At 39.7% G+C, this 113,618-nt stretch overlaps 2 protein-coding genes and 1 long non-coding RNA gene across 5 annotated transcripts; 1 reads left to right on the top strand and 2 right to left on the bottom strand.

Moving 5' to 3' along the window:
- Positions 1-42,381: 42,381 nt before the first annotated feature.
- LOC128908187 (uncharacterized) lies at positions 42,382-48,478 on the bottom strand. The gene is made up of 3 exons (XR_008465879.1): positions 48,351-48,478; positions 47,056-47,228; positions 42,382-43,953 (listed from the first exon to the last, which is right to left on the bottom strand). It is a non-coding gene; the product is annotated as an uncharacterized LOC128908187 (long non-coding RNA).
- A 43-nt stretch (positions 48,479-48,521) lies between these two features.
- RASGRP1 (RAS guanyl releasing protein 1) lies at positions 48,522-91,736 on the top strand. 2 transcript variants are annotated; one of them, XM_054197846.1, is made up of 17 exons: positions 48,522-48,655; positions 51,002-51,171; positions 67,295-67,400; positions 69,564-69,626; positions 71,451-71,582; positions 72,670-72,823; positions 76,112-76,285; positions 76,908-77,024; positions 78,759-79,034; positions 81,317-81,397; positions 82,010-82,114; positions 82,953-83,062; positions 83,702-83,846; positions 84,553-84,589; positions 85,200-85,346; positions 87,129-87,502; positions 88,964-91,736. In XM_054197846.1, exons 1-17 carry the CDS (start codon positions 48,624-48,626, stop codon positions 89,096-89,098), a joined length of 2,358 nt encoding a protein of 785 aa, XP_054053821.1. In that variant the 5' UTR covers positions 48,522-48,623; the 3' UTR covers positions 89,099-91,736. The 2 variants fall into 2 exon arrangements, with proteins under 2 accessions (XP_054053821.1, XP_054053822.1); XM_054197847.1 differs by lacking the exons at positions 48,522-48,655; positions 51,002-51,171; positions 67,295-67,400; positions 69,564-69,626 and adding an exon at positions 67,458-69,064.
- A 143-nt stretch (positions 91,737-91,879) lies between these two features.
- Positions 91,880-110,666, bottom strand: FAM98B (family with sequence similarity 98 member B). 2 transcript variants are annotated; one of them, XM_054197848.1, is made up of 8 exons: positions 110,500-110,666; positions 109,494-109,642; positions 108,513-108,647; positions 107,643-107,821; positions 101,377-101,457; positions 100,866-100,982; positions 98,340-98,507; positions 91,880-96,830 (listed from the first exon to the last, which is right to left on the bottom strand). In XM_054197848.1, exons 1-8 carry the CDS (start codon positions 110,562-110,564, stop codon positions 96,474-96,476), a joined length of 1,251 nt encoding a protein of 416 aa, XP_054053823.1. In that variant the 5' UTR covers positions 110,565-110,666; the 3' UTR covers positions 91,880-96,473. The 2 variants fall into 2 exon arrangements, with proteins under 2 accessions (XP_054053823.1, XP_054053824.1); XM_054197849.1 differs by lacking the exon at positions 110,500-110,666 and adding an exon at positions 110,230-110,321.
- Positions 110,667-113,618: the final 2,952 nt, after the last annotated feature.

Below are 113,618 nucleotides of genomic sequence, written 5' to 3'. Positions count from 1 at the left end.
ATAGAATTACTTGGGGGTGCTGGTAGACGAGAAGCTCAACATGAGCCGGCAATGTGCACTTGCAGCCCAGAAAGCCAACCGTATCCTGGGCTGCATCAAAAGTGTGGCCAGCAGGTCGAGGGAGGCGATTCTACCCCTCTACTCTGCTCTGGTGAGACCCCACCTGGAGTACCGCGTCCAGCTCTGGAGTCCTCAGCACAAGAAGGACATGGACCTGTTGGAACAGATCCAGAGGAGGGCCATGAAGATGATCAGAGGGTTGGAGCACTTCTGCTGTGAGGACAGGCTGAGAGAGTTGGGGTTGTTCAGCCTGGAGAAGAGAAGGGTCTGAGGAGACATAGCAGCCTTCCAGTACCTAAACGGGGCCTACAGGAAGGATGGGGAGGGACTCTTGATCAGGGAGTGTAATGACAGGACACAGGGTAATGGCTTCAAACTGCAAGAGGGGAGATTTAGATTGGATATCAGGAAGAAATCCTTTACTGTGAGGGTGATGAGGCACTGGAACAGGTTGCCTGGGGAAATTGTGGATGCCCCATCCCTGGAAGTGTTCAAGGCCAGATTGGATGAGGCTTTGAGCAGCCTGGTCTAGCGGGAGGTGTCCCTGCCCAGGGGGGGTTGGAACTAGATGATCTTTAAGGTCCCTTCCAACTCAAACCATTCTGTGATTCTGTAATTTAGTTTAGGCAATCCCTATCCAATTTAGTTTTCTGTAGTAATAATGAACTACACAAGAGGGAGCTGTGATCTGATAAATAGACCAAAACTATTCACGTCAAGTATTTTCTGTTCAGTATTCACATAAGAAAAAAATACATGATGACAGTATGTGCTGTATTTTTTTCCCAAAAAAGTGACAGAGGTAATCTTTTTACATTTTGCAGGAGATATTTAAAGCCACAGTATTATCTAGTAATTTTGTCAAAACCTTATGTCAAATACTTTAATATCCCTTTAGGTGACTATTTTAACATATTTCTGCTTTATTTACAGGTAGAGACTGGAGCAGAAAAATTACTTTGTAAATAAGAGCTAGGCATCTAATTTTGGAACCAGTTGTATCATCAAATCTATTACACTTTCAAAATTGAGTTAGAAAATATAAACAGCTATTTGGCTACTTCCTTCCTCCGCCCCCCACCCCTCCACCTACCCCCCGGAGCTGTCTATGAATTGACATACCAAGCTTCTGGCTTTTTAAATAATTCTAATTTTCAGAGGCTATCGGTGAAATCCCATCCTGAATGAATTAAATGGCATAACTCTCTTTTGTCATCAGGAGGGCCAGGCTTATACTGCTTTTCACATCCAGCGGGTAATACTTAGATATATGTTTACATTTTGGGAGAAAAATAACAAACATGAGCACCTACATTTAGTGTGCCGTTTTGTGCATTTTTGAAGCTAATCCAGAAATGAGAGCTTTAAAAAAGAAGTCAAATGTTTACTAATAGTCTCATTTCAGTAACCACTCAGAACAGTCAGTCGTAAAACCAACCAGAAACTCAGCCAGAGGAAGCAGAAAGAAGCTACTTCAACAAACGGAGTGACATCATGAGGAGTATGGAAAACCGACCTTACTCCGAAGTACCCCTCCCTGAACAAACTCAGAACTCGGTGGGAAAGAGTGTAAGTATCCCTCATTCTGGCAAAACAAGGGCTGGTTTTGCCTTACTTCTTCAGCCAAACAAGCTGGGGACAGAAAGATCGTAAGGGCCGATCATGAAAAAGAAAGATCATGAGGGCATGAAGCCCGACCGTCCCATCCAGGAGAAACTGTGAAAAGTGGCTGCATGAGGGACGTTCACACATTGATGTCCTCAGAGCCTGACTACTAGTACAGTTTATTCTGAGCGTCCGTACTCATTCTTGTCACTTCCTGGCTTTCTCTCTTAACGAGGAATTATTTACTCCAATTCCTAGTTGTCATCTCTGCATGCTGTTTAGCCTGCCTTTATGTTATTTATGTCCCTTTTCCATTTCCCACCCCCTCTGCTGCTTTGTCTGGTCTTCAGTAAACAATTTTGCCCAGGACGGAAAGTGTTGGGGGGAAAGAGTCTCATGCAACGGTGTCCCTACTTGCAACCGCTCAGAATTGTGTGAGAGGCAAAACAATCTGGATACTCTGAATACCTTCAAGATTTAAGGTTAACTGTATCCCCTACCTCTGTGACTAGCTTGATGAAAACTAGTTCCGGATCAAGAAAATAGTAAGGACGAGGATTTAAAGTGTTTTTGAAGTAAGAAAATAAGGCTACATTCAACATGAATGTCCTCTGAACCATGGTTTGAGGATAGAATAATTCTATTTAACCCATGTTTGATTTGTGTTACAAATTTGGTCTCAATTTACCATCTTGTCATTTTAGGTTTTTGAAAAGACTATTCCAGAAAATAAGATATGACGATCTTAAAACCTTAGTGTCAATTGTATAAATTGTTAATTCTATAGCTGAGCTTGCTCCCTATACAGATTTCTTGGGGACAGATTATCAGAGCTAACTCATTCAAGTTTGAATATTCCACACTAAGAATCATCAGTTTTTTGTATGAAATATTCCCAAACTTGATTTTGTGAAAAGTAGTAATGGAATGATTTCTTTATTTTTACATTCACTAGTGCTGTAGTCAGATAAGTTTTTCCAATGAAATTTTGGGACAGCTCTTGGAGAAGAGCAGTATACAGCATACCTTTCCTCCATTTACTCTGCAAGACCACGTGTTTCAGGAACGGAAGAATCACCACATGAGGGAAAAGATAATATCTTTTCATCTCTATGTAGGTGAAACTTTGTAAAAGTTCCTGAAGATTTCATAGGCAGATTCTGACATATATGATTTCCCGTCCACCCTATGGGAAGAGTGATGGGTTGTGTATTTTTCTGCTTTTGCAGACTTTCAAGTGTCTTATGTCTGTTATATGCGTACCGTAGTTCAAGAGACGTATCTTCCCAGTTCCCACTTCAGTTGGAAAGATATGGACGCATTGCCCAGTTAGCTTGAAAAATGAACCGAAGGCAGTACGGTTTTGTGGTGGGTTGACCCTGGTTGGATGCCAGGTGCCCACCAAAGCCGCTCTACCACTCCCCTCCTCAACTGGACAGGGGAGAGAAAATATAATGAAGGGCTCATGGGTTGAGACAAGGGCAGGAAGAGATCACTCACCAATTACTGTCACGGGCAAAACAGACAGGAAAGTTAGTTTAATTTGTTACTAATCAAATCAGAGTAGAGTAATGAGAAATAAAACCAAATCTTAAAACACCTTCCTCAACTTCACTCATGATTTCTCTACCTCCTCCTCCCAAGCGGCGCAGGGGGACAGGGAACACGTGTTGCGGTCAGTTCATCACACGTTGTCTCTGCCGCTCCTTCCGCCTCAGGGTGAGGACTCCTCACACTCCTGCCCTGCTCCAGTGTGGGGTCCCTCCCACAGGAGACAGTCCTCCATGAACTTCTCCAGCATGGGTCCCTTCCACGGGGTGCAGTCCTTCAAGAACAGACTGCTCCAGCATGGGTCTCCCACGGGGTCACAGGTCCTGACGGCAAACTTGCTCCAGTGTGGGCTTTCCATGGGGTCAGAGCCTCCTTTGGGCATCCACCTGCTCCAGTGTGGGGTCCTCCATGGGCTGCAGGTGGATATCTGTTCCACCATTGACCTCCACAGGCTGCAGGGGACTCCCTCCTCCAGCAGCTGGAGCACCTTCTCCCCATGCTTCTTCACTGACCTTGGTGTCTGCAGGGCTGTTTCTGTTACATATTCTCACTCCTCTCTCTGGCTACTGTTCCGCAGCAGTTTTTTTCCCCTTCTTAAATATGTTATCCCAGATGTGCTACCACCGTCGCTGATGGGCTTGACCTTGACCAGTGGCGGGTCTGTTTTGGAGGCATCTGGCAGTAGCTCTATCAGGCACAGGGGAAGCTTCTAGCAGCTTCTCACAGAAGCCACCCTGCGAGCCCCCCTGCTAGCAAAATCTTGCCATGCAAACCCAATACAGGTTTCTTCTCTGGAGGGATATGGTTTTTATCCACTGAAGTAATCATGCTGAGAATGCATCACTGAAACAATGCATTCATTGTGAAGACCTGCGTTTCTAGAGTTTAAGGGTGAATAAAACTTCCTTGTGAGGAAATAAAAGCTTCAGACTGGTATAATTCTGTACATGGAAAGGAAATTAAGATTCCTCGTATATTACTCCACGTTTATAGAATACTTGAGATCAGAAGTGCTTGGCAAACTATGTATAGGACTCAGCTCACCTGCTGAAATCCTCAGTCAGTTGAAAGCCCAAAGGCATTGACTTAGCCAGACCCCAAGGCAACAATTAGATGGGACACCAATACCACGTCTTGTGTCACAGAACTTGTCACAAATATTCCAGAAGGACAAGTTTTTAGTTTTTCATTGTTGCCTTAGCAAATGGTTGTCACGTTGTGAAAGTAGAGACTCAGAGGTAAAATGCCTTATTTATGTATTTATGGCAACACCTTAGTTTTCATAGATTACCATAGAGTTTAAAGCCAGAATTGACTCTTAGATTGTCTAGTCTGACCTCTTGTACATCACAATCCAGCAATTTATGTACTAAAGGGTGGCTAGACAGTTTTTCTAATGGGAGAGTGATGTGTGACTCTCTTTCAAAAAGCGAAAATTGCATTCCTTGGCAAATGCTATAACTGTTATCAAATTGTATAAAAGATGGGTAGAAACCTCTCCTCCAGCTATACTGATCATAAAGCAAGAATCTGAAACTCCATTTTATAGCCTACCCTGTCCTATAGGCCTATTTTGAGGAAACCTGTCAGATCATCACTGGAGGAAGGTTTACACTAAGGAACTAATTTCTTAATTTCAGACAACCTTTGATATGAGGTAAAGTAGACGGGAAAAAAAACGCCTCTTCTTCTGGCACATCATCTGGGCAGGTTCATATTCTAGGTGCCCTGAGAATATAAAAATCAAAAAGCAAGAAGTTTGGATACTTCTAGTCCTGGGTGGAAGCTGAGTGGGGGTTTTAAAGTTGCTATTTTGGGTTTGTGCCTACAGTGGGATCGCAGGTAGAATGCAACTGCCCAAGTCTTAATGAGGCACCCAAAGCTTTAGTCAGATATGCCATAGCGTGTTTGAAGTAGGAGCTCTTCTTTAGAAGTTTAGCTCCAGACCCGAATCTTGATGTTTTCTCTCCTGACTTTTGAGCTCTCCCTTTCAATCGGTGTGGGAAGGAGAGATGGTAAAGCGAGCTGTATATGGGAAATTAAAATGAGAACAAAAGCCTGTCCAAATTATGCAACAAGGATCATTATGCTATAAAATTGCTCTTCAAATGTGGCTGTCATTGAGAGATATTAAGATTTCAACAGTTATTTTCTTGATGAAGACTTAATTTCTTGCATAAAAAGGTTTTTAAGCTTAGAGCTATGCCTACACAATTAGTGTCCTTTGGTTTTGGAATGTTTGAAGGGTGCTAAAGGATTTGAATGCTACACAAGTATTTTTCATCACTACAGATCAGTTGTCTCAAACTAGTTTCACAACAGCCTTATAATTTAAACGATTTATGGATGCAATGTGTCGCTCGATACAATGATCACTAGATCATTTTGCAATTAAATGTATGTAGTTTTAGGAACTCAGAGCAGGCTTGAGGGTCCTGCTGTTGTATCTGGGGCTACAGGTGGGGTTGGACAGAAATGAGCAGTAAATAAATTGCATCTGCCAATTCAAAGGAGAACTTTACTGGAATACAGAAGAGAATGAGTCACAGATTCCCTTTTTTAACCCCATTCTCTGTTTGTCTTATGGAATGGGGTTTTCCTGTGTGCAGTGAGGCAGAAATAAGCTACTTTAACATACTAACAGTGAGAGTGTTCAAAGAAATAAAATCTGTAGATAATATTCGCAATGGTGTTGTCCTTTAGTTTCATGGACTGCATAGTGATGTACATGTCACTGGAGGGCTCTGCTGTGCACTCTTTGGCCTAGGAACAACCACCTGATGTGTGGTTTTAAGCAAACTTATTTTGGAGAGCACACACAGGCTTTCCTTCCTCGGTTTTCCCCCTAGCCATCCTATACTCATCAGTTACATAGTTTTTCGTTGTGGGGTTGTTATGATACCCCAGTGCTTGGGATGGGAAATCTGGCCCCTGTTTCTAACTCTGTCTTCCTTTTGTGTTGTCCTGGGCTTCTCTTAAACCTCCATCTCTAAAAGACTGTGTTGACTGAATGTTTAAAGGACAGTAGATAGTTATTTTGTGGGTTTATTTAATATATTCCCCCGATCCTTTTTCTATTCTTTTAATCTTTGGAGTTGCTTTAATCTAATTTCTTTATACAAATTCACTTTTTTCCCCCCCTCCAGCAGGAAAGATAATTGTATATGAACAAGAATACTCACTGTTATTTTTGTTACTTCTTTTTTTCTCTTTCCCTTTTTTCTTACACATTTATATTACAGATGTGCCTGCTGGACTTAGCTAGCATTTTAGCCTCCCTATGCTAGATGCTACATAAATCCAGGAAGAGACGGGACCTATTAGGAAAAGCTTGGAATCCAAATAAACAAGGCAGCACATGTTATTAGGTAGAAGAGGCACAGATTGATGATAGGGCTTATCTAGGAAGGTCAATGTCTAACTATAGAATCCAGGTCTCTTGAAATTCAGTCCCACTAGCCATGCATCAGCCTATGCAACCGCTTTTTTCGTAAAGCATCAGTAATTCTAACTGGGTAGAAACGGTGCTACTGTGTGACTTAGACACACATTTCTCCTATACGGTCCGATGCTGTTACCTTTGTAATAAAACAAAGACTTCTAATGGCTATTAAGGCCAGCCCATATTGAAGAGCAAATTGGTAAAGGGAGCATACCTTCAAATAGGCTTACGCAAACAGTTTAACCAATGCACCAAGTACATGTTCACAAGTCGGGACTGGTTAGTAAATATAATGGAGAAAAAACCAAACAGACCTCAATTTAGACAATAGTGACTGTTTCAAGAGACCACAGTGTAACTTCTTTATCACCCATTTTCAGATCTGAATAGCCTGCCAGAAAACTTTTAGCGAAAACCAGACACAGACAAGCAGCATTATTGTTGGCGGCAGCAGTAAGGTCACATTTATTACTCCTGTTTTCATTACAGTTACTTTTACAAATAGCACTCACATCTCACTGCCATAAGGGTTATATGTGACTGTAGTTAGGAACAGTCTTGTTACTTACAAAGCCACAATCCTGAAACCTCTTACACATATAGATACCTTTCTATTATTTGTGGGTGGATCTCAATCCATTTCAGACTCAGCATGTTGAGAGCGCAGAGAAGCTCAGGTCAGCTTTCTGTGTGCGGCTCTGGGAACTGGATCTCTGCAGTGTAGCTATGTCTGACACGGTCATATGTGACCCAGCCTCGGGGGACGGGGTTTGTCACTTGGGAGCGGCACCACAGACCTTGGCTCTGCAGCTTCCCTGGCTGACACACAGGGACGTGGCATGCCTCCTCCTGGGAGCCTGCGGGCTTTTGAAACTGTCTGCACTTCACAGCTAAGTGTTCTTCAGTGGTTAATCTTTTCTTCATTACGTCTCATCGTATATTCTTCTAGCTTTATTACCTAAGTATTGTATTATGTATGTTTTAACTGCGTTATCTCATTCCTCATCACCTTAGATAAATGAAAACTGACCATATTTAATGTTAACGTAGTCAGCAATCCTGTTAAAGTAAGCTTGAAATGTAATGTAGTAAAGCTGTTTTATTTTACAGTACTAGAATTAAGTGTCTCCTTATCTATTATTTTTAATTATTTTAGAAGAAAATGTAAAAGATGACTGAAAGAGACTAAATACATTGAGAGTGAGAATTTAAGAGAAGGCAGCAAGTCTGAAGAAAAAAGAACAGAAAAGTTTCTTGACACAGCTAGCGAAAGAGGCAAATGAGAAGCTACTGCTGTATACTGAAATTTATTCTGTTCTTTGCGATCTCTGGAATTTTGCACCGTCTTTAACATGACGTTTCCAAATATCTCAATTTTCCAAATTGCCATATTGGACTTTTTCACAGCTTTACTCTACTAGGCAAGCTAGTTCTAACTATGTATATATAGCTGTTTTTACATACACCTTATTTATATGTTATTTTAAAATTTATTTTATTTTTAGTTACTTACTTTTGCTCCTAAAAATACACATAAGATCAGCACTCATCTAGGAAATGCAGAAGTTGTTTTGTTTTTTTTTTATCTCGTGACTGAGTGCCAGTAAGTTTAGATCCTTACTGCATCGGAAAAAAATTACCTGCCTTCCACTTGAAGGCATTCACACTGGTGTCAAGATGTGTCAAGATCTTCTGCTGTGCCACCTCCAGTGAAAGGCTGTCAAGGTGAAAACGCTACATATCATCCTACCTTCCCACGCTACATCCAATTTTAATTTACTCTTAAATTGCCACAATACCTTGCAGTACTGTATTCTAGCAAGTAAATGTTTATAATCCATGTTTCCTTCAAAAGTTAAAAAAAAAAAAAAGGAATACAGCAAAATAAAGAAATACTGCACTTTTCAGCTTGTGGTATTTGTAACTGTTTTCAGCAGAAAGGAAACGTGAAAATGAGACGTTTCCAGTAGAAAAAGACTATGAATTGTACATGCTGTCCAAGGAAATTTTGGCAGGAATGGAAGACTGGCATCCACCAGTTCCAGTGTCACAGCTGTAGGACTGCTCTTCCCCTTTTCAAATTAGATAGTTTTCCCTTTATCAGTCACATGCTTCTTTAAATAACCTACGTCATGTAATCCTCACACAAGCAAAACTTCCCTCGTTCGTGTTTTAAAGGAAACAAAGTTATTATGCATAAGCATATTGTTGCTTGCATTTGGTTTCAATCTTTCATAAATATACAAGTTCTCAAGACAGCTAAATGTAGAATAATAAAAAAAATCAGAATGTGAAGAAATTCTCATTTCAGCAATTTCTACATCCATTTATTTATAGCTTTATGAGATATTTTCAGGTAGGTACAGAGATGCTTAACTCTCTCCATTGACTCTGCACAAAACTATCCGTTTAAAAACCCGTAAAGATCAAACAATTCCTACGTTGGTTATGTTAGCTGCAGAAAAACCACCACCCCTGAAGCTGATTTCCTGCTCGAGAAACCATAAGCTAATTGCAGAACAAAAGGTACGTTCTGCGAGGTCCTCCACTTTCAGCAGTTGCTGCGTTAAAGCGTATCTGATGCAGAGCAGCTTGTAAATGTTTTGCACGTTCTGTGAAGAAGATATTCTGGTTGGTGTATGCTGTTAGTACTGCTGGATGTGATGATGTAGCATGAGGCAAAGCAAGCTGCATCCTTTAGTGTCAAAATTTTCAGATTCAGCTGCTCCCAAGAGCATGTGTTTGGGTAAAGAGTAGGCAGCTGCTTTTTTTTTCAGTCAACTGTCATCTTTACCAAGTCACTTTCCACCTGCTGCTTTTTTGAAAAAATTAAAATTCTTCCCACTCTCTTCAAGTCAGTTACGCAGATTCAAATCCGTGGTGCCAGGATAATGTCTGTTACATGACTGACAATGAAAAGAACAATGCGAAGAGAGTAACAGGTAACTTGTACTACTTAGCAGATTGGTTTTGTGTTTTTAAAAAAATTAAAATATGTTCATTGATATCCATTATTTATTTATTGCCTGGTGATGATGACTCCTAGTTTTCTACTCGTTTTTCAAAGCCGAATGTTCAGTGTATTTAATGTCCACTTTAAACTTGGGTTTTCCCATAATGAGAATGATTATGATTAATTAATGAAAAGAGCTTGGGCTTCAACACTTCAAAAAATACATTTTCAGAAACCAGCCTCGTTATCTTAGGTATTCAGCTTCTGAAAGTGTTTAGGCAATACTGCATTCAGTGCTGCTAGACTTGTGCGAAAATGAGTTTCATTTCTGAAATACGATAGGATGCCCTTAAATCCAGACCTTCTAACCGTCCTCATTAAAGGTCTCTTAATCAAATTCCCAGGAATTTTGCTTCATGCCAGGGCCTGAAGTCAGTGATGTGGCTCTGCTCCTGTCTCCTCCCCACTATGTGTCCCCACCCTGTCTGCGTGTGAAGGTCTTGAGCATCGGAAGCCATGGCTTGCTGGTCCTGGCTTCCCATCCATCTGCACTTCCCTCGCTGCACCTCTGCAATGCAGTCCCACCATGGAGGGACATGACTGCTTCACGGGGCAGGGGCGGCTCTATCAGCATCGCCTGGCCAGCCCAGGGACAGGGTACAAAGAGAAGCTGCACACAGGAGAGAAGAAAAGGGGTTAAGAGGGCTTCAGGTGCCGAAAATGATCTCACCGACGGTTAGCACAGTCAAGAGTGTTACCGTTTAGCTCCTACCACTAAGACCTGGGCCCCAAAGTTAAATGGATTTCATAAAGTTGGCTGGAATAGCACTTAATAATTAAAAGAAGGGCCATAGGGTTTCAGGAGCTGTTGGAATTTAAATGCCATTTTGACTGATTATCTCAAAATATCTGGGACCTGATGCACAGCAATAGTCAGCGCAAAGAATAACCGGTGTAGTCACTAATGGGCATCCCCAGAGACCTGGATTTGCCAATCAAGTGCAGAGAAAACTGAAATATCTAGAGTGACTGGCACTTTAGAAAACAAAGTCCAGATGCAGATTCAAGGTTTTAAATGCTCTGATTTCATCCATTTAAAGATTTTCAAAACTTGTGGGTGTGGATATGAAGATGCTTCTCATCCATTATTATCAGCACTCTCTCATTTTTTCCTGGTTCTTATTGATTATGAGCCTAATTAACTTGTAAATCAACAGCAAGTCCATTAAAATCCTTCTGGCTTTGTAGTTCTGAGTGGTCTAAGACAAAATAAAATACTGTCTAAATGTCTTTAAATTTATATAAATATATAGTTTTATACATACACATATATAAGCATTTCAATTTAAGCTAAACAGAACTCGTAAAATCTTGGTGAAATAACTGAAGACTTTAATATTGTACAACCATGATTTTATGGAAGTTATAACACAACTTTTGATACTTTTGATATAACTTTTGCTACAGAACTAATATGGTTGTTCACACGCATCAACATTAGACACCTGCTATCAGTAAAGCTGAGTAAGTTGGTTTATATTAACCAGGTAGGAGCAGAATTTCAGTATAGTCTTTATTGGCCTAGAAAAATATCTCTTGGATGAAGTTCTCTGTCAAGTGATGTAAAATCTGCACATTGTACAACAGGCAAAGATAAATTAGGATCTTCATTCAGTTCTATTGCAAATGTTTTCTCATCATGTGGATTTCGCCGTACCAAGTAATTTCCTTATATACTTTTTGTACAACAGCTTTCCTTCTAAAAGTTCAAAACATCACACAGATGACAGAGGCCACTTTTGTGAAAATCCATCCTTCTACAAATCTAAGGGTTAGCAGCAAGACTGGTGCTAATATTTTGTTGGGGTTTTTTAGAGTGATTAAAAAAGCCTGACTTCCCTTCTTATCCTTCGAATCTTGCTGCCATTAGCAATTATTTATACTTTGCTGACACGACAATCCAAAAAGCTCCTACGATAGTGAAAGGAATAAAGAGCACATGTTGCAAGGGGAGACTAAAAGAATTGGCTTGTGGGAAAAAAGGAACAAATTCAATTGTCTAGAAAAGCATTAGTTAGAGAAACCCTTCAGAGACCAAGTAAAATATTATTTAGATTAAGACACAAGTAGATATATGTGGTATGAACTCATTTTGATTGTAAATTAGAATAAAATTTCCAGCTGTCAGGAAACTAAGGTTCCAAAATAGCCATACAATAGGACTAATGAGGTAAATAACCTCACCAGCTTTAGGATGGCACCTTACTACTTTACAAAAGAGATTTCATGGTTTCCTATAAAAGGGAACTGGAGTGAATGACTCAAAAGGTTGTTTCTAATCCTATGTATCCAAATTCCACTTCTTTCTTTGGGTGGGGGTGGGGCAGAGAAAAGTTTATGTAGAAAAGTGAATCATTAATGTCATGTCAGATCTTAAAAGAAAAAATAAGGTAACGTGTTTGTATTCTCAGCCATCTAAACATAAATATGGAGGAGCGCAGTAAGAGAATGTACAAGACTGTTCAGTTGCAAGTTGAGTAGACTGCAATTGCCATTAAAGTGTAGTAAAAACGATGCAGTAGCTTTTATTATTTCATGCCTGTGAAGTGCATACCTATACTTTATTGGTCTTGTAGAAGGAAAATTTAATAGTACTGTCCAATTTATATGCAGCTACATTACGTTTCTATACGGGTGAGCAGGCTTCCTAAATTATATGTATTAATGGGGTAAGATGGGAGTCTTCTGTAAGGCGATTCAGACCACCTAAGATGGTGCACCAATTTGCTGTCTGACACAGCTGGTCTGAGTAGCCCCATGGAAGCGCCTCCCTTCTGTCATTGACTGTAGAGCACTAATTTAGTCTTCCAAATTGAGGGTCTGAAATTGAGACTGGAAATAATTCTGCTTCCTCTTCCCACATAAAATCTGTACAGATCTGAATAAGGAAAGCCCCTGCCCTGAGGATCTTCTGATGAGAAGGCAAAGCATTTCAAACATTTTGCTACTTTGTGGGAAGTTAGCCATTTACAATACAACTCCAATTACTCTTTATCAGATCAATTAAACCTGTACATTATTATAATAAACAATTGCCGTGGTTTAGCCTCAGATGGCAACAAAGAACCACGTGTCGCTCGCTCGTGCCTTCCAAACGCAGGAAGAATCGTAAGAAAAGGCAAGACTCTTGGGTTGAGACAAAGGCAGTTTAACAGAACAGCAAAGGGAACAGGCAAACAACAACAACAACAACACGGATAGGGGAATATACAAACGCGATTACGGAACCGCCGCTCCCCCCGCCGCTCGCCGCTCGCCGGCCGGACCGGGGCCGCCCCAGCCCGCTTTTAAGCAGCAACTTCCTGCCCCCTCCCCCGGCAGCTCAGGGTGGGCGTGGCTCACATGGCATGGAATACCAGGAAAAGTTAACCCTATCCCCACCGGAACCAGGACATTATCCACCCCTTATTCCATACCATCTATGCCATGCCCAGCAGGTTCCAATGAATTGCCACCACTTTCCCCTGTATATATATATATATACACACATATAATACCCTTAGTTTATGGGTCATCCCTCCAAAGTGTCCGTTGAGTTCTTTTAATCCACGGCTTTGGGCTCCATCTGTTAGAACAGTCTCTCAGGGCAGGTGAGATGCTGGGTGGTGCTGGTCTGTTGCATGCTGTATTTTTTCGGAGCTTGTGACTGGTGCACCTGGTGTGGCTCATGCACGCAGTCTGTAGGCTGAAGATGTAGATCTTGAGGAAACTGCTATAACAGCACACAATCTGATTCATTGGCTATTCTCGCCCAAAATCAGATCTCCATGAGGTACACATCGGACTTCCCCATCCTTCCGCATCACCCACCAAGTGCACCCAGGTCCTTGGGCAAAAGCAATCCCACGGATGGGTTTGCCTTTGCCTGAGGCAGGACTAACCCAGACTGTCTTCCCTAGCATATTCTTCATGTGCACTACGGGGACTTTATCCCCTTCTACAGTACGTGGAAGTTTTGATTGGGCAGGGCCAGCCCGATTGTTAGATCCCCTGGTGTTAACTAGCCAGGTAGCTTTTGCTAAATGCGTATCCCAGTGTTTGAAAGTCCCACCACCCATTGCTCTCAGTGTAGTTTTTAACAGTCCATTGTATCGTTCTATCTTCCCAGAGGCTGGGGCGTGATAGGGGATGTGATACACCCACTCGATACCATGCTCTTTGGCCCAGGTGTCTATGAGGCTGTTTCGGAAATGAGTCCCATTGTCCGACTCAATTCTCTCTGGGGTACCATGTCGCCACAGGACTTGCTTTTCAAGGCCCAGGATAGTGTTCCGGGCAGTGGCATGGGGCACAGGGTATGTTTCCAGCCATCCAGTGGTTGCTTCCACCATTGTGAGCACATAGCGCTTGCCTTGACGGGTTTGTGGCAGCGTGATATAATCAATCTGCCAGGCCTCCCCATATTTGTATTTCAGCCATCGCCCTCCATACCAAAGAGGCTTCAAACGCTTGGCTTGTTTGATCGCAGCGCATGTCTCACATTCATGGATGACCTGTGCAATAGTGTCCATGGTCAAGTCCACCCCTCGGTCACGAGCCCATCTATATGTCGCATCTCTCCCTTGATGGCCTGAGGAGTCATGGGCCCACCGAGCTATGAATAGTTCACCCTTATGTTGCCAGTCCAGATCCACCTGAGCCACTTCAATCCTAGCGGCCCGATCCACCTGCTGGTTGTTCTGATGTTCCTCCGTGGCCCGATTCTTTGGTACGTGGGCATCTACATGGCGTACTTTCACAACCAGATTCTCTATCCGGGCAGCAATATCTTGCCATAGGTCAGCAGCCCAGATGGGTTTGCCTCTGCGCTGCCAGTTGCCCTGCTTCCACTGCTGTAACCATCCCCACAGAGCATTTGCCACCATCCATGAGTCAGTGTAGAGATAAAGTACTGGCCATTTTTCTCGCTCAGCAATGTCCAAAGCCAGCTGAATAGCCTTCACCTCTGCAAACTGGCTCGATTCACCCTGTCCCTCACTGGCTTCTGCAACCCGTCGTGTAGGACTCCACACAGCAGCCTTCCACTTTCGATGCTTTCCCACAATACGGCAGGACCCATCAGTGAACAGGGCATATTTCTTCTCATTTTCTGGCAGTTTATTATATGGTGGGGCCTCTTCTGCACGCGTCACCTCCTCCTCTGGTGACATTCCGAAATCCTTGCCTTCTGGCCAGTCCATGATCACTTCCAGAATTCCCGGGCGACTGGGGTTTCCCATTCGAGTTCGCTGCGTGATCAGTGCAATCCACTTACTCCATGTAGCATCGGTTGCATGATGTGTGGTGGGGACCCTTTCTTTGAACATCCAACCCAGCACCGGCAGTCGAGGTGCTAAGAGGAGCTGTGCTTCTGTACCAACCACTTCCGAAGCAGCTCGAACCCCTTCATATGCTGCCAATATCTCTTTTTCTGTTGGAGTGTAGCGGGCTTCGGATCCTCTGTATCCACGACTCCAAAACCCTAGGGGTCGACCTCGAGTCTCCCCTGGTGCTTTCTGCCAGAGGCTCCAGGTAGGGCCGTTCTCCCCGGCTGCGGTGTAGAGCACATTTTTAACATCTTGTCCTGCCCGGACTGGCCCCAGGGCCACTGCATGGACTATTTCCTGTTTGATTTGTTCAAAAGCTTGTCGTTGCTCAGGACCCCATTTAAAATCATTCTTCTTCCGGGTTACTTGATACAGAGGGCTTACAATTTGACTGTAATCTGGGATATGCATTCTCCAAAAACCCACAATACCTAAGAAAGCCTGTGTTTCCTTTTTACTAGTTGGTGGAGACATAGCTGCTATTTTGTTGATCACATCCATTGGAATCTGACGGCGTCCATCTTGCCATTTTATTCCTAAAAACTGGATCTCCTGCGCAGGTCCCTTGACCTTACTTCGCTTTATAGCAAAACCAGCGTTCAGAAGGATTTGGACTATTTTACTCCCTTTCTCAAAAACTTCTTCTGCTGTGTTTCCCCATACAATGATGTCATCAATGTACTGCAGATGTTCTGGAGCTTCACCCTGTTCCAGTGCAGTCTGGATCAGTCCATGGCAAATGGTGGGGCTGTGTTTCCACCCCTGGGGCAGTCGATTCCAGGTGTATTGGATGCCCCTCCAAGTGAAAGCAAACTGTGGCCTGCACTCTGCTGCCAAAGGGATTGAGAAAAATGCATTCGCTATATCAATCGTGGCATACCACTTGGCTGCCTTGGACTCCAGTTCGTACTGGAGTTCTAGCATGTCCGGCACAGCAGCACTCAGCGGTGGCGTGACTTCATTCAGACCACGATAGTCTACAGTTAGCCTCCACTCTCCATTAGATTTTCGCACCGGCCATATGGGACTGTTAAAGGGTGAGCGAGTCTTGCTGATCACTCCTTGAACCTCTAGTTGACGAATCAGCTCATGGATGGGAATCAGAGAGTCTCGGTTAGTGCGATACTGCCGCCGATGCACCGTTGTGGTAGCAATCGGCACCTGTTGTTCTTTGACCCTCAACAACCCCACAACAGAAGAATCCTCTGAGAGACCAGGCAAGGCAGACAACTGTTTAACTTCCTCTGTCTCCAAAGCAGCTATGCCAAAGGCCCAGCGGTACCCTTTTGGGTCCTTAAAATACCCTCTCCTGAGGTAATCTATACCAAGGATGCATGGAGCCTCTGGGCCAGTCACAATGGGATGCTTTTGCCACTCATTCCCAGTTAGGCTCACTTCTGCCTCCAGTACAGTCAACTCTTGGGATCCCCCTGTCACCCCAGAAATACAAATGGGTTCTGCCCCTCTATAGCTTGATGGTATTAAAGTACACTGCGCACCCGTGTCCACTAGAGCCTTATACTCCTGTGGGTCTGATGTGCCAGGCCATCGAATCCACACCGTCCAATAAACCCGGTTATCCCTTTCCTCCACCTGGCCGGAGGCAGGGCCCCCCTAATACTGGTCATAGTATCCATTACTCACTTCTTGCATAAATGACTTGGAAGTTCCTTCAAGAGGATCAGAAGCAAGATCAAGCCTTCTGCTTTGTCTGGGGAACGGCCCACTGGAAACTGGGGCGGCACTTTTCCTGGAGGGATCCCCTTTTGTGGTTGTCCTTCCTTGCAACTCCTGTACCCGTGTCCGCAGGATCGAAGTAGGTTGTCCGTCCCACTTCCTCATATCCTCTCCGTGGTCCCGCAGGTAGAACCACAGGGTGCCTCGTGGTGTGTACCCTCTGTACTCTCTCTCTTGAGTGGGGAAATGCCTGCTTCTAATAGCTGAGATGCTGGCCCGTGCAGGTGGGGAGTAGGACATATTCTCTTCAAGTTGCTGGACCTTCCGCGACAGTTTCTCCACAGCTGAGACAAGGGGGGAAGAGAGACTTTCTTCATATCGCCGGAGCCGGCCAGCTACCTCATCCACCGTTGGTCCCTCTTCACCTTTCCATTCCATTACTGCCAGGGAGTTGGCATATGATGATGGTGCGCTCCGTACAAACTTCCGCCACATGGGCCTTGTGCATCGCACCTCATCAGGGTCTGTGGGTAAGTCTGCATTGTCCAAGTCATAATAAATCATCTCCCGCACGGCTAATTCTCTCAGGTACTGGATACCTCTTTCCATGGTAGTCCACTTGCTTGGCTGACATACAACATCCTCGCTGAAGGGGTACCTCTCCCTCACGCCTAACAGGAGTCGTTTCCAGAGGCTGAGGGCTTGGGTCTTTTTCCCGATCGCCTTGTCAATGCCGCCTTCCCTAGACAGGGATCCCAGCTGCCTGGCCTCCCTACCCTCTAATTCCAGGCTACTGGCCCCATTATCCCAGCACCGGAGCAGCCAGGTGACAATGTGCTCGCCTGAAAGTCGGCTAAAATCTTTTCGCATATCCCGCAGCTCACTCAAGGATAGGGATCGAGTAATTATCTCTGGTTCTGCCTCTTCCTCCTGCTCTCGTGATGGCCCTGGTTCATCATCATCTCTTACTAAGCGAACTGATTTCTTTGTGTACTTCTTCTTCTGTATGGGGGCAACTGATACTGGCATGGGTTGGTTCCCTGGTTCAGTGGCAGTGGCTACCACGGGGGTTGCAGTAGCCGCAGTGTCTGTCGCAAGGATTGCAGTAGCCGCAGTGTCTGTCGCAAGGATTGCAGTAGCCGCAGGGGCCGCCGCAGGGGCTGCAGCAGCCGCAGGGGCCGCCGCAGGGGCCGCCGCAGGGGCTGCAGCAGCCGCAGGGGCCGCCGCAGGGGCCGCCGCAGGGGCTGCAGCAGCCGCAGGGGCCGCCGCAGGGGCCGCCGCAGGTCTGGTTTCCATCTCTTCCCCTTGAGGGTGCTGCATAATTCTGAGCAGTGCCTGGTAGATACTGGCCAGGGCCCAGCACAGTGCGGTGAGTTGTGCCTCTCTAGAATAGCCACAGCATTTTCCCTTCAAATATTCTACCACTTTATCAGGGTCCTGTAATTGTTCAGGGGTGAAGTCCCAGACCATTGGAGGTGAGTAGTTCTCTAGGTACCTGCCCATGCTCTCCCACATGCCATGCCACCCCTGACTATCCAGCCTCGGAGCAGATCTCCAGGTGGTAGTCTTAAATAGTCGCTTAACCCAAAACAAGACCTGGAACGTATTCAGGAGACATAGCACTACGAACACGCTAGTTTGAGTATCCCAAGGATATTCAAAATTCTCAAAAGCTGTCATACCTGACCCGAAGGAGAAAAGGGAGGCAAAAGGGCTGGGGAAATTATTAACAAATTCTGAGAGACGGTGTCCAATGTACGGACAGGACAGCAAAACCGCATAAACACCCCAAAATAGCCGTCTGAACAGTGATGTTATCATATCATAAACAGATATCGCACAGGACAGCAGAATGATAATCCTCATCCCTGTTCCAGACATGGTAAACAGCATCGCAGGGAGTACATAAGCCATATAGGAATTTATGTAACACAGCCATGAAAACAAACCAAGCAACATGATGACCAGTGACTACTTACCTAATAAAATAAATGCATACAAAAAAAAAACCCAAAACCGTTTTTTCCACGTTCTAGTTGGATTCTGTCGTTATCTCAACCCTTCGAGCCCCACGTTGGGCGCCAAAAAGGACTGCCGTGGTTTAGCCTCAGATGGCAACAAAGAACCACGTGTCGCTCGCTCGTGCCTTCCAAACGCAGGAAGAATCGTAAGAAAAGGCAAGACTCTTGGGTTGAGACAAAGGCAGTTTAACAGAACAGCAAAGGGAACAGGCAAACAACAACAACAACAACACGGATAGGGGAATATACAAACGCGATTACGGAACCGCCGCTCCCCCCGCCGCTCGCCGCTCGCCGGCCGGACCGGGGCCGCCCCAGCCCGCTTTTAAGCAGCAACTTCCTGCCCCCTCCCCCGGCAGCTCAGGGTGGGCGTGGCTCACATGGCATGGAATACCAGGAAAAGTTAACCCTATCCCCACCGGAACCAGGACAACAATATATTTTTGTGCAAGGATCTTTGTATCAACATTATTATGTGCGTACTTGTGATGGAGTGGAGATGTAGTTTTATATATTTTTGAGGTGGAGGTGTAGTTTCATATACTCTTGCAATTACCAATTTTTTATGTAATCAAATAATGCAAATAAAGCAACTAATGCATGTTACTGCTACAGGACTAGAGCTCTAGTTTATTAATATTATTTCCTCCTTCTTTAGTTAAAAAAGATTTTTAAGTTCCATTTCCTAAGAAATAGCATCCTATTAAAAATGGCTTGCAACTTAAATAGCTGCTTGTCTTTATTTTTAGCTAACTACCACTGAAAGAGTAAGATGGAAAAGGTTTTCTTTGTTTTGCTATGTATCACTTGCTGAAAAATCAGACATATCAAGTCCTATCAGATATACTTCAGTCCAGTGGGTCCTACCAATTATGTTGTCCTTTATGCAACAACAGAGGAGAAACAAACATTAAAATTACAGGAGGTAAAACCACAGAGATAACAGTAAAGGACAGGTAAGTCATCTAATTTTATTTCAGATTTGTTTTTCAAAATATCTAGATACTAACTCAGTTTATTTCTTTGAATATATGTAAGCGTTTATGCTGAACTTGCTTATGTGCCTCTGCAGTAGCATTTCATGCCCAACTTTACTTGCTAGGTACTATAAAATACCGAATAATTGAAAGGAAAACAAATTTCGCTCTTATAATCAAGAATGTCATTCACATCTGCGTCTAGTTGTGTCGTCTCATGCACGGGTGTTGTTTCTCTGCACAGAAATTTATTTTTCTTCTTCTTTCTTGTTCCCTAAGGGGAAATGAGCCCCTGGGTCCAGAGCTCAGGAGGGAATGGAATTTCCACCCTGCAGCATTTCTCTGAAACCACTCAAGGGTTGCGAATCTCTCCTTCTCTGCTGGTAATGGAATCCCACACACAGCCAGTCTATACTAATGATTTTAGTTGCCTCCAGCACCACTTATGACTAAGTGCAAAACCCTCTCTTCTACCTCACGACCTGCTCACCCTGATGAACCACAAGTCTAACACGATAACCAAGCCTTTTTCTTCTCAGGACTTCTTCACAGTGAAGCTAATTATACACAAAGACATGAACACTTCCTTTGAGAGGTAGCAATAAAGACAACATGTCCGTCTGTGTGCTCTCCTGAGCTAAAACTGCTGCATAAATACGTGTATCCAAGCTAGCTGTGAGTTCCTCCCAGTATTCTTACAACCTGAGGGCTGGAAGGGCAGAAGATGATAAACTTCTGAAAATCTGTATACATATTCTATTACTTTATAATGTTACATATTGCACAATGCCACCCAATGTTGTCAGAGTATTAGAGCTTACTCACAGAAATGTGTTCATTTCAGGTCACGACTGAGAAATTTACAGTATGAGAGTTCTTGTTCTGCAAACTCTTAACCAAGAAGAAAGCTTACCTGTGTTTCGAGTTGAAAGTTAATCATCTGTGTCAACACAATGCAACCCCAGTTCCAGCCAAGGGATCATTTTGCTGTGGGTCTGTCACTCCTCATGTGCAAGAGCTTGGAAAGTTTTTAAGCATTTCTTCACCCCTCATGCACTGCACCAAGGATAAAGGGTGCGTTGCTTTTGTGGAGCTTCGGTTTTGTTATTATTGTACTTTCGTAACTCATGTAACTATACTTGGACTTTTTAGTTAGCTAGGCTAGTAAATATATCTCTTCCTGATTTTTTTCCCAATTGATTTTCCTTGTAATTTCCCAAGAAGTGTTCCTTAGATGTTTAGGCTGCCAGGTTTCATCTGTTACTTTGTGTGTGAGAGAACCATGCGGTGAACGATGGGCATTCTGATTGCCTTGACTATCTGATAGACTCCTGCATCACTGGAAATGCTCTACAAATCCTTTACTTGGCATGTTCTTAAGGGATGCAAAGCTGCACATACACTTCCTGAGAAATCCACAGGACTGGTGTTGGATGTAGCAGCACATTATCTTTCTGGATATTTCAGCAGGGAACCTAAGAATGTCAGTGCAAGTTTCCTGCACAAATCTTCACTTTCAAAACTGCAGTGAAAAAGGGAAGATAATCTCAGCACATCCTCCCCCTTTCTCTTCAGTTATGTCTCTTAAAGTGGGCACCAGAATCACCCTGATGATACCGCATTATTGTGTGACAGAGTGTGCACGGATATGCTGCAGAACAAGCTCTCAGTAAAAAAGCATATACTTATATTAGATCCTAGGGTGACTAGCAAGGCCTTCATACTCTTTTACGTAACACATATTGAGATAGTTAATACAAGCTATGACAGCAAACAATGTAGCCATTTTTGTTTTAAACAAAAAGACTGAAGCAAATTATTTCACATACCATGAATCAGCCAAGTTCTGAAAACACACTTGCTCCAGGTCAATGTATCATAAACTTAGCGTAAAGCAACATAAAGAGAAATTTCTCTTTCAATATAAATGAAAAATTGTCGTGATTTAGACAGGTGGTTTCCCAGAAAAAAACTGTTTTTAGAGAAAAAAAACCCGCCACCAACAAAAAACACTGTCTCTGGCTCCTGGGTGGTGTTGATCGTTTCTAACTGATAACCTTTTGATCTTCTGGACACTGGTATTGATATACCTTTCTCTCTGATTCCTAGCCTTTTCTTATAAGTCAAACAGGATTTTTCCACTTTTTCTCAATGGAGCATGGCCAACGCAGTTGCGCCTTCTGGTTCTCACATTGCTTGTTCAACTTTGTTCCTTGCTTTTATTTCAAGGTGAAGATGAGACGAAGACATGAATTTCCAAAAGGACATGATACTCAGTCTTTCCAATGACTTGGATGAGTCATGCGAAGAACAAAGCAGTCTTGCACCTCATCAGTCATATGTCACCCGGACCAAAACCATGAAAATTTTGGAAAAACGAATAAAATGATTGTTTTCTTTGTGCAGGCCAGGTACTGTGCAAAACATCAGTTCTAATCCATTCAATGAGGTGCATGTGCTTTCCAGTATAACACGCGTTCAAGTTACTATTGTAAATAACTTGCTCCTTTCAGTAAAATATGAGTTGTTAGTCCCCCGGCAAATGTACTGAGCAGCCTTAAAACAGCAATTCAGAACAAAAATCAAAACTGAGAAAAATAAATTAGGAACTTACTTCTTTACATTTGTATTACTACGCTCTTTGACACTGTGTATTGATTTTTATCTACAGACTCAATTATTCTGAAAGACTGACAATGAAAAAAAAAAGATACACAATTAAAATGTGGCAATATCATAGAATCATAGAATTGCCTAGGTTGGAAGGGACATTTCAGATCATCTAGTCCAACTATCAACCTAAATCTGACAAAAAACATCACTAAACCATATCACTAAGCTCTATGTCTACCCATCTTTTAAATACCTCCAGGGATGGTGACTCACCACTTCCCTGGGCAGCCTGTTTCAATGCTTAATAACCCTTTCAGTGTAAAAATTTTTCCTAATATTCATCCTACACCTCCTCTGGTGCAACTTGAAGCTGTTTCCTCTTGTCCTATCGCCTGTTACTTGGGAGAAGAGGCCGACCCCCAGCTACCTCACTACAACCTCCTTTCAGGTAGTTGTAGAGAGCGATAAGGTCTCCCCTTAGCTAGAAGTAATTTCAAAAAACAGCCTCAATTTATTTTTTTTTCCCTAGCAGTTAATTGATAATGTATCTACTAAAATTTGAGTTATTAATGTCCTGATTTACAACCAGACTTACTCTGGATTACATGCTTCCCTAGTCCAGTATTTTAATTTATTCCTCAACTACCAATGCAATTTATTGTAGCTATACATTAGCCTATTTTTAACACATCAAGCTCATAGTATAGGAGATTAAGATCTAGATCAAAACCCAACAAATTATGGTATGCTATATATAAAATATCATATGCCTGATTAGATATTCTTCGTAACTGAATTTTCTAAAGAGCCTACAGGAATGAAGAGCCTAATGGGCCCTTTACTTCCTTTTGAAATGGGCCCTGCTGTTTACCCTTTGCATCATGCTAAGATTATTTCAGTTAAAAGGAACTGGCATGCTGAATTCTCTCTTACTATGTTGCAATACTGGATGACTGGATAAAGTTGTGCTCTTGCATGCTTATAGAGAAAGCATTTCTAAAATTAAAGATGCGCACCTCAAAATGAGCCCAGAATTCAAATAACATTACAATTTGCAAGAGTCTGGATTTAGGTTCAGAATGACACTTTGAATTTTAGGCCATTTTAAAGTTTTCAACATTTAAAAAATTGCCATGTAGTTAGTATGTTCTCAGAGAGGCCTTTTTTAGCATAAAGTAAAGATACATGAATATATATTGAAAGATTTAACTAGGTTCAAAGGAGAAGAACACTGTTTAGCAATAGCTTTAAGAAAAAAAATTCTCAGTTAATCCCAGTGTTAAATGGTCTGAGTTATTAAACGTAAAATGACCTCATTAAAGTGATATGACTAAAAGTGGTCATTTTTTTGTCAACCAATGTTTCCATTTAATTAAAATACTCTGTTATTTACTAAGCCATGTGGAGTTTCTGGTGTTTTTATTCAAATGCATTAAAATGGTAGACCTGCTGGAGTCTTTTTGTCTATACATTTTTTCAGACTAGAAGAAACAGACATTACCTATATGCAATATATGAACAGCAAATATTATTTTCCTTTAAAAATAATAAATGAATTCAGAGAAGTAATAAATGCTTATCCTTTGGTAAACCTTTTAAAAAATAGCTTGTAACTAAAGAGAAAACACCTCACAGTCAAGTTTTATAGATTTTGAATGTTCTGTTGCTTTCAAAAGATAGTCAGTCTGTTCCATGTAATAGCAGAATATTATTCATCTCTATATAGCAGTGCCTGATCATTTTGCCATATGCTACTGTCTCCTTTTTAAAAGCTCTTTCTCTAATGGCCTTTGATGTTTCCTTACAGAACTTTGTGTTCTTTTCCTCTCTTCCCATTTTAGTTCCAACACACACTCAGGCTGTAAAGGGAACATCTATTTAAGATCTCTTCAGAGCCTAAGGATGCGTATTCTTCTTTGGGTCAATGCTGAGTGACATAGTTTCTTCTTTAATCAACCATTACAAAGCTCAAAAACACTGCTGATAACATCCGAAACTTTATGTACTTATCTTTAGTCATCTCTGAAAATTGCTTCTTCCAAATCATTACTCCTTTGCACTGCTGATGAAAGGTATATAGTGAAGACTGTCTCTTGAATATGTAACTAAATATTGAATGCAAGGCAAAGATCAAAATAGGAGGATGTATCATCTAGTCTGTTCTTGCCTTAGTTTTTGACACCCTGTAGGAAAACAATATTCAGGCCTGTGCATTATCTCATGCACTCAGCAAAAGTTGCACCTAATTGTTTATGGTGTCACCTAAGAGCAAGATGGAGGTCCAAATCCCTGGTCTTTCATCTCAATGCTTGTGTATATACTGGTGGGGAAATGAGAATACAGATGATTACTCTAGACAGTAGGCTACAGTTTAAGGCTGTTTTAATTGAATTTTTTAAATTATAAGTGTTACTTATATGCTTAGGTGGCTAAATTTAAAGTAATCAGTGAATCATGGAGATTACAAGGGAGGGACAGAATTGTTTAGGCATAGATTTAGGGTAAGAAGGCTGTAGTCTCCCATTAAGCACACATGGCATACCACCTCAGCAGAAAGGCCATGCAAGTCCTTCCTCCTCCTCTACTGTGATGTTGTTTTCATCTATTCTTTAAAGAATGCATAAATGATTTGTTTATATAACAAGGGACACATTTGTGACTTCTTAAAAGACAGCAAATAAATTACTACTCTGAGAGGAGAGGGAGAGCATGTAAGAGAAAGAAGAGAAGTGAAACCAAAGCAATATTTCTAATAGGATAAATTTTGCATTAGGTGAACCAATGCCTGGGAACTTTTTCAATAAGAAATGTGGTTTTGATTCTCTACACAGTGATGCATGCAGCACTGAATTTAGGATCATAGAATCATAGAATGTGTTGGGTTGGAAGGGACCTTTAAAGGTCATCTAGTCGAACACCCCTACAGTAAGCAGGGACATCTTTAACTAGATCAGGTTGCCTAGAGCCTCATCAAGCCTGGCCTTGAATGTCTCCAGGGATGGGGCCTCCACCACCTCTCTGGGCAACCTGTGCCAGTGTCTCACCACCCTCATTGTAAAGAACTTCTTCCTAATGTCTAATCTAAACCTCCCTGCTCTAGTTTAAAACCATTGCCCCTCGTCCTATCGCTACATGCCCTTGCAAACAGCCCCTCCCCAGCTTTCTTGTAGGCCCCCTTCAGGTACTGGAAGGTCGCTATAAGCTCTCCTCGGAGCCTTCTCTTCTCCAGGCTGAACAACCCCAGCTCCCTCAGCCTGTCTTCATAGGAGAGGTGCTCCAGCCCTTTGATCATCTTTGTGGCCCTCCTCTGGACCAACTTCAACAGGTCCATGTCCTTCTTGTGGTGAGGATTTCAGAGCTGGATACAATACTCCAGATGGGGTCTCATGAGAGCTCTCCTCCCTCACTCACTCTTCCCTCCCTCAACTAATTTGTTCAATGAGTTAAATATAATTCTCAATTGTAGAATTTCTTAAAAAAAAAGTCTAGTCTTATTTGTTAGGTGTTACATGCCATACAATCAGAAAGGTAGAGTCTATCTGTTAAAGAAATGTAAATTTTCCATGACACTTTTGTTACTGAGTAAGTGTTTACTTCACAGGGAGCCTTGTCTGCACTTTTAGTTTAGTTAGGTTTTTTTAGATAAGTTTAGTTTAGTTTAAGTTTTCATCCCATGGATTTACTATTTGAAATATAGGTGGTTCCTTTACACAAAAGCCTGGATTAAGAATGGGACTGCAGCTGTTGCTCATTTAAAATCCATATTTCAATATCTATTTGCTTTTATGTTATTTATTTATAAGTTTTCCCCATTTTCAAACCAGAAACAAGTGTTTTCCAAAGCACAAATCTAGGCTATAAATGGGCTAAAGACTTCTAGATGTCAGAAAGTTGTAGCATATAGCATATACATTCAAGTTATGTTAGTTTAGTTAACTAACTCATTTGAAATCTGTCTGTCACATGTGACTTTTTCAGACTCAATATAAGACCACAGCTGAGTTGGCAAGTAAGTTGGTGAGCAAAATTTGAATTGACAAAATAAAAAAAAATTGCAACAAGGATTCATCTTTAAGCAGTCATTCCCAGTTTCCGTAATTAAAGTAACTTGAAGGGCTACCCTTCAACTTACTATTCACTGCTCAACACTAGGTAAAACCAAAACATGGGCATTTGCTTTACATGATACCTATGAGAGGCATATGCAAAAAAGAAGATAATTGTTTTACCACAATTAATTAATCTGCTAAAATTTCCAGTTTTTACCTCTCTTTGAAAGGAATGGTATCAAAAGCAGAATGACCCCCTTGGTTAAAGCATATGGCAGGTGAGCTTGATAAAATACTGTAACATGGGGTTCATGAACATACAAATTCTGGCTTAAAACCAAGACTTCAATAAATATCTGAGAGAAAAAAGAAAACACTTCTCAAATGCACCTGTGCAACCTGCAGCACCTTATAGTCTGAGAAAAGTTCAGGTCTGACTGTTCAGGAATTCTGACTAAATAGAAACTACTTGCACATGACTGAGAAAGAAAGTTAAAGAAGACACTGGTATCTGGTGATGAGATTAATGCTCTCTTTTTTGCCAGATTTTACAAAATCACTACCTGACAGGCACGAAGATTTCCCAGAAGCACGCTTTAAAAACACCTATCGTATCACAGTTTTTAGAAACGCTCATACAGGCTGTGTCAAAATCAAAGCAGAACATGTAAGGACAGAGTAAAACCACAGCTTAAAAACAACATTCCTGTCTTTTTTTTTTTTTAAGTAGGGCAGTAAGTGCAATGCTTACGGATTTAGCATTTTGTAAGTGCTATAATGCTTATAATTTTCCATAATAAGAACTTACTTTTTCTTGTTTCAAACTAGCAAACTGCAATGATTTGGGCTGAAAGTCTTCATGCCACTGTTTGCCACTAGCTGGGTACGTCTGCAAATTTCAGCTACCACAATGGAACCATCTCTGAGAGTAAAATCAGGAGAAAATACATTGTATTGTCTGTGTTAAATTACATTCTAGATTTCTCTAGACTGAGAAGACTGAATAATAGATCAACCTAGGCACAGTACTAGTGGATATAATCAATCTTTTCATGCCTTGTTAAATTCACCAAGATGATGGTGTGGATTTGCCTGCCCTGATTAAAGCTTGTTTCATCTGTTAATTTTGTAATGACTACAGCCACTTTTACCAAACAGCAATTCACAGTTGAACTCTTTTGTCTGCCCAAGCAATGGTCACAGACCTAGTGTCCAACACAGATATATCCAGAAGTCATTGTTCTATGATATCGTGGCTTGAGGAGCTGCTGAGGTTGATTGTTCCTGGACTCGTGCGGTAGTGCATGTCCCCCTTCTAGGTTCAGCCAGAGCAACAGTTTGTGAGTCATTCTGTGAACTGGAGGGCTTAACGGATTTATGTTAGAAAGAAAGAAAACGTGCACAAATAAGGCAGATTGGTTGGCTGACTTTTAGTTCACAACGTAGTCCCACAGTCAGCTGCACAGGTAGGAGACGGGACATGAACTGCAGCACTGGAGTAATGAACGTCCAGGCACAGGAAAGACGATGATGCCTTAGACCGGCATTACCGCTGAAGCCCTCTGTAGTGGAATTAGGGCCTGGGGGGGCTACCCCCTAAACTGAAGCTCAGGGGAATAACAATGGTGACTGGTAGAGCAGCTAACAAATGATACTAATTCAGCCATGTTGCCTGATTAAGTCCTTTGCATAAGTTGCATATTGGCACCATTTAAGTTTCAACCCTTAACAGTCACTGTGACATAAAACATTGCTTGGATAAACACCTCTACCTGTTAGGGACAAATCAGGTGAAAAGAAATATCATATTTTGCTACAGCTTAAGCTAGTGTTATAGAATATAGTGGAGGATTTTATATTAAATTGCCTCTTCCATAGTGTTCCTCAATCTAAGTATCACACAAGATACAGAAAAAAAAAAAAAAGCACCTGTGGTCTGACTTGCAGCAGAGCCGAGTTTCCTCAGCAGAACTTAGTGATAAGTATGATTTGAATACAAGTTTCTAAATACTTGGAAAACCAGATTATAGATATCTTAGACTGGACACCCAACTTTACTTGATTTAACTGTTTGAGTTTTACTCTCAGTACTGTGGTATTCCATATATACCAGATAAAAAGTTTTTATTTCAAACTTTAGTAAAAGGAATTAAGTAATAACAACAGGAACTGTAAAATGGAAGGTGGCGTGCAGACTGCAATAAACTGTAAATAATTCATGGAGCAGTATACTGCACAAAATAGCAAACTGTTCATAGGACTATACAACTATCAGACCTAAATTATGCTATGGGTCACTAAAACTAATTTCCTGCAATTGCAGCCAACCACATAATCTAATCCTTTTCCTAAATGTTCCAAATTGGTTTTAAGGATTATTGAATTGCTTGCCCATAATAGGAGAAGCCATAACCCAGCCATCTCTAGATTTTACTGAACATTTTGCCAGAAACTTCTAATGCTCAATCTGAATTTATTCCTGGGAAGTTTCTATCTGTTCTTGTGCTAATGTTTTCCTTTAAAGTGAAATGCCATATATTCAGCTAAATGAATGAAGATTTTATGACAGATTGGAATATAGCAGAGAAATGGAGCACCTCCTTCCTTAACATTCGTTTCACTCTGAATTCATCTTTCTTAAACTTGGATGGCAAGAACTATTATAGATGAGATAGCTCCTGCACATCAAATAACACAACTGCTTTCCACCACTGCTGTAACCAATGTCATCTAGTACACTTACCTCTTCCACAGCCATATCACACCGGTGACTCATAAATCGTTTTGTGATCAACCACTCACTACAGTTGTCCCCACCACAGCTGTTTCCAGTCAGCGAGCTCACAAATTAACAGAAACTCTCAGTATTAGCCCCGAAGAGTACTTGTACTTCATACTATTAAATTTCACCCCTTGTATGTTACTCCTCTCCTTACGGTCCTCCGGGTCTTCCTGGATATTGCTGCCTTTGTTTGTGTTAATGATAGACGTACTTTTTTGCTATTGGCAAACTCAATTATCACACTCTTGTATCTCCATACTAAGCTTATTAATGAAATTATTAAACAGGAACTCTTTAAAGACTGACCCTTGAAGACCTCCAGTAATCATAATCTTGTAACAGCACTTTCCCTTTCAATGCCACTTGTCATCTTCCTTTTCGCTCACTTCCTCCCTCACAATATCGTGCTTTCAATAATTAGTGAGCATTGATTATCATTTGCACTGAACGCACAGTCATTAGGCAGGAGTGCTGCAGAAATAATATGTTCTTATATAGGTAAAGATTGTCTAATGATGCTTGTTTACCTAAAGACTAAAGTAAGGATTTATATAAATCTAGAGAATTTTTTTATTAATCAGAATTGTCTTTTTCTATTGTACTAACACTATTTGCAAACACTAGTTGAATCTGATACATAATACTAAGAGGTATGGAGTATTAAACTCCAGTTTTTTGCTATTTTTAAGGCAAAAGTTTCATAAATGATTAAATATTTTTGATGTTTCATTTTGATAAAATCATGCCTTGTTTTATTACTGAGCTAAATTAAAAACAATTGAAGAGACACAAATGCTACATGGAATAAATGAATAAAATTCTTAATGACTCACAATGAAGTATTTTTTGTGAATCCAAACTAAGAAAAACAGATTTTGAGTAAAAAAGTCTTTTGGATTGACATGAAATGAATGTACTTTCTGATTGTTTTGGTTTTGCAATGGAACAACAACAACAAAATTTATTAACCCACCTCTAGTCTTATAGGCAGCATGAATTCTGGTCTACTCATATGCCAACCCCAACTCTTTGCAGGTTTTGTGACCTTTTAACACAGGCTTTTCAAGACACAATTTAAAATTATATAGCAGTGTGGCAGAGATAGCTCTGGTCAACAAGGCCAAGTGCTGGGTCCTGCACTTGGGTCACAACAACCCCATGCAGCGCTACAGGCTTGGGGCAGAGAGGCTGGAGAGCTGCCCAGTGGAAAAGGACCTGGAGGTGTTGGTCAACAGCCAGCTGAATATGAGCCAGCAGTGTGCCCAGGTGGGCAAGAAGGCCAACAGCTCCCTGGCTTGTGTGAGAAATAGTGTGGCCAGCAGGACTAGGGAAGTGATCATCCCCTTGTACTGGGCACTGGTGAGACCCCACCTTGAGTACTGTGTCCAGTTTTGGGCCTCTCACTGCAAGAAAGAGATCGAGGTGCTGGAGTGGGTCCAGAGAAGGGCAACAAAGCTGAGTGGGGTGGAGAGCAAAGTGAGGGGTCTGGAGAGCAAGTCTTATGAGGAGTGGCTGAGGGAGCTGGGGTTGTTCAGCCTGGAGAAAAGGAGGCTGAGGGGAGACCTTATCGCTCTCTACTACTATGTGAAAGGAGGCTGTAGTGAGCTGGGGATTGGTCTCTTCTCCCAAGTAACAAGTGATAGGACAAGAGTAAATGGCCTCAAGTTGCACCAGGTGGGGTTTAAGATGGATATTAGGAAAAACTCTTCACCTAAAGGGTTACTAAGCATTGAAACAGGCTGCCCAGGGAAGTGGTTGAATCACTATCCCTGGAGGTGTTTAAAAGACGGGTAGACGTGGTGCTGAGGGACATGTTTTAGTGGTGGACTTGGCAGTGTTAGGGTAATGGTTGGACTCGGCGATCTTGAAGATCTTTTCCCACCTAAATGATTCTATGACTGTGTCACACTATCCGCAAGCATAAATTCTGGAGAAGGTTGGACTAATGGAGGAGTGATAGTGCCTGCAAATCTCCCCAGTCTCTGCAAGAAAGCATTTCATGCAGGGACAAATGCAGTGCCATGTCCATAAACAAGCCTGTAGTTCTAAGATGAAGACACAGGGGCATGTATCAAAAGCCATATGCACACCTGAGGTAAGGTTTTTGTACTGGTCCTCAGAAAAAGCTATGCGAAGCTTGAAACAAAGACAAAAATGTTGACAAGAGTGGGCCAGGGAGGAAGAAAATAAGTCAAGAAAAATCACCCAGGAAATTATTGTGTCACACGCATATGGCAGAAATAAAAAGTTGTTTACTGAAATGGAAAAAAAAAAAAAATTGTCATACGTATCAGTTAGGAATTGTGTACAATACAACTCAGTATTTATTTGAAGGCAGAAAACGTCATGCTGTTTTGCATGATTAACTACTGGCAGAAACATTTATTGAATAAAAAACCCTACAGATTTGTTCATTATATACTTTAAAAAAATGTGTTTCTAGCAGATACTTTATATGTCAGAGTGATTACATGTACCCTAGCAACCAGGATGTTATTGAAATTCTACATACAAGTGCATGAGTCATTTTAAGAGATGTAGTAAGTCTAATAATGAATGTTTAATGAATGGCAGAATCAGTAAGCTACAAGCTAGATTTTATAAATGTGCAAAGCTTGGTAAAATAATTTTGTTCATAAATGTGCTGATAAAAAAGGATAAATATCTGTGCTATTTTTTTTTCAGAGCAATGTTAAGTAATATTTTCTATGTTGTCAAGTTATTTCTCTTATTTATCATCTGAAGCTTTTTACACAGCAACTTCACTTATCTCAGTTGGAAGGATTTGTTCTAAGAACATACATCATACCTCTCTTATCCTGCCCAAAATCTGAAAAAGATTCTTTACTGCTGTGTGGGTACGAGTGTCATATATCGAAGTTACAGAAAACATCCATATAGCATATTTTACGTGCCTTCCCTGACACCATTTTCCTGATGCTTCAGCTCTGATCTTCAATATACAGAGGCATTACCTGTTCTTTTTTTTTTAAAACAGTGTTTTATAGTTACTGCACACAATTTGCATGGTGTGCTGCTTCAAAGATCATCATGAGGCATTTGAAAAAAAAAAAGTGGAAATAGAATTAAGCCCCAAAGTAAAATTTCTTTCCACCTATGAGATCTGAAAAGGTCTTGTCTCATGACAGTACTGTTGCATTGGTTCCAAGGTTGAACACCAACTACTCGGGGTTCTTTCCTAAGCAGCAGTTGAAGTATAAAATAGCCTATTATAAAGTCTACAACAACACAGGATGGAAATGTTTGCTTCAGTAAAAAGTAAAAATGCACTTTTAAAAAAAGTCTTGCTTGAAGTACTCAATGTATTACATGAATGCAAGGTTCAAGGTTGAAAGAGCATTGATGCATTCTAGAATGACAGTTCTCACATTCGTAGTACAGACAACATATTTGCTTCTCCGTACTTTTCCAGCCCCTATTCATCACCTTAACTGTACTCATTGCTACTGTGTTTCATGTTGATTTGCATAGAGCATCAGTTAATGCCAGCTTAAAGATTTTTTTAGTACTCAGCCGTTAATTGATGCTGTGTATGCTAGTCACATCTTGTTGTCAAAGTTTTTTTTTCTTAAAATTCTTTTTATGTATCAGGAAGAAATTCTGATTAGTTATCAATCAGGTAGGAAAATTAATCAGAAGTTTCTGAACGTTGGAAATTCCTAGATTAGTGCATGAAAGAGAAATAGGCCTTTGTAAACACACTGTACCTAAGGAGACCTAAAAGTAATTGGAGGAAGGAGGTGGCTTTGACAATATAAAACTTGTTACTGATTTAACATAAACTGAGAATGATAGACATCTAATCCAAACTAAGCTCAAGTTTCACTGACTGTTCCTCATAATTTGCACAGGCTTTGTGGGATCACTGTTATATTAGTCCAAAGCACAGCACACATTTTTCATGCAAAATGAGACTACGTCCGTTATGGTTAAGCCAAGGATGGCTGTTACACAGTTCAGAACCCTTTTTTATAGACGTTAAACTTGAGGCACAAACCCATTCTTTAAGTCTGTGCTGAAAGAAAAGCAGAGGTAAACAGCATCTCAGCAGTGTGAATGAAAACCTGTCACTGTTTCTGATGTAACTGAATCTAGGGTGTGGTGCACGCTTACTATCTTATCATAGAACCCATCCCTTGGTCTGTTTACAGTAAGGCACTGAGCAAGCCAGGTGTTTACAGCTCTTTTTGAACTAAAAAAATTCAACTACAGTTATCAGCACTTGCACCACCAGCAGCATCAAAACTAGACAGAATTTCTCAATGTACTTTTCATTTTCAATTTAGAAAAAGGAGAAATAGTTAAGACCGTAATTCACTCTCAGGATCCTTGCATTTTCAAAATAACCAAAGAAATGAGTGCTTAAGAGGAGAATCCTTAAGAAGAGTGCTTAAGAGTAGAAGAAACTAGTAATTTAGATTAATTCTTCATAAGGAGTAATTTATTTGATTTTTTTTTCTGTTTTTAAATGATCCAGAAAAAGACGTTTAAAATTGTCCACAGAGTCGATAAACAGATCCCCTCTAATATGCAGGAAGACTTCAAAAAGTTAGGGGTGAACAGCTCTATTTTCTGCTGTATTGGTGACTGAAGTCCTCAGATGTTGTTTCTGTTCTGGTTGATTATACAGCAATCAGCTAGAGGAATGCTGCACCATGTATTTGAATTGATTTTTAGAGTCTTTCATGGGAATCAGCATGCTAAGCACTGTAAAGACATGGACAAAGTGCATGCTCCTGCCTGACTGAACTGTGTCTAAACAGGCAAAAGGGCAAACGGGAGATGAGAATTTGACCAAAATTGCACAACTGACTAATAGCAAACAAAGGAATCAAGATTTCCTGCGTTTGAGACCGATAAGCAGCGTGTCAGGCTGCTTTACGCCTGTAGAATTTACAGGGGAAACTAAATACTCCATTTTTTCACTTGCTAGAATATGGGTAGCATAAGCATATTGGATTAGGAGACACAATTTTAAGTTCTCTGGTTTTGCCTCCTGTTTTCAGCGTGGTTTCCTAAGGAAATGAAACTTGTGCAATCAGGGTGGGCGTGTATGGGTGCCTGTAGTAACATTTGAACCTGTTGCCAAACTGTAGCAAAACTGGACACAAAGTATTGGTCTCGAAGATAACCTAATTCAAAGGTATAGGTCTCAAATGTAACGTAACACAAAGGTGAAAATAGTGCGTCAACTGTAGGTGCCAGACGACAGCCTGAGAGCAAGGAAATTCATGTGATAGAAATCATACTATTTTGGTGTTGATGTTAATAGCACCACTCACTGACCTCTTCAGTTACATTTTAGAGTTTTCCTCTGTATTAAGAAATATATTAATTAAAAACCCAACAACACAATGGAATCTCATGAAACTATGCAATGTTAGGAACTGGAGCTTAAAGGAAGAAATCCAAACACAGTATTATTCATAATAAAACAATGAACTAGAGTAACTGCTTGTGCATGGATGGCATGTGGATGTCTCCTATCAGCCTGTGGGCATCACATCTTTACGAATACCCAAAAGACCATTCAGATCTCCTCTGTGCTTCAGAAGGTAAAAATGGTGGTAGCAGAAAGTCCTACTGCTGTATTTAAAGGAAGAAGGAAGAAAGAGAGATGAAAACTGGGGTGAAGGTCTGTTCACAATTGAGAATATTTAGTTAGTGATACCAGGCATTATATTTAAGCAAGGTCTACTCAAAAATATCAGTGTAGACAAGGCCTCACTGGGGCTCAGGGAAGGCAACGATTCAACTTCTAATGTTAGAATATGCAGTTTAAGCATCTGTTTCATGTTGGAACTTACTTGCTCCTTTGCAAGCACTGCTGCTCTTCCTAGCTGGTGAGATACCCTGCCAAGAGCATGTGAATGAAGCTGAAGAGATGGTACAAATTTTAATTTGAGTCCTGCTGAGCAAGTCAGAAATTTTCTTTCCCTTTTTAAAACAACGGTTCCAGTACAGTTCAGTTTTTCACCCTCAGTAATGTGAGCAGTCTTCAACCAAACAAAAGCACAGAATTTCCGTCGTGTCACACACATTCACCCAGCACAAGCATAAAATGGAAGGAGAGAAGCTGAAACTCTAAGAACTTTTTACATGGGATGGGCTAAGAAATGTTTTTATTCTGGTTGCTATAGTAATGAATACGGAAAAGGCTGATTGCACAATCACTGCAATTACACATTTCAAGAGGGTGGCACTTTCAGAGACTAGTAATAAAATTGCAATGCAAGAAAGTACTGTAATCAAGGAAAGGTGGAAGCATGAGTCAACAGCATGCTTGTGACGTATTTGTTGGCTTATGATGGAATATTTGAGAGAGGAAGGCTGGCTCTTGGATAAGCATCAGATTTTTGACATCTAAATTCAGCATTTTACTCTTCCACAGCTTTCTTTTGTGACCTTGACTATGTCATGCAGTTCAGATCCAGTGAAACAGTGTTGACTAAAAGTTATGAGCAGGAACGAGGCATTTTAGGTGCTCGGCCATGGAGTAGAATCCAGAACCTTAAGTTACTCAGATTGAGTAACAGGCTGCATTCTGAGCTGGGAGCAGCTGAATGTAGTCTACTAACGTAAATCCTTCTGAGAGATCATATCTTAAATTACATCATATAAGGTACATAAGTGGTCTTTGGTGAAAGGAGGCACTTCTTTCACTTGACATTCTGGAATCTCTCCTCAAGATAGGTTCCTTTCAAAGGGCAGAGAAGTCAACGCTCTGTTTTTATAATGTATTTATATTCAATGGCTCAGATGCTAGGAGCCCTCATGAAGATGTTCTCACTCATAGAGAGTGCTCTAGCACTCGTGATGTCATTATACGAGATGCCTAGGTTCAATTCCTTCCACTGTCTGTGGAAATTCAAATCTTACCTCCCACATCTCAGTGTAAAAACGTCTTAAATGCCAGGCTATAGGATATTTAAAAGGGAAGGGTGCTCTCACACTCTCCTGTTTAATAATTAAAGAACTTGTGTGCACAGGGAATGCACACAACAAACATTAACACAAACAACTACCAGAATACTTTCTTAGGAAGAGGAGAAATTAGGTTCCATTTCTGTTATATTTAATATTAAGTAGTCCTTGGATCAAGCTTTTCAAGCAACATAGCCAGAGGAGCAAAGAGCTTATGGATTTTGATTGCTGGGGACTTACTAGCCAGTCCAGAAACAGAGCTTTAGATGCCACCAGGTTGAGGAAGCAGCTATGCCAGGATATTAAGAATTTTAACTTGGATCTAAAGAATTTGGAATACAAAATACTGTATGGACTGAGATGTCAATCTCACTGAACAGTTGTCCGTTAGTAAAATGACAAGGTTGGTAGTTCCCTACCTGCCCCAGGTTCTGTGTTATTAACTACATTAGAACTGTGAGAAAATCAGAAATTACCACCATATGGCCATGGAAGATAAAAATACAACTGACAATGATTTAACAAAGTTAAACAGCTTCAAATTAAAAGATTCCTTTAAGAAATTTTTCAAAGTATCAAAAAGATTAAAAGAATTTAAAAAATGCAAAAAGCACAGTATTTAATCACTCAAAAGATAGCACAAGGTCTTTGTACAGTGGAAAGTTTTTACTGTTTTTCAAAATATATTCCATAAGCCTATCGCAGAGCACTTTGAGTAATTACCTTGTTAAATAGTTTGCCTTGTGAGAGCCAAAGAAAAAGAAATAAAAAAGGAAATGGAGATATCCGTACAACAGATAAAATTAAATCTAAAAAAACCCAACACAATCTGGTCTATACATAAATGGCAGAAAAATGAAAGAGAGAAGGCACGTGATTGAGATAAGCTTGTTAAATAGCCAGGGTGACCTCCTGAGTTCCCTCTTATCCCTGATGTTTCCAAAAACACCGAGATTAGGGTTCAGGGAACAGGAGAATGAGGTAAATGATGAAAGTAGTGTTGAGGGATACAAACAATGATTGAAAAGGTGGTTGCACATTAACTTGAACGGTATATAAATAAGTACAGGCAGTTAAAATAAAACATCAAAAGAAAAGAAAAAAATCAATGAAATCACTCTTTCAGTCCTGCTACCTAAGCATGTTCTGCAATCTGCACAGCTCCAAAGGAACAACTTCCTATGAAGCAAGTCGAACGTTAAAATTGTATCTGTTTATCTGAGCATCGTCACCACAACCATTAGCATGGCACAGTCTTGAAAATTTGTATGAAAATGAAATGGTCTAGCACATCTACATACTTACCCAGCTTCTTACAGTGATGAACAATATTGTAAAGTCACCATGGCATGTGAATGCTTCCTACTGGTGGGTCAAACTGGATCCTCAGTAACTGTTGTGTAAATACACAGTGTGTCAGAGGAATCATAAAAGCTAGGTAAAAGAGGTAAAAGGTTCTGAATCTCAATCAGCAATTACTCCTACAGGGTGCTACTATCTATTTTTTGCCACCTATCCTGCAAAAAAGCTGAGGGATCTACCGACCTATTTTGTTTAAGTGTTTGAACTATGTTTTCATTGCTGCGACCACAGACTGAGACAAAAACACTTAAACAACCTTCCTGCCTGAATACAAACAGTTTCCTCCTTGTAAAATAGTGAGTGGAATATTGGTAGAGTCTGACACATCCATTTAAGCACAATTTTCCTACTTTAATGTCATTTCTCTCTAATGTGGAAATATGCGTTAAACTTTTTTTGTCCACATTCATAAATACTATTCTGTAACTAATGTGGAGAATAATAGTGCTTGGCATGTTCTTAAAAACGATGTAAAAAAATCTGCATTAATAATACTAGTTCAGTTACTCAGACTCATTGGTCATACAATTTATTGACAATGTTTTTCCCTTCTCCTCTTTGTTTTCTGACCTTTTAAAGATAGATACCACTAAGTTTAAACTCAAGTTTTAAATTGTGCTTGTATTTGACAAAGAAATAGCACACAACAGTTTTTTTTAACTTGTGAGTCGTCCTGAACAAACATTAACAATGCTTCCTTTCAAAACTCCAAAGATGTGATAAAATAGGACAGGTAGATAGGAAGAGAGAAAACACACCCAAACAAACACTTTTTAGACAGAAATAGAATCTCTAATTTTAACTATCGGATTATTTTCAGATTGTCGTAAGACTTCGCTGTTGGTGTTTATACCACAGGATTTTAGAAGTTTTCAAAAGCGTTAAAGAAATGTACTGCTAACTTTTTTTTACAGGTGATTGAACAGACAAAGTAGAAAGCTGCAAACTAACAATTAAAAAAACCCAAACAAAATCAGAACAAAACAAAACAAAAACTTCTAGTGGAGTTTACAAAAAGTTTTTGGATATTTTGCCTAACCGTCCTGTAGCCTGACTACCAGAACTCTTAGCGCTAAAGGTGCTCAGTGTATCTTGACAATTGTGCATTGTTTTCTCAGTTAGGTATTCACAGAGACACCTATAATTACAGACTATGTTCCTGAACCTAACAATGTACTTGGGCTAGAACTTTAAGAGAACCCCTTAATATTGCCCGTCAAGGGGCTCCTAACAAATAAGGATTTCTTTTAAACCAGATTAATTTTCATCACATAAATTTGCAGCCTGTCCCTGTTTGCCATTTTAAAATAAAGAGTGTGTTTGGATGTGTTTGCTGAATTGGTGCCTAAATACCTTCAAACCATGTGACTATTGATATGATACTAAACATAGGATTTGGTATATGTTCACAAATACATTCTGTTCAGTACCATTATAGCTACTCTCCCTGATTAAAACTAAATCCAGCAATAGATAATGTTTCTAATCTAGAAAAGGGACAGTAATGCTTGACAATATTGCTATTCTGAGCAGCCCTTTAAAACAGGAAACAATATACATTGCTTTAAAGCTTGGAAGATAAGGAGCCTTAAAACCGTGAGGAGAAGGAAAAGATCTTGGGAGTTCAGGAAAACCTGCATGATTTAGATCTAAGTAATTTGACATCTCCCTGTCTTCATTTTACATCTAGCCACAACAGACCACAAACGAAGGTGATCCATTATCTGTGCTTACTCAAAATTTTCTTTATTGCATTCATCTGCCTGATCCTATTCCCAACATAATTTATTGCAAAGTGTCTATTAAATCCAGCAAACTGAGGTACAGGTCTTACATTCCCTTCCTGTAAGTAGAAGTCTGATGGTGTCAACATAGGCGTGTTAACTATTCAACTGTAAAGAGTCTAAGCACAGCTTTGCCAGTATTTTGGTCACCCACCTCTTCAAGGTATTTTCTCCATTCATGCTTAATATCCCTAAGAAATATAGAGACTGACCAGTGCATTGACCTATCCTGATGATATTCTTCAGGGACAAAGTAGAACGTCAACAAAGTACTGTTGTGCGTAATGGTTTTTGTAAACCGCTTTGTAAAATAACTGGATTTTTTCTAACTAGCTCCAAATACATTACGAAATACCAGTTTTGTTCAACTGAAAAGGCACCAAATAAATTCTTCAGTCAACAACCCTTCCTTCTGTAGTACCTGCAAAGCATACAGCCTCCAGGTCGAGCCATATGTATACAGACTAACTGAGAACAAGACAGCAAATGAGGTACAAATGGAGTCCTATAAAGATTAAATTTTTCCCTTAATGCATACAAACAGCTGGTAAACTCCCCATTTTCAGCCCACGCCTATATTTTTTGCTTTTAAATAATGGACAATTTGCTGTTAATCCTTGTATCAATAACAGACCTAGGCAGCCACTGCTATTATATGCAGCCACGCTGCCTTTATTCTTAACCCTGTTCCATTCCTGCTGATCCCCCAGCACCAAGGGCTCGGTGGGTTGCTGGAATGGGTTTGAGGGAAGATGCTCTTCCTCCCCTCCGGTCTCACTTCCTCTTGTCCCCAACTGACTCAGAAACTGAGCATACTGAAAGAAACAGCGAGAGGCATAAGCAAAACCTGGTGAGAAGGGAGAAGAGCATTTCCCTTAAAGCGATGCAAAAGGAAGGAGTCCTTCAGCAGAGGAGGAGTATGGGCCTTATTTATGTGGCATGGCGTGTCATGTCCACGTATATTTTCAGCACTCAGTCCAGTATTGAGTTCAAATCAGCACATCCTTGCACTTCAGGGTGAAATCCCCTTGGAAAAGGCTCCTGCCCTGCAGATGAGATCAGAAAGGGCAGAGAAACACCACTTCTTACACACCCACGCCCTGTGAAACCCCAGTGATTACTCCTCATTTCTCCTCACCTCAACTGTCACTCTTGACACAATCCCTACTTTGTCGCTGGAAATAACAAGGGCGAAATCACTAATACTGGCTTCAGCCACTGCAGCAGCAAAATTAAATTTTGCCCACTCAGTTTGGAAATTTTGAAGCAGCTCTGTCAGAAAAAAACCACACGGAAATCACATCTGCATTTCTTTCCAACTTGAAGGAGCACTGTAATTTTAGCTGCTATTGGCTAAATAGAAAAAATGTAAGTAAATATTACATTAAACAATCCCCCTCCCCTGCCTTCTGCGAAGGGACTGTTATATCCACAACAATTTATCTGTGAAAACACTTTAAAAAGATTAAAACAATACACTTAATGTATTTCTAGTGAGTGGTGTCATGCCTCTTGCTGCTGACCAAGAGATATCCTGTAAAGGAAGTAGCTAATCACTGTCTCCTTGGAAAATGTTTACAAAGGGACGTTTGGGATGATGTTATCTACATCCTGTTTAAGTAGCTGTTTTGTTCTTCTAAAGCAGATGGTGAACCAAAAAGAAGAATTCTTAGTAGTATTGTTGTGCTTTTCCTTTCTGTATCTTGAGCCTAACTGTTTCTAGGCAGTAGTTCTTTCAAGGGTACCAGCTGATTTCCACCTTATCTTTCCATACTTTATACACATGCAATTTAAGAAAGAAGGTGTTGCAGCATGGTTGGGGTTTTGGGGGGAGGGGGAGGACGAAGGGAAGTAGATTCATTTTTGTGCCATTCTTAACAAAATCAAATGGTAAATTGTATGTACATATAAGCATCCTGAAGAACTGAATCAAAATTGATCAAATATCTTAATTCTGAAAGACCATAAAGGATAGAAAACTATTTTGCTATGGACTACGGGAGGGAAATAGAAGTTATGATGACAATGCTCTTAGACTCGCTTATAGTAAGTAAAAGCTTTTATCTGCCCCTGGTGCCAAAATTAAATGTGCTTTTGGTTTTAGTGATAGAGAACACAAATTTCAGTTAGCAATATCAATACCTTTCACTGCATACTGCAGTATCATAGTATCTCAAAGACAGCCCCACTACGTGCTACATCTGAAACAGGTGGACATCAATTCAAGGTAGGCAGTTGATGCTCCTAGGCAGATTATCAGTGCTTACTGTATTTCAGCATTCCCCTAAATAGGAAAACCTCAAAATCTTTAATCAGTACAAAGGCTGAGGTATTACTTGTAGGACTGAGCCTCAAAGCCACAGAAATCAAAGTGTGCTTCTACTCAGAAGAATGCCACCAGCTAATAACGTCTTCTGACTTACCAGAATTGATGTTTTTATATATTACCAAGATATATGTTCATTGCTTTTCTTACTGGAACAATTAATTTTAGTCCACTGTTATTTAAAGTCTTCCAGAGTAAAAACAACAACAAAAAAATCTAACAGTTTCAGTTACACATAGCTGACAGTGCAAGATTGTTGCCAATCAGCAGCTTGCAAATTATCTGTACAAACAACTAATGATAAACCTAGGCATGGTTCTTAAAGTAAACTTTAGACTCTTTGATGACTTTTAACCCCTTCAGGGAGTACAGGGTGAAAACACAAGAAAGAGAAATTAAGTTATTAAAAATTATGAAATACCTAAATTTTCCTGGACTGGCTCACTTCTTTGTCTGAAAAGAAGAAAAAGGGAAGAAGAATTTGGCCATTTTGGAGGTGTTAATCTCTGCCCAGAATCTCAGCCAGGGTACTGATGAAACTCAGGTACTGGTGCACTATTATGCACTGCCTGATGCATATATCCACCTATCAGTGTCAAATTTCCTGGACTGAATGCCAAACCTCTAATTTAGGTTGCAAAATCATGCACTTGTGTATAGTGTGCATCACTGGAATATATGAGCACTTTCACAAGCATGAATGCAATTATTTTCAGCGTATTACTAAGCAATTGGATAAATTCTTACCAGCACAGCTGTACGTCAAGAAAAGAATTTATCAGTCATCTTTGTGAAGTACCTGAGATTGTTTTTCCCATTTCACACAGGGAGCAGAGGCACAAGGGAAAGGCCACAGAAGTTGCAGTACTCAAAAAGAGACAACTATGAGCTTTTTATTCAAACAAATTAATTAGCACTACTTAGTACTTTGCATTATCTAAGTACATGTTTTTATTTAATTTTCACTAGTGAATGCTCATATTTATGGAGATAAAAGAATGGCCAGTCAGCATCCAAAACCTCAGGAATACAGTCAATAAATATGTAGAAAACTCTTTTTCAGCATTACTGCTTCAAGAGCAAGGGACTGTAGGAGAGTCCATCAAAGATTCACAAGCAGTTTTCAATTATCTCGGCCATCAGACCACATTTTTACTTCTACAGTCCTCTTTCTTTAGTGATTACAAGCTGTTTACCATCTGTAACCAAAGCAGTTGAAAACAACAGCTCCCATCAGTGTGCCTCCTTATTTGCCCCTACTACATATGATCATATACTATGATCTGAATGATGCAGAGATGCTATGAAAGAGATTGTATCTTGTTTCATAGTTAAAGGCAATATTGACATCCGTAGACACAGTGAGACAAATGATTCTCCTAATTTTGGATTGCACAATTCTTCACGAGGCATCTCTACATGGTAACACTGTCATAACTGCTGTGGCTTAAGGACACATATAAGCTGTATAGGTAGAGATAAGGCCTTTTATTAGACTGACTAGGACAACATAGGAAAAAGTAGACTGATTTCCAGATGTTAATATTTTTAAAGTTTAGTAAAGCTTTCAACATAATTTCCTACAATATTCTTGTATTCAGTTTGGGACATTGATATCTGGATGGGTGGACAAATAGATACCCATCTGGTAAAAAGCTGTTTGAATGGTCAGGCTCAGAGGGTATGGGCTGTACTCTAACTGGATGCTGGCAGTGAGTAGCACACAGACCTGTCCTGGGATCTGTCCATTTTAACACTGTTAAACACTGTTAACAGTTTGGGGGAGGGGGGGCAATGAAGTGCACTCTCAAGTGTGCCGGCAGCATCAAATTGGGATGACAATTCCGTACACTTGAGGGCAGGGCTGCCATCCAGAGAGACCTAGACAGGCTGAAGGAATGGACTGACAGGAACTTCTACGAAATTCAGCAAGGCCAAATGCATAGTCCTGCACCTGGGAAGGAAGAGACCCTTGCACCAGTGTAGGCTGGGGACTGACCGTCTGTGGAGCAGCACTGCTGAAAAGGAGGTGGAGGTCTTGGCAGGCAGCAAGCAGCACACGAGCCAGTGGTGTGCCCTGACAGCAGAGAATGCCAACAACACCCTGAGCTGTATGCGCAGGCTCAGAGCCAGCAGATCAAGGGAAGTGATTACACCACCTCTACTCAGCACTCTTTAGAGTGAATCCAGTTCCGGGCTCCCCTCCACAATAAGGACACTGACAAACTGGAGCGAGTTCACCACTCCACTGAAATTGTTGGCAGCTGGAGCACTTGCCCTGTGAGGAGATGCTCAGGGAATTGGGCCTCTTCAGCCTGGAGAAGAGATGGCCTCAGGGGGGGTGTAATAGCAGACTCATAGTACTTCTGAGAAGGTTACTGAGAAGGAGCCAGGTTCTTCACAGCAGTGCATGGCAGGAGTATGAGAGACAACCAATAAACTGAAACAAGAAAAGATATTGATTGGACATAAGATAAAATCTTTTTCCTTTTTTTTTTTTTAACTGTGAGAGCAGTCAAGCATTGCAACAGGTTGCTCAGAGAAGCTGTGTAGTCCTCAGACTTGGAGGCGTTCAAGGTCCAACTGGATAAAGCCCCGATCAACCAGGTCTAGTCCCACCGCTGGCCGTGCTTTGAGCAGGAGGATGGATCTGAGGTCCCTTCCACACTCAGTCATTTTGTGATTCTGTGATTCTCTGCAGAAGCCCTTTTCAAGTCTACTCAGAACCTTGTCTTCTTCTAACTGTGCTAGTTGGTCTGATAAAAGATATTACCTTTACCTACAAACCATGCCTTGCCTATAATTTCCAAGACTGAAAACCACAGATGTTCCATCAGGTGGTGGCATATTTATACCTACATGGGTCATTACTAGGGCTGGACGCAATTCAATCCATCCCACAGACCTTTGGCATTTGAGCTGATAAAATGACTCAGAGAAGCTGTAATGACAGCCTGAGTGTTCACTGAGATTGGTGGAGAACTCATGGCTGGCAAATAAGCTAAGAAATGCTCTGGCAAAATCCAAAACTAGTGAGACCCAGGTACTCCATGCTCTACTCTAGGTTCTGCAGAGAAGTGCTTGCTAGTAGTTCTAGACCTGCCCGAGAATTTTCCTTTCCTTTTCCTCTTCCATAAATTCTAGTCTTGTATCTTTTCCACCTTGTTCAGCTCAAGGCTGTCTGCTGGACATTAAAAGGTTTAACAGAAGCAGCGTTTACAGAAGAAATGTCAATAAAGAGGTAGACTGGATAGGTAGATCTGTTAGTAGTATAGCTACTAACTTTGTAAGATGTCTTGCATATAATGTACACAAACCTATGGTCCTTAAACATGAGGAGGCAGTGGCTATTGGGTGCTCTCAATTCCTTCTGTTCTTGCAGAAAAGTTGGAACCTCAGAGGTACCTTACTGACAACCCAAAGCACTCAAATAAGATTAGTCCGGTCTTCTTAATTCACCATCCCCTCTCTCAGTCCTATTCTTACACTTTCAGGTCCCATTCTGCAATCATAAGTATGAGTCTTATTGCCTCCCACTTATAAATGAAAGCTCGAGTTGTCCAAAAAATCACCCTAGAACATGCACCATTGAAGGAAGATATTTGTAATGAAGTCACAAAAACTAACACTGTTAAGAGATCACATTGCTTCAGAAAGTGGAACATTCCATCCCTAGACACTATGGCAAAGGTGTGTCAAGAGAAAAACAGCAAGAGAATTGCCACTACCATTTGGTAGTGAACCAAAACCTTCACTAACACTACAACTTTCTAAAAATAGAAATGTTTGAGAAATTAGTGAAAGCACCCAAAGCCTAGATCATCCTAATCAAAAGTTATGACCCAGGCTTGGAGCAAGACACTAGAAATGCTCTACTAGCTGTAACAGAAATCGACACTCACACCAACAAAAACTGTTCTAACAGCTACAAACTTTGATTATAACACAGAAGTATATTTAGATGATGCCTTAAATAGGGCTGCTATTCCTATCAGCTATACGGGATAGCCACACTTTTGGCTTATCATAGCTCAGATGAAAGAAGTTTTTTCATGTGCAATTGCTAGCAGGCCCTCACTGACAACAGCTTGTTAAACACAATGATTCTGATTACTAGCTATTTGCATGACGTATGTTGACTTTCCATACAGTGACTCTTCACAACTTTCCATGTGCTGTCCTTCTTTCCAACTATGTTAGCAAGATTTTCCGCTTTTCTGGACTTGCTTCCTACACTAGATTGCCTGGCTTGCCTTTCTAATGTTGTCTACTGACCCCAGCCCTTAGCAGATGCTCTGTCAGTGCCAAGGAACCTTCTCATTCACGATCCCACAAGGACACTGAAAAGCTTTCAGAATCAGGTTGTGATTTTACAATGATCTATGCAGAACAGATCTAAGTGAAAGCTACTGGAAAAAAAATGTGGTCTTGCTCTTTTGCCATTATTTAGTTGTGGTAGCAGTTGAGCTAATAGGAGTGGGTGGTGAATTAAATAATTGACACTGTATGGCAGAACATGTATCATTTTTAGTTGGGTTGGGTTTTTTGCCATGATTAATTTTTGTGTGCAACTCACCATGTGGCTGTACAAACTCCACTAGTTGGCCCATTGTAAAGAGCAGGAACATGGACCCAGGAAAGATGGCAAGTTAAAAGAGCTTGAAGTAGGTATGAAAAAACAGCTTAAGAAAATTATTTTCATTCCACTTCAAGGCCAAGCTAGGTTTTTGGACTTGCACTAACTTGGAGGGAGAAAGGCACATCTTGCAGTACAACAGAACTTCAAAGATCCGGCTTGCTCTGAGGCAGTATGCTGGTCCCTTCACTTGGTTCCAATGGTAAAATCCAATTTATAAGTTACTATCGTTGTGAGATCTTCCAGGAATCTGAGCACAACAGTATAAAAACACATCGTTGGTCATGTTCTCTTGGGAGCAATATGTCCCATCCTAGTCATCATTATCTTCCAACTCTTTGGATCAGAAGTTATATTTTGAAGTAATCATCTACTGATTGAAGCTTTGAGAACAGCAGAAATATCTTGCCTTTCCACAGAGCAAATCTCTGATCCTCTGAGGACCCAAAACAGTCATGAATCTACTTTACAGTAGGAGGCCATTTCATCTGAAGAATGTCACATTCAAGGATCAGTACGTCAGAGTGCTGTGTGGGCATGTAAGTTACAATTGGATTGTTGTATGAGATTGTGTACTGTAAGATTTGCATATGGATTACCTTCTGACCACAAAGCTAGAGAGTATTCTTTCCATCAAACCTCCATTTATTGGTGTGTGTATGCATGCACATGAACTTCTCAAGGAAAATGTGTTAAAGAAAGCAAAGATAGCTGGGATGTACTTCTCTGAAGTAGAATTCGGACAGGAGATTGACTTAACAATGTAATTGCTACAGATAAGAGCACAGACCATGTGGTCTGTATTCTCAGCTATATATTAATGTATTTGTATGTCTTAAACCACAGTGACCTTCAAGCTCTACGCTAGGAATGAGTTTAAAACTTACTCAGAAGAATATCACCTACTGAATCACTGATGCAATTTCCAGGAGTATGTAGGGTTTTTCCTTTTCCCTGGAGGTCTTCTGCAAAGCACAAGTCAGGTTGGCACAGCTCCTGTTCTGATAATGGTAGTTACAGCTGCCTCTGAGAAAACGCCAGTGAGCTGCGTCCGCTGCAAAGTTGATCATTTTGGAGACCTAAAGAGAAATGTGCCCTCATTGTTGGCAGAGAATTACTTTGAATACCTGAAATTTACCAGTTAGTCTTAAAATTAAAGAAACAGTTTATGAAAATTGTCTGGAGCTCAGTGTGAGGCATGATGGCATTATGGTGCCTAAGTGATTTTTTAGAACTTAAATTGAGCTCTCAAGCTGTTTGACAATGCAGCAGCCAAGGTGCCCTGTGACCCAGTACTTTTGTACTGCTCCGTTGAGTTTATTTCCCAACAAAAGACCATTTGGTCAAACTGAGTTTGCCCATTTCGAATCTTCTGCCCGGTCATTTCTCCTCAGAAGTGACGGAGCTGTCAACGTTGAGTTGGAGGAGCTCTCAGAAACTGGTCGCTGTGCTACAAGGACCATGAAAACTACAGGCTCCCCTTTCCTTGCTCCGCGATTAAACTTGGAGGCACAGCGGGAGGTGCCGAATAAGCACAGGGGCTTTAAAAATAATAATTGTGAATGTGTCTCAGTTTTGTGCCCCTGCTCCATCGCTGGCTGCCAGCTGCGGAGTACCACGGCGGGGGGAGCCCGGTGCGTTCCTACCGAGCAGAGCCACCCGGGCACCTTCCCCTCAGGCCTCTCGCCAGACCCCTGCCAGCCGGGAGGGGGCCCGTCCTGCCCTCGGCCTCCCAATCTCGAACCCACTCGCCAAGGCGAGCGCTCGCCAACACCCCCAACGCCCCCCCGCCTCCCCTCGACACCCCGCCCCTCCGCCGGCCCTCGGCGAAACAGCCAATCAGCGCGCGCGGGTCCAGGCCGCGCGTGGGTCCACCCCACCCGCAGTCACGTACCCGGGGGGGGGGCCCGGTGGCGAGGTGTGCCTGCGCCGTGTGGCCCCGTTTGTCCCAGCGCTCGGCTGCGTTTGTCCCGCCCCGGCACAGGTGGCCCGGCGGCGGCTGGTCCCCGGCCAGCGGGCGGGCGTGTGTCTCGGCGGCTGCTGCCAGGCACACGCGTGAGCTCCGGCGGCTCAGCCCGCCGCGGGGAGGGGGCTCGCCCTCAGGGGAGGGCCTGCCCGGCCCGGCCCTGCCCTGCCCGAGTTGTGCTGTGGAAAAAGTTGCGGCCGCTCTACAGCCCGGCGTCGTGAGTGTGTTTCGGTACCTGGTAAATCCGGTGGCTTCAGAGAAGAGCAGCCCGGCAGCAGCTCAGTACTTCCTTCTGCTGATAAGATCTTCGCTCGTCACGGGTGGCGGCTGCCGCCGCCGCTGCCCCACTTGAGTCTGTTTCAGGCTCTTCCCGAGGCGAGACGGGGAGCGGGAGCGCGGCGAGGCGGGCGGAGGCGATGCTCCCCCCGACCCCCTCCGCCCCGCGTCTCCCCGCGCCCTGCGCTGCTGGCGGAGCCGGCCGGGCGGCGGAGCCGCGGCTGGCGCGGACATGGGAACCTTAGGGAGACGGAGAGAAAACCAGTGAGTTCGCCCTTGCTGTTTTATTGCCCTGTTGCCGCGGCGCGGGGCAGGCGGCGGGTCCCGGGGGTGACCCCGGAGAGCGCGGGGTGCCCGCCTGGGACGGCGGGGACGGGCGCGGTGCGCGGCCGCCGTGGTGCCCCCGCGGCGGGGCTGGCGTGGGCATCCGTGGGGCGCGGTAGTCGGGGCGGCTGGGGCTCCCCGGGGGCCGTCCGAGGCCCTCCCGGGTGGGAAAGGGAGGGGAAAAGAAGCGGGGGGGGCGGCTAGGCGGCCGCCCGGGCTCCGGTTACCTGCGGCAGCGCCGGCGGTCTGCTCGGGGGGGAGGGGGGGCGCGGCGGGCGGGGAGCCGCGGCCGGGGCCGGCGAGCCAGGCTGTGTCCCTGCTGGCCGGGGAAGTGCCGCCTGACCCGGGGGCCAGTTCCCGAGCTGGTGGTCGGTCGTTTGTGGCTTCTTCCCCACCGCCAGATCGCGTGCGGTGGAAATGCGGGGTGCTCGTCGTCCTCCCCCCGCCACCCCCCCCCCCCCAGCACAGCTTTAATCTATTTTTCATGTCAAGTAACTGCTGCAAGGGGATCTGTGCTAATGAATGGTTAGTTTCAGGCGTCTCACCGGCTGAGTTTTGCCTGTCCAGTGTTGCCAACTCGGCCACAGTGTTATAGTAAACTTTTTTGGGGGTGCGGACACTTTAGTTTTTCTACACTGTGTCGCCAAGACCTACAGTATCTTCTGCTGTAACTCCTCCTTTATTACAACTGCATTGCTAGGGATCCTCTGCCCTGTGTTGAAGAGGCACTGAAAAAAGTTAGGAGAGGGGTTTAAGCTTGTAGAAAGAAACCCCTGAAAGCTGCTTGGGCCCTTGCTCTTTTTATTTTAGAACAGGAAGTCGGATCACAAAGCGAAGAGGGAAATTTAGAGAAAGGGGGAAGGGAAGAAAACATTCTTTGTGTGGCCACTGTCAGCTTAGGGATGGAGGAGCTGAGTGATGGTCACTGCCTCTGCAGGATCAGGCCCATATTTTCCTGACTTCTTCCTGAAACTATGGAGGCCTGGGGTCAGTGTTGGGTTCTAAGCGGCATCATGTGCAGTTTTGTGGCTTTCTCAGCGTTCCAATGAGACAGAAATTTAGGATAAGGCTTTTGAAGATCACTGGGATGAGGTAGGGTCCAGTCTATCTTCATAAGGCACGCATATTTCCAACTTCATCCAGGAGTGCCTAACTTCATTCAGGGATGTTTGTGTTTTTACCTTCCCTATCTGTATGTAATGCATACTGGATATGTTTCTGTGCCTTTTCTTCCCACGACTGTCAGCTTTATTAATAAAGTCTTGCATAGTGTTCCAAGAAAAGCTGTATCAAGGTTTAAGATAGCGTCTTAAAGATGCTGGAGTCACTTGTTTAGGAAGACTGTGAAGTGTAAAACGTCCCTGAAATAAACCCAAGTTGTATTGAAACAGCAGTGGTTGTTGTCCTTTTGTGAACTTTATGGTTACGCTCGCAAGTCAGATTTTGAACTGGTTCCTGTTATTTGCAGGCAAAAATCTTTCAGCACTTTTCATTGACATAGCAATGTGCCTATTTACTATTTCATAAAGAATTATGAACTTATATGCAAATAATGAACAGCCTATAATATTATCTGTAAACATACACATTCTTGAGCACTAAGATATTATATGATCAAAATACAAGCCTAAAAGTATATATGTGCTTTATTTTGGTCTGTTTTACCTTTATTATTAAAAACATTAGTTTAGCATGTATGCAACTATAAAACAACTTAGTAGGTAATAATAATATAGAGCAGGTGCAAATTAATATTTTTTTATTAAATTGTGAAATACTCCACTGTAAAGTTGTGCTGATATTTTGTTTGCTTAATAATAATTTTTCCAAATGAAATTAATAAAACTATTCTGGTGTTTTCCAATGTGTGTAATAGTTGATCATAGTTATAATTTTTTTTTCTCCTTTACTTTTGGTGGGCACGCAAATATGTGGTGGTAGATTACTGTATAACAATATTCCTGTTACATAGTTTGAGGAGTTTTTGTGTTTGTGCTGTAATCGTAACTCCCCAACAAAGACACAAGACTTCTGGTAATCTTGACAGATCATTCAAGGAACTCTATAACTGTGTGCTCTACAATCCAAATTTAGCAGAGGGGAAAAAAAAAGTCCATTACTGAGCAGTCTCTTTGGTGTACGTATTAAGTGGGAGGGTTATCTCTTAGAGCACCACTGTAGCTACAGGGAGTTAATTATCCTTTAAATTTCTCCTCCTTTCCCATGCAGTGTAAAATTTACCACTCCATCTTCTTGTATTTACTTCGCTATTGTGCTTTCTTTTAGGCAACCTGCCCAAGCATGCAGCACTGCCCCTGAATCAGCGCTTGAGCTGGAGCAGATCAGTCATTCTCCCAGCCTTTCAAATCTTGCCCAGGTCACAATGATGCCGTTGGGGCACTTAGCAAAAGGGGCCACTCTGGAAGATCTTCTTGAAACCTGCATTCAGTCTTTTGGTGAGTGTCTGGAGGTTTTTAGAATTGTATTAATTTGTTTATGTTCTGGCTACGTTTAGGTCACTTGCTGGTGAATTACAATGATTTATCAGTGGAGTAGAAAGGCGTAACTGAGAATTTTCTATACTGTAGATGATGGCATGTTTTTATAGGTTTGTGGATCTATTTATGCATGTGTGTATAATATATGCGAAGAGATTAGTGTGGCTACTGCTTTTTCTTGAGAGAATAAGACAAATGCCAGTTATTTATACTTCTATGTGTGCGTTTTGTTGTTCCTTCAAGTACCAATTTGGTAAAGTTTAGCAAGTAATCATTATATTTTGCATATTGCAGGAATATTCTCATAATGTGTGTAAATAACTTGTTTAATGTAAACATTTTGAAATGAGCAGGGCTATTTTTAAATCAGGCAAAATAACATTTGATTGCTTCTTGCATAATCAGTGTAGATTTAAAGTTGATTCTCTACAAAAGGGAAAGAATGCAAACAAAAATCACGGCTGTATGCCTTTTTGAGCTTATCAGTTATCCATTTGTCTTTTTACAGTAAGAATTGTAATATATGGACAAGCATGACTGTTGCCTGAGACCTATATCCCTAGTTTCCTTTTCTAACTTTTTCATTCGTAAATGTGGGTTTTTTTTATAGTGTTAAAATGTGTTAGTACTGGAGTCAACACGATTCTGAATAATTTGCTTGTAAGTAGTGCATCTGTTTGTTAATGCTGTCTTTCAGTGCTATGAGCTATTCATAAAGCATATGTGGCAATGTCTTAGTTGCAGAGTAGTCCTTATAAGTGTACTTGAACACCCACTAAGCTCTGAAATAATTAATCTATATAGTTAAATAGTAACACATAGTGCTGATCTAGTGATACAGCACATAAATACTGTATAAACAATGACTAATCTTTCACATTAATTGTAAATCTTTTTTTTTTTTTTTAACTTTAAAACCTACTAATCAGCATGTGCAGAGAAATGCACGTCTGAGAAAAGTTGATGAAACATGTAATTGTCAGTAACGTTTTGTTTCTTTTTGGCATCTTTTCTCCTCCGTTTAATTATTGATAAGAACATATCCACTGAACTGCTATAAATCCCTAATTCCTAAACAAATGTTGATTCATATTCTTACAAGTTTTGGTTCACTGGGAGTGAGATAAGACATCTAAAGTGTGTGTAAGACCTTCATACAGTTTTAATATTGTGACTACTTGACCAATATTAATGTGCCCACATTTTTATGAAAAAGGTATTGTAAATATAACATTACAAAAATCTAGGAAAATGATTGCAGTGATTAATTTCAAGTAGTGTAGCTGAAACTCTGAATGGGAGGTTATTGTTGGCTTAATTATCTTAATACTTTTTTAATACTCTATGCATATCAGCATACACATGCTTATGTGTTCTCAGATTCCTGCGCATCCATATATTATAAGGACTCAGGTGACAAAGAAAAGCAAGTGTACCTGTCCAGTTCAGCTATATGTGTGTGTGAATCTTTCTAAAGGGTTTCATACTTCAGTTAGAAAATTTACCATAGCCCACTAAATAGGGTTTTCTTGGACCTTGACAAGTGGTATGTAGGTCTAGCAAAGCGAATTGTGGTACATCTGCAAACAATCGTAAACTCACTAAGGACTGCTAGAATTATGATGTGTGCTGCAGAAATTTAGACACGTCATTGGGCAATTCATAGTAGTATCTGTATTTGTACATCCTCTATGATATTATGCATGTTCTTAAGCTGTGTTGGAATTCCCCAGTAGGGTATTTAAATAAATTGTAAAGTGCAACTGTTACAACTATAGATAACCTACATAATGAAGTTCCTTACAGAAGGTTCTCATGGCTACCAACAAAAACACTGTGCAAAGTTCATTCACATCATCATGCCAATAAAGGAAGAGATAGAAAAAATTTAATCTGGGAGTTTGAGGAGGGGTGGGGGTAAGCAGAAAAATGGTGGGAAAAAAGCATGGTTGCTGAATGATTACAACTAAACTTGAGTGAGTTTCTTGCCATACATAGTACTAAAGTAAAGCTATTACACTGTACTCTAATAGTTCTATCCATACTGATGTTATATCTTCAGTCTCAGATCTGATGACCAGTAATATTTTGTATATTATTCTAGAAATTCTTTATTGTATCTGAGCAAGTTTTATTCCATTATTAAAAATACAGAACCCCCCCAAGACATCAGCACAGATTTCCTTTGTATATTTTAAGTTTACTTTCTAGAAAAAGTGCTTGACTCATATGCTCTCTAGGGTTAAGGAGAACAATAGGCAGTAGATAGAGATGATGATGCATCACATTTCAGAATATATACTGCATCATGTTAATATTATACTGCACTTGCTAGTATTACATATACAATTACGAATACAATTCCTATACAAAGTGTGCAGCTGAATTTATGTTCCTAGACTCAATTATGCAAATTTGAAAAAAGCAACTCATGTGTGGAAGAGGCTACTGTCAACAATGATATGTAAGGGGAAGTTGGCAGCCTTTTGCTATATATGCAGAAAATATCACAAGAAGGTCTAACCAAGAAGGCATTAAGAATTAATCCACAATTACAGCTGTGAAGAACGCAAGTATAAATTATTTACCTTACAGTATGGATAAGGGGAAAAAATGAGAAAGGGGGATAAGCAAAGTTGAAGTTAAGAGTGAGAAGACTAAGCTTTGTCACAGTGCTGTAAATGGATTCCAGGGTGTTTTGTAGAAGGACAAGTTTTGTCCAGAGAGCCAAGTTAATCCAAGACCTGTGCTAAGGAGGCGAGGAACAAAGATTGGATCTTGGAGTTAGTGATATTGTCTGTGGGTCTACAAAAGTGCTGGGTAGAAGATGACATTAGAATGTGGACAGAATAGTGTGAATTACAATGGTGGTGTTTTACCTGCTAATTACAAAAGCAGAGAGTTAGGAGGCCTTTATTTATTTATTTATTTTAGAAAAGACTAAAAGCTTATTCAGTGTAACTAACTTAAACATCTACTTTGGGATGATTAGTGTAAGCTCTTTCACCTCTCAAATTTGGTGTTCTTTAGCTTGAACTAGTGAATGATAGGCACGTGCTTTAGACACAGAAACAGTGAGCGTCATAAGAGGTAGCATGAAGTCATGTAGATGATCACTACATCTGAGAGATTGGCATTACACCAGTGTTTATTCAATAGCATGATGAGAGGGAGATGCTGAAAGTAGAGGTTTCTTCAAGTCCCATGAAAGGTTGCATCAGGATGAGCAAGATGAATCATCCTGCAAATGAATTGCTAAAAGCAAAGGCAACAGAAAAGCCAGGATGTAAACTAAGGGAAGAGTTCAGGAAAAATAGCGTGATAAGAGACTGAAGGCAGGAAGTGTCTTAAAAAAGGATATTGGTCCTGAGATTAGGAGAAGGTTTCTAGAGACTGAGACTGCTCACATCAATTTAAAGAGGAGAGACTTGATTATATAGGAAAGTTAGTCAATACATGTTCTACATGACTTGGAAGATCTCTCAACATTATAAGTAGCTACAGTGTGCTGTTACTGCTATGATCTGGATTGACATGAGGAGCTGTAGAGCACAAGGAAATGCATTGCGTGTGATTGCTTTAGAAAAGAAGGGGAAGTGTAGCATGTAAGTGGAGCTAACAATATCTTTTAAAGATGAGAAAGTGATTGTGTGGAGAGAAAGAGAAGTCACAGTAGGGAAGTGGAGGAAAAGATAAATCAAAGAAGGGAGGAGAGTGCATAAGGAGGAAGAACAGGAGGTAGGGGTAAAATGATTGAAAAGACTAGAAAATACAGAGGCTGTAGAAAGGTTAGATTCAGTGAAAACTCCCCATCAGAGGGGTTAATTCTGAACAGAATTAATTTATTCTAAATTAATCTATTCTGGAGGAAATCTTCGTTAGTGACTGTGATTCTGGAGTGGAATTGTAAGTAGAAGAGTGACTTTAACTCCTTGAATCCATGTTTTTCCATTAGGTAGTATATAAAATGCCTGGAAAAGAAAAGAATGTACTTTCAACTGGCAGACAGTTCTCTGAAATTCAATACGGCTTTGTCTCCTACTTTGTCCCCAGTTGTAAAGATACTTATTCTATCAGCTTTGTCATTGAAATCAAAAAAGTAGGGTCTAATTTGCTGGTCCACGGCCATATTGACTATTTAATGCTGACAGTTCAGTAGAACACAGGAAGCATATGCTTAGTAGCACAGCCCTACTTCTTGCTAGTTCTTCTTATGGCAATCTTTGTAAGACTGCCTAAATCCATGTTAACATATATTTAGTCCAGAAAGCGTTACAGATCAAAGAGGAAAAATATGCCAGCAGTGCTCACTTCACTGTATATCTTAATTTATTAACTGTACATCTGCTAACTATAGAAATGAAATAATGATTGTTCATAACACTTTTGACCCTAGGCTATGCTCATGCTACTGTGAGCTTGATGTTTTGACTATGTGTTAGCAAGTCAGTTTTTATTCTAGCAGATATTTTTTTCTTTTTGTATCATCACTATATGTTTCTGCATGGTAAGAGGTCCCTTTTTCCTTCCTTTGGCTGTAAGCGCCTATCTTTATCTTCTAAACGTACCTTTTTTTATCTTGAGTAAAGTTTAAGCATACTTATTATTTTAAACAAATATACCTTTCAAAGATTCAATTAAATATTTTTACATGCATTCAAGCTTATACACCATGTAGGGTCGGAGGGCCTTTTCCTTGCCTACACAAAACCTTTGTTTAAATTGTTTTTACAAGTGGTTTTTTACGTTATTGCAATCAGGGCAAAATGTATCTTCAGCATAGTGTCAATTTGCTATCTCCCTGCTTTGTCTGCAGTAAAGTCCTGAAGTGTTACTTAGAACTGTCTAACAAACAATTCTGAGAGTGCACTTGAAAGTCATGATTTATACAAACACTTGTGTCTTCCTAAAAGCATCTGAGGGTCATTTAAGAGCTGAGAAATCCCTAAAGTCTCAAAATTTTTGATGTTGTGAAGGTATTTCTGTCTTTAGCCTTTGACTATGAGATCTTCTTCATTCGCCTCTTACATTTAAGTACTGGAAGCATGTTTACTGTAGCACACAGAAGACCTGTGCTTATCCTACAATTCAGGCACTTCAGTTACTGCTAGACAAGATGAGTGCTCAGTGGAAAAAAAGAAATCACGAAACACCATCTTTAAATGCCAGTCACCGTGTATTGTCTCTGTGTCTGGTTTCTTAAGAGAGCTGTAAGTAAAGGGCTTAAGGAAAGCAACCGGAATATTTCCTAGAGCCTGTAGCATAATTCTATGTGGCAGCTCAGCCATGGTAAACTGTTTGCAGTAGAGTTAGTTGTTTATACCGCTATGTCAATCTTCAGTATGGAAAAAAATTAAAATGAGATTTAAACTCATGGCTACTACTTTTCAAAGAAGTTAAAAATCATAACCTCGAGGATTAGCAATGTTCTTAATAGAATTTATGTGAACCTAGTGCAATTTGCAACTTCTAATGGTCATAATACTCATAGACAGCTAGGCCTAAGAGTAGGTTGTGATGTAAATTGTTCTGCAGTGTTTGGTCAGTGCTAAACTAGCGTGTTGCCTTAATGTGTGATAAAGTGAGATGTTTGTAAACAAACCTTAGAAATTCTGGAAACCACTTCCAGACTGATCAGGATGAAAGATGCCACGGAATTGTTTTGATAGAAATCAGAAATGTGTCAAAGGTGCTGGTGCTGGTTGCTCTTAGGTGCTAGCTGCCTAAAACTGTACAAGTTAATCACAGGTAACATTTTCTAAAATAAAAAGTAACTACATTGGCAGAGCTGTCTAGTTCTGTGAACTGATACTATTTTTACAGCTCACTTTTATATCAATATTGTGCAAAATTATATTGAGTCTTTAAAATTCTTTGATAGCCATAGGTAAGTATTGCATCCATTTTACAAACAAGGAAATAGAATTCACTCATTAGGAGAACAATAGCCATCTTCTCCTCTAAATTTTAAAGATTTATCCAGTTTTTACCCTTTCAGTTACCTAGAGAAACCCACTGTACTCTTTAAGTACATTCTTTCTGTCTAGTTACAGAACTAGTAAACTAGTAAAATAGTCACAGTTCAACTACTGACTTTATCCTTTTACCAAATGTACCATATGCCAAATTCTAACAGAATTTTGACTCAAAAGTGTCTTTCAAGGCATACGCACACCCACAGAAGGCAACTTTGGTCATTTACTTTTTTCTGTTACATTTGCCTGAACAGTCATTTGGTTTTATCTCACGCTCCACAAACTTGCAGGGTTCCACCCACCCCCTGCCTCTGAAACCTGGGCTGAATGTTAGGTCTCCAGTCCCCCCAAAAGTAGTTAAAGTTTGTTCACGGTATTGTTCTGTGTTAAAATGTTGTTGATCATTGTGTGTTAAGTAATCTGGCTGCGATTTGGTCAAATACAGTGCAGAAACTTTAGTATTGCTTGGCAACAGAAACTACGTTAATGATCAATTAATGACATTGTGGGAACAGAAGAGTCATTACTGCTCTGTAGAATGCATGACATTGTGGGAACAGAAGAGTAGTTACTGCTCTGGAGAATACTAAGTGCTGTTTAGCTAACTATTAAAGTTAATTGTGATTGTACCAAAACGAAAATAGATTTCTTTATTAACCTGATGTCTAGGGAAAAATTTTTCCCAAAGGAACTTTAGATATCTTTATATTTATTTTAAACTTCTATTTAGCTAATTTAACTTCAGTCTCTTTAATGTAATTTTTCCGAAGTCAGGAAATAAGTAATAACAGAAAATGAAGAAAACTTAGACTTCTTGCTTTATAAAGCAGTCTCCCATTTACTTGTATTTACCACAGGGATATGACAGAAAATTCTATCTTTATACCTCTAAATATAACTTCAGAAAAAACAATATCACTTTTATTTAGCAATGCAAAAAAGCTTAGATAGCAATAGAAAATAATCCATTCTCCTGAGAATGTTCTGTGAATTTAATTCTTTCTCCTTCTCAATCTAGGTATGAAATTGAAGCAAGAAATAAGTCACTTGTTCTTTAGGCTTCCCCATGCATTTTAATGTCTATGTTATTTGGTTTGGTTTGTGTGTGCTTTAGTGTGAAGTCTTTCAGTGTTTTGCTGTGTATCGCCAAGTGTGAAGACATATTTTTGTATTGCTTTAAAAAAGTCTGAAAAAGAAGAGGCTTCCCTTAGACTGTTATGTAGTTCAGTAGATCTTTCTGTTATGCAGGACAGGCTGGAGATTAAAAGCTAAGATAACTTTCTAAACATGATACCAGTTTTTTTTCCCCATTACTGAGGTAAGAAGGTACAAGTGTAATAGTTGGCAAAAGGCAAAGATAAGAGGGTATCTGTTGGGAGCTATTAAGATTACACTATCATTGGAGATGACTTCGGGAATCCCTGAACACTGCAGTTTTAATACTCAACTGTATATAGAGGTCATGTTAAGAAAAATGCAGGACCTTGTGCCACCTATATTGTGATGAAAGATCATTTAGAGATAATGCTGCAATATCTTTCTTTCGAAATACGGAACTCCTCTGGCAGTTCCTTTCTATTTTAACCTTTACTTTTTTTTTTTTTTTTTTTGAAAAAGGTTCACCTTCAAAGTATTCACTTTGGGCATGGGTGAGATTGTCTTCTCCCTTCCTTCAGGAGAACCAGTTATGTTTAATGTTGATCTCCAGTATGTAGTGTTACTCTTTTTAAAGTATATGTTAAAAACAAAAACAAAACCAAAAAACTTGTTTAGGTTGAATGACATAGAAAATTATCAGATAACTTTACTAATAATATTAAGAAATGCCCTGCAACAGTACTTCGGACACATAAGCTCTGTGCTAGACCAACTGATACAATGGGGTCAATAAAGCTTACACTTGAACACATGTGGAGTTGTTTCTCTGATGAGAATTTGGCACACTGCAGCTAGCTCAAATCAGCAATTGGGGAGCTGCTTCTGTATGCAGCTATTTGATAGTGCTACCTGGTGATTAGGTATGTTTTAAGTTTGGAGTGAAGCTAGAGGGTTTTTTTGAAACTTTGGTTCTTTTGTCCATGGTGAACAAGAGATGTTTCATCAGCCAAGCATCCACCTCAGTGGGATGGGGGAGAGAATTGGAAGGGTAAAAGGAAGAAAACTCGTGGGTTGAGATATAGGCAGTTTAAGTTAAAAAAAAACCCAAAAAAAAACAAAACCAAAAAAAACCCCACACCCAAAATACAACACCAACGATCATAAAACCCAAACAAAACCAAGATAAACATGTGATGTGAAAAACTCTAATTGCTCATCACTAGCCAAGTGATGCCCAGCCAGTCCCTGAGCAGCAGCAGCCCTGGCAAACTTCCACCCAGTTCTTATCGCTGAGCATGATGTGATATGCTATGGATTGTCCCTTTAGCCATCTGGGGCCAGCTATCCTGCCTCTGTCCCCTCCCAGCTTCTTGCCCACCCCCAACCCACTTGCTGGTGCGGCAGTGTGAGAAGGCATGCCCCAGCTGCTGGGTTAGAAGGTAGTTTGCCAGAAAGTCTGTAAACACTAATTCCAGAAATATATCTAGAAGCTAGAGCAAAGACTAGGAAGCTGAGGTATGTAAGGCAGGGAAACCTGAAACAGTAAGTCATAAATATTAGAGCAGGAGTAGATTGGAGCATGCGTCAGTAATGAAAACCAAGGCCAGGAACTGAGATCTAAGCGATCTGCAATATCTTCAAGTCCCTGAGAGGAAAGCAGCTTGGTGTCTGATAGTCCCTTACTGTTTGAACCTTTGGACGGGGCTGACTTTGTGCTTCCTTGGATCTGATGACTGGCTGCCCCAGGACCAATCATGCCGTTAGAGAGAAGCTTATTATAAAACCCTGCAGTTGTGGGATGAGTAAGGGCTAAGCGTGCAGCTGGGTTCAGTGGTCCCATAGTGATACCAGCCTCAGAAGTTTCTGATTCTGTTCTGGGAGTCTCATTTGTCTTATCCATCAGTGGTTATGCCAGCACAGCTGTGTTGCCAGGCATTGCACTCGAATTATTCAAGAGTTGCTTGCAACTCAAAAGCTGCACGTGGCTCCAGTATCATGATTTAAAGCTTTGAAAAAATCTTGAACGCTCAAATTACGTTTTGTAGGCTTTGGAGAAAAAGACTATTTGATTAAAAAGTTCTCATCTAAATTTGCTCAAATCAATATTTTAAACATGCTGTAGAACAATGTATGGGGGGGTGGTGTTAACTTTTTGTCTTGTTCTGTGTACTTGATCTGAATTTCCAAGGCTAATGGAATGCTTTCCACCCACATTTCATTTGGTTTCTCTCGAAGTACATTTTAATTTCTCAAAATCATCCCATTTCCCCTTGACAAGAGCTTTTATCTTCTTGTTTTCATTTCAAAGAATTACCCACCCAGAGCTCTTTCTGCAAGATGTAGCTTTCCAAAAGCTGTTTCTGAGAGAGAGTAATGGCTTTCCCTTGAGGTTTTTCTCCCCTAATGTTCCCTACCCTCACACAGAACAGTCTTATTATCCTTTTTGGATGCATATTAGATTCACTTGTGTCTTGGATATATCTGTATATCTGCATTGTTAATGAGTATTTGGAGGAACAGCAGTAGGTCCTTGTTGTCATCCCCCCATTCTGTAGGGAGTTTGAAGGGGGAAGCAGACTTGGAGAAAGTCAAGTTTATAGGGTCTCTTCCAACATCTGTGTTTGTTTGACTTGTTTAGGGTTCTGTTGGTGTGGGATGGATCACAAAGTAGTATGATTCTTTCCTCTCTGGAAAATACTGATTTGATAGCATTTTCACTTTGGAGTTTTTCCTCCTAAGACCAATTACATGTGTAAATAAATTTATGTATGACTCAATAGTTACAAGCATGTATGGACAATAAGCCAATTTAAAAAAACAAAAAAAAAGAAATAAGCTTTAGGCACAATTCCCTGAGTATTGCGGTGCTGTCTGGTAAACATTATAGCATTCTTGTTGCACGAGGGGAACCACCACCATCCTATATAGAATTAAATGTAAGTTGGAGAGCTCAAGACTCTACCTGCTTTCTGCTGCAGTGAAAATTAAAACAGTCATTCTTTTACCTAATTAGTGTGTCATCTTTGTAAGGACATTGTAATTAAGTTATGTTATTTCTGAAAGATATTAAGCGCTTAAAATAATGATCTGAAATAAAGAAAAATTCACTAAGGACAAGTACGAAGTTCTACAATTATGGTAATCGGTGGTAAAAACAGTATGGTGAAGTCCTTGATATACAGCATTTCTGCAGAAAAGGATCTCAGCGTGAAGATGGGTTTTTAAACTGAAAATGGTTTAATGATATCGTACCACTGCAGAAACTCTAAGAAGATAAGCATGTGCATAGAGGGATGCGTGTGCTTATTTTTATTTTTTAATATATACACATTATAAATGCACATTTACATTTATATAAATTTTATATATGTATTATGTACAGGATATTAAAAATAATATTATAACTCTGATGCTAAGACCTCCTCTGGAGTACTGTATTCAGGTTTGCTTCATAAAGGTGCAAGCTGCAAAGGGTTCAGAAAAGGACATCAAAGTTGAGCAGAGATCTAGAAAACCTGTCTTCTGAGGAAAAAAAATTGTGTGTTTTCTAGCTTAGGAAAGAGATGAGTGAAGCAATCCTTAAATAGAGAAAATATATTGATAAGGGAAAGAGAATGTTTTTTCTGTCTGCTGGGGGCCAGGCATAACGGGTTTAGGCTGCCCAAGTCACATGAAGTCTTTGATTAGACAGGAAGGAGAACTCTAGTGATGGAGAAGCTGAAGTGCTGGAATAAATCACCTACAGAGGCTATCAAATCCTCATCCCTGTAGAATTTTAACAACAAATTAAACTGGTTCTGAAGCATACTGGCTTTGAGAAAGCTGATTCTGCATTGGAGCAGGGGAATAGAGTACATTAGCTCCTAGCTCTGATTTCTGTCATCAACTGAGTTTTCAGCTGTCATTAAAAAATAAAGGCTATTTCTAACTCAAAAAGTAAACACCCTAGTCTAAGTTGAATCTGCTTGGTGCCCCTCAGTGGTGGTGTCATAACTAAGGGGCAGGATGGTGGCTTCTTATGAATCTGATTCTGACCAAATGTGATCAATTTATTGGAGCTAAATGACTGCCTCTGATACAGGGGACCAAATTCTAAAGCAGCAATAATAAGCCTGTAGGAAGAAGACTACTATGTGTGGCGTAAGGTTTAAACTGAAGGGGAACAGTGTTTCCTATTTGTGAAGGGAGGTTCCAGGAAGTATCCATGAAATACTCGAAATATTTTGTTCCATTTTGGTTGCTTCTACCCGTTCCAAGGTTATCTTGTAGAACTGCACCTCAAGTATGGGGCAGAGACATTGACTTATGTCTGTTTCAGTACAGTCACTAAGCCCTAGCATGTACTTCTACATGTACCTCCATATTTCATACATGTCTGTGTGTTTCATCAAGGTCTTTGAGACCTTAAGAACATCAGTTCCCCCCGTTTTCAAATCACATGCTGCTTTAATAATCTTTGCAGACATCCCCACACCATCTTCTTTCAGCCACCAGAAAAAAAAAAAACACTTTACATAAATCTTGAAGCGTTCTATGTAGCACACCAGTATAGCAACCCATGACTTTCAGCTTTGCATTTAATAAGACTGCCTGGCAATTGCTTGAGGCTTTCTTGCATTGCATTATTTGGTGGTACTTTTGATAGCCACTGGAAGACTTAAGGGAGTTTACAAAGAGTTTTTCATGTTCTTAGTAGCTTAGTCACTGATCACATGGTATCAGTGCTCTGTGATTCACTTCTGATTCATTTCAAGTTGTACACTAGGTGATAGAGTTGGAACCTGCTTATGAAATAAAGACAATGGTTATGAAATAAAGGCCTCAGACCTAGAAAAGCTAACTTTTCTTTCTTGCAAAATTCAGTTCAGTTAAGACATCCTTGGCATTCTTCCTGTTGCCTTATCGTTGCGCTTACGAGTGGGAAGGTCTCAGTACAACATCTTGTCTATTGAACATACTCTTTCTGTTAAGTATATTTACCGCAGACTTGGTGGTCATCAGGACATCGTGAAAAGCAGGCAGTTTGCTCTTAAAGCCTTGCTTACTGGCTTTTGAGTGCTTTGATTCTTTCAACTATTCTAGGAACAAGTGATACTTCAGTTATTTCTAAATCACGGATTACAGGGAGCCACCATTTGGATTGTGCAATGGAGTGGCTGATGGGCTTAGATTAGGATGTTCTTGCCCTTGTGTGTTCTGATTGTCACATATGCAATGGAACTTTTGTAATTGTAGTTTTTAGTGGCTTTGTGTTACTACATAGATAATAAAATATTTAGCCCTAAATGTCTTTGTGCTTTCACTCGTGTAGTTAAATACTGGAAAAGTATATTCAACTCCTACTTCCTTGTTAAAAACATCTTCGTACAATAATGGCACTTACAGGAGGAAAAGCATGTAACCAGTGGGTTATTTGTATCTTGCTGCAGTGAAACAAAGCTAAGGCTTATGCAGTATTTTGCAGCTTTCTTTAAGGTAAATTGACTAAGTGAAACACACCCATTCCACTTTATTTAGTATTCACATAGTGGTTTTTGCTCAGCAGGGTGTGTGGTTAGAAACAGGTATACAAACGGAAATGAAAATGAGTCGCAGCAAAGTTTTAAAACAAACTGCTGGAGGTTCAAGTGACGGCTGCAGAGGCACTCAGAGACACTTGCAACACTGTCAGAAAAGCCTTCTTATTGGCTCCACCATTTGCACAAAGGTAGTTTACCATAACTTTTGTTACTTCCTTACACACAGCTCTGTTTAACAGATGAGCTCTCTGAAAAGAAGTGACCTAGTGGGCAGAGGTGCGAAAGACCCAATGACAGTTCTGAAACCCAAACTGAGCTGGAGTCTCTTCTCACCTAAGGGCCGTTTTTACCAGTTTAACTCCACAGAGTTTTTTGAATTATGAATTTGTGAAATACAAATGGAAGAGGAATGAGACTCAGTATTTTTCTTTTTAGTAACATTTGCCATATCACGGTGTATGCACTTGAAAAGTGCTTCCTTTTAAAATTGGGCAGGAAGGTGACGTTAACTATTTGATACTGCATGTGTTTGTAAAATTGTGTGCTGCTACAATTCCATGCAGGCTTGCTGTTCAGTGCTGAACTGTACAGGGAACCTTAAGAACTTTTGCTGTAAAGTGTTTATTTTGGTTTTTGAATCATCACTAATACAATGTTTTTCTTTGTGGAGATGAGCCTTTTAGTTGGGTGAGAGAATGGATAGCACAAAACACAGTACTGCTTTAATGCGTGCAAAATAATTGCATGTCATCATAATGAAGTCTATCTCTGTTGTGCGATAATTAGGTCTGGATGTTGTGAAGCATAAATGCACTTCTATTATGCAAGAAAATACCATAAATGTGGTTGACCTAATCACTACTAGTAGGGAGCATGCTGTTTTTCTCTGTGTCTTTGTAAAATGGAAAAGGGACCTTCTAGAGGACAGGAATTCAATCTGGAACCAGGTGCCAGGTGGTACCTGTGTTATGTTGTGGCAGAGGGTTTTGGAATACACACGGAGGAGAAACTGCTAGGAGAGTCAATTATTTGCTCTCTTTGTCAGCTGGAGATGATCTATACTGAGCACTTCTGAAAAGCTGGTGATTTAATTACAGCTGTATATACTTAATAGTATGTGTGCACATAACCATTTGGCTTCCAAGTTAAGCATATATTGAACTGCTTTTCTGATTAAACAAGAGCTGTTGGATGGAGGCTCTGGCAGAACACCAAGTTTTGTAAAATAGATGAAAATTGATACAGGCGTCTGTGTGCAAGAGTCTTCAGGTAATGAATGAAATTATGTGAGAACATGAACAAGGAAATCATAAACTTCAGTTCATGCTATAAAACTGAGAACTTGTAGTATAAGTCAAAAGGCAGCTCAAGAACTTTTAGTTACTTGGGGTCTATATCGCTTTCATTTATGGGGCTGTAGGACAGGCAGACTTTTCCCTCACCCATATCACTGTGGATAGAATTGCTCCTTACAATTTAAGCGTAACTACAGAAGGTAGAGTCAGAAAATGGTCTCTGATGTTCGCTGTTGAAGATCACCTGATGCATAAAGTTGTCATTCTGGGCTTGATAGTGCTGAGTGGGTTGCTGCACGTTCACGTAGGCTCTGCCAGAATTTACTGATCAGGATTTTTCTGCTTGTCTTGCCTGACAGTCTGGCTGTAGTAAGATATTTCAAGACTGTTTATTGTAATGAGTTTCCTCCAAACCAACTATGCTTTTGCTAGAAGAATGGAGTTACTCACACCAGGTATGATACCCAGCACATCCTCTGCTTTCAGGGCTTCAAACAGTCATCTAAAACAATAACTTTGCTTGTAAACTACAGACCTAGGCTGTTCTGAGTTGCCTTCCCACTCAACTACACCTACTCTGCATGAAATAGAGTCAGCCTGTCTGCCAGCTTAAACTAAATTTGATGGAAGGGTGGGAATCTCAAATAATTGCTTGTGTAGAAGAGAGACATCCAGGTGGGTGCCCATGTTGGTGTAGGGTCAGCTGTGTGAGCCCAGCATTGGTTTGACTGGATCTGCTGCCTGGCCAGTTGGCCTGGGTTCAAGCACAGCATCTATTGCTTTTGTGTGGCTGATAGCTTTGAGCATGAGTGAGGAGTTATGGTATTGTTGTGGGGAAGAGAAGAAAAGGACTTTCAGGGGAGAGTGTAGTGATAAAGGGCATGAATAAGACTATTGTGGAGAGAAGAATAGAAGAGACAGATCTAGAGGAATTCAGGCTTTATTAGTTTTACCAAAGACCCTATTTATTGTTCAAAAGGAAAGGGCTGGGCTTTGGGGTTCTCTCTTCACATTTGGTACCTTTCTGTAGAAGGGCATGGAAACTCTAGTGCAATGACTAACGTGGATTATATTGTTTTGCAAATGGGCTAAGTTTTAATGTTCCTTTTGGTGTTATGCAATTTAGTATTTCCACCCTGCCTCTAGTAATAGATTTGCAGCACGTGAAATAGTGTCTGTTTCACCTGTCTCTTCCATTTTGCCTTACTATGCATTGCTTCTGTGTATTGTTCCTATTATTGCTGCTTTAAGTAAGTGATGTTTATCCTCGTAGAGGAGAGCATATTTAAAATTATTCAAAAAGGTAAATTTTCTTCTGTGTTTGAACGGGTGTCTAATTCCAATTCAAGCTACTTAAGTTCACTCATGGCAGGCTGTAGAAAAACATTACCTGTTAATATTTACAAACACTTTCACTACTGTGTTTGTTACAGAAATGGAAACTTTTTAAAATGTTCTGCTACATTTGATGTCCTTGATCTTTTCTGAATATGGAAAAAAAAACCTTTCAAGACCCAGAAGATAGATGTAGTCTAAAAAACCTACTTCATGTGAAATCTTTGTAGCGCATAGTTCCAAGGAATGTGTTAGGACGTTTAGGTACACCACCAGGAGTATGCATAGGTTGACCTCTGGGCTTCTGCATATGTTATATGTCGTTCCGTGCACATCTAGGTATAGATCCCAACCTGTGCATGTACTTTAGTGTTACGTATGTCAGCTGTACAAAAAACCTCACAAACACTTCAGAGTATTGCCATTCTGTTTGATAAGCCCAGTCATGCCGCTGACTGACTGGTATGGATCAGTAACTGAATTCTTTTGCTCCGCAATTCATTAACTTGTTTCAAAGGTTATACTCCTCTGCCTAAAGCTAAGCATTTAAGTGCATTGCTGGTCCAAGATCATTATGTATAATTATATGGATATTTTGAGTGCTTTTGAGACACACTTGCTTTTTTTGCTTGCCTTTTTTAGTTTTGGTAAGGGTTTTCCAAATCCTGGTACCGAAATATAGCTGCTGTTATATAGCTCTCATCAGAACAATGATGTGCTTCCTAAGTAAGTTACTGCTGTTTTTTAAATAGTGTAGGTCAACAGGCCTGATTAGAATTAATATTCTGGAAAAGCCTCTTGCAAGTTGTTTACCAAAGGTGTACTGAGATTTCAATATGAATACTTCTTTTTTTTTCAGATTTAGAAGGAAATGCATATCAAAACAACCAGCTGCTAAAGATAATTCTGGCTATGCATCAGTTTATCATCTCCTCTGCAGACATGCTCCAGAAACTCATTGATCTATATCCTTTGTAGTATTCGCCTGCTCTTAAGGTAATATTAGATAGCTTGACAACTTTGAAATGGGTAAGTAGAGGATATTTAATCAATGGGAGTATTACTGTTCCACTAATTAAACAATACACTTGTTCTTTTCAGTTTTTGGTGCTATAGTGTGTTTTTGTTTGGTTTAGGGTTGGGGTTTTCTGTTTGCCTATTTGGTTTAGTTTGTCATCAAAAGAGAAAAAGATGGAACTCCAATTCAGATTTTAAGTAGGATAAATCACCCTCCATTTGCCATGGAGGGAATACCTAGCAGGTGCTAGGTTAATGTAGGCACCTCAGTTAGGTAGAGTGAACCTGGGCTTAAGTTTCCGATCCCTTTCTCTCTCTTTCTGTCCTCCATACAAGTAGAAGAGCAAAGAACAAAAGAGTAATTTTTGAAAATATTCTGATTGTATCATCTGGAGATGAAAACTTTCAACAAATATTATTTCTCACTCACACACTCAAAATTATGATGCAGTGAAATAAATCATAAGCTTTTCCTTCCTATTTGTTCCCATTTTGAACTGGCTGGCGGGACTTACACATGTGTGTTTCAGGCTCATTAGATTTTTCACAACGAGACTACTAGATCAAATTGGCAATACTAGCCTTTCTTGGGAGTTTTTAATTGAGGAATATATTAACTGACTTCTTAGCTTTACAGAATGTTTACTCCTAATTAGATGAGCACATTACAGGAGTAGCAGACCTGACGTGCTAAAAATCTCCAGCCAATTTTAGTACAATTTGATTTCGATAATAATTTCTTCTCCCAAACTCTGTATCTTATTGGCTTTTAAAAGCAGCATCATTTACAACAGAGCTTTACTGTAGTGGTGGATTCTGGGTGTCCTGCTGCTTTTCTAACCACAAGTGTTAGATCAAGTGTACTAAGCTATAACTGTGGTGTAGTGTTGCATTTAAATTAGGCTCATGCACTCTTTGAAAATGGAACAAAGTGATTGCTTGCATGTTTCTGAGAAGTAATGCATTCTACAGTCAGAGAAGTGATTCAAACTTATCAGACGTGCATATTTTGTAAGCTTGGTTTTTGACTCTGTGTATAGCTCCCTGTAAAGAGATTGAAAGGTAAAGACCATTTTGGATGGATCAGATAGTCTGGGTTCCTGTATTTTGAAAACCCTTGCAAATGTCCTAGTTTCACCATTTTCCATCCCCTAAATTATGTGAGTGATTTTACAGGGCTATGGGGGATCTGAAAGCCATCTAACTTCAGACATTCAGTTTGGGGCCCTTCAAAATATTTGGGAACTTACTCGCACCTCGTTACTTCTATAGTCAGCCTAATTTAAGCACTTAATATGGGTGCTTAAACCGTGGATGGTATGTCCCCTCAGCTGTGGCAGATTTAGGCTGCAGTTAATTTCAATCAGATTGTGGGAGGATCCACAAGGTGTTTTCATTAAATTATGTTTTTTAGTACTGAAAATACATGTGTAATCTACAGAAGAAGAATCAAGGTATGCATAATACATTTTCCAAATGGATTTTCAGTGTCTTCAAAAGACATTGTCTACAGTATCAAAATATGTTTTATAGAGCTAATAGACTAAAAGTATTGGTATTTCTTTCCAGTTATCACAGCAAGTCAAATGAAAACTGTCACGGAGTTAGAAAGGTGAGGTTAGCAAGGAGAGGCATTTCACATTTTTCACTACCATTGTATACAACTGGTTATGTTTAAAAGAAAATAGCATCTTTTTTGGAAAAGCTCCAATGAATCGTACTTAACCAAAAAGGATTTCTTCATAAAAGCAGTACTTGATAAATTTGGTATTACTGTTTAAAATTTTAGTGAGATGTGCAAGTGCATAAGATTTATTAGAAATTTTGAGACATGTCGCAAAGAAACATAGGTAGAAAGCAGAATCGTTTCAGTACTTAACACTACTCAGTACTTGGGCAGCTACATCAGTATTACTTATGGTAGTTATGTTTACAATAAACTTTTGCTAATGATCTTGGAATATACTTCGTATACACTCATGTAAAACCCTAATCTGATATTATATGCCATCAGTAGAATGATTCCTACTGTTTACAGGTAGGGAAGTATCAAGCATGTCGCATTTCATATCATACGTGAATGGATGTGGTTTTCCTTAACGCTTTTCTACCTATCTTAATGCTTTAGAAAATAAATCTTCCGTTCTGTGTGTAAAGATATGCTATTTTGTGAGGTAAGAATATTCTTGCGTGATAGCTATTACTCTGCAGCTATCCATGTGCCATATGTAGGAATGCTTTTGCATACCTTAAGCTGACATTAAAAAGAGAAACAGCTATACTGCTTCCATTTTTCAAGGTTCACTTTAGCAGCTTTACAGAAAAAGACCCTATGGGCTTTGCGCGCATCCATTGAAGTCAGTGCGTGAATTGTTGGGTCACAGTTTTGAACTGAGTCTGTGTGAATGTGTATCTTAAACACTGGTGAAAATTGACAGTGCTCAGGAATTTGTGGCATTGTGTCTAATAGTATTATATAGATCCATTAAAAAAAATGAAATGGGATATTGCAGCTATTTTCATATTAAGCAAAACTGTTGTATTCAGTAGGTAATTCTACTTCGTAATTCTAAGTAGTCAATTGCAATGATCCTGGATCACTTTTTTTTTAATTAAGTATGGTAAAGTTTGATTTCTCAGTTTAGAGAAAACTAATAGATTAGCGTATGATATTTCTTTTTTACACAAAATGGGAAATAAGTAGTAACATTTAGGAGTTTTAAATGGTGATTTTATTATCTCAAAGCAGATTATTGGTTAGGTCAGAATGCTTTTCGTATTATGTGTGATCTGGGCACATTTTTGCTTCTGGGCAAATTCATACATACTTGCATTCATAAGAATGTGCATTTCCATTTTTCCAGCAAGCACAGACTTTTACATGCATGGGTGTATTGGGTCTAGCTGGGATGGAGTTAGCGTTCTTCATAGCAGCCCCCATGACAATGTGCTTTGTGTCTGTGAGTAAAACACACCAACATTTTCGTTCTTGCACAGCGTCTAGACTTTCTGTTTCTCACTCTGCCGCGCCCCCCCCCCCCAGAGAGTAGGCTGGGGGTGAGCTTAAGGCTGGGAGGGGACACAGCTGGGACAGCTGACCTGAATTGCCGAAAGGCGAGTTCCATGCCATATAGCATCATGCTCAGCAATAAAAACTTGGGTGGTAGTCATTCCAAAATAGCTGTTGCTTGGATACTGGCTGGGTATCTTGTGGGAGATGGTGAGTGAGTGCCTTTGCATCACCTGGTTTGTTGGTTGGTTGGCTGGCTTTTTTCTTTCATTCAGTTATTAAATTGTCTTTATCTTGACCCACACGTTTCTCTCACTTTTGCCCTTCCTATTCTCTCCCCCATTTCTGCTGCAGGGGGGAGGAGTGAGAGAGCACCTGGGTGGGTACTTAGTTGCTGGCCAGGGTCAACCCACCACAATGGGTGACAAGTCACATATGGGAATTGAAATATAGAATATATGACTGAAGCAATTTGAGTGCCCAACAAAGTGTAGTTCTCTGAAAGTATTTTGTGCTTGTGAGATTGAATCACCACTAAACTATGAAATATATTTAATTAGTAAATTTTTCTTTGGTTAATAGATAAAATTCTGACTAGCATAGTGCATTTTTTTGATGTTCAGACCAAATAATTTCAAGTTTTAAAGGAATATATAAAATTATATAGAAGTTCATGAAGAAAAAATCAACATGCGTATTATCTAGAATTAATGTGAAAGTAGAAATTTAAAAATTGAATTTATTGCAAACATATACGCAGTATAGTTCTATATGGCATTAAGCCAGGTAGTTTCTAATTAGTTTTTAATCTTGCAATTTTGATTTTTGATAAAAGCCTAGCAAAAGCATCTATAAGCATGATTTATTCCCTGAAGCTGGTCAAGAAGAAATACAACTCATAAACAGGAGCAACTATCTAAATTTCAGCCTTACTGATGTGAAAACAAAACCTTTACTTTTGTGTTTCTGTATTCTCAATGTGCAATAGGTATTGGATTACAGAGTTCTGGGTTATGTTCAAAATGGACTCTAAACTATCCACAACTATGGAGGAATTTCAAGAACTGGTTAAAGCTAATGGTGAGGAGTTACACTGTCGTCTAATTGACACAACTCAAATGTGAGTGCCAACGTCTCAATACGCTCGGAAAACAAACTTTTGCTCCGAATTTCCTTTATTCCTATACAGGGTCTCTCTAGTATAGCAGGATAATGGTTCCTATAGTGGGTTAATTTTAATAAGTCATATGCTATCTATCTTAGAAGAGCTTGTAGACCATTATAGGTGAAATATATCTATTATCTAGAGGAACAGAATGCCTTTCAAGAATGACTTAGGTTGAGTGTAACTGCTGTGTAGACTTTGTGCTGATTCTCTATGCTAGATAAATTTTACTAATCCAGGGAACAGAAAATTTGTAGAGGCCTGATGATTTTGAAAGATCACTTGAAGTCAATGAGAAGGGAGAATACGTTTTGACTGGGTAATGGCTGAGGTAAAAAAAGTGTGTTTATTTTTTTAACACCAAAGGTAAAAGAAGGATCAAACTCTTGATACTATTTTATATGACTTTAGTTATAAAATTATTTGTCCGGTCAAGAATAAATCCTACAGCTATACATCACATAGTTTTTTCTTGGGAAGAGAACCTTTCTTGTTATATGAGAGTAAGATACTTCTGTGGAACGGTATAACAGTGTCAGTTCACACTTTGGTTGGAAAGGCACAGGCAAAAGCAGAACAGAATTTGGCATACACTTTATATATGGTTGTGAAAAAGGATATTTAATTTTTTAAATCCGATCAAATTTCATTACTCCATGGGTGAATAGCATAGGGGGATGCTGCCTACTCAGAGACTGGTCAAGGAAGTCTGTAAGAATTATTAAATGGAGGAACACTGGATGTGTTCAGTGAAGACAAAGTTATGGACAACAATTCTGGAAGTGCAATATATAGTCTTATGCTGTTTAGTAATGTAGTTGTATTGTACTTAACGTGCCACATCAATATAATAAAGACTAACAATAATGTTTTGTCATATAATCTCTAATTATAAAAGGAGGTTGCTGTTTAGAAATTCAAATAATTCACGTTTTTTGCAGTAAGGCATGAAAACAATGTTACTTTTCTATTAGGGAGAGAGGAAAAGTTTGCTCTTCAGAAAATAACTCAGGATAATTTTGTTTTAAAATTTGTCTGAAAGAAATTCTAGGGATTGGTCTAGAAAGCTGACACAGCGTGTAAAGGCCAACACCAGTAAGAAACGGAAAGTCTCACTTCTTTTTGATCACCTTGAACCAGAGGAGCTGTCAGACCATCTTACCTACCTTGAATTCAAGTCTTTCAGAAGAATATCAGTAAGTTATTTTTATTTATTTATTTATTTATTTAAAACAAAGATGTGAAGGACATAAAAAAGATGAGAGAGGGTAGTATTACAGATTAACCCTGCATTGCAAGCTGGTGGATAAGCCGGGTCTGTGTCCAGATTCTTTATGTTTTAGTAGTGTTGAAGGTGGCCAGTGGTACTTACTCTGAATACATACCCTTTTGCTGCAGTCATTTGACAGAGGGTGAGTGAACCTTTTAAGCAAGCGTGTAACAGAGTTGGGGCAAGGTCAGTTGGAAGGAAGAGGAGTAAACCATTTGATCTTCTTCCAAGAAGAACTTTTTAGAACAAGTGGTGTCATTTGGCACAGAAACAAGCAGCCTCCTTTGACTCAAATCAGTAATCAGGCTGAAAATGGGATGACGGAAACTTGGAATATTCTCCTAGAATGCTAACCTCCTGTGGCTCTGCAGCATTCTTGTGCAGTGACTAAGGGACTGTCTGTATAGAAGACTTCCACTGGACTCTGCTTGCCATTTTTCATTTTGCATAACAAATTAAAGACTAGGCATGAGAAAGCACTTGAGAAAATGCCATTTTTTTAATGTAAGAGGGGTTTAAAATATTTTTTTACACAAGCTTTCAAGTACAAAAACAGTTCTTAAGGATTTATCTCATTTATGTTTTCTGTCATTTGATTTGTTTTCTCAGCTATGTTGGTAGCTGTTAAAATGCTAACTTCCCTATGCACCTTGGCTTCACTTGCATCCTTGTATGCTACAACATGACTTCTATTCAAACTTGAGACAGTTCACATGTAGAAGAGAAAAGTGAACATTAGACATCAAAATCTAAGATAGTTGCAAAATCAGTGTGATGACAACAGTGAAAGCAAAGTGGGATTTTTAGGTTTTTTATTTTTTTTATTTAGTGTTTTGGGTTTTTTTTAGAACATTATAATGTAAAGGTGAAGTCTTGCAAGGAAAGGGGCTCTCAATAGATTGTGGAAGATTTCACAATTGTGTGAAATCATGTTTCACAGTCATGTGTTAAGTGTACTTTATTTTGAGCTGACAGTACATGACTCTTCATGTTAAATTCAAAAAGCCATAGAACCAAAGTCATGCACAGATTTCTGCCTGTAGGCAGTAATAATATCCAAAGCTTATATAACTCTTAACATTTTCAAGCTCTGTGCAGACATAAGGTTATGATTAATGAGCATAAGAAGTATGATCACAGTCAGACTGTCAGGTGTGTTCTAGAGTTCCAACAGTTACGTACTTGTATACATTTTATATGCAGGGTCCCTGTGTAGGTTTTTGTATAAATTGAGTTTACCAAAACTTCAGATCAGAAAATAATGTGTAATTAATAAATAGCTAAATTCAATAACTCTTTGCAGAATGTGTTCATGATGTGCTGAGACACAGAATCCTTTTGTTATTCTAACATGGCAGCATATACCAGGAGAAAGGTTGCAAATGGTCAGAGGTTTGGTCATTTGAAAGTCAGAAAGGAATACATACAGAGAATAACATACAGAGCACACAGCAAAATCTTCCACAAGACACCATGTATCTTGCAGCAAAGAAAAATGCAGAGAGTGGTGTTCACAGGGTAATGACTGCAGGTGTGCTGGTGTTTGGGAACCATTTTTATTTATAGTTATAAAATGCAGGGAGGTTACACTCTTTTGTAAGAATCTGGATTCTGCTTTCCTGATGAGGCTAATAAGTTAGTCATTGCAATACCAGAATCTTGCATTATTTAAGTACCTGGACTTCTTTACCATATCCGCCACTAACAAGCTTGTTACAGCTGACCTCATTAATAAATTCATGCACCAAAATTGTTTTGAAACTTTAAGTAGTATGTTAGATACAAATTTGTTCAGCATTTAAAAAAAACCTTTTCTGAAGAAGAGAGCTGTTGAGAACAAAATATAAACTAATCAAACTGATTCATAATTTTACTGAAACTGCTATGAAGTCCATAATTATGTAGTCAGATACTGAAAAATTATCTATCTGTATAGAGTAGTTGCTTACATTTCAAGATCCAGACAAATCTGGCTGGGGTTCAAAATTCAAACAATAATTATAAGTAAGTACTATGTAATCTCAGAGACATTATTACTGTTAACGTTCCATTTTTAATTTAATAAGAGGAGAAATCCAGAGATGTCTGCTGTCATACCTGCTTTTTAAAGTGTTAATAGTTCTTGTTAAATGGGTGGAAAAAGTTAAAAAGTGGAGAGAAAGTGAGAGAGGGAGAGCAAGAAACAAACAGCAGCCTGACAATTTAGGGCCTTTTCTTAAGGATCAGTGCCATTAAGCATATTCCTGTGGCCTTAAGAAAGGAATAGGTGTCTATTACAGCTATGACTGTTTTTGATGTTAATATTAGTGGTCATAGTAAAGATTGGATGTTTAAATCCCATGTCAAATTTTCTGATGATTCAAATTCTTGTGTATACTTGTTAACAGATAAGTCAAGAGAATGAATAAATATTGCATCAACAAAAACAAATTATAGAATCATAGAACGGTTCAGGTTGTAAGGGACCTTAAAGATCATATAGTTCCAACCCCCCTGCCATGGGTAGGGACACCTCCCACTAGACCAGGCTGCTCAAAGCCTCATCCAGCCTGGTCAAGTGATTGCTTCTCTTTGATCTCAGTGGGAATAATGGCTTAAAAAATGTATTTGTCACGTACAGGTGTCTACTGAAGAATTTTAGATCGCTTTGCTTAAATAAGAGAATCTCACAAGCTGTATTAAAAAATATTAAGGAATCTGTATACCTCATTTCTAATGGTTTTATCTCAATTTTGTAGTAATCTCATAGAACTTGCTTTTCGTATTAGTGTCGCTTAATTCAAAAGTGTGCCCTAGCTACATAAACTGAACACTTAACTGCCTTAAATTTCTTTAAACTATCACACTTTAAATTCAGTTTAACCTTGCCTGTAGAAGCCTAGATTCAATGAATATATGGAGCCACTGAGGGTGGGAGGAAAGCCCCAATTCTACTTATCCTAGGGTTTATAAGATGTTTATTAGAGCCAAGGTTCCTGAGATATACATGATGCAAATGATGGGATACAAATTATGGAGAAAAGATGCTTTCAGTTAATTCAATTGATGCTGCGTGCTTTGAACTGAACAAAGCTTTGACAAAGGAGAGATTTCAGTCTTATGGATATTTAAGGTGTAAAATATATCTTGTATATTTCATTTGAAAAGCAGACACAGATCATGAGGTATATGAAACTGTAGATGAGTTTTCGTTGACGCTTTTTTGTTTTTTAAGTTCTCAGATTATCAGAACTACATTGTGAATAGTTGTGTGAAGGAGAATCCAACAATGGAAAGATCAATTGCTCTCTGCAATGGTATCTCTCAGTGGGTGCAGCTAATGGTTCTCAGCAGACCAACACCACAGCTTCGGGCTGAAGTGTTCATCAAGTTCATTCATGTTGCACAGGTCAGTTAAATTTTGACACGCGTGGTGTTTATTTTGTCTTTCTCTGATACGGCCCTTTAGTTGCTCTTCCCACACTACTACTGTAGGGTCAGCTGAGAGTGTTGGCACTGGTCTCCTGGTTCATGCATGCAGCATGCATATTTGCATATGCTGGGGTTTCCTACCAAGTGTTCAGATAGTACAGTATCATGACAACATGATTTTCTCGTATCCATTCTGAAGAAGCTGTTTTCACTGGAAAACTAGACTTGCTTTTCAATCAGCTTGTGAGATTCCAAGCTGTGACTGCATACCTTTCAAAGCATGAACCATTATGATATCTTTGGTAGTCTACCCAGTTGTGGTAGGCTTTCCCCTAGTTGCGGGAAGAGGGAGCAGTACTGAGGAAGTACTTTGAAGACTCACTGTATCTGCAAAATTAATATCTGATTTAATAACAGTAGGATAAGTACATGTTACACCCTGTGAAATCACAACTCAGTGCCAAAATGAATAAAGTCAGATGGATAGTGGAACAAAACTTGTGAAACTTTAGAGGAAGACGATAGAGGAAATGTAGAATTTGGATGTGCATATTGAACCTTTAAATTATAAATACTGATTTGTTTGTATCTCAACACAGAAGCTCCACCAGCTGCAGAATTTCAATACATTAATGGCAGTGATAGGAGGTCTCTGTCACAGTTCCATTTCCAGACTCAAGGAAACAAGCTCATGTGTTCCTCATGATGTAATTAAGGTTAGTATTGCTTCTCTAAGTTTTACAAATAAGATAAACTTTAACTTTTTTTGTCATCACACACACAAAAAACAACTTTACTTCATTGGATAAGATGGAGAGAAAGACAGAAAAAAAAAAAAGGAAGACTTTCGTTGGTTTTGGAGGGTTTTTCTTTGTCATTTCATCTCTACGACACCGGTTACTCCTACACTTCCAACCCCACCTTTCTTCAAGATTTGTATAGCTTCTCTAAAGTTTCTTTTTTAATACTCAGATACGACAAGCTGCATTTTCATGTATATGCAGTAGTACAGAATAGCATTCAAACACAAAAGCAGGGAATTGCATCCTGGAACATTTGAGAACAAAACTATTGTCATCCATAGCAACGCTGACCATCCTGAGCCTATGAAATGCTAGCACAGAGTTCTGCACTTTGAATTTAAAACTGAAAGGACTGGTTTTGTTCATCTGATCTTTCCCTATGACAAATTTTATCTAGTTCACACTTGAACAAACTTAGCCCTAATACACACACATTATAATGCAGTGGAATGTTAGGAATCAGTTGTAATTTCCAATTTAATTATTGTGAAATACAGGTGGATATATTTTTTGCTGAGATTCTGACTACTAAAACTGTGAAGGAAAGAATATTTTTTAGCAACGAAATGGCTTCTTAAGAAGCTAATAAGCTTTACTATTTTATCTTGTTTGGGGCCTGAAAGATTTCATATAGGTATCTAATGAACCTGTTCTGATCACAGTATGATCAGCTTGAATGAACAGTGCATACCTGGAGTACAGACCAGAAGTATGATCTCCCACTGATAATGGTTGCAGCTCCTCAGGATCTATAAAACCAGTCAGCAAGCTTATTTTAGAAGCATGTTTTACAAATGTTGTCATTATGGGGAAAGGACGGCATACGTGTCCATTTGAATAACCTTTTGCATCGAGAAATTGTATACAAGAGCTAATAGAAAGCAGGTAAATAAAGACTGGTAATTAGTGACTTGAGAACACAATTTAAAGTTTAACTGTAATGAACAATTTGTGAAGGTTAAAAATCAAGCGGTTAGAAAATTCCACGAGAAAACATTGGTCCATTGATTTTATAATGTTGAGAGTCAGCTTTGTACCTGTTTTAAACAAGGGAAATATTTATACTGCTAGACTTAAGATTCCTTTGGCCTTTACAACAAGTCCAATATATTGTTTCTTCTTCATTCCATAGTAAAAAAGTTTTCTTAAAAGCACATGTGTGCCACCTTGAACTGTAGTGGGAGTTCTGGTCATGCTGTGATGGGACCATAGCACAGTGTAGGGTTTCTCTGCCAGGACTTTCCGATTCCAGCTGGTGACCTGGAAGCCAGAGGAGTGCATTCCACATTTTAAGGTGACGATGGTTGCTTTGATGAAGGTCAGAGAGCACGTGGTGTGCTTATGCATTAACTGCATACACATCCCCTTGATTTGAAGGGATCCTATTTCTTTTCATTGACTAAATAGGGAATGTAGGAAGACCAGCATTACAGATTAGGCTGTAGATTAACTGTCTATAACTACATATTATGGTTAAATTAGGTGCGGTGAATACCTAGATTTCATTTGAAGCCTAAAATTTTAAAATCCGTTTCAAGAGTCATTCTGAGTAAACCCCTTAACAGTAACAGGGGAAATTCTTGTGCTGTATGACCAGAACAAAAACAGTAACTGAATTTGATTTTTTTGTTTTCTTTTTATTTTTAGGTGTTTAATGAGATGACGGAACTGCTTTCATCATACAGAAATTATGATAGTTACCGACGTGCCTATAACGAGTGCAGTAACTTTAAGATCCCAATCCTTGGGGTCCACCTGAAAGACTTGATATCACTTTATGAGGGCATGCCAGACTACTTAGAGGACAAAAAAATTAACATATACAAACTATACTCTCTGTATAACCACATAAATGAGCTGATACAACTTCAGGAAATTCCACTTCCCCTGGAGGCTAATATGGACCTTGTTCATTTGCTTACAGTAAGTCTGTTAGATGAGATAAATGCCTCCATTTAAGAAATAACTTCATATACCTCCCAAACAACTAAGTAGAGAATTCCATTAATTATAAATATATAATATTGTAAGATTATTTTTTTTCTTTAAGGAAATGTACGTTAATAGAAGAAGAGAAAAAGTTACTGATACTGATTTATCTGGTAGCAAGGGTAGATAGAGGTGCCAGTTCAGCAGTATGCTTCCGATTATTTCTATAAGGGAAGGAAATGTTTATTTCTGCTTTGCTATAGTAGTATGCATCCTGTTTGTACTTTCACTAAGGAAGCGCTCTGAATCCTCAGCTGATTACGCCTAAATAGGGAGAAAGATAGAAAGCTTTCTTAGATGCATCTTGGAGGCAGAAGACTGCATGCAAAGCTTCCTTGTGTTGAACACACAAACTTTCATGTGAAAGTTCAGTCCCTCGAGATGTGTAGGGTTAAACATACCACATTTCTAGCCAATTTCTTCTGGTACTAAAAAACTGCCTGACATAAACGTTAGTCAAATATAGTTGTATTACTCTTCCAGTTGTATCTAGTCAGTGCCATGTCACTAACAAAATTGATAGTACCTAGGATGTATGTCACAACAATAGTTTTATCTTCTCCTAGTAAGTTAAAATCCTGTATTTTTTTTGTTTCTCAGTTTTGTTTGGCCTTAACAAGTACCTCAGCATGGAAGAACTAAGTAGGCTGCTTCCACTTCCTGATTACAAGCCCTGTTTCAGCAAAAAGCTAATAGATAAAAATGCTTCTGTGGTTGAGGTTATTTATTCTTTCTGGGAGCACTTGTGTGTGAAATTGAAGTGCATATGCCCAAGGCCTGAAGTAGAGCTACATAAAGTGGTGAATTTCTTCCTGCTAAATATTTTAAATGTTTTGTCTCAAATTATTTTAATTATTTAATTTTATTTTAATTATTTAATTTTTTAATGTATTTATTTTAAATAATGTTTTATAAAAATGGCTATTACAAATATGTAGAATTTTGGCCACAATTTCATGCAGCTATATATGACAGAACATAAATTAAAAGAAATACTTCTTTTCAAAACAGGAGCTTCTTATTTGCTAATATTCCAGGGTGCATAATTCTCCTGTTTGTTCCCTGATTTTTTCCAACAGTCTTCTTCCTCTTTCTGTTTCCTTAGTCATATGCTTTCCCATTAGCAGGCAAATAAGTTTGAAGTGGTACTAGTTAATTACATACATAAGTCAATAATTCATAGAAGTGTCCTAACATTTGGACTTTTGATTTTTAAGTGTCAGAAACTACTTTAAGATTTCCCCTAGAATCTAAAATTACTCACTGTTATGACTACACCAGTAATTCTTGCAGTTGTTCACAAAAAGGTTATTGCATATCTGCAATTTGAGTAAGGTTATTCATTGGAGAAAATAGCATATTTTCATTCCTTAGTTTATATACGTGTGACTCTCGCGATCTTGACACTCTGTAATAAGTCTGTCTTTTCTTTGGACTTGCCATAGATTGAGGCTTGTATCACATTTACATCTGGCTTTTCTATTCCGTCATGTCTAGTGTGAATATTTTCATGTAAATATTCAAAAAGTGTGGTGTTACCAGTCTTCAATCTTAGCTTGAAATTTGTTCCCAGTCAATACTATATTTGCTGTACTATTTTCCAGGGCACACACAAAAGCAAAAGTTTGAATTTGATAATTTTCTCAAATTTCTTTATTTACCCAGGTATACTGTTTCTTGCTTTACATAATTGCTGTTAACAGCTGAAGGTTCCCCATAAATGGAACCATCCCAAAAAGATGGACTATGCAAGTCCTTATCATATACTTTTTAGTTCAACATGGTCACAGCTGGACTGGGTAAATATGACATGTTTAAACAAGAGTTTTCTGACAATTTGAGTTGATGGACAGTTTCATTGGAACAGTGCTTTTCTGCTTAGTCGCACAATAGACCACTTGAATATTATGGGAGTAACAGTTTTTTCCAGGTTACTTATTAACCGAGTGATAATTATGCCTACAGTCACTTGCTATGCTAATGACTGTAGCTGTGTAATGTTACAGATTTCCAGATAATGGCAATAGCAGTCTGGAATTTAGAAGAGTACCCATTTCAAATCACTGTGAGCACCTGTGCAGGTCAAGTGCATTTTTCTTAGGTGCAACCTAAATTAAAAATGAATCCACCAAAAAAATACTCATGCACGTCAGGAACAAGTTTATCAAGTAATAGTGACTGTTTTGGGATTAAACTAATGTTGTGTTTGTTTTCAGCTGTCCCTTGATCTTTACTACACAGAAGATGAAATTTATGAGCTTTCCTATGCACGAGAGCCACGAAGTCACCGAGCTGCTGTAAGGGCCTTTCCAGATTCTTAACAAAAACATTTTTTTAATGAGTAACGTAACTTTTATCCATTGAATTCATTTAATTGTATTTTATGCTACATTGGAAGCATTTTAGCTTTACGGACTGAGTAAAATCTGTTAAAGCATAAATTGTTTGGTTGATGATGAAACCTAAGCTAGAATGTATGGGAGAGCTAGCACCATATCAGGTTTTATAATATGGAAGCAAATGAACTTACTTGTGTAGAGCCATGACATCAGGCTCTATCTTGGCAATTGATACTGATTCTTTTAAATGAAGAATTCTTATGTGATTCAAATGATGAGACCCATGAGTGTTATATTGTATGTTTGTTCCTGTTTTATAAATATGAAAAACACGGTGAATTTACAGGGCTGTCAGTGAGCTGTGGCAATTTAAGGAACAACCGGTGTTTTGGACAGTTCAGGGAAGAGCTTCCTCTGAGGTACCACATAATTATCAAAAGTCTGGTGTTGGATCCAACAGGCCACTTCTGCAGTCCTGTATCACATAGTCCATTGTCACAAATGAAAGAAGCGTAATACTGAAAAATCTTTCCATGTGGTACTGATGAAGTTGCATTCAATTTATTCTAGCCTTTGACACCTTCCAGACCACCAGTAGTTGTAGACTGGGCTTCAGGAATAGCCCCAAAACCTGATCCAAAAACCATCAGCAAGCACGTTCAGAGGATGGTAGATGTAAGTATGGTTGGCTTCTTTACCTTACATATCAGTCGTAGCCTTAATCTCTAGGTATGAGAAGATACAAAGAAGGGAAAAAATACTGGACACATTCAAAGCTGTGCTGAGTCGATAAGCACTTCTGTCCTCACAAAGAGATATTTCTGCCTAGCTGTAAAGAGCAGCAGTGGCCCATGAGGTACGGAAGGTGATTCCTTAAATGGCTAAGGATCCAGTGTGGAGTGTGAATGCTGGTTTATGTTCTTTGCATCCCTGCTTCATCTCTTTTCCTTCTAAACACTTCTAATATTGTTAGGTGTCCTTTGATGCATGCTCTTTTGGAATATATTTCTAATTTGGCCTAGGTGTTCTCCTTGCCTTAGTGCCAGAGGCAAACAGTAATGTTGTTCCACAAGTGGAAATATGTGTCTACATGACAATTCTGTTATATAACTACTTTTCACATAACATTGACCTGATGAAATAAGCTAGTCAGCTACACTGATTTGGCTACAGAGATCATCACTGAGAGCACTAATTGAGAGCATTAGTACAAGTTATATATGTAGGCCCGGACATAATGATCTTAAAGTGAAACTAAAAAAGAGCTGTCATTGTGTAGTGAAGTATTTAGTCCAGCCTATGTAGGCTTATCTACATTTTGCTACAAATCAAGAAATCATAATGCTGCTTTAGTCTCAAGCGAAAAAAGCAGTTAGGCTGTTGGACTGTTTAATAGATACTGGGAGAAAGTGGGAGAGGAAATCTGTAAATATTGTGGACGCTTTCTAAAGTGGTATTTCAGCCCACCCATCCACATTATAAACTGTTCTACTTAAACTATTATCTTTCACAGTCTGTCTTCAAAAATTATGACCATGATCAGGATGGATACATTTCCCAGGAAGAATTTGAAAAGATAGCTGCCAGTTTTCCATTCTCATTTTGTGTAATGGCCAAGGACTGGTGAGTACCTAGTTTGGCTTATCAACTTTGTAGCATCTGTTTTGGGAGGGGGTTTTGGGGTTTTGTTTTTAAATTTTATTTCTATCATTAGGGTGGTAAAATCACCTTCTTGACCCACAAATAGAGGTGAAATCGTAACTGACAAAAGCATCTTCTATATGTGTTGTGAATGACATCTTCATGAGCGTACATGTGGTAACCAGGCTGACGTAGGAGGAAGAACAGATAATAGAAAAAGAAAGAATTTTTTGAATGATATTCAGTATATAGTACTAAAGAACTTTTCTAAGATTAAAATAGAGAATTGTCAAATGTATATTTTGGTCAAATTAAGAACATTTTTCTCAATATATTAATGTGTGGAAAAATACAATAGTGATTATTCAGAGGTTTTGTATGAAGTAGTTTTGAGGATGCATCACATATGCAGATATTTCGTTTATCCTTACAGGCTGCATTTTACATGGATAGATAAGCTTCTGTAGACTTTGGGAGCAGTTGACAAGATTACTGAGATCACTGTAGTTTTTTGGCCCATGAAACTATTGCCATATAAATTGTGAAGAAATACATGTTTAATTCTCCTTATGCTTTAAAAAAAGCTATGTCTCACAAACAACTATTCTTGTTTATTTTCAGGGAAGGCCTGATTAGCAGGGATGAAATAACAGCTTACTTTATGAGGGCTAGCTCAATCTATTCCAAATTAGGACTTGGCTTTGCTCACAACTTCCAAGAGACCACTTACTTAAGGCCTACTTTCTGTGACAACTGTGCTGGATTTGTAAGTTTACTTTTTGGTAAATTCTGTTAACGTTGTTTAGAATAATGCCTTTTTTAATGTCATAATCACCATATGATTATTACAGAAATAGATCTGTATAAAACCAGTGAAGCTATACAGAACACCAGGCTTCTGCCTGCGTAGCTATCTAAGGTACCATTTACACCCTTTTGGCAGTACTATTATCTGTTTAAACATGGCTCTTACCTTGTGGTGTTCGGTTGTGTCACCAAACACAGTCTCAGGCAAGACTTCCAAATCCAGAGCCTTCCACTCCGTGGGGCTCTTAGAACTCATGTCCTGGTACAGACATGACATGTCCCCTGCCTACGGCACAGAAAGATTTAGTAAAACTGACTGTCCTACCAATCCCCAGTTTAGCTGGCATCAAACAAGGGTGCTGAGACAGAATTCTCCAGCTCCTCAATTCCTCTGGGGGCTGTCAGATCTGCTGATGTAGTCGCAAGAGACTAGCTCAAGGTATTTTCTTTGTGATTAAGGAATGCACATAAAATATTCTCTTTATCTTATGCTAAAGAGGTAAATGGTTCATATTTTGATCTTACCTTTAAAAGGGTAGAAAACCAAGATATTCTGCAGGAGCTCAGATCTTAGAAATGAGTGGAGCTTTTAGTGGATTTTTATATCTGGAAGTTTCAAATGTGCAGAGAAATATATTAATACATAGTCTTTGTTTGAATTTCAGCTATGGGGAGTCATTAAACAAGGATACAGGTGCAAAGGTAAGGTACTTTATACTTGGTTAATTTTAATCTATAATTGATGGTGAATGAAAAAAAAACCCGGTCATCCTGAGATCCATTGCTATGTCTATGGACCTATTTAATCTGACCTCTCAGGGAGGAGAAGTCTGATTCAACAATAGTGTGAGAGACAGATGGTCCAGAAGAAATGCAAAGATGAAGGAACTCATAACTGATAGCTCTAACCCTTTGCAAAACATCACTGAATTCAGAAGGTCTGGGAAAAGACCCTTCTATTCCAATGGGCGCAAACACCAATGCTCTGGAAACTGTGCAGCACATTCACAACATGTATTTTGCAGAGTTTTCTTCCTCATGCAGGTATCTGCTTTCTCTGCAGCTCTTACAGTCAAAACGCTGTTGCGACTGAACGTTGCTATTTTGTATTTTCACAATAAAAAGGAGTTTTAGGTGTATATAGCAAAGGGATGTTGCTGGTCTGTTTGCCAGATGTATGTTGTTACAGGTAATACATGTAGAGAACACCAAAGAAGCTTTCTTCCTTCCTGAGGAGGCAGCATGGTGTGAGAGCTGATCTTAGATGCTACAATGGAGCCACTGAATCGTGTAAACTTTGTTTTGTTTACAGACTGCGGAATGAACTGTCACAAGCAATGCAAAGACCTGGTTGTGATAGAGTGCAAGAGAAGACCCAAAACTTCAGTGGCAGACAGCAGCCCAACATCTGCTCTTGCTTCAAGCCTCTGCCCAGTAGGAGTCAAAGAGCAATTCCATGGTGAGAAAAGATCACATTAAAAAGATGATCTAGATAATCTTCCCTTCGCTCCTTTTTCTTTTAAAGCTGAGTTGTTCAGCAGCATTTTAGGTTTCGTTAGTTAACTGCAGTGTTTCATCAAAATATAAACTAGAACCAGGCGTAAGTGAGCCTGTACCAAGTAACACCGTTCAGTGCTAGTCTGAATAACTAAGGACTCCCCTTCTGGGGTATCTCTTGTCACACTACACAATGTGTGGCGCTCAAATTCCACAAAAACTGAGTAAATCTTCTGCCAGACTCTCATGAGAACTAGGTGCCATGAACTGAACAGCTGACAGGTTCCCTTAACTCTCTCACCTTGTGACAAGCAGGTCTTGGCACATTCTAATGTTTATCACTGTTGTCACATTAAGCGACTACTGCACTGTTACGATTCTTAGATTTCAATGTGGAGTTAATCAGGAAAAAAACAAGAAATGATTGTGTTTATTTTTTCCACTTCAGTAGCTGAATCTTAAAACTCCTCTATGTACCTCCATCTTTCATTTAATCAGAAATGAAAAATCTGCACATCTCTGTTCTTTTTTCCTTATAGGAAACAAGCTGTATAAACTTTTAATATTGTGTATTACCACGTAGGCCTCCAAAGGAGGAAGCGTTGTCCTTGAATAAGACCTCAGACTGCTTTTGGTTTGTTTTTCTTTTGATTTCGCTGTTTAAGTCTCTCCTTACTCACTTTCTTTGAATTTCTGTCCTGCTCTTTGCCTGTATCTGATGTTCTTCAAATCTGCTTCTCGCTACTTTGATATTAATCTTTTGCATTGTATTTAAGATTCATACTGCCGGATTTGATCTTAAGCTTCCTATTAGCACTTACGTGGAGCACAGTGCAGCCAATTTCTCCTGATAACTGACCATGTGGGTCTCTGTGGTTGCACCTGCAATGGCTGCAGCACTGGTAACAACCACCTCGCGGGATGTCATGCGCTTAGAGAGGCTGAACTGTAGTCTGTTGCCCCATCATCACCCCGTGCACCAGAACATGGTACCTCTCAATGCTACGTCATGTCAAAGAATGAGAATTCAAGTCTAGGTTGAAGGTGCAAGCCGCATCTGTTCGTATCTTCATTTAATTCTCCAGAGCCTGCAGCAGCTACTGGACGGACTTTGTTCTTTCCCCTCGTGTGTTTGAACATCCAGTCTCATTTTCTTTTCTTCCCAACAACAGAAATTAGTTTATCTGAAACAGGTCTTTTTTAAATCCTTTAATCACATCTTTTGCCCACTGCTTCTAACACTGTGGGGTTTTTTCTTCCCCTCTGTCAGTTTTTACTTTTAACTGCAAAAGTAGAAGTGTTTTAGGATGACCCGTACAAAAGCAGCATAACATTAAAAATGTCATTATTTCACCTTTATAAAGCAGATGAGATAAGTTGTATCTTACAGCTGCAAGTTGTCACAACATTGAACTAACACCCAGGTTTAATCTTCCAGTCCAACCACCAAGGTCCACTGTCTATATAAAACCTCTTAGCCATGGAGAGGTTTTTCTCTAGCTGACCTTGATGGTACACCTGTTTTCCTCTTCCTGATCCATATTTATGTTACTGAGGCATGGCAAAGAGTTGTTCCAAGAGACACAACATTGAGAAACTTGCAGTGACACCTAATTTAGAGAGCAATAAATGTAAAACTAATAAATGTTGTTTTATTTATGAAAATCATGTTTAATTACTGTGCCTCGTGTTTCTCCTTTCCTGGGATAAGATCTTGACTCAATTTATCATATATATTCTACAGGACAAGAAGAAGGGCCGTTCACATTTCCCAATGGAGAAGTAGTGGAGCACAATGAAGACAGCAAGGACCGAACCATTATGCTCATGGGTTCCTCAGCTCAGAAAATCTCAGTGAGACTGAAACCAGCTGTAGTTCATAAAGGTATACAGACTGATTCTGTACTCCTGGCTGGTGATGTATCTCGTAGGCAGACAGAGAAGAAAGAACACAGGATGCCAGAAAATCCTTATCTCCAGGCAGCTCCACCATCCCCATGTCCAAGCCCAATTCTAGGTCGCAAAAAGGCGTATGTTAAATGGGAAAACAAGGACTCCAGCCAGAAAATGAAGGAGGAGCATCACAGCCGTAAACCCTCATACCAGGAGCTTGAGCAGGTACATATGCAATGAAATAAGTTCTGTTCTACACAAGAGTACCGTAAAGTGGTTGGAGGGTGTGGGGGAATGGCTGGGTGGGAAGGTGTCACCTTACTCCAGTGTCATTAATTGCCAGAACAATCCACGAGTGGCATCGTAAATGCTTAGCCACTTCAACGCCAGCAATGCTTCACTTCAAGCATAAATTTTAGTACAAGTACAGGGAATAAATTTTTTAGTACTAGTACTTAGGGAATAAATTTTGAAGCCCTTGTTATGATTACACTGATCCCTGTCAGTCTTAAAAGTGAGAGGCAAGAATGTGAGCATAATGCAGTCGCTTAAGACAGGATGTTACTCCATAAGACAAGTAACATAGTCCTGAATTTCTTCCTGCTTTTGGTGGCCTCTGCTCCCCTAAGTGACAGAATATACGGGGCAGGGAGGGTGAGGAGCTCTGCTTTTGTTCAACTGACAGTGAATCCCTGCTTTTTTTTGGTACCTGTAAGTCACCAAGAAATTTTGCTGTGTGAACAGACGTGATGCCTCTTGCTAGATTTCACCTGTATCAGTCCCAAGGGTTCTGACAAAGTAGCTATTCATAAGACTTGTCACCTCAGATTTGTCCCAAATTCAGGTTTGTAGAAACAACACCTTCCAGACACGTTAAAAGACTATCACAGTATCAACAACACAACTGATGGATGGATCCAGATATGATTATGAGGAACAAAGGCGGACTTATTTTTATACTTATTACTATCACTATTCTGAAATGGACTAACATGGAAACAATCCAACAACAGGAGCACAGACTGATCTTTGAAGGATCAATATAACTTTCAAAGTATGCTTTGCTGTTTATAAAACGAGCTCATCTTTTATGAAAGATGATTGGTTTATTAAGACAGAGATGAAGGCAATTAGGAAGAGTCTTCCAGTACAGACCACTTCTCTTTCAGTCAACAGTACATTCAACATAGACAAGCACGTGAAGTGTGGATGTACTTGTAAGAACTGGTTCTTTAAAATATCCCATTCGTGTGAATCCTCCAATTTACACTTGTCTTTGCCTCCTCAGCAGATCCTGACCTCAGTTACTGAACAACAGCTGATGTTATAAATTAACGTATTAGATTATTGTACATTAATTTCCGCATTAGTAGAGCAGTAAAGTGTGTATTCTTGTTTCCCCTGTGTTACTGCTGTTGTGAGAGGAGCAGTGGAGGGTGGATAAATGCAGGTTGTGAACCTGACTGTCAGATACCAGCTGCTGGTAAGTTTTGCGAGAATACACAAAGGATACACCAGTGACTATGGAAACATTCAAATAAGTTGCTGGTTCTGTTCCATTGACAAGAGTTACACCAACTTACTTTTATGCCGGTCAACATAAACATGCAACCAGACAGTCCTGAAACAAATTCAAAATAAAATACCATTCTCTGGTGGTTTGTGTTTTTTTTTTTTTTGGTTTAGGAAAGAAATATTCTAAAGGCAGACAATGAAGGTTTAAAGATCCAACTGGAACAGGCACATAAAACAATTGAATCTCTCACAATCCAGACAAGAAACCATGTAGTCGACAACCTACAACACAGAGACTGCTCCTAGCAGGCGAGAGAGGAAGGCTCCTGTGGAAGAATGTAAGACTGAAGGAGGGGTTGCGATAAAGCTGCTTTACCAACTGACTGGAGACAGACTCTGAAGGATGTTAAACAGAAATAGTTAAACAGAAATACTCAACACATTTCCGTATTAAACACGCACTCCCGAATGCATACATCCATTCCCTTGACTTGTTACGGTAATTTAGCATTACCTGTGCAATGAATATAGTATCTTCTGGGGTTGCTTTTAAAAGGAGTGACACTGTTGCTGAAATTTCTGTTCATGATGAAGACCACGTGGATTCCCCAGGGACTTGGCTGCCGGCAGCACACCTTACTCTACAAGTGTTGTGACGAAGTAGCTATTTGTGAGACTGTGTCACCTCAGATTTGGCCCAAGTTCAGGTTTGTAGAAAAAAACGTTCGATAAAGCTGAGTATTTAAGTAAAACTGTAGAAATATTCCATTAAGAGAAAGTTCCTTCTCGTTGTGGCTGAAACAAACTAAAATCATGAAGTGAACTGTCATCTTTACTTCCAAAGTTTAACAAGAATATTAAAATTAGTAGTTAAGCTAATGATATTTGATTCTTAGACTTTGTTAAGATAAACTGACAATTTTTTGAACCCTCTTTCAGAGCTTTAGAAGTCCCGCTGCTCAATCGTTTACCTTTGTTAAGGTAAAATAGATGAGACTAAAGAGAGTTTCCATTGAATACTGCTTCCATTTTTGTGTTCCACGCTACAGCTTGTAACGCTCAGCCCTACTTATTTGGCTTATGGGATAGCTGGCTGTCCGCATACGGTAGATATGGGACAAGGTTGATTCTTCTTCTCTCATGTCAAAGAAGTGGACGCCATTGTCGAGCAGGACCTTGAGGGCCATCTTATGAGGGAAACTGTACAGTAACCCCAGTGCAACAGTTACTCTATTCCAGAGCTCCCACCATCTGCTGGTTCTAACCATTTTCTCTCCTAGATTTCACATGCACTTTAGGTAAAGAGTCGAGACAAGCGTGCTCTTATGAGGTGTAAATTTTGTACAGTAAAAGGTGCTAGGGAGGTAACTCAGATTTCTTAAATCTACAAGGTGTACATATTGTTAAGAGACAACAAAACAGTCTTTTAAGTTACTGATAAATCTACTTGTCAGACTAGGCAATTTTAAAATCGCATTTGCATACCAAGCAAATCCACTTGCAGTTGTATAAAACTTGCTTGCGTTTATCAAACAGGGATTTGCTGTCACACATTTAAACATCAGAAACTTAAGACTTCTTGAAATATTTATTTACAAAGTCCACTAGTGCTCCTCAAAACTTGTAAGTTAGTTTATGAAGTCTATTACAGACTGAAATTTAGTCAACCTATTACAACAGCATGTGTGCTTTGTGTTCAAAGTGGTATAAATGTATGTTCCATTCACAATTTACAGACATTACCAAGTATATGAATGCTTTATTTATAAAAAAAGTCTATTTGAAACTATTTGCCAATTTAGTGATTCTAAATTCTTGGTTTTGAACTTGGATTGTGCTTGCATCTCCGTGTCTAAGTAAAAACAAATGGAGGGAAATAGTAGTAGTAGATTTTCTGTTACCTTACTGTAAATACATATGGTATGTAAAGAACTGAAATGCATAAGACAAAAACCAGCAGCTGTGAAGATTGTGCAGCTTTTTTTCCTCATACACTAAACCTGAATTATTAACAATTAACATGGAATTGCACTTTGATCAATCAAAATGGCTTTCAGGTCATGTCTGCGAACTTCTTTGCCCATTACCTGTAAGCTGCTTGATTTTGTCCTCTATTCAGGGAACTAGAGCAAGGCCTATTTCTAACAGGCATTTAGCAAATAAAAGTCTGTTTCTGCAACAATTAAAATAAACAAGATAAATGTCGAATATATTTTCACGTATTTCAAAAATAGCTCCAAAGAGCAGCTAAGCCTGGTAAATCTTGTTGTGCAGCTATGATAACTCGGCTCGCTTCTGGTCTAAACTCAGGATTCTAATAGAATTTGTGTGTATACATATACTTAGTCTACTCTGGGGTGTGGAGATCATGAACAAATTCTTATTTAAAAAGAAAAATTCCCTAATGTCAGCAGCTGGCCCAAAGGCTGCTGTGTTACTAAGTTATTGAGTACTAACTTTGAGTACTTAGTACTGAAAATTGAGTTATGACCATAGATTTGTACAGTCCTAAATGCTAACTTAATGTTTCTCTGTGTTGTCATCTTGTTCCTACAAACAATCGGAACGATTTAAAAGGGACCTGTTTGCAGGAATATCTTACAGAAACAGCGTGTGGCGCTTCATATATGCTGAAAACTTCCTGCTTCAAAGAAGTCAGTTGATACCTGGAGAATCTCAGAGCTCTCCTAGTACCTTCAGGTTCTCTTTTGTTTGCCCAAAGGCCCTTACAGCTGGGGTTGGTTGGTTGGTTTGTTGTGGTGGTGGTTCCTTATGTCCTTTTTCCTGCATGAAATACTAATAGCAGAAACTGACGGTCCTGGGATAGTGCTGAAACTGACCAAGCTACTGAACAAAGACCAGTCGCATCTCTCTTAATCTTCAAGCTGCTTTATGCTAGGGAAAACAGATACAATTAAAGTACTAAGTGCTGTTAAAAAAAAAAGTCATGTTAACGAACACTGATATTGAAATTTATTTTCTCATGGCTAATTAAATGAAGAGCACTCACCTTTAATCCTTCTTCAGGCTCAGCTGTCTTCTGTGTACATACAGGAAGGAAGAAAAAACAATTTGCCCCCCCCAACTACTGTTTATTTTTAAAGTGTGAATTCTGATCCTTTAAAGATAAAAGTAAATAGACCGAGTAACATAACAATTAACAGGGCACGGCTACTGTTCATATTCAGATTAAACACAATTGCCTTTAAAGTAGCTTATACCTGTTTCTGGAAATACCTTTTTGTTACAGTAGCAATCTGTTATTTTGTTGTAACTGATCTCTGTGGCAACGTGAAAATTTTTGGGTTTAATGCTGTTTGCAAAGATTGAACAAGTGTACAGATTGTAAAGATTTTATATAAATTGTAAGATTTTTGGTTTAATATTTATAATAGAAAAAAGATATTAAAATTGCACTTCATGCCTCCAAGTTTGTTATCTGAAGGAAATCTGAAGAAACTATATTCATCTTCCTTGACTCTGTCACGTGAGACACTTCTGCAGGATTAACCTGGTACCCAAGTCCCCAGTCTATGGGGGACTAGTCCTGTGAGCCTTGCAATGGTGCCTGAGAAAATTTAGGAAGCTAGGTATTTGCAGATTATTCTTTCAGTATTTTAATGGTTGACGCAGTACAGACACTGTTTTGCTACTCACTACTCCAAGCATTACAAAGCGCGATTCTTCATTAGCACAATCTCTTGCTTTTGTTAAGAACGCTAACTGACAAGATTTCACAGGATGACAGCTAAATTTAAACTGTAGCGTCTGCACACGCTGGCTATTACACAGGCACCACTGTAGCACCCTAAAGACTTGCTATTCTTGATCTCGTAGTAAACCTCAAAATACCTTATCTGAAATATGTTTTTACATGGGGTAATGAACAGTCATTCAGTTATCTTCAGTCATCTGAGGGAGGCGAGGGAAGAAGACAAGGAGCGCAGACTAACTACTGAAAACACCATTCCTCTTTATACGGGCAGAGCTGCTCTACAGTCTTGCACATACAAAACAAGAGGTGTTTTACTTCATAATTATAGAAATTAAAAAAAGAAAATTTCAGAAGCAATTAGAGGATATTTCCTTAGTTTACATAAAGACAAAAGTAATGATCATATAGACCTATGTAATTTTTTTTTTCTATGGTAAATATTAACTGAGATTCCTTAGTAATCCCAGACAATGTTATAGGGATATATTTGTGACATGCACCATCTGTTGACATTTTCCTATATTGTTATCTACAGTCTTCTCCATTTTGGTCAAAATATATCGCTTATTTTTCATTACCATAAAAAGTAAGTTTCATCACTACTGTAAGTCACCAGCAGGAATTCTTCCTTACAATCACACTACACAAGTGATGCAAGTAACTTCAAATACAGTATTTTATTCCTTAGTGTTTACAGCTGTTAACAAAAGTGTCTCTCTCACATCCTGAGAAAATCCCAACCTATTTTTCAATTCTTGATCCAACAAAACAATATTCAGGTAGATATTCACCAAGTGTGAATAAACACAAAAACGCTCACAAATACATATATGAAAAATCTTCTACTTACTTAAAACAGAGTTTTTGAAAATACTTCTTTTTCCAAGACAAACATACAAAATTTGAGAAGTTTAACTCAATTATTTTCATGGTATTATTGCATCTTTTGATAAATTAAAAGCATACATTCTGATAACAGAGGACTAAAAGATACCTCTACGAAATGTGGTGGTGCTTGCTTTAGTTTTCAACTACTGGCTTCACATTTTGGAATTATTTAAGAAAAACTGAAACAGCCAGATTAAAAACCAAAATCTCCAACTTATTTAAATTTTCATCATCTGTTACATGATCTACATGAAGATAATTGAAATATGATAGTGAAATAATTTAGCTATTGTATGTGGCCATGTAGCTGGTTCACTTGATGGTTTACTTCATTCCGAGCTCTCCTGCCCTGATGAGTGTAAAAGCACCAAGGCACAGCCACAGTTACAACAGTTCAACTAAACCAGTGCAACTTCGCGTCTTAAGACCGATGAAATCTTTATGCATAGCTAAAGCCATTTGATTTTCCTAGCATATCTCCTTGGTGAAGCTAACTAACTGCTTGACTGCTGTTCAGAAATTACTTGTAGCAAAAAATAACATTGGGATGAGCAAACAGAATTTTCTATTAAGGCTTTGGTTGCTAGAAAGTGTTCTCTCTATTCCTTTGTTGACTGACGCTTCACCTCCAAGGCCAGCGGTCTCATTTGGTACGTCATCAATTTTATGAGCTATTCCAGAGCATGAGGTGAAAACCAAGCTCAAAAGCAAGAACACCAGTACTACGCTCCATGAGGGTCTCTCCATAATGACTGCAGAGGCTGACAACAGCTTAGGCCAGAAAGGAGTGGAGAAAATAGTCGGCAGAAGAACTATATTGCTAATGGTTGGGTGAAGTTAAACCATTAGTTCAAGAGTTCACATCCAAGCAAGGAAAACTCCTGCCCTTTTTTATTAGGCAGCTGCTGGGACCCTGAAGTATAGGTAAGGCCATATCTGTCACAACACAAGTAGCATTCGCAAGCAGAGTATGATCAGAGAGGAAATTATTGGAGAGAAACTTCCAAAGTTTATCTGGATTAAAATTTCAAATGAAAAGGTTGGTGATTGCTAATTAATAAAATCTGACACAGGCTTCTGAATGACACAATAATTTGATTTTGAACAGAGCTTTACATTCATGCATAAAGCTGCCTATTAAACAGGACACAATGCACGTGTTCCTGAAGATAAAATAACATCTTTAAAGCATACCAAATATCGACACCAATAGGAAATTTGTGCAGAAAAGAACTCGTAACTGTGGAACATAAAAACAAAATCAAATCCTACAGTTCAACCTGCAGTTAAGCCTACGGCTACATACTCAAAGTGCTGCATGGTTTCTGTGCTATGCAATCAACAGACACCCCCAGGTTTATCAGATGCCTTCCCGAATCTGTAGTAACCTGACCCTGATAAATACTGTATTGAGTATATATTTGGGCATCATCTCCCTGTTCCACCTCTGTACGCACGAGTGGCCTCACAGCAGGGGAGGAGATCTAAAACATGCTGGACAACAGAAACTGTCTTCTTTGACAGCCCTAAATTTACAGAATTACACAGAATGGTTTGGGTTGGAAGGGACCTTAAAGATCATCTAGTTCCAACCCCCCTGCCCTGGGCAGGGACACCTCCCACTAGACCAGGCTGCTCAAAGCCTCATCCAGCCTGGCCTTGAACACTTCCAGGGATGGGGCATCCACAACCTCCCTGGGCAACCTGTTCCAGTGCCTCACCACCCCCACAGTAAAGAATTTCTTCCTGATACCCAATCTAAATCTCCCCTCTTTCAGTTTGAGGCCGTTACCCCGGGTCCTGTCATTACAATCCCTGATAAACAGTCCCTGCCCATCCTTCCTGTAGGCCCCCTTTAGGTACTGGAAGGCTGCTATAAGGTCTCCTCGGAGCCTTCTCTTCTCCAGGCTGAACAACCCCATTTAATTCTTGTCTACGTGTATTTACAGCAACAACTGTAGGAAAGCTAAGTCCTTCTAGAGTAACACTGTCTGTGAAGAAGGCACCAACATACCATATCAAGACAGAGCTTCTTTTAAGTTACCAGACCAATTGGTTGGCAGAGTAAGAGAGAGAGAAGTAACTGAGGAAGGACAACTGCTGTGTGAGATGTCTTATGAGCTGGGCAGTTGGTGATTCCCAAACAGAGAGCAGGTGGGGGAGAAAAAAACCAAACAAACCAGAAACAGTTATGTTCTTTCTCGAGAAGATCAGCTTATTCAACCTATATGTCTCAAGGCTCATTCAGAAGGAATATATAAATGAGCTCTTTCCAGACATGACGGCTGCAGAAGTTTCCTGCCCAATCTGATCTTAAAATATTTCTATGAAACACCAATAAAAGGGAGAACAGGTAAAATGAAAATAGATACTATCAAAACTCACCATGATTCTGAGTTTACGGTACACACTCTGACCATAAAATAGTCTCTGGTATACTTATGAACATACAAACCAACCTGATTTTATTAGTTTCTGTAAAATATTAATTCAGAATGTTACTTTTATGTGAAGTTCTGGACGAGTAAGAAACTTAATTGAATAATTTTGACCAAAGCCTTAAGGATCTTCACATTTGACATTAAAATTCGTTTACACGTCCCACATGAAAACCAGATGAAGAGAAAAAGCCTGAAAGCAGCATTCTAGAGTCTTTTAAAAGTGCTTCCATATGGTTCTCAGGCCTATTTCATTTTTTCTACACAGCATTTTGGAGCAGGAGAGTGGACATGCAACAAGCAATAATTAGAGAGGCCTGAACATTAAATAATATTTGTTGTTTGTTTAGAAAGGGTTTTATTCAGTTTTCTGAGGCTTATTTTAAATAAAATGACATATTAAAGAACACCATATGAGCAGTACGAAAAACAAGGACTTCAGTCATCACATTTTAGTATAAAAGTTTTGTTCAGTTAACTAAAGGAATTCAATGACAACATCAGTTGGTCTAATGCAATGATTCATATGATCATACTTAAGTCTAACCTAAACCCAATTTAACATAGATAAATTCCTGATAAATACCAGTAAACACCACCACTATATTTTGCCAGTTACTCTGTTAATATTTACAGTATTTTAGTATCTTCGGTATCCTCCCCCTCCTCTTCCACCATACGGATCACCATAACCTCCCCTGCCACCATAACCTCCCCTGCCACCCTGGAAGCCACCTCCACCCTGGAAGCCACCTCCACCTCTTCCACCACCTCTGAAACTCCCGCCTCCAAAACCACCACCTCCAAAACCACCACCTCCTCCTCCTCCTCTACCCCCTCCACCCCCCCAGTTGCCCCTTCCACCACCACCACCACCACCTCCCCAGCCACCTCTTCCACCACCTTCTTGTCTTTTTTGCCAAGGAGGCATTTCGGGAGGAGGTGGTTCTATCTCTGTTGGTCTGCCTCCACGGTCAGGTACTCTCCCCATCAGAACCTATATGGAAAAATAGGTCATTGTTAGTTTTTTAAAATAGTAATAATAACTTGAAGGGACACAGGGTTCTTCTATGGACAAAGGCATGCTGTCTGCTCTTCACAGGCAATATTGTTCCCTCAGTCTGGAGCTTGACAGCAGAATTCCTATTTCCTGTCCTAGTTACTTGCCGCAACACAACAGAACTCCAAAACTGGTCCCATTTTCCCCCTGTAAAACTGAAATAACTGCAGCTAGCTAGCTTATATATTATTTTTGTGAAATCCTTATGAAGAAAACTACACGCATGTGAAGTATTCGTATCACGATAAGCAATATGCGTATTTCATATATAATATACATAAATATATAAATACATATTCATATAGAAAAGACTCCTTATGATGCGGCTCTTCTATTTAAATTTCAAAGTTCAACTTCCAACCCAATCTGGCAAAACCCATAAACTGGCAAACTGATGTGCAACTCCGAAAGAACGCCAGTTTGCCTTAGATTAGAAACTACTGACACTCGGTAATGTCCAGTCAATGGAATGGACAAAATACACAACTCTGCAGTAACACTTTAAAGAAAAAAAAAAAAAAAGGGATCTTGACTTTGGTAGGTATTACCCAGTGTAGAAAAAGAGAGACTGTACTGGACAAAGTTACACAAAACATTAAGTTGAATACCAAAGAGGTATTCAAGTAGGTCGTCGTCTTCTTGTTTTCATATTTCCTAAACTCTCTGTGTGATGAATGTTAACATACTCTGGTCAGTCCCCGGCACTCCAATTAACGTCCTCTCAAGAAAAAACCAAAACTTTCTCTGAGATTCTACAATAACTAAGAAATTTCAGAATCTTCACGATCAAAATGTATTAAAAGGTATCTAAATGAAGCACAAAACTGTAGAAAAATCTGTAAATAAAGGATTAATTAAAACAGGCTTAGTCACCATTTGAATGGTGAAACTAATGTCATTGCTCATAAGCTTCAGCTTTTATCATACACAAGAAAGCAGTACAATGTTGATTTATTAGTGTAGCCAAACCAAGTGATTTTACTTTGCAGCAAAAGGACACTTCCACAGAAACTTTTGTGATTTATAATACACTGATAAAGTAAAGACGCTGGTTTATGAACTGAACAACATAATCCTGGCAACAGGTAGCCCAGGAACTGATACCAGAAAGACTTGCACGTACTCTTAACTCGAGGTGTGCGGTTCCACTGAACTCAAGATGTCACTTAAACACACAGGCACGCGCACGTACACATACACCCACCACCACTATTCCTTCTCATCTAGACTACTGCTTCATCCTGTTGCATCACTGACTGTCTAATAAGATAAAAAAGAAGTCGTTGCAATGTTTACCAGAATGCTGCAAACCTTCCTTCTTAAAGCACCAAGTATCTTGCAAAAAGAAATGAAAGTATTAAGCAAAGAGTACAATTCCAGAATTACTCTTGGCAGGTCTGTAAACTCCCACGTCTTTTTACCACAACCCAGAAAGAAAAAGTATACCTTGTTGATTGCACAGACTGTATTTTCTCGTGTTGATCCACTACTTGTTCTTATGATCTTCGATAAATCTTCTCGAGCAGCAAGAAGGTGAGCTAAGGTAATAGTTGACTTCGGAGATAATGCATAGCGCTTGGGCTGATAGATTCGTGCTATGTCATCTGTTTTTACCTAAACGATAAAAATCAAACACAACTTACTTGCTAGGCATAAAACAGAAACACACTTACCGTAAACCATGTATCGGCCTCAGTAAGTTTCAATTTGAATGCAGTGTGTAATGTCTGAAAATCTAGGTTATCTTAGAAAACGTAGTGCCAGTTGTTACGAATTCTATTCATACTGATGGAGCCATTGTACAAAAAATGCTACTGATTAAGTTTAATTGATGCTGAAGCATAGCACCAGTACAAAAGGAACTCTCCTATCCACTGGCACCAAACAGATCCTTTGATGTTTTCCAACATATCTGAGGACTAAAATTTAAGAGTCCACTCTCAAGAGCTTTACATAGAAGTGATCTGTTAAATATGGCTATGCGTGATGAAAACAGAGCAGCTTCAAAGTAAGGCCAAATTGTGGAAAAAAAATTTAAAGCGTACCAATGCTGCAAAACACTTGTGCAAGCCATGAAAAAGTGAGACTGAGAAGGGGAGAAAATAAGATTTTTTCCAAACACACTTTGATGTTTCATTTGTTTAACAAAAAAGAAAAATAAATGCACTTCCTGGGAAAATTTAGAATGATCTTCAGAGCAGGAAAAAAAAAAAATAAATTCAATCTTGGATGGACCAGACAACAGGTGCCGTTGCTTTACATGACTGTTTTGCTGGGCAATTAGTCGATGACTGAACAAGTTAGAAAAAAAAAAAAAATCCCCCACAAAAAATGCCACACCATCAAAAGCAGAGAAAGGTATCAATACCTATTTAATGGTGGGAAAAAGAGGCAAGCTAACAAATAAATTAAAAATGGACAACAATTTGCCTCTTGGCTTAAAAAATAAAAATAAATCTGAATTAGATCAATGCCAAAACATTTTCAATCCCCAAAACCTTCTTGGAGAAGTTATAAACAAATATTTCTACAAGAGAAATAAGGAAAAAGATTCAAAATCATAAATAATTTTGAATTGCTACGTAGCCTAGTTATTTCTGTAACTGCATACTATTTCACATCAACAGTCTTTAAAAGACATGAAAATGAATCATCTTACTGCTTTATCATCATTAAAAAAATTTTAAAACTATTGTTCTATTCTGAAAATGTATTAATTTTTTTCCATGTTGTTTGAATGGAATAATATCAGGTGACTTAAAATTTAATCTCTTTAAGTAAGTCATCAGTTGACATCAACTACATTTTAGAAGTATACATACAGTTGTATATATAGCTATAAGGAAGTTATATATGTAGGGAGATCTCCTGGCTTCTGTGAGCTAAATACCCTCCTTTTCATTTCTGGCAGCATAAAAGCATCCACAAGCCCTGCAGAAATTAAATAGCGAGCCGCTCCAAAGGAGCACAGCAGCATCTAGACTCATGACTTCCAGTGATACTTAGCAAGCTTCATGAAACTGATTCTGTCTGCATATGTCACAAATTGTGACACCAGAAAGACTTGTAACAATCCACACTTTCAGTAAGCTTTCAAAGTTTTAAGACTTATCCATCACAAGCTTTCTACACAAACCTTTGAAAGGGAAGGTGATCTTGCGGCTCAACAGCAATAACATCTGCCTCCAGCTTCCCGCATGTACACTTACCAAATTACAAATGTTTTGTGTGTATGGGAGATAACCCTACTCTCTTGGACAGAAACAATACGTATTTGTATTTCAGAAATATCAGACTGGTTAAATCACGATTATTTTTTAATATACACAGTGCTAGGAAATAGCACAAATAAAATGATCACAATTAAAATTATACCAGGAGAGAAAATCCAGAGGAGTGGTTTGGAATTTATAGCCACCTGAAAGATTACAAGTAATCGTGTGCTTTTCTTGTACCAGCTGCTATTCAAATAACCTGTTCAACTGATCATCTGTTTACTCAGTAGCTTTGAATCCAAGATAGGTCGCAGTCACTGTGATCTGACTGTCTTTATGGACAGTCACTCTTTGCACCCAATCTACCTATGTTAAGGCCCAGCACTTGTCTTCCTCTTTCATCTGCATGAGAAACGCTGAGGTTCCCTCCTAGTTTGCTTGATTGGAGGGGGGTGGATACAGGAAAGAAAAAAGGGGAGATGTAAACTTATTAAAGTGAGAAACCCCATCAGAGGATGCTAGAATTTATATTTGTGAAGCTATAAACAGTCACAAAGGATGAACTGTGCCTTCTGGTCAAATCCTTCCCCTTCCTCAATATCTAGGAATTGGATGTTACAATCCCAGATGAGAAACTGGTTGAAAAGAACACAACAGTAAGAGAAGTGTATCTACGTGTTATGTATATTCAGTAGGAAGACCTGGGGAATTGTAGCAGACTCCCACCTACAGGAAGCAAAAAATACAGCAAGCTTACCTTTGCTCTATCAGACCAGCCAAACGACTGTACTGTCACATCTAGCCTCTTCATTAACATACGACGGCGACATTCATACTCACTGCGAAGAGCATCATTGATTTTTTCCAATCTTTCCTGCAGTGTTACAACCAAAAATCCAAACATTCAAATCTATTAACTTGCAGAAGTCAATTCACAGTTAACCCCATTCAGCAACTAAGATGTCTATCCCCAGGTGACCACTACAAACTACAACAAATTAGGGGTACATCTGTATAGTGTTACAATAGTATGTATATACAAAATATTTTGAAAGTTAGTAAGTGCATGAATCAACACAAAGTCTGTTTTATAACATTAATTCTGGAAGTAACTGATCAGTATTGTTAATATTTAACAATTGAATTTTAGCATTAATATTTAGCAATAGAACAGTGACTGTAAAATGGACAAAGTTAAATGAAGCCGTATGCATTAATTTTGACCATCCTGTTAAATACAGAAAAGAAATGGAGAGACTTTTTTTTACCACTTGGTCAGAATTCAGAGGTTTTGTTAGCAGCGATTTCCCCACATGGTTATTTTGAACTTTTGAGAGAACGTCCTTTATCTGAAACAAAACACATACTTCTTCTCAGAACACAAATGATATTTACATTTATTTCAGCACAATTTGCTGCAATCACAATTTGCTACTCGTAGGATCAAACACAACGCATTTGTTGTAGCAGACTCATAAAACCAAACACGCATCTTCTAGCTTATCATCCATTACAAAAAGAACTACATCCATTACAAATATTTTATGGCACACCACTTTTCCTCCCAATTATAATAGAACAACATCTATATGGCAAATTTGTCAAGTGCATATAGGCAGTAGACTACTTAAATTACTCATTTTACTTAGTAGTAAGTAATTACAAGAAAACTCATTACAAGAAACCTCTACCTCCTCTTCTTGAAGGAACTTCCTTTGGCACAGCTCTTTTAAAACCATTATCATCAACGCCCACAACGCTCGTACATAACTTTCCGGCCAACTGACTTTTCAGCTGGAGCAGACTGCGTGCATATTATTGTTCCTGCAAGTTTTGTACAAAGTCTGATGGGGAGAAGAACTACACCTTCATTTGCTTTTGTAAATAATTACGGGGAACCAAGTCAAACAAGACTAAAACTATAGTTAATTTTCTTTTACATGTCGCAAGGAAGGATTAAGGTAGTGCATGATCTACAGTAAAACCTGTAGCTGAGGACAGCCATTAGACACATTTGCAAGGATCATAAGACTTCATGTAGACACGCAGGCATTTACATTAAATTTATCATAAAGGTATGGTTCAAAGCTCACTCTTCCAGCATTATCTTAGTCCATCTTGTCAGAATCTGATCTCAAATTCTGTGTCAAAACCAAGGTGTATATTTTGTTCTTTTTACATCACCTTTGGGAAGCACTGTGGCAAGTTAAAAACACAATACCCCCAGAAAAAGTCTGAAGTAAAAATTATTGTGCAGTGAGCAAATTATGGGAAAAGTGTTTTGACTCAGCAGAAAAGACAGCCTAGTAGTTTCTGAAAAGCAGCCATCTAATTACTGTAATATTCCCTGCTATAATACTCCATCCGTATCAAAAAAGAGGTTATAATAAGGGGTGAAGTCCAGTTCCACCCTGGACTTCCTAAACTCCTGTTTTTCTACTAATTCTTGCTTCTTTGCAACCTTTCTTTCCTTTACAAAAAGCCCTCCAGGGTTGTCTGATTTGTCTGTCTTCCAAATGTAGCCAACTTGTTTTGGTTTTAGTGAAGCATGTATAGGATGCCTCTCATCATCTACTTCAAAATTCAAAGTTACCTAAGTACAAACTATGCTTGAATTTAAACAAATGTCTGAAGAATCAAAAACTAAACTTAACAATCAACAATATAATAAAATCAGCACGACAGCAAGGGATGAAGAAATCAGTAATTATTATAGAAGAAGGAATAAAGAGCAGATGAATTAAAGATTGTATTAGGCAACAGGTGTCTATCCATATACCATTAAGGTTGGAAATACAACCTCAAAGGTTCTAATGAGCTGAAAGAAGAGAGTCTATCAAAATGAGATTGTCTGCTGTAAAAAAACACCACGACAAAAACAAAACAATTCCTCACTGTAATTTATAGCTACAGAGTGAAAGAAAATCTGGAAACCAGTGATGCTGAATGCTATCTAGAGATTAGAACTATTGCAAGTTTGCAGCTGCAAGGGCAGCTAAGAGGTAAATACAACACTGGGCTCCACATACAAAAGCCATGACAAGCTGATCGCAATTAAAAGACCTAACCCAGCACTGTGTACTCCTGATTTCCATAAACTGAAGAATGAAAGGAAGTTTAGAGAGAACAGTCAAGGAAGAGGATCAGTGAAAACCAGAACTAGAAGAAACAAGGGCAACTAAATGAAACCGCCTCCAAATTTCTGCAACCTTTTCATTCCAAGTTAAAGAGAATACCTGCTTAATTTCATCCAGTGACAGGTTTATTAATCAAATAACATTTAAGGAGGAATCTTTTCACTGGTGAACTGGTCTACATTCATGTTTGTGACACATTGTAAAGTCACGCCCGATTACTGAATCTCCACTATACTCCCTGACACCCATCAGCGGGACTCTGAGGGCATAACCTGCACCCACACTGCTGAAATAAACTGAGCTGTCTTACAGTTGCAGAATACATCGTCCACTCCTGACTAACGACAGCGCTATGAGCACAACAGCTTTGACGTACACCTCTCTGTGAGAGGACAGGAATGTAGCTGATGTGAGAATCCACACTATAACCCCCATTCCTAAACACAACAGTTGCCTAGATTAAGAAGGATTAGCAGGAGTTTAAAAAAAACATCACCACAACCCAGAAAGAAGTCTCTATGTGTAAGTGGGAACAATACCAAAAGCAGTGCCCAGATAAAAGAGCAGTGAAAACATACTCATAGAGATGTAAAACAAATTGTTAACAGCAAAATCATCCCAAAGTTCTCACACGCTCAGCTGTAAAAAGCACACCAATTAACTAAAAGCTAGATGGAGACAAATGTATTTGACTATTTGACATACTGTGTAATCAATGACCTTGATAACGTTAAATATTCATGGGATTGCTTTGGAAGTTCACACACTCTAAAAATAGTTCAAAACCAAATCAGTTATTGGATTTGTGACAAAAACATTGACTTCAAAATCTGCCATCTAAAAATAGACAGTTATTCCATTGTTACCAAATAAAGCAGATCTTCATGTACTGAACATGACATTTCTCATCTGTTTTGTAAGTCTATACTCCTTTAAAAAAATTTTAGCCCACACTTCACTACCACATTCCATATATTTATTAATTATCTTTACCCTTTGTCAAAATATAGCAGTAATTTTTATGTTTAACACCATTTGCACAGATAAACATCGTACATGCAAGCACTTCCAGGGTTTCTAAGATTTTGAAAAAAACCTGACCTGGAGAGAGGTGTCATTTTATTAGTTTAAGTTTATTATTACATTAGTTTTAGTTTATTAACTATCAACACCTTAAGGAAGAAATGTTGTCTTAATTAGTCATAAGGTGTACTTCACAACTGCAGAAAGATCACTCTAACTTTAAAGACATTTTTGCTTGACCTTTATGTCTGGTGAAGAGGACAACTCTTTGGTCTTGTTCCCTGCAACTACATTGATATTTAATGTACAGGCACCATTATGCCTGCAAAATTATTAAAAACTAACACTTAAGAGTAACACACTAACTTAAATATGAATAAATTCTAAGAAGTATTCCCAAATATTTTTAAAGATATTCTTCTCATATTTCACTTTAATGTTATTTTAGCTTAGTTTTAATTTCTTCGGTAACCCTTTACAGTTTCTTTTCATTCTCTACTCTTAGGGGACTACTTTTCACATATTAGAAAACAAATAATGTAGGCAAATAAATTATAAATTTTTTGAATAATATTGTATTAAGAAGTCTTTCAAATAAATGGTATTAGAATTTCACTTTGTTATTGGTGTGAAATTCACACTATCTTCACTGGAAAAAAACCAGACGTGAGCATGAGTTACAAAGTAGAACACTGGCATAAACTTTTCTGAATCTTTGATCAATGTTTATTTAGAATTTATGGGGGTTTTGGTAAATTTCAGAATGCCTCCCTGAGTTACTCTTTGTAAATATACTTTACAAGGGAACGGTATCTTAAAAAAACAATTAAAAAATTACTATTAGTTTTTCAGTGCTATAAAATAAAATAAAATATATTTAGTGGTAGGAGGCTATAACACTGTCAATTCATCTCTCATGTTTTCTTATGTATGTTGGCAACTACTACCTCAGTTTATTACAGGAGATGTAAATTTAAAAGGTACTTTCTGTGACTGCGTATTCAAAGTTTGAGCTATTGTAAAACTCGTAATCTAAATGAAGAAAGCAATCCTGATTTTATACTAGTCTTTCAAATAAACTGACAAATTATTAAAAACAATCAATGTTCTAACGTTCCATACCAAAATACAATGTGTGATCTGTCCCTTTGGTAGACTGCTGCTGCACAGCCAAACTATTCTCAGAACTATTCCCACAGCTACTGACAATGCTGAAGATGCTAGACAGAGACAAAGAGTAGACATGTTGGAACGCTGCAGATAAATTTGTAAATTCAGGAAAAATACTAGATTAGTATGTAAGTTTCTATTGCAAATGATACAGTATAATGCTAAAAACCAACAGTGCAATTTTACACAGAACCTAATTAAATCAGAAGCAACAAAATATTCGGAAAAAGAAATTGATCAATTCAAATGAATTCTGTGAGAATATAAAAAAAAAAAGGTAACAAATGGCACCCTGAAAAAAGTTTTTACAAAGCCAATTAATTCCAATTGGTGGCATCACTGTTCTAACACAGCTACATCTACAAATATAGGTGTCTAACTCTGTACTGTCTCAAAATAACTCTGAACCTGTCCTATATTAAAGTAAGGGATGAAGGACAACAGAACATATAATAGAAATTCTACAAAATCTCCTTAGAGGTAGGAAAAAATTCCTGTGTTTGTAAGGGATGAAACACGCAGAGCACAAATTACACTATTAGTTTGGAGTCTCAGAAGATGAGCAAACTAATTTTGCCACCTTTCTACGCTCTGGAGTGAGTACAAGTGGTATAACCACTGTGGAATTGACAGTTCTGAAAACCATTGCAAAAAAGCCTAGGCAGTATTATCAAAAAAAAAAAAAAAAAGATAACACGCTTTAAAGATTTTGCTCATTTTAGTTCTTATGAAAGTGTAACAGTTTACATAAACTGTAACAGTAACACCCTACACAACAATTCAAGCCTGAGATCCTATCTGAAAGGAAATCTCGGACTTTGCAAAAGATGGCAGATACCAGGAGTCTAATAATTCAAAGAAAACTTTCTGGAACTGGCACACCAGGCCTGGTCTTGCTGTCCTACAATTGCACCAGTAGAGTCCTACCCCTTTAACGTGGGATGAAACTAAATCTGTACCCTAGAAGCGAAGTGAGCAAGGAAGGCCACTGCCCATGGCTGCAACCTACAAACCCCCGTGGATGGAAACACAGCTAACACCCACAGAGGGAGATCAACAACACGTTTCAATCAATTAGTTACAAGCTGGAGTTCTGACATTTTAATCCTCAATAAACAGTACTAGAATTGTTTCTTCATCCTTTCAAGACTACTTAATGGAAAGACTGGATATAAGGATTTTATTAAAACTAAATAGATCAAGCATAGTTAATAGTGCGGAAGTAGTCATTTTCCCGGATGCTGCTTTTTATAAATGAATCTATTAAAGGTTTTTTCTTGTCACGTACAGATGTAAGAAAACCACGCAAGTAACAGGCCCTCCACCCAAAACCTCTGAATGTTCAGCTGCCCACCAGTCGATGAGAAGAGGAGGAGGAGGAAGAAAAAAAAAAAAAAAAAAGCATAATCACATAAAATTATTAAATTCAAAGACTCAGCAGCAGAGGAAGATTCATCCCATGTATCTCCTATAATTCTTAAATGGAATCGGTCTCCCACTCTCTCCCCAAATACTAGGGAGAAATAAAGATCAAAACTTTTAGCTGCCTAACAGAGACGATAAATTCCACCCCAAGAGCCTATTTACATTCTGCAGTGAGGAAGTCAGATTAAGGGTCACATCAGTGAAACAAGTTAGAAACTGATGATGGGATGCAACTGAAAGAACTATCCTGTTGAATAAGGTTAAAGTTGGATTATTCACTGGCTATTGGTAATTCAGGCATTTTCATCCTCTTCTGCAACTAAGGAAATGGCACTAACAAATCAATACTTGCAATTAAGAAATTCACAAACTAAAAAGCAAAAATTTGAGTTTTGGCTATTAAATTTAAATACATCCCAGAAACGACTTCAGGTACACAAATGCACAATCAGTTATTATCCAAAGTCTTCTGCTTGCTGCAGAATGCAAGCCATTTGAATGGGTAACCGAAAAACTTTCTTCTACTCACACCGTAACTTTGCCTGGCAGAGTATGCCTCATCAGGTACATCGCATCCTCAGGGAAATGCTGAAATACTTCATCTCATAACTAAAACAGTTTAACTTAAACACTAAGCTGGCTTTCAGAATAAAAATTTCTTTGCGCTTGTCAGATAGGGCTTTTATGGATGAGACTGTTGGGCTCTTAACTGTAAGATGAATGCTTACAGAGATAATGCTTATAGTTTAACAATACAGAGAACGCATAAAAGCCCATACCTTTTGTTCCGCATTGGTTAACAAGAGAGGAATATCAGAAGACGAGGAGTTTGGCAGGCCCAGAGCATCGCAAATAGCTTGCACTTCCTGATAAACTTCATTGTGCTTTTCCAAATGACAGCCTTTAATTTTCTTGCTGTGCAAAATCTTTAAAGCCTGAAGTTCTGTACTTAGAAATACTAAAGAGAAAAGTGTCATAATGGCAGATTTAGAGACACGTGAATATTTCTGCATCCACTTTCTCATATACAAATACAACATATACATTTACAATAAGACCGTGATAAAAGGGAGACTCTTTCTCAGTTCTGTCCTGGACAGGTCAGTATCAGTTTCCCATTCTTTACCTGAACTAACTCTCACCTGACTTCCCACCTTCAGTCTACATATCGTATTTAACTGCTTAACCCACATCTGCCACCAGACCTCTAGTTCCTTGGCTAGTTTCATATTATCACACTGGTTCCTGCTGCTACTTCTTTGTCCAAGTCCAGCTTAAACCTAGACTCAATCCTGCTTTCAGCACCTTCAAATCACATAGCATTTTCTTTTAAGTTGCCCAGAAACCTGTGAAACACAGGAAGCAAGGTCTCAGTTTCAGCTGAGCTGAAACTGGATCAAGAGAGGGATCAGGAGGCCTCAGCAGGTTGAGCCATACTTCACAAAGAAATTTTAGTTTCTACTAAAATAGTTTTCTAGTAGTTTTCTACTTTCCACTTCTGGACAAGTGAGCCAATGCATGCTCAGCTACATTGTAACAATTGTACACATACACTTAAATAAAGAAGTATTTAATGTAAATGGTACAATAACGATAGAGCATTCATGTAAAATACTGTATTATAAATGGGAAAAATGGTTAAAACTTACAGAGGAGTTTAAGACAATCTTCTTTCTCTCTTAATCTGTCCTTGATGTCTCCAGATATAAGTGATGAATATGGACAAGCCATTTCTCTCAGAAAGCCACTAATCTCAAGCTGGAAGCTCTCTATATCTTTATCACCTATGGGAATAAATAAATACAAAGCTAATGGCTTTTTACAGAAACATCAAACTGTAATCTAATTTTCTTAATGTATAAATTTAAATTGCAGGTTTCAATAGCCCAGACAAAGATTTACCACTTACCACCCTAGTAAAATTTTCCCTCTTCTTAAAGTACTACTACATACAAGCAGACAAGCCTTTAATAGCTACAGCAATATTGTACTCATGCTCTGAACGAGAAAGTGATGCTACAGCAGTCTTTGAAGACTTGAATGCAAATGAACATCACTAGGAAGCGAACATCTTATGTCACAAAACAACATATCATTGTAATTAATTTTCTGATGAACAAGTTACAGGAGTCATGAGCCCATTATTTTCAATGGTTGGTTTTGGTTTTTCTACTTTTTTATGAAAACATAAGCAATATAAAAATCTCACCCAAGTTCCAGCACTCAATAGGAAGAATCAGGTAGCATTAACGGGAATCTTATGTATCTACACGCTGTGCTGAATGCAACACTACATTGGAGCAACTAGCTGAAAATACCAGGCACTGGACTTTAAGCCATCAAAATACGACTGCATGCAAGAACCACTCAAAGGATATATGAATATACTTTTTATATTTACGTAGAGCTAAAAAATAACCCCAAAGGACCTTTTTTTTCCTTTTGAAAGAATCTTCACAGGACAAGACCTTAATCTAAGAGCCACATACATGCAAATATCAGCCTCAGCTTGGCTACCTTTCAGCCATCTTCTAAACTTCAACACTGTAATTTCACGATTAGCTGAACAACATGATTCTAAACCCAGTGAACAAATACTAAATTGCTTTAACAAATTAACATTCATATACCATCTGCTGAAGTGATGCTTTCTTCCATATTACAAAGTGACTTTATTTGGGAACCTAACCAAACGCAAAGCTCAAAAAATTCTGGTGAAGACAACCCATTTTCTGCCGCTTTGTTCAGGGCTTCCTCCTCCAACAGGGGACCCGTGTACCTGCACAGAGAGATAAACATTAGCAACAGGACTCAAGTTTAACATAAAATATACACATTTTTGATCATTTTACCATAAGCTGGTTAGTAACTACACCGAAAGAAATTACTATAAGCCGGTTAGTAACTATGCTGAAAGAAATTAATCTTTGTTTTGTCAAGGAATGATTCAGACTTAAACACACCAAAAAAATGAGTGGTAATTTCTAAACAAGACGGTTTGTCAGAAAATAGAGGGCGGGCACTTTCACATATCACATGTGTGTGTGAATAGAGAGTTTCACGTCTCAATACACACCAAACAGACAAGAATTCAAGTATTAATCCAAGGGTTTAGTCAAACAAATTTCCTCCCATCATTAACAACTCACTGCCCTAGAGTCCTGGCGACAGGATAACTGAAAATTAAACTTAATTTTACACCGTTGCTGCTCTGGGCAGCCCAGCCGGTGCCAGACCCGGAGGCCCCGCGCTGGGGCTGCCCCGCCAGCCCCCCCCTTACGGCCAAACGCCACCTCTTTTCAACTCCCTGCACCCCAAGAAACGCCCAGGCAGCCGCGCTTCCTTCGCCTTCCCCCCCATTACGACCGGGGCATGCCCAAGGCCGCCGCCGTGACCCCGCTCCCCGGCCGAGGCAAGAGGCCCAGCCCCGGCCGCCGCCGCCGCCCTCCCCCGGCACCCGCCGGAACGCGGGGCCCGTCCCTCCGCCGCCCCCCTGGCGCCGCGCTCCGCTCCCCTCCGCTCCCCGCCTCCGGCCCGGCCTCCCGCCCGCGGGGAAGGAGCCCCGCTGCCCGCACGGCCGGGCTCCCCTCGGCCCCTCGCCCCGCGAAGGGGGCGCGGCTGCTGCTCCCCGAATACCCCAAGGCCTCCAGCGCGTCCAAGATGTCGCACTCCATCTTCGGCCCGGGCGCCAGCTCCCTCATGCCGGCAACCCGGCTCCCCGCCGCCGCCCGCCGCGCCGCGCTGTGCCCTCCTCAAACCGGCCCTCCGCAACCTGCGCCCGCCGCTGCGTTCCGCCGCCGCAGGGCCCGGGCACGGCGCGGGGGAGCGGGCTGCCCCCGCCCCCTCGCCCGGCGGCTGCTCCGAGGGGCTGCGGGGCCGCCCGGTGCCACCCAGCCCCACACGGCTGGAGATGGCTCTACAGAGGGACCTGGACAGGCTGGATCGATGGGCCGAGGCCAATGGTATGAGGTTCAACAAGGCCAAGTGCCAGGTCCTGCACTTGGGTCACAACAACCCCATGCAGCGCTACAGGCTTGGGGCAGAGAGGCTGGAGAGCTGCCCAGTGGAAAAGGACCTGGGGGTGTTGGTCAACAGCCAGCTGAATATGAGCCAGCAGCGTGCCCAGGTGGGCAAGAAGGCCAACAGCTCCCTGGCTTGTGTGAGAAATAGTGTGGCCAGCAGGACTAGGGAAGTGATCGTCCCCTTGTACTGGGCACTGGTGAGGCCCCACCTCGAGTACTGTGTCTAGTTTTGGGCCCCTCGCTGCAAGAAAGACATTGAGGTGCTGGAGCGTGTCCAGAGAAGGGCAACAAAGCTGGTGAGGGGTCTGGAGAGCAAGTCTTATGAGGAACGGCTGAGGGAGCTGGGGTTGTTCAGCCTGGAGAAAAGGAGGCTGAGGGGAGACCTTATCGCTCTCTACTACTATGTGAAAGGAGGCTGTAGCGAGCTGGGGATCGGTCTCTTCTCTCAAGTAACAGGCGTTAGGACAAGAGGAAACAGCCTCAAGTTGTGCCAGGGGAGGTTTAGGGTGAGTATTAGGAAAGATTTCTTCACAGAAAGTGTTATCAAGCATTGAAACAGGCTGCCCAGGGAAGTGGTTGAATCGCCATCCCTGGAGGTATTTAAAGGACGGGTACACATGGTGCTTAGCAACATGGTTTAGTGGTGGTTTTGGCAGTGTTAGGTTAATGGTTGAACTCAGTTATCTGAAAGGTCCCTTCCAACCTACAGGATTCTGTGATGCTGTGACCTTCTGTATAGGCTGGCCCTTGCTGTCCTCCCTTACTTATGAGCGTCCAAGCTCTCTCACCCTTGTCTTCTGGCCCTATGGCTGTCCCTGCTGCCCTGCTCCGGATTTGGCCCCAAACCACTGCCCACCGCAGCCAGCTCACCCATTGCCTCCATCAGGTACCAGCCACCTGGAGAAGTACAGGACCCGGAGGGACCATGGCCACCCTTTAGGCCTCCAGACGCGGCTTGTGCCGGGGGAGCCAGCCCTGCTACCCACAGACCCTCACAGCGTGCTCCACACCTCCTCTGGGACATGGTTAAAAAAGGGTTGTTAGGCCTGGACCTCTGCAGTATTCCTGGGCAATCTCTCTGAATTTCAAACGGTGAGATTCTGCCTGAGGTGGTGCAGAGCACGACTGGAGGGCCCCCATTGCCCCAATTTTCTGCTGCGGGCCTGGTGGGGACCAGCTCCCAGAGCCTGGTTGAGCTTAAAATCCAGGCTGTTTATGATATTTTGAATAAATTACAAAGGGAAGGTGGGATGTGGTGGGTTGTGCTGTACTGACACACGCAGTGGTACTGGCTATGAGCATGACCAGTTGCTCCTGCCTAAGGAGTGCAGGGATTCCAGCTGGATGTGGCCGTCATGACAAAGACCTTGGAAGCGGCATACAGCTTTGTAGCCTGTGCAGGATTGCGTACTGCATGCAATAGAGTGGGATGACCCGCTGTGTCTCGCTGAGCATGTCACTTTTCAGTCCTGTGGCCTGAAGGGATTTCCAGTTCCAGTACTATGAGACCTAGTAACTGCAAAACTAGAAGGCAGGTCTCCCAAAACATGTGACTTTGTCTGATGTTTGATTTTCTTTTGTCTTCTATTTTGAGATGTCTAAGTTCTCATTTCCAAGCTTTTCTTAGTGACAGCAATGTTGAGAGGGAGACATAAGCTAGTGCCAGCTTCGTTTGTCTGTTTGGTCCCAAACTACCCCTGTTTTATCTGTCACTCACAGCCACTTCTGGTGAAGCATCCCCCAAATTCCCTCTAAAACAATATTGCTACATTAGCTCCTCAGATTTTTTGTTTTCATCTAGTTTAGCTGTAGAATCCTATCTTTCCTATTAGCTAGAAGGAAAATTCTGCCTTTTTTTTTGCTTTTAACCGGTGTTGTCTTATACGGACCCTCAGAAAATCCAGCATCTGAATCTGTGACGAAGACTTGTAAAGGCATGCAATCAGATGGAAGTAACTACAACATAGATATTCTTAATGAGTGAAATCTCCACAATTTTTGAAACAAATATTTTGAATTATTTCCATTTAAGAGAAGACGTGGCTTCATTGAGTACTAAGCTTTAAAAAGAAATGGGAATCAGGACAGCCATGACATCCTCCTGCACACATGGACAGAAATCTAGAAATGAAAAACATTATTTATGGCAGTCGGTGGAAAGACAAGCATCTTAAAGTCTAGTAGCCTTATGCCAACCATATGATGCACATCAGTGCCAGTAGCTCAGTGGTCTCTTTCACAACTCTCAACTGTGTCTTGCTCCATGACTGAGCTTTAACAGGACTTTTGTTTCAAATGGGTTAATGTAATAATTTATCTAATTGAAGGAGCATACATCTGAGAGTGGAGATGCTGAAAATTCTTACTTCTGCTTAAACAACATTAATGTCCAATTAACAGAGTGTCCATTTAATAGAGGGAGAAAACACGATATGCAGAAATAGACAGAAATAGCCACTTTTCTTTCCCTTTCTTTTCTAAAGATGTATCTTTATGCTACCCATAGTGAATCATCACTGTACACTTGTTCTGAGAAACGGAGTAGTTTTCGTATCACACAACAGTGCATGCTAAGAAAAAGAACTGGGACCAACTGGAAGTGAAACTAGCGTAACATGATATATTGAAACTAAAAAGTAATCTGGTAATTTAAGAAGTACTGTGTGTTACAAGTAGGTGGCAGCACTATTCCCTGGGTCTTGCCCTGTAAATTTTCCTACATGCCATAAATGT

This window comes from Rissa tridactyla, chromosome 4 (genome assembly GCF_028500815.1).
Source record: "Rissa tridactyla isolate bRisTri1 chromosome 4, bRisTri1.patW.cur.20221130, whole genome shotgun sequence".
Classification (NCBI taxonomy): domain Eukaryota; kingdom Metazoa; phylum Chordata; class Aves; order Charadriiformes; family Laridae; genus Rissa; species Rissa tridactyla.
The sequence above is the reverse complement of the archived record's forward strand: the minus strand, read 5'-3'. Positions and strand labels throughout refer to the sequence as shown.

Excerpts from the sequence above, each read along its gene's own strand:
- FAM98B (XM_054197848.1), bottom strand. The coding sequence starts at position 110,564 with ATGAGGGAGCTGGCGCCCGGGCCGAAGATGGAGTGCGACATCTTGGAC. Across the intron at positions 101,458-107,642 it reads TAACCAATGCGGAACAAAAG|ATAAAGGACGTTCTCTCAAA; the intron begins GTATGGGCTTTT and ends GTTTTGTTTCAG. Across the intron at positions 96,831-98,339 it reads CAGTCTGTGCAATCAACAAG|GTTCTGATGGGGAGAGTACC; the intron begins GTATACTTTTTC and ends TTTTCCATATAG.
- RASGRP1 (XM_054197846.1), top strand. The coding sequence starts at position 48,624 with ATGGGAACCTTAGGGAGACGGAGAGAAAACCA. Across the intron at positions 84,590-85,199 it reads ACAAGGATACAGGTGCAAAG|ACTGCGGAATGAACTGTCAC; the intron begins GTAAGGTACTTT and ends TTTTGTTTACAG. Across the intron at positions 85,347-87,128 it reads AGTCAAAGAGCAATTCCATG|GACAAGAAGAAGGGCCGTTC; the intron begins GTGAGAAAAGAT and ends TATATTCTACAG.